At 34.8% G+C, this 144,179-nt stretch overlaps 2 protein-coding genes and 1 non-coding gene across 3 annotated transcripts; 2 read left to right on the top strand and 1 right to left on the bottom strand.

The window, feature by feature from the left end:
- Window positions 1-29,691: 29,691 nt before the first annotated feature.
- Window positions 29,692-29,796, bottom strand: LOC113194564 (U6 spliceosomal RNA). Its single transcript, XR_003302311.1, has one exon. It is a non-coding gene; the product is annotated as a U6 spliceosomal RNA (small nuclear RNA).
- A 3,732-nt stretch (window positions 29,797-33,528) lies between these two features.
- Atp5mc3 (ATP synthase membrane subunit c locus 3) lies at window positions 33,529-36,732 on the top strand. Its single transcript, XM_026405634.2, has 5 exons — window positions 33,529-33,637; window positions 33,826-33,937; window positions 35,089-35,166; window positions 35,781-35,974; window positions 36,471-36,732. Exons 2-5 carry the CDS (start codon window positions 33,899-33,901, stop codon window positions 36,583-36,585), a joined length of 426 nt encoding a protein of 141 aa, XP_026261419.2. The 5' UTR covers window positions 33,529-33,637; window positions 33,826-33,898; the 3' UTR covers window positions 36,586-36,732.
- A 9,936-nt stretch (window positions 36,733-46,668) lies between these two features.
- On the top strand, window positions 46,669-143,519 carry Atf2 (activating transcription factor 2). Its single transcript, XM_077802862.1, is given in 14 exon segments — window positions 46,669-46,822; window positions 59,295-59,390; window positions 86,919-86,988; window positions 98,703-98,799; window positions 101,828-101,946; window positions 102,081-102,209; window positions 107,524-107,702; window positions 108,320-108,434; window positions 110,632-110,721; window positions 122,970-123,119; window positions 126,501-126,707; window positions 136,131-136,236; window positions 140,998-141,203; window positions 141,205-143,519. Coding segments are annotated over 13 exon segments (1,512 nt in total). The 5' UTR covers window positions 46,669-46,822; window positions 59,295-59,370; the 3' UTR covers window positions 141,229-143,519.
- Window positions 143,520-144,179: the final 660 nt, after the last annotated feature.

The following is a 144,179-nucleotide window of genomic DNA, read 5'->3' as shown; positions in this document are numbered from 1 at the left end:
CAATTAGGAAATGCTGCTCATGACCACAACCTATATCCTTTCTTTTCTGACTATTCCTGTTTTGTTCCATATGCTTTCTAATTGTTCCATTCCATTTAGCAAGTACATACCAAGTGTTTGCTCTGTGCCAAACTCCAGGATGAGCACTGGAGATAGATCAAATGCAGTGAGATATAATCTTTGTGCTGAGGGGAAACGCAATCTACAAGAGACTAAAGCAAAAAGAAAACATGTGCAACTGTTTAAACAAGTCCCAAAGCAAAAGGCAACACAGATAAATGTCCCAGAAGGACAGAAGCCTCACAGATTGAGGGATGTGTAAACTGAGTTTTGAAGACTAAATGAGACTGAGCCAGGCAGACAAAAGTTGGGAAGAATACTCCAGGCAGAGAATGCATAAGTACTCAGAGGTGGGAAATCAGAGTGATTTCAGCATGGATAAAATGAGAAGCACCCATAGAAAAATGGACTTTTTTTAGTAGCTTTATTGGAATATAATTCACCTATCATAAAATTCACCCATTTAAAGTATACATATCAGTGGTTTTCAATATATTCACAGAGATGTACAATCATCATCACTGTCTAATTTTAGAACATTTTCATTACCCCTCCCAATGAAATCCCATGCCCATTAGCAGTTATCCCCAATCCTCAACCGCAGCCCTAAGCAACCACTAACCTACTTTCTACCTCCAAAGATTTATCTCTTCTGGATGTTTTATATTGTAGGAACCCTAAGCTATATGATCTTTTGCAACTGCATTCTTTCATTCAGAATAATATTTTCAAGATTCATCCATGTTATAACATGAATCAGTACTTTGTTCCTTTTTATTGCCAGACAGTATTCCATTCTATCATTATACCACATCTTAATTATCTATTTTTCCACTGATGAACATTTGGGTTATCCCCACATTGTAGATACTATTAATAATAGCGCGTGTGGAAACACGTTTTTCATCTCTCATGGATATATACTTAGAATTTCTGGGTCATATGGTAACACTCTGTTCACTTTTTTTAAGGAACTGTCAAACTGTAAAATGGCTGCACCATTTTACATTTCCACCAGCAATGTATGAGAGTTCCAATTTCTCCAGGTCCCCACAAATGTTTGTTATTGTCTATATTTTTTATTATAACCATCATAATGGTAGAAATGGTGAAGTTGTATCCTAGGCTGTTGTAACATTACCATGATATTTATTCTCAGTGTTTCTGGGACCTGAAACTCTGAAATCAAGGTATCAGCCTGAAGGCTCTGAGTAAAAGCTGTTCCAAGGTTTCTCTTGGTTTCTTCTGTCATCAAAAATCCTAACCATCTTTGGTTTAAACAGGCATGTTTCCAGTCCCTACCTTTATCACCATTTAGTGTTCTCCTTTATGTCTCTGAGCTTATTCTCCAGTCATTTTGGGTTAGGGTCCACCCTAATCCAGTATCACCTCATCCTGACTTGATTATATCTGAAAAGACTCTGTTTTCGAATAAGGTCATAATCACAGGTACAGAAATAAAGCCTTCAAAATATTTATTTAGGAGACAATTCAACTCAAGGCAAGAAGTATTATCTCACTGTGGCTTTAATTCACATTTCCCTATTAGCTAATGCACATCTTTTCAAATAATTATTGGCTATTTGTATATCTTCTTTGGATAAATGTCTATTTAAATGCTTTGCCTTTTGGTGGTGGGGGGCTGTAGGTACCAGGGATTGAACTCAGGGGCACTCAACCACTGAGCCACATCCCCAGACCTATTTTTTTTTATTTTTATTTAGAGACAGGGTCTCACTGAGTTGCTTAGTGCCTCACGTTTGCTGAGGCTTGCTTTGAACTTGAGATCCTCCTGCTTCAGCCTCCAAAGCTGCTGGGATTATAGGCGTGTACCACCGCACCTAACTACTTTGTCCATTTTTAATTGAGCTATTTATCTTTTTATTCATGAATTGCAAGAATTCTTTATATAGTCTGGTCCTTTATCAGATACATGATTTGCAAATATGTTCTGTTCTGTGAGTTTATTTTTCACTTTCTGTTAGAGCACCTTGAAACACACATAAAAATTTCATCCTTTATTTTATTTTTGAAATGTACAGTAGTACATAGTTGTTATCTATAATCACCCTACTGTGCAATAGCACACTGGTACTTCTTGCTTTTATTATATTGTAACTTAGTTCTCGTCAATCAAGCATTTCCCATTGCTTCCTTTCCCATTATTTTCTAAGCCTCTGGCAACCACCATCCTATTCTCAACTTGTATAAGATCAATTGTTTTAGATTCTAAATACAAGTGAGAATATGCAATACTTGTCTTTCTGTGTCTGCCTCATTTCACTTCACAAAATTGTCTCTACTTCTTTCCATGTTGTTGCAAATGACAGGATTTTATTATTTTTGTGGCTGAATAGTATTCCATTGTGAATATGTACCACATTTTATCTAGTGATCCATCAGTGTACACTTAGATTGCTCCCATTCCTTGGCTATTGTGAATAGTGGTATTACCTGTGCTTTTGGTGTCATACCTAAGAAACCATTGATTAATCCAAGATCACAAAGATTTATTTCTATGTTTCCTTCTAATAATTGTCTTATCTCTTAAATGTGGGTCTTTGCTCTATTTTTTTTTTTTTGGTTAAATTTTATGTTTGGTGCGAGGTAGAATCCAAATTCATTCTTTATGCATGTAAACATCCAATTTTCCCAGCACCATTTGTTGAAAATACTATTCCTTCACCTCTGAATTGTCTTGCACACTTACAAAAAATGAATTGACTAAAAATGTAAATATTTTTTAGTTGTAGGTGGACACAATATCTTTATTTTATTTTTATGTGGTGCTGAGGATCGAATTCAGTACCTCACTCACACTAGGTGAATACCCTATCTCTAAGCCACAATCCCAGCCCCTAAATATCTGTATTTTTGTAGTATACCATCTTGATTACTATAACTTTCAAATCAAGAAATGTGAAAGCTCCAATTTTTCAAATTATTTTGGCTATTCTGAGTACCTTGAATTTTCATGAATTTTAGAATTCCCTGAAAAAAAATTCCTATTTTTCTAGAAATTGTACTGAATCTAAAGATCAATTTGAGGAACACTGTCATCTTAACAATACTGTCTTCCCATCTAGGTGCACGAATGACTGTTTATTTAAAACTTTAAAAAAAATTTCAACAATGTTTTTCAATACACAAATCTGACATCTCTTTTGTTAAATTTATTTTGAGTATTTTTCATATTATTATAAATGAACTATTTCCTTAATATCAGATTGTTCGTTGCTAGTGTATAGAAGTAAAATGATTTATGTATATCAATCTTGTATCCTGCAACTTCCTGAATTTGCTTATTAGTTCTGATAGCTTTTTAGTGGATCTCTTAGGATTTTCTGCATATAAGATCATGTCAACTGCAAATTGAGATTCATTTACTTCTTATTTTTCAATCCAAAAGCATTTTATTTGTTTGTCTTGCCTAATTGCCCTAGCTAGAACCTCCATTACAAATATAAATGCAAGTTGTTAAACATAGACATCTTTGTCTTCTTCCTAATCATAGAGGGAAAGCTCTTGATCTTTTACCACTAAGTATGGCATGAATTGTGGAGTTTTCATAGATGCCCTTTGAGGTTAAAGTTGTTGAGTCTTTTTGTCATGAAAGTTTGTTGGATTTTGCCAAATTTTTTTTTCTGCCTCTTAAGATGATCATGTGATCTTTGTCCTTTATTCTATTTCTATGGCATATCATATTCATTCATTTTAATATGTTGAACCAACCTTGCCATACTGGAATGAATTGCATTTGATCATAGAGTATAATTATTTTTACATGCTGCTGCACTGAGTTTGCTAGTGTTTTGTTGGGGATTTTTGTCTATATCTATACAGGATATTGGCCGGTAGTTATCTTCTGATGTTCTTGTCTGGCTTTGGTATGTGGATAACACAAGGCTCTTAGAATGAGTTGGGAAACATGCCCTCCTCTTCTGTATATCTAATACTTTATCCTAGGCTATTCTTTGGAGGAGTTTTTTTGATCACTTGCTATAGGTCTATTTAGATTTTCTATTTCTTCTTGAGTTTATGTTGATTTTATATCTTTCTAGAACTTAGTTCATTTCTTCATTTATAATATAGTTTATTAGCATGTGATTATTTATAGTAAATCCGTTTAATTTTTTAAAATCAATAGTGATGTTTCCTCTTTTGCCTCTGATTTTAGTAAGCTAAAGCATGCCCCTCCCACTCTCCACCTGCCCCCCCCCCCCATTCTTGGTTATTTTAACTAAAGATGTGTCAATTTTGTAGATCTTTCAAAGAAACAACTTTCTGGTTTATTGATTTATTTTTCTATTGTTTTTCCATTCTCTGCAGCATTTTTTCCACTCTAAACTATGTCTTCTACTTGCTTTAGGTTTAACTTGTCTTCTTTTTCAGTGTCATAAAGTGAAAAGTTAGATTATTGATGTGAAATCTTTTTCTTTTTAAAAAATATGCATTTACAGCTATACATTTCCGACTAAGCACTGTGTTAGCTATATCCCATGCATTTGGGTTTTTATGGTTTCATTTTCATTTGTCTCAAAGTATTTCAAATTTCCCTTGTAATTTCTTCTTTGACATCAGCTGTTCAGGAGTGTGTGATTTGATTTCCATGTATTCATGAATTTCCCAAGTTTCCTTCTGTTATTGATTTTTCATTTAATTCCATTGGGGTCTGACAACCTATTTTATATGGTTTCAAACCTTTAAAATTTATTGAGGACTTTCAGTATCAAAGGTCATAAAGAACTTTTGAAAGGTTTTAAGAAGGGAATGACATACAAATTATAGAAACATCATTCTGAGAGAAGTGCAAAGGGTGGATCCGAAAGTATGACATGGAAGAAGGGAAGCCAGTTAAGGGCCTACTGAAAAATATTCAAACAAGAGATGACAGGTTTTTTAACTAAGGTCATGACATTGGATGAACAATCCAAAAATATATTCAGGAAGGAGTATCACAAATATAAGAATTTATCAGTTATAATAAGGAAGTCTTGAAGAACTCAGAATTGAGGATGACTCGTGGAGATAAGATAAAAAGGATAAACACTTCTGTGTATGGGGTGGGTGATGATGGTAGGCCAGGTTTCAATTGAGTATATGGATTGCAAGCTCAGGAAAGTTGTCTTTGTTAGTAAATTAGCATACATGCCAGAGGAGCTAGTGATATGAATGGGACTCTTCAATGAGAAGTAGAGTGAAAAGAGAATAGGGCTGAGGAGGAAAAAAATGGGAGATAAGGACATTTAAGGACCGGGCAAAAGACAAGGAACCGGAAGGGCACTGAGAAAGGGAAATCATTATAGGAGAAACCTACAGACCTGGTATACAAAAAGCTCATTTCAAGAAGGAAGGAGAGGTCAACGTGTGAATGCCAAAAGGAAGTCAAATTACCCAACTATTTTGAAGATAACACACACGTGACTTTCTTCAAACATTTTTTAATAGCTTTCTGGCAAAGATTTTATTTTGATCAATATTATTCCAGCTGAACACCTCTTTTATTTTTCTTTCCTAATCTGTAATTGACACCTGCCACTTCCACCAATCAGGTTTCTTCTCCACCTGCTTTTGAAAAAATAAGTTCTGGCAAAACTGTTAAGCAAGGTGACCCAATCCCTACCTGCCAACAAGAGAAGGACAGGGCCTAGAACCCAAATGAGACAACTAGCACCTTACCTCCTGGGATTTGAATCCTGAGCAATGGAACTCAAAGCAGTGAGAGCTGACCACAGCTTCTGCCACATACCAGAGAGCACACCGTTTTCTCTTACTTAGAATCCAGAGCCGCCCCAGCTTTTTTCTAGCAGAGCCAGGGCCAAGACCAGAACGTTGGCAAGTAAGACACTCACCTGAAGTACAAAGCTTGAGAGGGCTCCAAAACTCTCAGTAATCAAGTTAATACTATTTTTTAAAAAATCAAATTTAATGTAAAAATCCATGATGAAAAAAATATCAAAACTTTAAGGCTGGGTACAGTGACACATACCTATAATCTCAGTGACTCAGGAGGCTGAAGCAAAAGGATCACAAGTTTCACCAGCCTTAACAACTTAATGAGACCCTGTCTCAAAAAAAAAAAAATTTTTTTAAGGGACTGGAGATGTAGCTCAGTGATAAATTGCCCTTGGGTTCAATTCTATATACCAAAAAGTATGTGCGTGCCTGTGCGTGCTTGCATGTGCATATCAAAAGTTTAAGGACAAGGTCAATGTTACTGATTTTTCCTTTTGCCTCAAACTCCAATATAGCTTGAAACTGCACTATAAAGTCCTGGTTGTTCACATTTTCTTTTGTTTCCATGAACCAGTTTCTGTTCTTCCAGTAAATTCCTCCTTTCTATAAGTGTTTGCTTACAACTCAAACAACTGATGTGGTGCCCTACATTACAAGTAAAGGTGATTGTCTGGTAGATCACTGGCTGCCATGAATTCCAATTTACAATTCTAATTGATTGGACTTCTGCTTGCTGTTCTAATGCAAACCTAAAAATTATTTTATCTGAAGACCATTTGAAACCAGAGATAAAAAGCCACCAATTATGGGGGCTGGAATTGTGGCTCAGTGGTAGACTGCCATCAAGCACGTGCGAGGCCCTGGGTTCGATCCTCAGCACCACATAAAAATAAAATAAAGATACAGTGTCTAACTACAACTAAAATAAAATATTTTTTAAAAGCCACCAATTGGGGATAAATCTTGTGCCAATTGAAAGATTCAGACAAAAATGAGTACACTGTGACTTCATTAATATAAAATTCCAGAAAATACAAAGAGGTGTAGTTCGGTGGTAGAATGTTTGCCAAGCATCACGAGGCCCTGGGTTCAAACCCTAGTACCACATTAACGTGTGTGCCCAAGTGCTCATGCACACACGCGCGCGCACACACACACACAGAGAAAACTTCCAGGGATGATGGATATGTTCACTATCCTGTGTATAGTGATGGATTCAGCTGTATATTTCTGTCAAAACCCATCAAATAACACACTAGATATGTGTGACTTATCATGTCAATTATACCCCAATAAGTTTGTTTTTAGAAAAGCCATCATTAGTTTTTAGACCTTGCAACTGTCCTATCAGATAACTTCTGACTTTTGAAATTTTAAGTTGTGTATTTCACTCTTGGGTCCTGTTTTCTCAAAGAAATAATGTGGTTGATGCACATTAGCTGGGCCTATTTCTCCAAATACTATTCACAAATCTGACCTTGAAAATTAAAAAAGAAAGAAAGAAAAATGTTCATGATAAATAATTTTACTCATAAAAATGTTAAACTATAAAAAGTTTTTAAATGTAACTTCAAAAATTGCCCTTGAAAAAATTCTTACATGTAGAAATCAGGAAGATGTCATCAGAGACATCTCTGAAAATTCTGATGGTGGCTTCTAGATAGTTTCAAGGGCTACAGAGACTAATAAGAATCTTAGCTGATACTCTATCATTTCTCTTTTTTTGTGGGGGGATAACAGAGATTGAACTCAGGGGCACTCATCCACCAAACCACATCCCACCCCTATTTTGTATTTTATTTAGAGACAGGGTCTCACTGAGTTGCTTAGTGCCTCACTTTTGCTGAGATTGGCTTTGAACTCGTGATCCTCCTGCCTCAGCTTCCAGAGCCACTAGGATTACAGGCATGTGCCACTGTGCCCAGCTTCTCTATCATTTCTTAATCCACTTTTAAGTATAACTTTTCTCATCCAATCAAGTAGCAATGATTGATAAAAATTATTTTCAATTACCTGGAACTGGGGGTATATAGAGTTTCAGATTTCTAACTGTCCTTTCAATCCCACTTAACCCAATATAAAATCCAACCATGGTTAAGGAAGAGGTCTGGATCTTCTGGTTTCTCCTTGCCTATCCATTCTCTCAGCTCCAGCTTACTATGTACAGTCCCAGCATAATCAGTATGCTTTCATAAAGGAAAAGAGGGTTTTTTGTAAGTCTGATAAAGCAATAGGTTTCTTTGTAATAAATCAATGGATTTCTTTTGGAGGGGGGCATGCTTTACTTTTATTTTATGTCCACAAAACACCTGCACATGGATGTTTATAGCACCTTTATTTATTATTGACAAAGTTTAAGAATAACTAATATGATCTTCAGTACATGGAAGATATATAAAGTGTGATGCATCCAGGTATATCCAAACAACCAAACAATGGAATATTATTCAGCACTAAAAAGAAATAAGATATCAAACTATGAAGAGATATGGAAGAAACTAAAATACATATTACTAAGTGAAAGCCATCACATTGTATTATTCCAACTGTATGGCATTGTGGTAAAGGCAAAACTATAAAGACAATACAGGAGAAACAGGGAAAGGAAATATATGAACAAAGCACAGATTTTTAGGATAGTGAAATTACTCTGCATGATACTATAATGATGAATATATTATTATGCATTTGTCCAAGCTCATAGAATGGATAATATGAAAAGTATACCATTATGTAAACTTTGAACTTTGGGTGACATTAATGTATCAGTATAGGTTCATGGATTGTAACAAATGTGCCACTCTGGTGAGGTTTGATGATGACAGAGAAGGTTATAAATGTGTAGGGACAAAGGAAATGTCTGTGCCTTCCACTGGTTTTCAACCTAAAACTTCTCTAAAATATATCTGCATACATGTATGTATATATGTGTCAATGTTATATATATGTGTGTATATTTATATATGTATGTATGTGTGTGTGTATAAATATAACTTTTTTTTTGTACCAGGGATTGAACCAAAGGGCACTTAACCACTAGCCACATACCCAGCCCATTTTTTATTTTTTAATTTTGTGACAGGGTCTTGCTATGTTGCTCAGGGCTTCACTAAATTTAAACCAATTTTTTAAAAAAAAAATCAAACAAATACTTCAGAATACTAGTATTAAAATGGGGGATACAGGGGGAAATTAGCTCAGAAACAGAACAAAAGCCTAAGTAAAAATAAAAAAGCAGGGCTGGGGATGTGGCTCAAGCGGTAGCGCGCTCGCCTGGCATGCGTGCGGCCCGGGTTCGATCCTCAGCACCACATACCAACAAAGATGTTGTGTCCGCCGAGAACTAAAAAATAAATATTAAAAATTCTCTCTCTCTCTCTCTCTCTCCCTCTCTCTCTCTCTCTCTCTCTCTCTCTCCCCTCTCTCACTCTCTCTTTAAAAAAAAAAAAAAAAAAAGCAAAAAACACTAACAACATCTTCAAAGGAACAAATACAGCTGACCCAAATCTTGCCGCTTGAAAGCACTGCAAGTGTATAGTCCTTTAGAATGGCTTCCAGTTCACTGAAGGGAGAGTGCCTCTCTACATGCCAAATTACAATGCAAAGGCAGACTGTAATTGTAAGGGAGAAATATAATCAACCATTTGTTGATTATTTATTTTTTAATCATGTCCTCAAGCATCTACAGATGTAAGGAAGCATGTGGCCTCAGACTGAAGCTGTTTGCAAACAGCAGGATTGCCTGGCCCAAGAAATGGCGCTTGCTGTGTGATGAAAGCCACCCTTCTAAAACCGTGTTTGGTTAGCACCTATGCCTTGCTGAAATTGGCAGAGCACATCCTCTGTGGGCATACTGCCAGCCTAACAGATGGGCTTGAATGTAACCCTGCCAGAGAATCAGTGTGTGCAATGAGTTCACAACTGTGGTTAGATTCTTTTCCAAGGATGTTGCATCCACTTGGGCTGCCTGGCAAAAATTTATGACTTTCATGTCTTCAAGTGGCATTAATAACTACATAAATAATTATCCATATCAGTGCTTCTCAAAGTGTTGTTCCCTGGACCAGCAGCTCCAGCGTCATCTTGGAAACTGCTAGAAATGCAAATTCTGAGGCCCCACTGCTAACCTATTTAATCAAAAACTCTGGAGGTGGGGCTTAGCAACATGTGGCTTAACAAGGCTGACAGGTGACTCTAATGTAACTAAAGTTTGAAAACCTACTCTAAACCACTGGTTCCCAGACAGTAGAATTTCACTAGAAATATTTTAAAATACTGATGCCTATGTCTCAATTCCAGAGATTCTGATTTTGTTGATATAGGATGCGTCATTTAAAAATCTTTCCAGGTAAATCTAATGTGTGGCAAAGTTTGAGAAGCACTCTTCTCACTAATGAGAATGCTTGGCACAGGCTTCCAGGGAAACTGTTTAAATCTTCATAAACGTAAGCAAGTTTAAGTAAAAGCACTTAGGTAGCATGTAGAGACCTTTTCTTAAATAATTCTTTGATTGATGGGTTATTTTAAGCCCTTAGATAAGATGAAATTCATATCATTTTTTTTTGGCTTTCATCAAAGCCCTATGTGCCTTATGAGTCACTTCCTTCAAGATCACCCTTTCTCATAGCATCCTATTTGTTTGCTTCTGATTTTGGTATATTTGTTTTTGTTTGGTTTTGGTGGTACTGAGGATTGAACCCAGGGCCTTGCATATGCTAAGCAAGCACTCTACCACTGAGCTATATCCCCAGCCCTTTGTATTTCTATTTTGAGACAAGGTCTCACTAAGTTGCCCAGACTGGCCTTGAACTCAAAATCCTCCTGCCTCAGTCTCCTGAATAGCTGAAATAACAGGCATGTGTCTCCACACCTCATGAAGCTCATCTTTAATCTCATTAAACTGGTATCCCATTCCTCTGTCTCCCAGATATTGACCTATGCCTTCTTCCCAGCCTGGAGACATCTGATATCAGAAACTTAAATTTTAAGCAATCTAAATTGAGATAATAAAAAGGGAAAAAAAGTCTCATTTAAGCCATGAAGTTACCCAAAATATTTTGTATTCATAAAAAAAACAAAATATTTTGGTTTTTTTTTGAATATCAACTAATTTGCTGGTCTGTCCCATCCTATTTCATGTCACAGAACATGTAGAAATAATATCTGTACAACCCAGTGACATGAACAGGAGAGGTTGTGGACCACCTGGCCACTTTGAGGGCAAAAGATCAAGAACTCATACACCAATGTTGAGAAGATCTGAATTGCTAAAAACTCAAGAAACACAGATGAATTTTTAACATGATTTTATGGAACATGAGACAATAAATATTTGTTTCCTTCAAGTTTTTCATCAGCAAATCTATTATAATGACAATTATGGCCCTTCATAATACTATTGACACTACTGAGGTTCAACTTTTTAACACTGATTAGAAATAAAGTGAAATGAGAAGTGAAATGACTGGACTCACCTTCTGGCAATGGAAGTCACTCAGACTATGTCACTTACCAGCCATGTGGCCTTTGGCAAGTAACTTGGTCATGTTTAACCTCAATTTCCCTGCCTACACAATGGAAAAATAATAGTATATATCTTGTAGGATAAATATGAAAATAAAATGAATGAATGTATAAAAGCACAATGTGAACCATAAACGGTCGATAAAATTCTTGTTAACAGCAATTACATTTAACCATGGCATTGAGTGGACCCATTATTAGCTCGTAGCCTCTCCCTTAACCTTCTGACTGATCTACTGAAGAACCGGACATTCAACCATTCTGACAGAGCAGGGCACAGTAAAGTTCAGGGAACTTTCAAGGCATCATTGGCTTCACCAATGAGGCTTTAGGCTGGGTTTAGCACAATGTCTCCAGGCCCTAAGGACCCAGTGGTGTTTAGTGAGGGCAGTACCATAGGATATAAGGTATTGGAAATATTCAGGGCCATTATGTATATTTTACCACAATTTTTTAAAAGTCTCTGGAAACAGAGAGCAGTGATATTATTCCCTCAAATTATTCTTTTAGTTAGTTATTTGGGTTGGAAAGAAACAGATATTCACTCATTTCCACAAATATAGCTGTGTAGTACAAGACTTACAATGGAAATGGTGGAGTAGCAGGAGTCAGGGGGCCTGGGATTGTGGATCAGTGGCTGAGCGCTTGCCTTGCACCTGTGAGGCACTGGGTTTGATCCTCAGCACCACATAAAATAAATAAGTAAAATAAATGTATTGTGTACATCTACAACTAAAAATATGTATTTTAAAATATATATATATAAAAAAAAAACAGGGATTGCAGGGCAATCAATGAGCAGGGTCCAAAGTTGGAAGAGAAACTGGGACCGCACTCATTTACCTTCAGGAGCCAAAGCTGACTCTTCTCTTAAGTGCTCCACCAGAAACAGCTCAGTCTCCTCTATCTCTGCTTCTCTTCACATCTTCTTGGTACACCTCCCTCTAAGGACTGGAGTCCTCTTCTTTATCTTTTTTCCTTCTCATAGCTTCTGCTTAGTTGTTATCTTGCCTTCGTCAGAGCTTGGCTTCCTCATTACATAGGTTTGCTCTTAGCCACATTCCCAGACATTTTTAAAAAATATATTTTATTTAGAGACAAGTTTTCCTGAGCTGCTCAGGGCTTCCCTAAATTGCTTAGGCTGGCTTTGAACTTGCAATCCTCCTGCCTCAGCCTCCCAAACCACAGGCCTGTACCACCACGCTTGTCTCTTTATATATTCTTTCATATCAGTGTCTACTATTCACTTCCTCATATTCTGTTTCCCAAAACAGATTCTCGTGAGTGAGACGATACTTATCCAACTTGTCCCTCTTTGAGTAGAGCCTTTTGAGTCAGAACAAACCAAAAATTGTTCCCTAAACTATATTTTGGTGCTCTCAACTCCAATCAACCATATTAAATGCAGATTTATATGGAAAAAACATGTAGCCTCTCCCTTGCCTCTTTAGCAGAGGTCCTGTGATAGCCACATCCAATACAATACCATTTTCCATAGCTTCTGTTCTTATGCTCCAGAATAATAACCCTTTTTCTAGGCAGAATCACAGCAACTATGTCTGGACCAGTGTTAATTTTGACATGAGTATATTTCAGAAGAATCTCTACTATCAAATGGAGCTGAAGACAAATAATAACTAACCTAGGGGTTTCCCTTGCTCTAGGGACCACCAACATATGCCCACACCACAGAGCATGCTTCAGGTGAGAATACAACGCAAGAACAATTTAAAATATTTGATTTTATGGTGCATTTCTTACCTGCACTGGTAAATTATGATGTTTCTAATTTTGGCATAGCATAATCCAAAATAATCTTGTGAATAAACATATCATTTTTAATCAGCATTTTAAAAAATTTCTCAGTCATTAAATCCTAACAAACAATATATCTAGTACATTTGGCCTGTAGCAAATGTACTAATTATTAATGTTTTAAACAGCACATAATAGTTTTTTGTGAGGGCAACAAACTAAGATATTCCCCAGATTTGAAGATAGAAGGGAGGGATTCCTTGAGACATCAGATCTGGCTGTCTTGAGTCCTACAGAGCAGACTGAACCTGTCAGCTGGCTCAACTCCAGCTCTGTGGGACTTGAAGCTTCTAGGCAGGAGAACAAGCAAAAAAGCTGCATTGTGGGTGCCCCCAAGTGGGTACACTTTGATGTGCATGCTGAGGATTTTCTGGCCAGTGCTTTAGCATTAGTCTGTAAAATGTCTGTAAGTCCTTTTAAAGATGAGAAAAGGCTAATAAGTGTAAATTCTTTCATATATCTTTGTATATCTAGATTATATATAATATATATATATATATATATATTAACTAAAGCAATATAATTTCAGCTTATCTTCAGTCATTCATTTTCTAGTAAATACCTTATAAAAATTTTCAAGTTATGCTATCGTATAAAAGTGTAGACTATGAAAAGTATGGTCTTTAGTGTCATGCATAGCTTGACTTTCAAAGCTTGACTTTCATAGCTTTGACTTTCAAACTGTCTCAGCCTTGTTACTTGTGTGACTTTGGGCAATCCTCTGAACCTCCCTAAAATAGTTATCTCATTTTAAAAATGAATTTAGGGATGTCTGAAAAAGAATTTACCTCATGGGTTATGTGCTAGATAAGCAACGACTGTAATGTAATAAGGACAGTGTCCAACACATTATAAGTACTCAATAATTACCATTTATCATATTTTTGTAAATAATATCATTTTATATATCACATTTCAAAATAAAATATATTCATTAAGATATATAGATATATTAAAGTTCCAGAAGCTCCCCTATATCTTTTCAATAAATTCTTCTCCTATTTAAATTAGCCAGAGGCAATTTCTATTGTTTATAACTGAGCAAGGTGCCATGTATATGATTGTAGCAGTGAGTGAAGAAAAAAGATGCTGACCTCTATTCTTTAAAAATGTCAATGCCATGAGATATAAAGAAAGGTTAAGGAAATGTTCTAGATTATAATTGACTAAAGAGACACAACTAAACCTAACATGTGATTTTGGATTGGATCCTCTATTAGCAGGGAAATTGTATATAAAAGAATTTAACTAGAATACTTGATAAAATTGCAATAAGGATTATAGATGAGATAAATTTTATATCAGTGTCAAATTTCCTGAATTTGATAAGTGTATCATAGTTTTATAACAAAATCTTCTTGTTCTTAGGAAATATGCACAGAAATATTAAGGAGTATGATGCATGCAATCTTTCAAGTGGTTAGAAATAATTTTTAAAATATGTATAATAAGATGATAGATGGACCCATAGATTACTATGTATATAAAAAATACTGGTGTGTGTGTGTGTGTGTGTGTGTGTGTGAGAGAGAGAGAGAGAGAGAGAGAGAGAGAGAGAGAGAGAGATATTAGAGAAGGAGAATATTATAAAGTGCAGTAAACAATAAAAATTGGTGAGGGAAAAGGACAGGCAGGAGTTCCCTGTACTTTTCTTATAACCTTCTATTGTTTAAAACTTAAAGATTTAAAAATTTAAAATCTAAATTTAAAAAAATTTACACAAAATTTCAAAAACATAGTAAAGTAGTCCCTGAAGAAAACATTAGCTAACTATCCAGAACTATAAGACAAAGCACAAAATTATTACAACTTCTTTGGCAAATAAAGTATACTATATTTTAATGTAATGTCTGTCCTCTAAAGAACATTGGCTTATATTAATATTCTTTTTGAAAATTGAGAATTAAAGCATAAATATTTTTCCATAGTGAGAAACACTCAGTTCATAAGAGATCTGATTTGTAAGATCTGACCTTGGAGAATACCTAGTCTAGATTTCTGTTAAAGACAGAAAAATCATCCAAATTCCATTAAGAATATATTGCCCACTATTACTCTATGGATAAGTCATTTCTGACTCATTTCCTAAGGATTTAAAATTATATATGACTCATTCTGAAAACTGGTAAATAAGAGAAAGAACCAACAGTTTTTCACACCTTTTCTGTTCTAACTTAAGTACAAGGTAATAAAATTGCTAACCAGCTGGGCTCAGTGGCACATACCTATAATAACAGCAGCTCAGGAGACTGAGGCAAGAGAATTGAAAGTTCAAAGCCAGCCTGAGCAAAAGCAAGGCACTAAACAACTCAGTGAGACCCTGTCTCTAAATAAAATACAAACCAGGGCTGGGGATGTGACTCAGTGGTCAAGTACCCCCAAATTCAATCCCTGGTAACCACCCCCTCCAAAAAAATGCTAATCAGGGAAAATTTTTCTTTGTGCAATAATTCCAGCTAAAAAGGAAGAAATAATAAGATACTGACACTTTCCAATTCTAATGAAATAATTAAGATAGGCAAAAACCATCAATGGCCACTCAAATCACTAAGTGAAAAACTGATAGGGAACTTTACAATTAATAAATTTGATTGAACTTCCTGATCAATTTTAACATCCAAAGAAAAAGAATCAAATATTATATATCCTAATTGATGCATAGAGGAAATATCCACCACCACCTAAAAGACTATTTTGACAAAGTAAAAACTGAAAGCTGATCACACCTATAGATATCACTACTAATGTACAGGAAGTATAGAGTTCAATGAACATGTTCAGTGACATCATGAGGATAAAAATGGTAAGATCCAGTTTATGGGAAATTACATGATGAAAATCCAGTTTCCTCAACTGATAAATTTAAAAGAGGAGGGAAGGAGAATCTACAGACTAAAAGAGACCTAAAGACATATAACTGGGGCAGAGAGTTTACATAGAATGCTTGAAGCTCTAGGTTTGATCCCTGGCACTGTCAAAAAGAAAAAGACATATAAGTAATTACAACATGTATACTTGTTCAAATCCTTAATTTCAAAAACTTAAAAATATTAAGATACAATCAGGGGTATCTGGATATTTTATCATTATCAAGAAATAGTTAAAGCAAACATTTAGGTGTGATAATGGTTATATGGTTATGTATTTCAGAGAAGAATCCTTATGGAGATTATAGTTAAACATTTACAATTTAAATATTATTATTTCTGGAATTTGCTTCAAAATAACAAGGGATAGTGGGGAAAGGGAGTAGAAGAGAGGGAGAATAGAACACACAAGATTGACCATGCACTGATAACCACTGAATCTCGGGATAGGCAAACATTTCTTACTTTACTTTTGATTGTTTTTAAAGTTTCATTATAAAACTGAAAACATTATTATTAAAATATTTATTTAACTAGGTATTTCCTGAAATTGAAATATTACTAATATGTATTGTTGGAAACTCAAGGTAAAGCATTTATTATGGTAAACATAAAATTTACTATTTTAACCATTTTTAAGTGTAAATTTCAGTGGCATTAAATACATTCATGTGTCATACAACCATGACCACTGTACATTTCCAGAACATTTTCATCATCCCAGACAGAAACTTTACCCATTAAACAGTAACTCTCCATCTCCTCCAATTCTCCAGACCCTGGTAATCTCTATTTTATTTTCTGTCTCTCTGAATTACATCATACAAGCAGAATCATATGCTATTTAACCTTTTGTGTCTGGCTTATTTCACTTACCATAATGTTTTCAAGGTTATTTATATTGTAGCATGTATGAGAATTTCATTCCTTTTTAAGACTGAATAATATTCTACTGTATGTATATACCACATTTTTTTTATTTCCTCAATTTTTTATTTTATTTTTTTTTTTAGTCCAGACAACATTTATAGTTTTGTAGGCTATTGCCTGATCTTCTAGGCATTTTTTAAAATTACTTAACACTAGGCATTTATAATCTGCCAAGATCTTTTCTTGTGTAACCTCATTAAAGGAATATTTTTTTTCTTTTTTTTTATTGGTAATTCATAACATTACATAGTTCTTAATACATCATATTACACGGTTTGATTCAAGTGGGTTATGAACTCCCGCTTTTACCCTGTATACAGATTGCTGTATCACATCAGTTACCCTTCCATTGATTGACATATTGCCTTTCTAGTGTCTGATGTATTCTGCTGTCTGTCCTATTCTCTACTATCCCCCCTCCCCTCCCCTCCCCTCCCCTTTTCTCTCTCTACCCCTTCTACTGTAAATCATTTCTTCCATTTGTATTATCTTGTCTTACCCCTCCTTTCCTCTTATATGTCATTTTGTATAACCCTGAGGATCGCCTTCCATTTCCATGCAATTTCCCTTCTCACTCCCTTTCCCTCCCACCTCTCATCCCTGTTTAATGTAAATCTTCTTCTCAATCTCTTCGTCCCTACCCTGTCCTTGTTTACTCCCCTTATATCAAAGGAGTCATTTGGTATTTGTTTTTTAAAGATTGACTAGCTTCACTTAGCATAATCTGCTCTAATGCCATCCATTTCCCTCCAAATTCTATGATTTTGTCATTTTTTAATGCAGAGTAATACTCCATAGTGTATAAATGCCACATTTTTTTATCCATTCATCTATTGAAGGGCATCTAGGCTGGTTCCACAGTCTTGCTATCGTGAATTGAGCTGCTATGAACATCGATGTAGCAGTGTCCCTGTAGCATGCTCTTGTTAGGGCTTTAGGGAATAGACCGAGAAGGGGAATAGCTGGGTCAAATGGTGGTTCCATTCCCAGCTTTCCGAGAAATCTCCATACTGCTTTCCAAATTGGCTGCACCAATTTGCAGTCCCACCAACAATGAACAAGAGTGCCCTTTTCCCCGCATCCTCTCCAGCACTTATTGTTGTTTGACTTCCTAATGGCTGCCAATCTTACTGGAGTGAGATGGTATCTTAGGGTAGTTTTGATTTGCATTTCTCTGACTGCTAGCGATGGTGAGCATTTTTTCATGTACTTATTGATTGATTGTATGTCCTCCTCTGAGAAGTGTCTGTTCAGGTCCTTGGCCCATTTATTGATTGGGTTATTTGTTATCTTATTGTCTAATTTTTTGAGTTCTTTGTATATTCTGATTATTAGGGCTCTATCTGAAGTGTGTGGAGTAAAGATTTGTTCCCAGGATGTAGGCTCCCTGTTTATCTCTCTTATTGTTTCTTTTGCTGAGAAAAAACTTTTTAGTTTGAGTAAGTCCCATTTGTTGATTCTAGTTGTTAACTCTAGCGCTATGGGTGTCCTATTGAGGAATTTGGAGCCCGATCCCACAGCGTGTAGATCATAACCAACTTTTTCTTCTATCAGATGCCGTGTCTCTGATTTAATATCAAGCTCCTTGATCCATTTTGAGTTAACTTTTGTGCATGGCGAGAGATAGGGATTCAGATTCATTTTGATGCAAATGGATTTCCAGTTTTCCCAGCACCATTTGTTGAAGATGCTATCCTTCCTCCATTGCATGCTTTTAGCCCCTTTATCAAATATAAGATAGTTGTAGTTTTGTGGATTGGTTACTGTGTCCTCTATTCTGTACCATTGGTCCACCCGCCTGTTTTGGTACCAGTACCATGCTGTTTTTGTTACTATTGCTCTGTAGTATAGTTTGAAGTCTGGTATCGCTATACCGCCTGATTCACACTTCCTGCTTAGCATTGTTTTTGCTATTCTGGGTCTTTTATTATTCCATATGAATTTCATGATTCTTTTATCTATTTCTACAAGATATGCTGTTGGGATTTTGATTGGCATTGCATTGAACTTATAGAGAACTTTTGATAATATCGCCATTTTGATGATATTAGTTCTGCCTATCCATGAGCAGGGTATATTTTTCCATCTTCTAAGGTCTTCTTCTATGTCTTTCTTTATGGTTCTGTAATTTTCATTGTATAAATCTTTCACCTCTTTTGTTAGGTTGATTCCCAAGTATTTTATTTTTTGGGGGGATATTGTGAATGGAGTAGTTGTCCTCATTTCCGTTTCAGAGGATTTGTCGCTGATATACAGGAATGCCTTTGATTTATGTGTGTTGATCTTATATCCTGCCACTTTGCTGAATTCATTTATTAGCTCTAATAGCTTCTTTGTAGACCCTTTTGGGTCTGCTAGGTATAGAATCATATCATCTGCAAATAGTGATAATTTAAGTTCTTCTTTTCCTATTTTTATGCCTTTAATTTCTTTTGTCTGTCTAATTGCTCTGGCCAGTGTTTCGAGGACTATGTTGAACAGAAGTGGTGAGAGAGGGCATCCCTGTCTTGTACCAGATCTTAGAGGGAATGCCTTCAATTTTTCTCCATTCAGAATGATGCTGGCCTGTGGCTTATCATAGATTGCTTTTACAATCTTGAGGTATGATCCAGTTATCCCTAATTTTTCTAGAGTTTTGAACATAAAGGGATGCTGTACTTTGTCGAATGCTTTCTCTGCATCTATTGAGATGATCATATGGTTCTTATTTTTAAGTCTATTGATGTGGTGAATAACATTTATTGATTTCCGTATATTGAACCAGCCTTGCATCCCAGGGATGAATCCTACTTGATCATGGTGTATAATTTTTTTGATATGTATTTGAATCCGATTCGCCAGAATTTTATTGAGGATTTTTGCATAAAGGTTCATTAGAGATATTGGTCTGTAGTTTTCTTTCTTTGAAGTGTCTTTGTCTGGTTTCGGAATCAGGGTGATGTAGGCCTCGTAGAATGAATTTGGAAGTTCTCCCTCTTTTTCTATTTCCTGAAATAGCTTGAAAAGTATTGGTGTTAGTTCCTCTTTATAGGTTTTGTAAAACTCTGCTGTATACCCATCCGGTCCTGGGCTTTTCTTAGTTGGTAATCTTTTGATGGTTTCTTCTATTTCCTCTATTGTTATTGGTCTGTTTAGGTTGTCTATATCCTCCTGACTCAATCTGGGCAGATCATAAGACTTAAGGAATTTATCTATGCCTTCACTATCTTCTATTTTATTGGAGTATAAGGATTCAAAATAATTTCTGATTATCTTCTGTATTTCTGAAGAATCTGTTGTGATATTGCCTTTTTCATCCCTTATGCTAGTAATTTGGGTTCTCTCTCTTCTCTTCGTTAGCATGGCTAAGGGTCTGTCAATTTTATTTATTTTTTCAAAGAACCAACTTTTAGTTTTGTCAATTTTTTCAATTGTTTCTTTTGTTTCAATTTCATTAATTTCAGCTCTGATTTTAATTATTTCTTGCCTTCTACTTCTTTTGCTGTTGTTTTGCTCTTCTTTTTCTAGGATTTTGAGATGAAGTATGAGATCATTTATTTGTTGGTTTTTTCTTTTTTTGAGGAATGAACTCCAAGCAATGAATTTTCCTCTTAGAACTGCTTTCAAGGGGCTGGAGATGTGGCTCAGCGGTAGCGCGCTCGCCTGGCATGTGTGCGGCCCGGGTTCGATCCTCAGCACCACATACCAACAAAGATGTTGTGTCTGCCGAGAACTAAAAAGTAAATATTAAAAATTCTCTCTCTCTCTCTCTCTCTCTCTCCTCTCTCACTCTCTCTTTAAAAAAAAAAAAAAAAAAAAAGAACTGCTTTCAATGTGTCCCATAGATTCCAATATGTTGTGTCTGTGTTTTCATTTAACTCTAGGAAGTTTTTAATTTCCTCCTTGATATCTTCTAAAACCCATTGATCATTCAGCAACCTATTGTTCATTCTCCAAGTGATGCTTGATTTTTCCTTCCTACTTTTATCATTGATTTTCAGTTTCATTCCATTGTGATCAGATAAGATGCATGTTATTATCTCTACCCCTTTATATTGTCTAAGAGTTGCCCTGTGACATAATATATGGTCTATTTTTGAGAAGGTTCCATGTGCTGCTGAGAAAAAAGTGTAACTACTTGATGTTGGGTGGTATAGTCTATATATGTCAATTAAGTCTAGGTTGTTAATTGTGTTATTGAGTTCTATAGTTTCCTTATTTAACTTTTGTTTGGAAGATCTGTCCAGTGGTGAGAGAGGTGTGTTGACGTCTCCCATGATTATTGTATGGTGGTCTATTAGACTCTTGAACTTGAGAAGAGTTTGCTTGATGAACACAGCTGCACCATTATTTGGGGCATATATATTTATGATTGTTATGTCTTGTTGGTGTATGGTTCCCTTGAGCAGTATGACGTGTCCTTCTTTATCCCTTTTGATTAACTTTGGCTTGAAATCTATTTTATTAGATATGAGTATGGCCACTCCTGCTTGTTTCCGCAGTCCATATGAGTGGTATGATTTTTCCCAACCTTTCACCTTCAGTCTATGAATATCTTTTCCTATCAGATGCGTCTCCTGTAGACAGCATATTGTTGGGTCTTGTTTTGTGATCCATTCTGCTAGCCTGTGTCTCTTGAGTGGTGAGTTTAAGCCATTAACATTTAGGGTTATTATTGAGATATGGTTTGTTCTTCTAGCCATATTTATTTATTGATGTTACTAAACCTGATTTGTTATCCTCTTTGACTACTTTCCCCCCTTTACTGTCCTACCTCCCATTGTTGGTTTTCATTGTTACTTTCCATTTCCTCTTCCTGTAATGTTTTGCCAAGGATTTTTTGAAGAGATGGTTCTAGCTGCGAATTCTTTTAACTTTTGTTTATCATGGAAGGTTTTAATTTCATCTTCTATCCTGAAGCTTAACTTCGCCGGATACACGATTCTTGGTTGGAACCCATTTTCTTTCAGTGTTTGAAATATGTTTTTCCAGGATCTTCTAGCTTTCAGAGTCTGTGTTGAGAGATCAGCTGTTATCCTGATTGGTTTACCCCTAAATGTAATCTGCTTTCTTTCTCTTGCAGCTTTTAAAATTCTCTCCTTATTCTGTATGTTGGACATCTTCATTATAATGTGTCTAGGTGTGGATCTCTTATGATTTTGCACATTCGGCGTCCTGTAGGCTTCTAGGATTTGAGATTCTGTCTCATTCTTCAAGTCTGGGAAGTTTTCTCGTATTATTTCACTGAATAGACTGTTTATTCCTTTGGTATGGAGCTCTGTGCCTTCCTGTATCCCAATGACTCTTAAATTTGGTCTTTTGATATTGTCCCATAATTCTTGGATGTTCTGCTCATGGTTTCTTAGCAGACTTGCTGAGCTGTCTATGTTCTTTTCCAGTTGAAATACTTTGTCTTCATTGTCTGATGTTCTCTCTTCTAAGTGATCTACTCTGCTAGTAGTATTCTCAATTGAGTTTTTAAGTTGGTTTATTGTTTCCTGCATTTCTAGGATTTCTATTTGTTTGTTTTTTATTACCTCTATCTCCCTGTGAAATTGATCTTTTACTTCCTGGATTTGTTTGTCAATGTGATCTTTCATTGTCTGATTTTGCTGTCTCATGTCTTCCTTGAGACTCCAGATAATCTGAAGCATGTATGTCCTGAACTCTTTATCTGCCATCCATCTGTTGCAGCTATTACCTCTTCTAATGTTGAGTTGACCTGCATTGCTTGTGGTCCTTTCTTTCCTTGTCTTTTCATACTGCTCGCGTTTCTTTCTGCTTGGTGCAACTGTTGTGTTTTTGAAATTTACCCCCTATTTATTTATATTGCTCTTGTATAGTTGGGGAGTCTCCCTTGCAGGGCAGGTAGTGGCTCTGCTCCTCCTCTAATTAGGGTGATCTGTCTACCACGCTGATCGGTCGCAGGTCTGCCGCCCCTGCGGGCATGGGTGGCAGCTTTGCTCTGCCCCCACTCCAATTGTGGTAACGTAACTACCACACCCTGGGGTCGTTGGTCCTGATCTGGATGTGGGTGGCAGCTCTGCTGGGTCCCCACTCCAATTGGTGTGACGCGTCTACCACGCTGGCAGGCCTCTAGGCCGGTGGGTCGCAGTTCTGCACAGCCCCCACTCCCAATGGGGGTACCTGACTACCTCTCCAACGGGTCGCTGAGCCCCCTCCGGACCCGGTCGGCGACCCTGCTCCACCCCCACTCCAACCAGTGTGACGCGACTCCCTCGGTGTTACGTGTCCACCACGCTGGCAAGCTACCTGGCCTGTCTTTCCAGTGGGCCGCAGGTATCGTTGCTCCCCCGCTCCGGCACCTTGCCGCTCCCCAGTGCGCGCCACAGACTCCAGCCGCGGGGCGATTGCCTATCAGGCTATGCGACCCTCCGTGCGGAGAAATGGAGCTCCCGCAGTCGAACTTCGCACGATGGAAATCTGTCCACTAGATTCTGGAGCACCTCAATTTCACTGGAAATTCCCTACAAGATAGCCTTCAGGCGATTCACATCATCTTTCTCCCGCTCAGTGACGCGGCGCACTGGGGTGATGCACTCCCTTCGCTGCCATCTTCCCTCCTCAGGACTTGACTTCTGCACCCGCCGCGGGGCCACCTGTGTAGCTGGGTAGCTGCGGCCGCGTGGTTAGGAACCGGGCGGGAGAGGCGGCTGCTCCCAGAGCGAGCGCTAGGCCTCCCAGGGGAGCCCGGATGGCGGAGGCCGACTGCCGGTTCGGGCGGGACGGCCCAAGCCGTTCCGGGTGTCCGCCGCTTGCAAAAGCGGCTGCTGGCTCCTGGACTTGATTTCTGCACCCGCCGCGGGGCCACCTGTGGAGCCGGGTAGCTGCGGCCACGTGGTTAGGAACCAGGCGGGAGAGGCAGCTGTTCCCAGAGCGAGCGCTATGCCTCCCGGGGGAGCCCGGATGGCAGAGGCCAACTGCAGGTTTGGGCGGGGCGGCCCAAGCCGCTCCGGGTGTCCGCCGCTTGCAAAAGCGGTTGCTGGCTCCGGGACTTGACTTCTGCACCCGCCGCGGGGCCACCTGTGGAGCCGGGTAGCTGTGGCCGTGTGGTTTGGAACCGGGCAGGTGAGGTGGCTGCTCGCAAAGCGAGAGCTAGGCCTCCCGGGGAAGCCCCTTGCCGGAGTGGCTGATGGCTGTGGGACTAGACCTCTGTGCCCGAGTGGCCGTCCAAGATCCACTTCTCTGGGACAAACTGTCACTTCCAATAAACCTACCAGATCACGGCTGCTCTCCTCTTAAGGGAATTATGCTAGAAGTTCCTCCGTAGGTAGGCTGCAGCTGTTCAGATGGGTCTTTCTTATCCCGTTAAAGTGGAGACGTTGGAATCGCTGCTTCCTCGCCGGCCGCCATGTTGGATCCTCCTATATACCACATTTTTAAATCTATTCATTTGTTGATAGACATTTAGGTTGTTTCTATTTTTTTGGCTATTGTAAATGAACATTGGCATGCAAGTATCCATGGAGTCCCTATTTCAATTCTTTTAAGTGGAATTGCTGAATCAGAGGAAATCTATGTCTAATCTTTTAAGGCGCCACTATACCATTTTCTTTTCTTTCTTTTTTTTTTTTTTAGTGTGGAGCCATTACCAGAGACTGAACTCAGGGGCACTCAACCACTGAGCCATATTCCCAGCTCTATTTTGTATTTTATTTAGAGACAGAGTCTCACTGAGTTGCTCAATGCCTCCCTTTTTCTGAGGTTGGCTTTGAACTCAGGATCCTCCTGTCTCAGCCTTCAGAGCCGCTGGGATTGCCAGCATGCACCACTGCACCTGGCATGATTTTCTTTTCTTTTTTTTTTAGTTGTAGATGGAAGCAATAACTTTGTTTTTTTTTTAATTTTTATTTATTTTTATGCGATGCCAAGGATCGAACCCAGTGCTCACACATGCCAGGCAAGTGCTCCACCACTGAGCCACAAACCCAACTAAAAATATTTTTAGTTATAGATGGACACAATACCTTTATTTTATTTATTTATTTTTATGTGATCAAACCCAGTGCCTTACCCATTCGAAGTAAGCACTCTACCACTAAGCCACAACCCCAGCCCACACTATACTACTCTCAAAACTGGCTGCACCATTTTACATTTCCACCATAAATGAACAAGAGTTCCAATTTCTCCAGTATTCATCAATATATATATATATATATATCATCCCAATGGATGTGAAGTAATATTTCGTTGTTTTTTATTTGCATTTCTCTAATGATAAATAATGATTGGCATCCTGTGTTTATTGGCCACTTATATATCTCTTTTAGAGAAACATCTATATAAGACCATGTTCATTTTTAAATTGAGTTGTTTTGTTATAGTTATCATTGTCATTAAATTGTAGGAACTCTTTACGTACCTAGATATTAATCCTTTATCCTCCATGCTGTGGGTTGTCTTTTCATTCTCTGGATAGTATCCTTTGATGAACAAAAGTTTTAATTTTGCTAAAGTTCAATTTATCTTCTTTTTGTTGTTGTTGTTGTCAGTACTTTTAGTGTCATATCCAATAAGTCATCAACAAATTCAATGTTACAAAGATTTATTTCTATGTTTTCTTCTAAGAGTCTTATAGTTTTAGATCCCACACTTAGATCTTTATTCATTTGGAATTAACTTTTCCTTATTCTTATAATTTTGCATGTCCAATTTTGCACGTCTAATTTTAGACATCCAATTTTCCTAGCACCATTTGTTAAAAAGAAGGTATAAGCTTTTATTTAAGAAAATTAAAACTTTATTCATGGCCAGGTGCTGGGGCACACACTTGTAATTCTAGCGGTTAGGGAGGTGGAAGCAGGAGGATCACAAGTTCAAAGCCAGCCTCAGCAATTTAGCAAGGTGCTAAGCAATTCAATGAGACCCTATCTCTAATAAAATAGGGCTGTGATTGTGGCTCAATGGTTGAGTGCCCCTGAGTTCAGTTCCTTGTACCCCTCCCCCCCCCAAAAAAACTCTATTCATATGTTTCCATGTGAAAAATACAGAAAGGAACATACTAAATGAATGAAAATAATCATTACTTCTAGAAAAAATAATAATAATGGGTAGTACACAAGAGCTGTGGTTTTTGTTTTTGTTTTTGGACATGTTTTGTTTTGGCTGGAGATTGAACACAGGACCTGTACAGGCTAAATACATATTATATCACTGATTTATATACTCCCAGCCAGAGCTCTGTTTTTTGCTCTATGTAATTTCATATTTTTAAAAAATTGTTTGCAAGCATGTACTCATGCATTACTTATGCAATGTTAAAAAGTCTCTTTTGCTTGGCTTTAAAATAAAGTTGGTCATATGTCAAAGTATGGGCCAACTAAACTAAGAGTCAATATTTTGGCAGGCTAAAGATCCAAATTAAATAAAAACTCTGAGGCAGGAGAGCTGTGGTGTGGGAAAGAATTAGCAGATCTCGAGGGTAATGCTATTTATACAGATAATCTTCCAGTATCAGTAGCAAACAGAAACGGTAAAGAAAACTTGGTCTTAATTCTTAACCTTCCCCCTTCTGCTACCCCCTCCGACCCCATTTATTCTCTTTTTACTCATTAGCTGTATTTGGGTAGCATATGTTTTACTGATATATGTAAAAGGAAACTGAAGACTCAGAGGTCCCTGTGAACTTTACTAGAGTAAAATAGCCAAAGTTACATAAAGTTTCTTTATGCTATGGTTGAATGGGTGGTTGGACAGTGGGAAGTGGACCATTTCAGAGTGGCCAGATCTGAGAGTTCCAATAACAAAAAAGCCATTGGAGTAGGGGGAGGGGCAGGATAGAAAAAGGAAAGCTCTTAAGTTACATCAATAAGTACACATTGTTTTTCCTCTTTTTCATCAAAGGATTACCTTAGGAAAGCAGTCTTGTATTTGAATAAAATAAATGAATTAAATGCTTGTTGAATACATAAATGTCATATTAATCTAAAGGAGAATAGGTCAAGACAAGTAAATTAAATAAGAGTAGAAAGCTAGGTGTGGTGGCACATGCCTGTAATCCCAGTGGCTCAGGAGGCTGAGGCAGGAGGATTGCCAGTTCAAAGCCAGTCTCAGCAACTTAATGAAGCCGTGAGCAACTCAGCAAAACCCTGTCTCTAAATAAAATAAATTTTTTACAAAGGATTGGGGATGTACCTCGTAGTTAAGTGCTCCTGGGTTCAATCCTTGATATGGATGGATGGATAGATAGATAGATAGATAGATAGATAGATAGATAGATAGATAGATAGATAGATAGATATAGATAGATAGATAGATAGAACCAATACCAGTAAAGTATTGTCCTAAATAGAATGGTTTCAGTAGGAGAAGAAAGAGATGTGTCTAGGCTTTCTACCCAGGGCCACCTGGACAAGACCCCTTTATGGTCAAGAAGTGTAAATCCAGAAACCATGAATTTTACCCTCCAGTAAGCTATGAGTAGAACTGACCCATCATTAAAGTGAAACCACTTCATATTTCCAGGCCCTCTTTCTATTACATTTCTGTTCAATATTATATCATTGATGACTCTCCTCTAGATGCCCCCCTTCTGCAGGGTTGTCTAACCTAACAGAACTTGGAACCATAGGAGCCCAACATGGAAATATTTTTCTAACTCTTCTTCTAAGTCAGTGTCATTCAGAAAGTGTTCTGTTACTTTAGTTCAAGAGCATTTTAGCCACAAGCTTCCCAAGTCTAGCTGCCTACGGATATCCTGACAACTTTTGACCAGTTTCTTGGGTACCTTATCTTGTACCTAGCCTCCCAAATTTTGAGTGCCCAGAATAGGACTAGTCCCATGATCCAGCCAACTTGCTGATATACCTTACCACACTCCTGGAGATCATGCCATCATTTGTCAGGGCATGATATTGCTGATTGAATCCTGACCTTGTGCTAAACTAAGATCCATGATGAATGAGCCATCCCACATGACATGAGACACACCAACTGCCTGAATTTCAAAATCAAGATCACATCCCATTTCCTTGATTTGTACTGCCAGATTAATGATCCATGCCAGGAATCAGACAAGAGTTTGATGACTAATATATTAGATTCCTGCTGTGGCTGTAAAAATAATAAATAAATAAATTCTGCAAATTTGGTGGTTTAAAACAACACAGATTTATTATTATCTTGTAGTTCTTGAGTCAGAAGTCTGCAATGGGTCTCAGAAGACTAAAATCAAAGGTGTTGGAAACACTGTGCTCTTTCTATTTCATTGACTTTCCAGATTCTGGAGGCTGCCTGCAATCCTTGGAGGTAGGCTGCTTTTTTATTTTCAGAGCCAGTAACAGTTTCCAGTGTCTTTCTCAGGACGCACCACTCTACTGTGCTTCTATTGTCACACGCCTATAATCACAGGAGCTTGGGAGGCTAAAGCAGGAGGATTTCAGGTTTGAAGCCAGCCTCAGTAACTTAGTAATCCTATTTCTAAATAAAAATAGAAAAAGGGGTTGGGTGGGTGAGTGTCCTGGATTCAATCCCAGGTATCAAAAAAAAAAAAAAAGGTTTTGAATCTTAATTCAAAGAGTACATGATAGTGTTTCTGCCTAAAGTATATGCAAGTCTATCACCAAGACCTGAAATTCAACATTTATTCATGTTTCCCTTTGGCTTAATTAGAGTAAGTACAACAGAGGGGAGAATATACATGCATCAATTTTATTATCAATTATTAAAACATTTCTAACATTCCTTTTTTATTTTACAGAAATTCATGCTTACAATAACATCAAATAATATAGAGATGTGTAAAGAAAAAGTTAATAGTTTCTTCCTTTTACAATAACATTTCTCAAAAATTCATTGAATGCCTATTAACAGGCCAAGCATTTTCTAGACTGGTGGATACAAAAATGAACAAAACAAAATCCCTGTCCTCGTGGACTAACAGTCTAATGCAAGAAATAAACAAATAACAAATTATGCCAGGTAGCACTAAGAGTTATGAAGAAAATTCAACATAGGTGATCCACGAAGGCTTCTCCTAAAACGTGATATTTGAGGAAAGAACTAAATTAACTGAAGGTGTGCAGCAAGCGAATATCTAAGCTGAAGGAACAAAAAGTACCGCTTTCTGAGGTGATGTGCAGTTGGCTTGTTTGAGAAACAGCAAGGAGGCCAGTGTGCAGGAAGCAGAGCAAATAAGGAATGTCCTTTTATACCTTCAGTAAAATTCTTTGTGTTTTTCCAGTTTAGTTACACTACCAACTACATATAGTTGAATTAATTTGCTCCATTATTGTTATTTTATATGGATTTCAAAAGTATTACTTTTGTAAATAAATTGTTTGCATGTTTCCAAATTCAAATCTACAAAGTATATTCAAAGAAGTCTAGCTTCTCTTTTTATTTCCTCTGACCTATTCTTCCCCTCATAGACAGATAGCTACTTATAAACCTCCTTTTTTTTAAGTATAGGAAATAGTTTTGAAATTTTCTCTACTTCTTAGATACAATATATCTCCTCTTCTACTTCTGAGATAAATGGTAGCATAGTATACAAATATGAATATTTTTTCTTTCGTACTGGGGATTGAACCCAGGGGCTCTCCACCAATGAGCCACATCCCCAGCAATATGTGTATGTGTGTGTGTGTGTGTGTGTGTGTGTGTGTATACATGCATATAATATGTGTGTGTATACATATATATATATGTATACACACACACACACATATATATATTTTAGAGACAGGGTCTTGCTAAATTGCTCATGCCTCAGACTCCCAAGACACTGGGAATACAGGGCGTGTGCCACCACACGCAGGCAAACAAGGAATATTTGATGAATCTGTGACATCCTTGCACAGGGACTATGCTAGTCTTCTCTATAACACCACAATTTTGTTATATGTGTTGGTGACACAAGCACTAAGGCTAAAATTTTACATTAAAATTTTATATTGTCCAGGCAAGGTGGCACATGCCTGTAATCCCAGCTTTTCAGGAGGCTGAGGCAGAAGGAGCCCAAGTTCAATGCCAGTTTCAGCACTTAGGGAAATCCTACTTCAAGAAAATAATTTTGGGGCTGGGGATATGGCTCAAGCGGTAGCGCGCTCTACTGGCATGCGTGCGGCCCGGTTTCGATCCTCAACACCACATACGAAGATGTTATGTCCACCGAAAACTAAAATAAATAAATAAATATTTTTTAAAAATTTTTTTAAAAAGAAAGAAAATAAAATTTAAAAAGGACTGGGGATGTAGCTCAGTGGTAAAGTATCCCTGCATTCAATCCTGAGTACCTAAATAAATAAATAAATAAACAAACAAAAATAAAATTTTACATAGGTAAAAATTCAGAAGCTGGACATGGCCTTTAATAGATGCTACCATGGAGAGTCTTACATAGTAAAGAGACAACATGAAGATCCCAAGTACCTTTAGAGAAAGTAAGTTACCTGGGGTGGATCAAAGACATTGTTGAAAAACATGAAAGGAAAATTGTAGCCAAACACGCAGGTCTAGGGCCTAGATTTGGTTCAATTTATGTTTCATTCCTGCCAATATTCTACTGTATCATGGAATTATCCACAAAAGACTTTAATATTGTTTTTAATAAATTCTTCAGGCACATGAGAGTATAAACACAGAATCCTTCATCGACACAAGAAAAGTTCAAGCAGGCTGGTAAAGCACATGCTTAGCCTGTACAAGACCTTAAGTTGGATCTCCAGCATCACACATGATTTTTTTTTTCTTTTTAATGTTCAGGGGTTTTGTATAAACTCATACCACAAAATTTTAAGTATTTATTGGGTTCTCTATGTTTAAATTTTGAAATACCCATTTTTAAAAAAAAGAAAATTCTAGAGGTAATCCTAATTTGCACCAAGAGACTGAATCTTAGTTCAAAGAGAACAAAATTATTGCAAATAACTTTGAACATATTATTTATTATTGAACAAATATTTGAGTGAATACTATGTTTAACACTTTTTATTATGTGCCATGGAAGACACAAATATGAATCAGACATAATCCCTGCCTTTGAGAATTTTATCATTAACTTAGGTTACAAATCTACTCTTTTTGCCCTGCTTTGTTATTTTGGAGATGGATCCTTGAGGCATTTTCTGCTTTGACAACTGGCAAAATGTTATTTTTAAAAATTAAATACCCGGAGACCAGAGCAGAAGGAAAGAGCTCTCCTTGCTTCTGGTATTCTGTTTGGTGTGTGCAGCTAGTGCATCAGTTTGTAAGGGATGCCTAGCGGTATTCACCTCAGCAGTCTTCATGAACCAGTCTGGTCCACATTTCCAGCAAGTTTCTTTATCACGGGTGGACCACACACATTCCTTTGGCAGCCAAGCCCTCTTCTCTAAATATCTGTTTCTTGCTTGCTGTTCACTCTCTGACAGACATAGGTAGTAGGTGTACCTATACTATTACCACTGTATCCCATAGAGCCACTCTATGCCTTTTAGTAGTTAAACACCCCTCACTGGTTAGCAACTTTTACACTGAATTTTTCCTCTTCAAATTACAAGTATGGTTTCTGTCTTGATGGTTCTAGCAGATACATCATTGAATAAGAAAGAAATGACAGATGCAAATTAATGTGAATTATATGGGAAGAAGCCACTTAAGCTGTAATCACAGTACAAAGACCAATGAGCTTCAGAGATGTAAATTTATAGAATTATATATTGGTAGGGTTATATTCAGGTATATATAACAAAAACCGACCTCAGTGGCTTAACTGAATAAAGATTTATTTTTTCATGTAATGTAAATTCATAAATACTTAGTTAAGAGCTGTTGTAGCTATTTTTAAAAAATTAAGAACTGAGGTTCCTTTAGTTCTGAGGTTCCCCATCTTTAATGTATGACTTTTGTTGTCATTGTTGCAAGATTGCTGCTTCACTTCCCAGCATTGCATCCATATTCCAAGCAGGAAAAAGAAAAGGTAATGAAACAAAGAAATGATCCATTTGAATCTATGTCTTAGGGGTGCTGTCAAAAAACCTCAGTTCTCCTATCACTCCCTCCCTCAGCATTCCTAACTGTAAGGGAATCAGAGAAGTTATTTTTTAACCAGGAATAGGGATCTATCTGTCATTTATCTATTATTTTGTAACAAACTACCCTAAAATTTAATAACTTCAAACAATGACCCTTTTATTGCTCTTGACTCTGTGTCAGGAATTTGGGTAAAGTTCATTGGGGATGGCTCAGTTCTTTTCCTGGGAAGGCTTGACTAGAGCTATGGAATCATAAAACTATGTGAGCTGAGCTTCAGAACTTAAGTCTCTCCCTGCCATAGGTATCTAGTCCATAGGTAATTTGTAAGCAGCCCTGTTAGGGATCCAAGCTTCTCTCCTGCTCCGCTTCAAAAAAATTCCTGCTATTATTTTTGTGCTAAAGAGACAGGAATGGTACTTAATCCAACTTAGCACACAAATATATCTAGAATAATTTATCCTATAGAGGATCTATTGTTGACGTATAGGGCCTTGCTGCTTTTTCTACTGTAGATAACATAGGACAACACAATACTTCAGGTTAGAATTATGTGAGAAACTATACTAATAATCATTTGTTGAACTGCACATGTGAATTATCTCTATTTTATGGGCAAAGACTGAAAATAAATATTAGCATTCATGTTATTTTCAATAATTTGCATCTGATGTTGGATCAGTAAAGACTTACTTATTTTTCATGTTTCAGTTCTAAGGGTTTCTCCCCAGTATTGCTGGTAGATGATATTGCATCTTTGTGCTAACTATATTGCTATAGGTTGATTTTCTTGATTCATGTTTTTTTCATGCTAGGGCTCTAGGCAAAGTTCAGTGTACTTTAGTTTAGCTGTACATCCTGAGGTTTTTTTTGTTGTTTTTCTTGTTGTTTTCTTTTGCAGTGCTGGGGGTAAAACTCAGGCCCTCACTCGTGGTAGGAAAGTATTTTACCACTGAATTACATTCTCAGCGCCTGAATGTGTAAACTTTCTTGTGGACTTGTATCACTTCCAGGTGTCATTTATTAAAACTATGAAATTAAGTTTACATAATTCAAGGATCTAATAACAACACGAGAAATTCAGTAAAAGTCGTTTTTCTGAGATATCTGCTTCCATCTGAAGAAAATTTTTTATCCAAAGTTACCAGAAGTAGATGGTAAAATAAGTGGCTTTAGTCTAAACTCTACATGCAATAACAATATAATCCCTGAATTCGTCCCTCTTTCAGCTAGAAAATTAACCATACTTATGGAACCCTTTTCCAGGTTCCTTGAAAGAAATAGCTTCACTAATTTCTTGTCAAGTAGTAAATGAACACCCCCCGCCCACCCCCATTCCCCTTCCCCTTTTCACAGAGAAGAATGATCGGGAAGGAGACCTTCTACTAAAAAGAAGTAGCAATTGGTAAAAGACCAAATCTCACAAAGTGTGAATGTGGAAAAAAAAAAAAAAGAAGCCCCACTATCATCCCGCCAGATCAAAAGTGAAACACCTGTTGGGTCCGCAATTTCAGCGCTAGTCTTGAATATCATTATCTCCCCAGCCCTTCACCGGAAGGCTAGGGTTGTCCTTCCCAGCTGGCTACAAATAAAGTTGTTACAAAGTGACCTTGAGCGTCTTCCCCTGTGCACCCGACACTCCGCCTTCTCCATCCGGGTGCTGTGGCGTGGATAAGAGCCGCCCCGCGCCTGCGCGCCCAGCCCCACTCCTTCGACCTCTGCCGCCGCTGCCGCCGCCACCTCCTGGGAAGGTAAGTGGAGGGCGCGGAAGCCGGGCCTGGCCAGGGTGGAGCAGCGCCCAGACGGGACCCATTCATTCTGCTGTTGCCTAGCTGGGCACGAGGCCCAAGCTGACGGCGTGCATGGGGGCCCTCGGGGCCTGGGTGGGAAGGACAGGCCCCTGGAGAGCACATGACCTTAAGCCTGTTTGCCTCCGCAGAGAGGAAGCGGGAGAGGAGCCCACGTCGCCTGTCACCTAGATTCTCCAACCCCGCCGCCCCAAGGAGTCTAAGATGTTCGCCTGCGCCAAGCTCGCCTGCACCCCCGCTCTGGTGTGTAGCCCAGGCTGGGCCGGGGGACCGAGGGCCAGGACTGCAGGCCTGGAGAGTCCGCGGTTATTGAATGGGGCAACCTGCGGGCGGGGCACACCGCCCTCCCAAGAACAGCAGTCCCCGCACCCCTTAACTTGATTCCCTTTTCTTGCCTTCCTCCTAAATCCTGGGACATTTCAGACCTCAGCCCTCCTCCATTAGGGCGGGGAAGAGCAGCCCAGGCCTAGCGGTCAGGCCTCACTTTGTGTAGGTCAAATCCTCCTTGCTCTTCCACCTGGAATGCCCCTCCCCCACCACTTCAGTCCGGCTGTGGTGGACGCTATGGTTGGAAAACTGGGGGCAAAGGAGGGGGACGCTGAGGCCTAGTTCCCCGCAGCAGCGCTCTCCAGTGCTTGTCTGTAGGTCATACTTGCTGCTGCAGAGGGAGGGACTTTGCCTTACCGTGCGTGGGTGGAGAAAGGCGGTGGGGGAAACCATAGTCTTTCTGTCGCTGGGATATTATTTCTATAACCATTTCGGAGGCATTAGGTGAAGTCTAAATCTGGAGGATTTGTCTTAGAGAATCAAGTCTTGGTTTTGAAAGGGTTTTCTGTGACCTTAGTGTAGTGGACACTCAAGGGCAGAGAAGCCGGACTAGAGTATGCCCTTATGATGAGAGATTCACTGATTATTAAACTGATGTAAAATTGCTTAAATTCTTGTGTAATTTTATAATTAGTTGGCATCCTGGAAATAGTGGGAGTTCATAGTAACTGTTGTGCTATTTTAAATGATAACTTTATATTAGTGACTCTTTTAATATACCTGTTAATCCATGTAAACTTCACAAAGAGTGTGAGGTGTTCCCTGAATTGAGGCACTGTAATAATTGAAATATTTGGCGCAGTACTCATTCTTTTAAACTAATTGTTCTTAGAATTTTTTTTTTCAGAGAATTATAAACTATGGATCAAGTCTGCAATTTTATTAGCATGAAACTTTATTAAAATTGCTTCATGTATTGAAAATGATCAAGCAGTCAAGATAAGAGTTAATACAGATAGATATGTATCTAATCCATTTTTAATACATGCTTTCTTAGAACTCATGGTACAGAAAGGTTATTGAAGTATTGTCTGCATTTCTAATACTTGGAATCTTTTCATTAATAGATCCGAGTTGGATCCAGAGTTGCTTACAGACCAATTTCTGTATCAGTGTTATCTCGACCAGAGACTAGACCTGGAAAGGTAAGAGTAGTAGTAATAGAAATTAGATAACACTACCAAATAAATCTTAACAGTTTTGCTGGGGGTCTCATTACTATTGGTTTGAGGGCAGTCTTTTTCTACTCTTTTATCCAAAAATATATGTAAACCTCTAGTTTTGAGTTACCAATATATAAGATTATAATAGTCACAGTTACTGAGAAACCTATTGTATTAAAAAGCATATTTAGCCCAGCTTGGTGGCACACACCTGAAATTCCAGTGACTTGGAAGGCTAAGGCAGGAGGATCACAAGTTTGAGGCCAACTTCAGCAATTTAGGAAGACCCTGTCTCAAAATATAAAAAGGATTAGGGGTTTAACTCAGTGGTAGGGTTCACCTGAGTACACTCCATTACCTCCTACACAAAGCATATTTATATCTGTTTCTTAATTTTTAACAACTTTATATTGTATAGATGTTATTTTCAGTATTCTACAAGTTTAGAATTATTCTAAGCTCTTATATTTCTGTTGTGCCATACCACTGTTCATACTCAGCTGCAATACAGTGAAATAGTTATCATTTTGACAGTACAATAATTAAAATAATTGTGACTACTGATTTGACCTTTGCTTTTACTTCCTGTTCTCTAGGGCTCTACAGTTTTTAATGGGGCCCAGAATGGTGAACGTCAGCTAATCCGAAGGGAGTTTCAGACCAGTGTAATCAGCAGAGACATTGATACTGCTGCCAAATTTATTGGTGCAGGTGCTGCAACAGTAGGAGTGGCTGGTTCTGGTGCTGGTATTGGAACAGTCTTTGGCAGCCTTATCATTGGTTATGCCAGGTATCATTTCTATACTTTAATAAGTTAAAAGAAGTAGTTGGAAACTTAGAAAGCTAGGGGGATAATAGTAACTCTTTATATTAAGTGCCCACTGTGTATCTAATGTTTTATTTTGTAGCTTTATATCCATTATCCCACTTAACCAGAAGGATAAGAAAAATGTCAGGACTCAAATTAATGTAAACTGACCTACAGAAGGACTAGGGGTGTGGTTCAGTGGTAGAGCACTTGCCTTGCTTGCAAATGCCATGGGTTTAATCCTTAGCATTGAAAAAAACAAATAATTTGATATACAGATAGTTACCTACCTTTATGCCTTATGATTAGGGTTGGGGCAAAAAGTAGAAAGAAGCAAAAGAGACCTAGGCAAATACCCTTTAGGTGGACTTTCCAGTTTATAAGATCACCACACTAGTAATTTGATTCTTTAACATTTACCAAGTATGTTAAAGTTAATATTTCAAAGTAACAGTCACATGTGTTGTATCTCTTTTAGAAATCCTTCGCTGAAGCAGCAGCTGTTCTCCTATGCTATCCTGGGATTTGCCTTGTCTGAAGCTATGGGTCTCTTTTGTTTGATGGTCGCTTTCTTGATCTTGTTTGCCATGTAACAGAAATTACTGCTTGAAATGTTGGCATTCATAGTAATTATGGATGTAATTCTGTGTATCTTACTGTGACTCCGAAAAACTGTAGTGTTGGTGTCATGGAAGTGTACGTTATTTCCAAAGTCATTTCATTAAAGATGAAAACTTTAATTTTTGCTGTGATTTGTACTTACCTAAATTTAGATCATCACAAAGAAGATGCATTCAGGCAGATGCCATCCAATTTGGAGGAAGCTATAGTAGTAGTCTCAGTGGTTTAAAAAAAGAGCCTAATGTAATTTTTATGGAAATTCTTTTATATAGTGTTCTGCACATTGTAATTCATGGGCCTTTTGTTTATTCATATAAGGAGAAGTATTTTAGTCCTTTGAGTTTCTATGAAGTGTACTAATTAAAGCAGGATAGTTAATTCCTTGATGGTTTTCTTTTTAAAGGTTAACATGAATTGGAATACTTGGAAACAGAATCACTTTTCAAGTTGACTTGGGTGGTATTACACAGCTGGATCTAAAAATAAATCAACTTTTTAGGACTTGAAAACAAACTGGAAAGGAATGAGATTTTTATTTTTTAGTAAATCTCACATTAAGTAATTGTCTGTAATGAACCACCATCTGTTATCTAAGAAAGGGAGTCAATCAACTGGCAGCTAGTTTCTTATTAAAAATAAATTATCAAAAAGTGAACTGAATTGGTTATATCTTTAAAAGCCAAAAGCTGCTAAAGCAATGTTTATCGCTACTGTTAGCATGTTAGTAGTGGGAGTCCTGGAAGTGACACTTGGTTCACCATTACCTTGCTTCTAACATTGCATGTCACTCCTTAATCAGACTTTTAAGGAAGAAAGTGGTGCTATTATAAGAAAGAGTCTTTTCCTTAGCAAATAAAATGTACCATCATTATTTATGATTGTCAGGGTTTGTTTGAAGGAAAGCTGCATTATACCCATTTACTTCTCTTTTCCTAATTTGATATCAACTGAGAAAAAATAGATATATAAGAATTTCTGAAGCATGGTGGAAAGACTACCTAAGAAATCACCTAGGGAGATTTTTTTTTAGTTGTAGATGGACACAATATCTTTATTTTTATGTGGTGCTGAGGATCGAACCCCAGGGCCTCACGTTTATGAGGCAAGCACTCTCTACCACTGAGCTACAACCCCAACCCCTAGGGTTCTTGTTTTAAAAGACATCCTAGGTAATTTTTGTGCATACTTTTTGAGAATCACTACCCTTCCATATATTGCTACTTTACATAAAGTGAAGTGAGGGCTAGACATGAATGACATGCACCTCTAATCCCAGTAATTTAGAAGGGATCTCAAGTTCGACATCAGCCACTGCAATTTTGTGAAACCCTATCAAAATTTTATTTTCATCTTATTTTATGTGGTGCTGAGGATCAAACCCAGTGCCTCATGCATGGCAGGCAAGCGCTCTACCTCTGAGCCACAGCCCCAGCCCCCCCTATCAAAATTTTAAAAAATGGAGAGGGGAGGTTGGTGGGGACATGTCAGTGCTAGAGCAACTCCTGGGTTGAATCCCCCAAAACTGCCAAATAAAAAAGGTGAAGACTGCTAGAGCTACTACAACTACACATTTAGTTGAGTAATCATGTAGTCTATATCAAATGCAAGATTCTTGAAGCCTAGACTATTTTCTTGAACAGCATTACCCAGTATTTGAACTCAACAATGTAAGTAGAATTTTTAATAATTCCATGCCTGGATGTGTAACCAAAAGAATTGAATATAGGTATTCAAACAAAAATTTCTCCACATTGGGCGTGGTGGCACGTGACTATAATCCCAGCAGTTTGGGAGGCTGTGGCCAGAGGATCAGGAATTTTAAGCCAGCCTCAGCAATTTAGCAAGGCCCTAAGCAGCTCAGCAAGACCCTGTATCTAAAAAAATATTTTTAAAAGGGCTGGGGATATGGCTCAGTGGTTGAGTGCCCCTGGGTTCAATTGATACCAATAAAAAAAAAATTCTACAAAATGTTCATAGTACTATTCATAATAGCCCAAAAGTGGAAACAACCAAATGTCCATCACCTGATGAATAGGCATGCAGAATGTGGTATTTCCATATAGTAAGAGTATTATACAACCATAAAAAAAAAATAAGTACTAATAGAGGCTAAACCTAAATGCAAGAAGCCATGGATGTATGACTTCATTTTTATAAAAATACCCAGAAGAGACAAATCCATAGAGACAAAGCCTGTTGTTACTAGGGACTAGGGAGAAGGGAAAATGGGCATAACCACTCAAAGGACATGGGATTTCATTTTGGAGTGTGACAAAAATGTTAGGGCTAAACTGATGATTGCACAACAGTCACTTAGAAGGTTGCTGAATGTACAATTAAATAAAAGCTAATATGACAAACTTTACGTGTATTTTACTACAATTAAAAACCTATGTAACAAAGTACATAGTAAAATCCACACATGTTAAAAAAAATAGGGAAATACTTCCATTATCTAGTCCTTTGTTCCATGTTCATTTTAAATTAATCAGTCTTGGTTAATGACCTACTCTTGGTATTGGTTTGGTTATTCAGAAACCTTGAAACTGATTCTAGAACAGGTTTCTTGGAAGAGATCCCACAGCTGAGGGAATCCCCAGTATATAAGTAAATAAATACCCAAGCTGTGGCTAAATGGTCCCCAGGTTACTGGGCGGGGGCTGGGGATGAGGAGTAGAAAATAGTGTAACTTAGAAGTATAACTATAGGCTATTTATTTTACCTAGATGGAGAAACCAAATACTGCATTGAAGTTCCAATTATCCTGGCATATATCCTTTAACTTACATTTTATTTTTTCTTGTAACAGATTTCTGACATTGGAAGTATGTAACTGGAATATATCAACTGTGTCAGCAGAAACATTTATTCACTATTTTCATAGCAAATACTACCTTCCTTAGTTTTTTTGAGCTTTGCTAATAAATACTAATGGTAAATGGTAAATGAAATGTTACTAACTTGTTTCTGAACAGAGGCTGACAGAGATGTTACTTTCAACACCGAACAAACATGAAATAGTTTTCCTTTGTAGTTGGCTTATTTAAAAACTCCAATGGGCAAGAGTACTCTAGGGTGATAGGCTACCAATTCAACCATATTTACCCAGATTGTTGTTCCTTGAGGCATTTCAAATTTTCAGGCATACGTTTTATTTGGTAATGTTTGTCCCTATCCTTTATGCAGAAATTTGATATTTTTATGTTTTTGGAATTCATTCAAAATATAGATTTCAGCATGAAATCTGTCTTTGAACTAAAGAGAAAATCTTATTTAGCTAGGAACACTATACATGCATGCAAATTCAATAATATTTCAATAAAATGATCACATGAAAAAGTGCTATTTGTCTATAATTTAAGATTAACTTTGAGGAACTATGTAATGAGGATAAGCCAGGAGAAGAGAGTATCTTGGCTAATGAATAGCATAAATAAAGGTAGGTCATGAAGACTAAATGACAGTATACAGAAAGCTTCTAGTACAGGGAATAGCACTCATCTAGTATAGGGAATGCACAAGTTCTCATCTCCTGACTCCTCCTGGAGATCTAACCATTGAATTCTATTGACACTACTTTTGCAGTCCTCTTTACAATACTCAATGCCAACATCCTAGATAGGCCCTCTTATCTTTCACATTGGTATGTGAGGGGGGGGCAAAAAAACAGCATTGTTTGGCATAGGACGGAAGTAATGTGAGATTAAAACTAAAAGGTAGATTGGGGCCAAATTTTGTATAGATTGTATTCATGTGACCACAGGCAGCCATTGAAAGTTTAGAGCTGTGTTTCAGAAAGGTTAATTAGACCAATCTGGGAGTCAGCAATGACTAATGATTACTATAGTAGCTTTGCTGAGAGGTAAAACGGGCCTAGGCCAATGCTTTGATTTGTAGTGTAAGTTAAAGGTAACAAGGACAAAACTGATTTGGGGAAATGATGAATTTTGTATTTTTATATAATTTTAAACAAGAGGTAAAATTATACAAGTGGAATCTGCATTTTAACAAGGATCTCAGGAGATTTGTATACATACTAAACTTTGAGAAGCACTGTACTGGAATACTGCAATTCCCAGCATGCCATGACTCAGACTCCTTAACTTTTAAAACTGTTAACTCATTCATTTGGGAGCTTTTTTCCTCCTGTATTGGAATGTTTGGCTAACTTGATGATTCTCAAAGTGTGGTCTAATGACTTCTGAGGGGTCTCAAGACTCTTTCCTACCTACATAGCTGTGAGTCTAGATTTTTGTTATGTACTTCAAAACATCATACCACAACAGACAGATCAAATGCAGAAACAAATACAAGAATGCAGCAGTTTCTATTAAGCATGACATAGCAACTTACAAAAATGAAAAAAGATGCCATTCTATTTTTGTTCTGCAACGTGTAGTTTTTTAAAAATACTATTTATATGTTATTTTAGGGCCCAGCATCCCCAAACCAAAATTTTGAGAACAACTGGTCTAATCTTTCAGTGAGAAAGACAGGTTCTAATACATGTCATTGCACTTAAAACTCTGTAGAGGTCAATTTTATAAACTGAGGGTAAACCTGTCTCTCAGTAGCTCACATTCTTTCAACTATAAACAATTGACCCAATTTCCTGGCAAGAATTTGTTTTTATCCTGATTTGACATAAATAATGTATCTATTCTGAGATGTTTAGTAACTTAAGATACTTTTTTCTCAAAGGAGCTTAAATAGTGAAGAGGAATTGACAGACCCAAAATCAAGAGGGACTCATAAACCCAAGGGCTTTGAGTTGTTCCTCTTATTAGTATGAGCTAGCATCCTACAACTGATCTTGACAGAGACTCCTGGGAGGACCCATAGTTATTGGCAGTGGCTACTTTTCAACAACAGTTAGCACTTCCCAGCTATGAAGATTCCAGGATCTCTTCGAGTTGAGCCCCAAGGTTTGCTTCCTCAAACATCTACATAGGTTGGCTGGTGTATCTCAACTGTTGGACACTATCTAAAGAAGAGCTTACAGAATTTTTCCACCTCTCTAGAGTTGCTTAAAATGTCTGCTACTCTGAAGTTGTATAAAAAGAGCAAATTTACATTGCACATTATCACACCCTGCTCTATTTCCACCATAGTTCTTCACATTATTTAAATTCTTATTGTTGATATACTCCCCAAGAGTCTATTTAAGGAACTTTTGTCTTATTTAGTTGTAGCCTCAGAGCCAGGAGCAGTGCCTGGAATGCTCATGCTCAATAAACAATGATGCTTTATGAGTAAAGAGACATTCAGTTGACAGTTCATCTCAGAGGTTGTGTCCAACACAGGATAACTGAAAAGAGTAGTGTGTGAGTCCAAGGAGGGTCTGATCCATATAACTAGAGAGACTCCTTGGTTTCTACAATAATAATTCATGATTTTGCTATAATGGGCCTTACGGTGATAGACTTCTTATGAAGAGCCATGAAGGTAGACAGTGGAATGCCAGAACACACTATACTAGGAATGGTTCCATCTGCTTTTATTTTTTTTAAATTTTTTTTGTGGACACAATACCTTTATTTATTTATTTTTATGTGGTGCTGAGGATCGAACCCAGTGCCTCACACATGCGAGGCAAGTGCTCTAACACTGAGCTACAGCCCCTCCATCTGCTTTTATTGACAACTTCAGAATGTGTGGGGAGCAGAATATAATGACAACCTCTCTTTCTGGTGAGTTATATGAGAGGTGAAAGGGGACACTGTTATCATGGATGAAAACAAGACCTTTAAATTCCATTCTGGTCTTATAAGCTAACTGTTAAGATTTGAAGATAAACACAGTTCTTTTTTTCTCCACAATGCCACACACCATTCATTATAAACTATTTTGAGAAACAATGATTTGGGTTGGAGAGTGGATATCCCTGTGCTTGAAATGTTCTGAATAAAAAACCATACATAGTAAGGCCAGGTGCTGAGAATTAACTGAAACAGGCCACTTCAGCAATTTCAGCAATGGGCAAGAAAAGAAAATCTGTTATGATGTAGAAGCCACCAAAAAATCAACTGAAATGTTTTGGACCATTATAGTTCATATCTCATCTCTCCATTATCAAGTGAGGAGTCATGCCTCACTTGCTCCAACTCTTCATATCACGTCACATACACTTGTCTTGATCCCACTGGTAAAATCCCAGCCAATCCACTGCATGGGATTACATCTTGAGGATACCATAAAAATGTGGAAATTCTTTCTCTGAACCTGAGACTAGTTGTACAAGGCAGACACAAAAGGCGCTGGAGTATTTTTGTTTTGTTTAGCTGCAGATAAACAGAGACCTTGTTTTATAAATTAATTATTTCCCCTCCTATATGTACATCGGCAGGCTTTTAGTAAAATTTAATGAGCAATAATAGATTAATGGATTGACAGCCCTGTCATACTTCCAATTAAGGTTGAAATACCACGTTCGTTCCATGGTATTTGGAAGGTTCTGAGAGCATTTAGAAGCAACCATGAGTTCTTACGGTATTTAGTAATGAACATTTTCATGATTGAAATGAGTTTTCTTCAAACAGCCTTCTTTGTATCTAAGGGATGCTAGTTTTATCCATAAATCATGAATTTTACTTTTGTTACAAAACTTTATTTTTGTTGTTTATATATACATTTTGCGATTATTAATAGATGTAAGCTCTGATATCTGGAACATCCATGAGAAAAACAATGTCCTGAGGCACTTACAAAAGAGGCTATCAATATACACTCACATAATCATATTTCAGACATATCAGTACATTTATATCAGGACACCAAATAAGAAAAATAGAAAGCATGAACATAGAGGACATGACAAAAAATGAAATACATATGTATACACTGAGCATCATTTCATGCTGGATTCTTAAAGGAAATTCAACAGATCTTCACTAATTCTCCTAAAAATAAACTGGGTGGATGCATTTATGGAACCATTAGACAAGCAAAGGAGCCCAGAAGTTTTCTGAATTTGTAAACAGAAGATTTCAGAGAACTTTAGGACTATTGGGGATATTGAAGATGAGGAACTAAAAAAGAAAAATGGAAAGGAAGAATTTTATGAGGATTTGGATTACTGAGCTGCATAGGTTAATGGGATCAGAACTTAGTACATTCATCTAGCTTTTCTCTTTGTAGAAAAACTATAGTAATTTAGCTAGAAGTATATAGCTAAAGTGAGTCACTTTGCTTACTGCCAGGTTGCTAATTCATACAAATAACATTCTTGCATAGTTTCCATGTTTTTCCCTCAACACCTTTATTTCTTCTCACTTTAAGCATTATTTCTCTTTAAAAAAATATCTAAAACTGAATTTTCAAAATAGATCAGAGTACTATTCATATTACTAAATGGTTCTTCTCCTATCTAATAAAACTCCTAAAAGAATTTTTTGGGGGGTGTACCAGATTGAACTCAGGAGCACAAAAAAACTGAACCACATTCCCAGCCCTATTGTGTATTTTATTTAGAGACAGGGTCTCACCTCAGTGATGTGAGTGGCTCACTTTTGCTGAGGCTGGCCTTAAATTTGTGATCCTCTTGCTTCAGCCTCCTGAGCTACTGGGATTACAGGCATGCTAGCACAAAAGAATTTTTAAAAACATGTTTCTTGAGGGCTTGGGATATATCGTAGAAGCAGTGTGTTTGCCTTGGATGCATAGGTCCTGGGTTCAATCCCCTGACTGCAAAAATAATAACTTTAAAAGTTATGTGCACGGTAGTGCACACCTGTAATCTCAGCAACTTGGGTGACTGAGGCAGGAGGATCGCAAGTTCAAGGACAGCCTCAGCAACTCAGTGAGACCCTGTCTCAAAATAAATATAAAAAAAAGGGCTGGAGATGTGGCTCAGTGATTGAGCACCTCTGGGTTCAATGCCCAGTACCCAAAACAAACACAATAACATCTAGTGCATTGTGTGGATAATTAACTATTTGACTGCAGATTGAAGGAGGAATAAGGACAAAAAATTAAATATAAGAGGTATTGCCAACTGAAAATAAAAATAAATCAAACTGGAGAAATTAATTCAAAATTTTTAATATATACAAATGGAAAAACACTTTTATTTAAAAACTACTCTAATTGACTCAAAGTTTTTTTGAAATGCCTTAAGTTTATAGTTCTTTTTCCTCAGATATTTTGTCAGATGGAGAGAAGCACCATTTGAGTGAATGTTTTCTATACCTAACTATTTGTGATCTGTCAGTCACATATTTTTGTTTATCATTTTCACCATAAGTAATCTGAGCAGACGATGTTTTGCTGATACAATTAGTGTTATACTACACTAACACTACTGCAATGTTACTGATATTATAGGATGGTGCTTTAATTTTAAGAACTAAACAGTGTTAATAATTTGGCTTCTTTCATATTTCTCGAGTAATTAAAATTGGTTTTAAAAGAAGATTGAATTGGCTCACATACATGTATACAAGCCAGAAACCTATTAAAAGGTCCAATGCCATTAGAATTTCACTTTCATGCCAGATATCATTATTGAACTGCAGGTTCATTAACTCTTAAATACTCTTCCTCAAACTCTTCTAACAATTTGTTTCACTTTGATGTGGAAAGATTGAGAGTGCATTTTGTGACTAGATAATAATAATTCTGTTATAAGCTAGAAATCAACCTTTAACAAATGGAAAAAAACAAGGCATTGAAAAAAGCTTTTTTTTTTATAATTATTGCAAATTTTCAGTGTTCCCAATCACATTTGTCAACTTGTGCCTATTTGTTGAACAACCAATATCCCTACAATTAACTCTGAGATCTTTAATTTGTATAGAGAATCATAAAACAATATTAAAAAGAAATATTTTTCAACAGCATACTTTTTCTGTGCTTTTAGGAGTGTATCTGTGTCAAATCGAGTTGTAAAGATGCTCTCTTTTGTCCTATAACATTAATCAAAGGATCTTTCTGGTCCATTTTTTAAAAAATTATTTTCAAACTTACCAGACATTTCTTAGGCATTGCAACAATCTAGTACGCAGGAGAATAATACGTTGGAAGAGTGCCATTTTTGTGCAATATTCTAATGTGGTATTCTTTGGTCCTCTTTAAATCATCAATGAGATTACTTAAATTATAAAAGATTGACATGATCATTACTGAAATGGATATATTTTATCTATAACCAAGTAAAAGATGATTGACAAAATAGGACACACCATTATATAAAGTATTTTCTCAGAAATAGGTTGTTGCATTGTTTGAAATTATGGTACCAACCCTAATCATAGGCTAATATCATACACCGCACTTGGTGCTGGGAAAAACTCCTAAGAATCAGGACCAGTTTTAGCTTAGTAAAATTTGAGCAAAACCAATTTAGAACAACAGTTTTTTTCTTTTCTACTTAGAACTGATCTTTTTTTCTTCTTTTTTAGACGTGTCGGTTTCGGTTTTTCTTTTGTTGGGGTGTGGGGATTACTGGCAAAACCGGCCCTCCCAAACCAGTTTAACAGAAGCTTCCCATCTCAAGATTCCGGGGTGCCTGGGGTGGGTTTAGGGGCGCGCCTCCTTACATTTTACCCATATCCCTAGAAAAGGCTGGGAAGTGACAAGAAACGTTAATATCCAAGTCTCAGGGATGGGCTTGGAGGACACTTCGTGCCTTCACTGCAGTCACTTGCAGCCTTTCCAGAGTTCACCTTTCTTTACCTTACCGCGAACTTCTTCTGGTGCCCTCCACAGCCACCTCCTCCCGCGCCCCGGCACCTCGCAGCCTCTGGCTGGCTGCCAATCACAGTGTTCCGCAGGCCCCTGGCTTCAGACTACGCTCCTTCGGCCCTCTGTTCCCTCCCCCTCCAGAGCAGCTTCCCGCCCTTCAGGCTGCTTGTCCATTCAGCAGCGTCCAAGTATTCTTTGGTTCCCGCCCTCTCCCTACCCGCCTTCCGGAGGACCCGCCCCCTTCCCTAAGCCTGACGGAATCACCTGACCCGGAGGCACTCCCTTTGAGGAAAGGCAAGAAGGGGCGTGTGCGTGGAGGGGAGGGGCGCGAGAAGAAAGGGGGGGATGCCGGGAGTAGGGCGGAGAGACGGGTTGTCAGTCCGTTCTCGCGAGAGAGGACGGAAGCCTGTGGGAGCCCGTGGCCTTTAAAGTGTGGTTCAGCCCTTTCCTCCAGGGGTAGTTTGTAAACACGGCTGCGCTCTGGGCTCCCGGGTGACGGAAAGGATCATGAATAAGTGACCTGGAAAGGTGAGTAGTAATGGGGAGAGGGCCGCAGGACTGGAGACTATAGGGATACCGAGAAAGAAGGCGCTAACATGGCGACGTCGCTCACCGTAGTCCCCACCCCCCGCTTCTCATCCCCTCGGGCGCCGCTGCCGCGATCCCACCCCTTAGGGCAGTGGTGAAAGTGCTGCTATCTCAGCGGCGCGCGATGTCTGCTGTAGGAGCCTGAGCGGCGGGACCTGACCGCTAGGTAACTGGCTCTCGATGTTCCGGCCCCTCCCTCTCGCGCGCTTTCCTAACGAAGAGGAAAAAGGAATAACGGCTCCTCTTAAGACCCCTCCCTTCGATTTACCGTCTCCTCCTGTGGTCACTTTAGAGGTCCCTGGGTGCACAACGAATCCGTCCAGTACACAAGGAGATCTCCCTCCTCAATCCTTGGATTGGGCAGGCAAAGGGCCCACTGTGTTCTCCCCACCCAGGACTCAAGCGGTTGAAGGACCCTGTGGTGATGGCTTGGGAAGATTGGGAGGCGCTGGTGGAAAAAGGTCTGGGTCCCAGATTTCGGGGTAAACTGGTGTAACGGATGATATGGAGAACCTAGAAGCTGAAGCCCTCGGCCTTTTCTGTCCTTTCTGCCACCCTCACTCTCCCGCCATCCCCCACTTTTTCCAGGTGGGGCGGGGCAGAAGTGTGGGTGCAGATTTACTCTAGTATTTTCTCCTATTTTTTACCTGCAAGAGTGAACTGCAGAGCTTCTGTAGGGAAATTATCTGTGCTTTTTATCAATGCCTTAGGGACCAGGACCCAGGGATTGTGTGTACGTGTGTGTGTGTGTGTGTGTGTGTATGTATGTATGTTTTCCATGCTTGCTCGTTGAACCGAAGCTAGGAAGAGGAGGAGGAGCTGAGTATTATTTTTGTGCCTCTAGGTAGTATAAAATTGTCTTTCTTTACTGGCGAGTCTTGAAACTGATGAGGTCAATAGCAAAACTATCATGAATATATTGAAATAAAAGGAAATACTCCTGATGAACCTTAGGCCTTATTGACTAATCCCTAATTATAATGTGAAAGCTAATAATTTCTTAGGGATTATACATTATGGAGACAGTCATAATACATGCGTGTTATGTATATACTTGAAATCAGAACACACACTGACTTCTTCTAAGCACACTTTTTGTTGTATTTGAAGACTTTAACCACCAGCGTTGCCATTGCCAGTAATGATCATTTTTAAACAAGTATGTTTTTTTAAAAAATGGTCACCATTCACGTCAAGAATTAAGACAGTTCATGATCTTTAAGGCTATTGATAATCGTGTAATAGTTTTTGTAAAATAACTCCTAAGACTCTTCCGGATTTACAAGTGATGTGTTATGCTGTCTTCCTGAGACATGTTTCTTCTTGCTTTGAGGATGTTACTGCTGTTGAGTTTTTAAAAATTATTTTAAATATAATATTGTGGTAGTTTAGAACTTAGGTGTTTTGTATTTTAATTATCAGTTAAGGATCTTCAGGAACTTTTGTGTATGTTTAAGGTACATAATATCTTCTGTAGATCTGATTGCATTTCCTGTCATTCTTTTTTAAATACCTTATGAAAAAAGTTTATTTTGTATTAAGGGCATTATATTATTCTCTTATTAAATATGTAACCCAGAAATTCCTGTAACTTTTTTTGTTTGGAGTATTTTCTATTTTAGTAATTTAGTATTTTTAAACTAAATTAATGGTAGAAAAGGTTATGTCACTCTTTAACAAATAATCAGAAGGGTGCTTTTATTAGTATTCAGAATTTGGAAACTATGTAAGTATTGTTTAAAAAATACATTCTATCCATCAAATATCTTCTACTTATAACTAGCATTTACTCTCAAGAAATCATCTACATTTTTTACCTGAATTTTTGTATTTTAAAAAACAATAGTTTCAATGATTTATGTTGTTTGCTACTAAATTGAATTGGTAGATCATGTAAACAATTCCACCATATATGCTATTTCCACTCATTTTTTTCTTCAAGCTCTTCCTCCTATGAAATATGTCTATAAGCTGGTATTTCTTTCTCTTTGTTTTTCTTATTAAAATATCCCTTGAAAACAAAGTAGTAAAGTCTTCCTTACTTAAATGCAATTTTGGGGGGCTGGATATGACATTTTGGCAATGGTAGTAAAGTGATTTAGAAACTTAAGAATTTTTGTTCAACAAAAAGGGGTGTAAACAAAATTTCCTTTAAGGAGAACAACACTTAATTGAAAGCCTGTTGTAAGCATTCAAATAATATTTATACAATCATTACAATAGTGTCAGGAATTTAATGAGAACTCAGTATATAGTGTGATAATTATTATTGTTGAATAAAGTGTGAGAATTGTAATTGGCAAAATACCAAATGAACTTTAGTTATTTGGTGTTGCATAATTATCTTCATCTCTTAACATTGACCTTAAATTTATAAAAATTTTTGAAATTTTTTTATTATGTGGAACCTAATCTTTTGTATTCCAACTTTATACCTTTGTTCTTCCAATTTTAGCTTTGTTTTTTTCTTAATTTTACTCCTTACACTAATGTTTCCTTTTGTTTATTGAACATTTATTGGAATACTGTTATTAGAGATCAACTCCAGTTTTACCATATTAACAAATAATTGTTTTCATTATTACTGTTTTCTTCTAATTTGTATATACATACTATATGTTTTTTGCAGAATTTATAATATCATAAATATTGTTTATTTTACTTTTCTAACCTTTGTAATATTTGATGGTTATGTGACAGCCAAATTACTGTTAAAATTTCCTCAATTCTAAGGACCCCAAAGGGAAATAATTGTACTTTGTTCCTCTCAATAACATTAAATTGAACAGCTCTGTTCATATAGCTTTCTCTTCCTTTGAACTGTTTCCATAGGATACTAATCTCAAATGGGATTACTGCTGAAAGGATATAAATGTTTCTACAGTTGCTAAATTTTTGCTTCTCCCCAAGTAGAGTTGTCCAAGTTTATACTGTCATGAGACTATGAATGCAGTAGCTTTGCCATAATTTTGCTGACTTTGGAATTGTGCTTATTAAATAAAATTTGATTGCTTAATTGGGAATTATTAATGGCACTAAGTTATATTATTTAGTAGTTTTGAAATTATTTAGTCAACTATATGTTTTTGTAGTTTGGTAAATATTTTTCATTTTTTTTCTGCTTTTTGAACTATAGATTTCAGACAAGATCGGGCATATTCATGGTATTAAGATTATAGACTTTTAACTATAGGTTCCATAGGGTTTCTGTCTTAACGAATTTGTCATTTTGAATCTTAATAATTCATGATTAATAATTATTGATAATTATTGAGATTCAAAATGACAAATTCATTTTCCTATAGATAATCCTTCAAATAAAGTCTGTGTGTGTTGTAGCCAAATTGATTAAGGTTTTGTTTCTTTGATATCTTCTTCTGGCACATAGTAAGTATGTAGTCAGGATTTGGGGATGATTTTTTTTTTTTTTTTAGGAGCCAGATTGTCATGAGTCTACTACTTAGGAGCTGTATTATGTTGTGGGACAAATTATGTCTTTTTTTTTGTGCCTCATTTTCCTTTAAGGAGAATAACACTTAACTGTAAACCTTGTAAGTATTCAGATAATGTTTATAGAATGCTTAAAACTGTGTCAGGAACTTAATGAGAACTCAACATATAATATAATAATTATTGATGAAGTTTATTCAGAAATACTAATGTAGTACAGCCACTTGAAGGATGTTTATGATGTTGCTTGAAAATAATACACCATCCATCCATTTGGTAGTTTTGACAACAAAGTTGGGTTTTCCCCAGGAACTTATTTGTACTGGAATTTACTAATTTAGAATTTTCATAAATCCATTTAAGAGAGTATCATATATTTTTTGTTCCATGTGTGACCCTTTTCCCAAATCAGACTTTTTCTATATCAAATTTTTAGTATTTTAGCATGCACATGTTTGAGGTGATACAATTATACTGTAATTTCCATAAAATCCATTTTTTTTCTTCTAAGTCAATTTCACCATAAACAATCTAGTGAGACCTTTTATTTCTTCCTCATAGGAGATTATGATGAATTAAAATAACAGTCCTGATGGTTGTTCTTTTAAAGTCCTTAGTAATTATTCTAGTAATATAACTACATTATCAATTCTCATCCACAAAGTGTAGTTTATCTTGTTTGTGCTCTCTTTGTAAATGAGAAATTTTAATTGATGTATTATTAGTAGTGGTGGTGACTATAAATTGTTGTAGTTCTTAGTGAATTATGAATTTCTATTTTCTTTTTACTTTTTTAAAATTTTTTATTAATTTTTGAGGGGTACCAGGGATTGAACTCCGGCACTTGACCACTGAGCCACATCTGTAGCCCTATTTTGCATTTTGTTTAGAGACAGGGTCTCATTGAGTTGCTTAGCGCCTTGCTTTGGCTGGCTTTGAGCTTGCAATCCTCCTGCCTCAGCCTCCCGAGCCACTGGGATTACAGGTGTATGCCACTGCACCCAGCTTCTTTTTACTTTTACCAAAAAAGCTAAGTTTTTAGTGAGGGAGGGCAAAACGCAACAAAGATATATTTTATTCATCTACCTTTAGGTAAAAGTATGCTGTGGACATTATGAGACTGATTCCATTACCAAATCTAAAGTGATATAGTAAGATTTGCACTCATAATTTATATTCATAACTCTTAATCTGTAAGTTCTTAGTATTTATATGCTTTTAATGTTATTCTGTTGTAATTTTAAACTGTAAAGCAAGAACTTGCTTACCTTCCATAAAACAGGGATTAGAGATCTGAAAATAATCAACTCACTTTAAAAATGAAGTTAAAAATTGGACTACTGTTATTTTTATTAAAGAAAGTTTTTGAGATATTGGGATATTCACATATTCAAATATAGTCTCAGGAAATCTGACATGATTTTTGTGTGTCCCATCAGCTTTGAAAATTTCATCAAAACTTTAGTATACTCTTAAGGATTGTGATATATGTGAAAGACATCTGTCATGTCTTCCGTGAGTGAAGAAAAAGTGGAAACTGCTTTCCTCATTAAAATGAGCTTTAACTTTTTCTAACATTTGTATTATTTCTCTCTATTAATGAAATAAACATCAATTTTATGAATAAATCAATGTGTTAAAGATTAGTTTAATTTTCACAGGATTTTGATATTATAGTTTTAAAAATATTCTTCATTTTTTAATTGGTACATTATGGCTATAATATGTAGTTACTAGTTTCTGGCCTTAAAAATGAAAAGAGAGTAAGATTAGGTATTAATTAGGCATTAGGAGAATGTACATTTGAAGTTAAAGTAAGCTTGGTGTAGTGGTTTGTTCCTGTGATCCCATTTACCTGCAGAGGCAGGGAGGATTGAAAAGCTCAAGGCCAGCCTCCAAATTTAGGGAAACCAGCCAGGTATGGTAGCACATGCCTAAAATCCCAGTGACCCATGAGACTGAGACAGGAGGATTGCAAATTCAAGACTTGCCTCAGCAACGTGGCAAGATCCAGTCTCAAAATAAAAAGACTGGGGATGGGATTCAGTGGTTAAGTGCCTCTGGATTCAATCTCTGGTACCAAAAACAGAGAGCAGGAAGGAGGGAGCAGGGGGTACAGTTCAATTTTAGAGGACCCAATAATGAAAGAAAGAAGAAAGGAAACTAAAAGAAAAATATTGCAGAAAAACTTAATATAAACCAATAATTGCATATATTGTTTTCCTTAATTCTTTTTTTTTTTTTTTAGAAGATTGTTTTATTTAACACAAGAGGTGTTGTTTAGAAAGATTCATGTTATTTTTTTTTTTTTAAGGGAGAGTGAGAGAGGAGAGAGAGAGAATTTTTAATATTTATTTTTTAGTTCTCAGCGGACACAACATCTTTGTTGGTATGTGGTGCTGAGGATCGAACCCGGGCCGCACGCATGCCAGGCGAGCGCGCTACCGCTTGAGCCACATCCCCAGCCCTTCCTTAATTCTTTTTGACAACCTTGAAATGCATGTTGTTTCTTACTGGAGAGGATCACAGTGTAATTATGCTATTTAGATTGCCCTAGTGTAGGAAGTCCAAGATAATTGAAAGGAAGAGTGAAATGTTTCTAGGTCATGACTATTGGTTTTCAAACTCCTGGGTTTAGATTTGCTATTATGACCACATTGCTGTTCCCAAGGTGAGCTCTGGGATTATTTCTTGCATTTTTTGGCATTCAACCAAGATAAAAGAAGTTGTAGTGTAGCTCATTTATATAGTGCTTGCCCAGCATGTGTGAGGCCCAAGGTTCAATCCCAGCACCACAATAAATAAATACATACATGCATACATACATACATATATACATACAAGCACAGAGGAAAACTTTTGCCTCTATGGTGCTGCTGTCCTTGAAGTTGTGGAGTACAAGTCCATCTTCCTACATTAATTTTCTATTCCTGCCTCACAAATTACCACACACTGAGCATCTTAAAATAATACAAACATATTATAGCTACTGGAGGTCAGAAGCCTTGGTAAGGTCAATTGAGTCATCTGCTTGAGTTCTTTTTATTTTTTTCTGATATCTAAAAAAAATTGTGCATAATAATGGGGTACCATGTGTTATTTTGATGTATGCATACATTGTGTAGCATTCAAGTCAGGTTGAGCATTTCTGTCTCCTTGGTCATCTATCTTTTCTTCCTGGTGAAAACATTCAAAATCCTTTCTTGAGATACATAATTATTACCTGTAGTCGTTCTACTGTGCAGTACCACACAAAGAGTTTCCTATCACTGACTGTAACTAGTACCCATTGATCAACTTTTCACCATCCTTCTCTTCACCCTGCACTACATGCTTTGGTAACCAACATTTTGTTCCCAACTTCTATGAGATTGGTTTGGAGATTTTTTGGGTTTTGTTTGTTTGTTTGTTTACACAAAAAGCATGATCACATGGTACTTGTAATTTTTTTTTTTTTTAGTTTGTCTTATTTTACTCTCCCAATGATCTCTAATTCCATCCATGTTGTCATGAATGACAGAATTTCATTCTGTGCTTAGGGTCTTACAAAACCAAAATCAATGTGTTGCCAGTGCTATGTTCCTTTTTGGAGTCTGTAGGGAATAATTCGCTTCCAAGTTCATTCAGGTTGTTGATTAAATTCCAATGCTTGCAGTGCAATTCCAATGCATCCCCCTTCCCTTGCTTGTTATCAGCCAAGGGCTGCTCTTTGCTTCTAGAAGCTGAAATACTGTTCATGTGCCCTCCTCAAATAGTGGCAGATCAAGTCCTCTCATGCATCTCACTTGTCTGATTTCTTTTTCTGCTTGTATGTCCGACTCCAGATCAACAAAGTTCTGTGCTCTAGACCAGGCCCACCTAGATAACTGAGGATATTCTATTTTAGAATCTGTAATCTTGTACATCTACAAAGTTCTTTTTGCCATGTAATATAATCTGTTCAGAGGTTCCTGGAATTAGAGCATGGACATCATGGGGGCTATTCTACCTACTATACACATATTCTGCAAAGAAATTCCATAAACTATACCTGTACATTTCTAAATTGCTTCCTAAAATTTTTCATCTGAGTTTGGATAGTTGAAAAGTATTCTGGTTTTGCACAGTGGTCCACACTTGCATTCCTGGATACTTGAGAAACAGAGGTAAGAAGATTACAAGTTCAAGGCTAGCCTGGGCAATTTGTTGAGGATCTGTCCCCCAAAATAACAAAAGGATTGGGGATATAGCTCAGAGGTAGCAAATGTGGGGCCCTAGATTCAATCCCAGTACTGCAAAAAGAAAACTCTAATGCATTTTATTATTTTTTTCCTCCACATTTTTATTGGTGCGTTATAGTTGTACATAAATATGAGATTTGTTGTTATATGCATACAAAACAACATAATTTGGCCAATATCCCTAGCTTTTCTAGATATAGACACCACTCCTATAATATTAATTGCCATAATGATTTGATACTACAATTGTTTTTTTAAATGTGAATTAATTAACAGTTGGAAATTTTCATTGTTCCTTTTTTCTTATTAAAATGTTATTTTTTCCATTCCTTCAATATAATTTTATTTGAATCCAGTGTACTTTAATGTTTTAAATAAAAACATCTTATTGATCACTTTTATCATACTTTATAACAAATACATATTCAAATTTTCAAAATTTCTCATTGATTTCTTTTTTCCATATTTTTATTAGTGAATTATAATTATATATAATAGCAAATCATTTTTACATATTTTTATGCACTTAGGCACATGGTGTAACTATATAATTTAATTGTTCTCAAGATATCCCTTTTCCCTCCCCCTGGTCCTTTTCCTCTACTCTACTGGTCTTCTTTTAATTTTCATGAGACACCACCACCACCACCACCTCTTTCTTTTCTTTTTCCTCTCTAGCTTCCACATGAGAAAATTTATGACCCTTGACTTTCTGAATGGTTTATTTTGTTTAACATAATGCTCTGAGGTTCCATCCATTTTCCTGCAGATAATATAATTTCATTTTTCTTTACGGCTAAATAAAATACCATTTTGTATGTATACCACATTTTCTTTAAGGAGTTGCAAAGTTTCTGGTATAATTTTTAGGTCTTTGATCCGTTTTGAGGTGACTTTGATGCAGATGAGAGAGAAGGATCTAGATTCATTCTTCTACATATTGATAACCATTTTTCTCAGTACCGTTTGTTAAAAAGGCACTTTTCTCCAACAAGTTTTTGGCACTTTTGTCAAGGATCAGATGACTGTCTCTGTGGGTTTGTCTGTGTCTTCTGTACCATTGGTCTATGTGTCTGTTTTTATGCCAGTACCATACTGTTTTTGTTACTATAGCTCTGTAGAATAATTTGAAGTCAGGTGTTGTAATGCCTCCAGCATTGCTTTTTTGTCCTAAAATTGCTTTGGCTATGTATTCTGAGTCTTTTGGTCTTCCAGGTGAATTTTAGGACTTGCTTTTTTCTAGTTCTAGGAAGAATATCTTTGGTAATTTGAAGGATAGTGCATTGAATCTGTGTATTGCTTTTTGTAATGTAGCCATTTTAACTACATTATTTTTGCCGACGTATGAATATGAGAGGGCTTACCATATTCTAGTGTCTTCTTCAGTTTCTTTCTTCAGCATTCTTTAGTTTTTCATTGTAGAGGTCTTTCGCCTATTTCTAGGTTTTTTTCCTCTCTTTTTTTTTAACCCCTGAGGCTATTGTGAATGGGATTGTTTTTCTGCTTTTTTCTCAGCAGGTTCATTATTGGTGTGTAGGAAAACTTGATATTTGTATATTGATTTGTATCCTATAATTTCTTCTTTTCTTCATTCTTATGGAACTTCCTCTCAAGGCTACAGTTTTGGATAATATTTCAAGAATGAAAGAAACAGTCATTAAAGATTATTGTTAGTGTCATCACAGTATACAGTATATCTGAAATTCAGAACATTTCTAAACACTGGACAGGCACCATTTTTAACATAGTGCTTTGCATTTATCTGAAATGGGAAAAAGCATGAGCCTGAGGCTTAATGGTGCCTTTATCAGTAGAGGCTTTAAGACATTCTTATTTTAAATTATCCATTTGTTTTGTTTAATGAAAGTTTTTACAACCCAGGGCAATACATTCCAATAAGATTTGAGGTGGGGGAGCTGAGGCTGTGGTTCAAAGGTATAGTGCTCGCCTAGCAAGTGGGAGGCGCTGGGTTTGATCCTCAGTGCCACATAAAAAAATAAATAAATAAAATAAAGATAATGTGTCCAAATACAACTAAAAAAAAAAAAAGATTTGAGGTGGATGAGAAGTATTGGTTTTTTTTTGTTTGTTTGTTTGTTTTACAGTACTGGATATGAAACCATGGGCATTGCACATGATAGGCAAGTGCTCTAACATAGAACTACCGTCCTAGCCCTGCTTTTGGCTTTTTTGAAATGTGTGAGAATGAAGATTCAGGGAAAATAGGCACATCAGTTTTAGGGAAGCAAAGAGAAGTTGAAGATGTGCATGCCCAGGTACCCTTGGAAAACAATCATGATCCTTTAATAATACATAACTTAGTTTGAACACTGCCTCTTTAAGACTTTTTCACTACTGTCTAGATCCTCCTCTCCCAAAGGACAGATGCCACCCTCCTCTACCACACAGGATTGTACTTGGGTATGTTAGACTCTTCTGATTTCTTGTATAGGATTGATTTCTTTAAACACTAATACATATCTTTTAGGCCTGTTTGCAGGCACAATACTTGTCTCTTACCATGACAATTAGCAGTATATGTACCTTTTGGTAGAGATTCTACCCTCAGGTTAGTTATATCTAATTATAAGAAATGCCTGTACCTTAGGTAGGATATTTTGTGGAAAAGGAGAGATTCCTACATCTGTGCCTTTCAAGGTAAGAAAGAAAAAAGACAGTAGTTTTAATCTTCAAATTATCATTTCTGTATGATTATACAAATAGGAAAACTTGGAGCCTAATTTACCAAATAAACATTTCTCTGAAAGAAAACAATTGGAAAAAAATTTATCTCCCCCTGAAATAGGTAAACATTTATGTTATCCCACAGAGCCATTTGTCCTTTGAATTGCTGTTCCATTTATAGTCCCATTTTACATTTGTATAACTAAATATCCTATTTGTATAACTAAATATCCTATTTAAAGCAGAATTGCCACCTTTGAGTTGAGTCTTCCCAGTTTTCCATCCAAGTTTTAAGCATAATAGAATGTTTTAGACAATCTGATAAGCTAAAGTGTAGTAGTCCTTCTTCTTTTTCTTTATTCTCATAGCTTTGTCTTTGTTGTTCTAATTACTTATAGCCCTTCTTCACAACAGTCTGCAATAGAAAAATCTCCCAAATTCTTTCTTGGCCTGATAGTGGGAACATAGTCCTGTGATAATGGTAGAAGAAAATACTTCTCCTTTGACCATCATACTTCCAACTTTATTACCTTTTCTTAATGCAGTTAGTAGCTGAGCTTTCTGCAGAGTGTTTCTCCAGTCTCACCTTGGGCACTCCATTATTTACATAATGGTTCTGTCTAATAATTTTTGTGTTTTGTGAATTTAGTCTCCCAAACAATGATTCCAGTTGTTTATTTGCACTAGGGGCTTTGTCATCCTGGTCTTCAGATTTTTTCCCTTCTTCCTTTGTCACATGCAAATTGACCTTTTATTGGTAGAATGTTGGTCTTTGTCACTGGCAAGACCTACTTTCAAAAGCTCCCTTTAGTAGACTGCCAACTCATTTCTATGAGGTATCTAACCATCTTACATTGTAGTATGAAATGGGTGTGAGGGCATAAATAACTAATTGTCTATCGGTATTCATTCCCTTCTTTCTGGTTAGTGGTAGATATTGCAATTTCTAATTAATAAGTTTGTAGTGAAATAAATATGTCGGAGCCTCTCTGCCAGCTTTGGCTGTGTGACCAAGTTCTGGTCCATGGAATATGAACAGAAGTTTCCTATGAGAGTTCTGAAAATTTTCCTTAAAGGGAAGCTGCTGCTCAACTTTTCTTCTCTTGCTTTCTAATCAGTAGAGGTTATGGTTAGAGCTTGAGCAATCATTTTTAAAACAATGAACGGGAAGCCATGCATTGAGGAAGGCAGAGAAACAAAATAGAACAATGCTGGGTTCCTTATGATAGTGATTCTGGACTGCCTACATTTCCATTGAATGTATTTCTGAATAATTTAAGCCATTGTTTGAGTTTTCTGTCATTAACAGCAGAATCTAATCCTAACAGAGATATTAAAAAGTCATGCTGGCTGGGTGCGGTGGTGCATGCCTATAATTCTAGTAGTGGCTCAGGAAGCTGAGGCAGGAGAATCATGAGTTCAAAGCCAACTTCAGCAATTTAGCAAGGCCCTAAGCCACTTAGTGAGACCTTATCTCTAAATTAAAAAAGAAAAGAAAAAAGGGCTAGAGATGTGGCTCAGTAGTTGAGCACCCTTGGGTTTAATTCCCTGTAACAAAACAAAACAAAGTCAAGCTATTTTTCAAATAAGAAGCACACAAACTGGATCCCTTGGATGTTATGGTGTAGCGCTGACGCACACAAAAACTATTAATCTCCACTATGAAGAATTTTGATGCTTAGATTTCATGTCATGTCACCTGTTATCCATGATTCCCTCCCTACCTCAGGTTTATTATGGTAAAAATCATTTTCTCTTTTCATCATGGGTCCATTGTCCTCCTTTTATCCTTGGAACTGTTATACCTCTAGTGGGTGATAATGTACCAAAAATTATTGGAGACTACAGGATAAATGTCTTCCTGAATCACTGAGGATTTTGGAGGGAGCTTTAATTTTCTATTAAAACATACAGATGGAAAGCAAAATTCAGATGCGTGTTTTTGATATGAAAGAAACATTTGAAATGTGTATCATTATGGAGTTAAAGTATATGAGACTATTCTTCAGATCACACAGGGTAATAAGTTCACACTTCTCTGCCTCTTCTTTTCTTAGGGATACTAGATGGAAACTTAAGTTGTGCTTATTGGTAAGAGCTGAGGGATTCCTGACTACAGAGTGAATAAAACTCATGGCCTACCAGCTAGAAAGGTAAGAAATCTTAATTAAGCTTTTATTGCAAAAGCATTCTTTTTATTTTTGACTGTCTCCAAATATTATTGAATTTAACTGATGTTTCTATACAGTATTACTTAGAACGCTACCATATTGATAATGTTTAGTTTAAAAAAAAAGATTCTGAGTGTTAGCAAAGTTGGAAATGTCCTTTTGGAGATAGAACATGTATCAGCATATTAAAGTGCATCTAAGATTGATTTTAAAGTGTTAGATTTTGTTTAATTCAGAGGCTCCTAAATTTATTTGACTGGAGACAAGTAGACCCAACATAAATATCCCAATTCTCCTAGGATTTTATGACTAGTAACAGTAGTAAATCTATGAAGTACTTTCTATGTTTCAGAAATATTTGTGGCAAAAGTTTACATACTCTATATACAAGCAAATTAAACATTAGATTTATTTGCTTTTGTATTGATTTGTTTCAGCCAAGTAAATCACGATTATTATTTCATACTGATCAGAAATATTAATTTGACATTATAAGGTCCTTGAATTATACCATTTTTGAGCATCTATGTGCTAGCCATATGGTATTGATTGATATTAGAGATATGAGATACAGTGGGTTTTGATCTCAAGCCATTTATAGTTTCTAAATATAGCTTTTTTAAATGGAAAGCAATCCCAACAACTCAACTCTGGAGGCCAGGATAGAAGGTTTATAAGTTCAAGACCAGACTCATCAACTTAGGGAGACCCTATCTCAAAATTAAAAAAATAAATAAATAAAAAGGGCTGGGGTTGTAGCTAAGTGGTAAAGTGCCCCTGAGTATAATCCCTAGTACTCCCCCTCCTCATTAAAATTAAAATAAAATGGAAGGAAAAATATCAGTTTAATAAAGTGATCTGGCATGCAGAATCTTTCAAAACATGGCAGTCTAATGATAGACTTTGCAAGTATATCAAGATGTATGAGCAAATTGGCCTGTGCTTTTGTACCTAAACCCAGAGGTCCAAATCAAAAGAAAAAAAATGCATAAATGGAGTTACTCTAATTTTGTCAAAAATTTGGAAAATAATTGAAATGTGGGGCTGAGGCTGTAGCTCAGTGGTTAAGTGCTTGCCTCGCATGTGTGAGGCACTGGGTTCAATCCTTAGCACCACATAAAAATAAAGATACTGTGTGTTCATTTACACTAAATAAATATTTAAAAAATAATTGAAATGTATATGTATTTAAAAGGTGAAAAAAATTAAAGCAAATACAAGGAAGAAAGGGTAGTAACACTTGATAATTTTTTCTTATATACTAATCCTTAAATAGTAAAAGGATTAAATAGTTTTAAGCTACTTAACTAACTTGAATGTTCAAGTTGATGATCAGGTTAGAAGTATTCTTCATAACCTGTAAGTTCCATGAAGGCAAGGGACCGTGTCTGAATCATCGTACCCTGGAGTATGATCGGCTGAAAGGCTGCCATCAGTTCATGAGGCTTTGTCCTAAGAGCATTTTTCTTCATAACTGGTCTTTCCTTTCCTCTCATTTTGACTAGCACTACTTGAGTTAATACCATCATTCCTTCTTCAATCTCACAGTATCTTCTAGTTTTCTTGGGTAGTGTAGCTCTCTCTTATCCATCCTCCACATTTCTATTAGTGATCTTACCAAATTAAAATTTTTCAATTTCTTAACAACATGGCTAGGGAAACTTTCTTAATTTGAAGAGGACCAAAAGAAAATATTTTAGGCTTTGTAGGAACCACATGTGATCTCTGTTGCATGTTCTTCTTTGTCTACTCTCTATACCATTATTTAAAAATGTGAGAAACTTTTTTATTTCAAGAATTTGGCCTAGCCGGGCGTAGTGGTGCATGCCTGTAATCCCAGCAGCTTGGGAGGCCAAGGCAAGAGGATTGCAAGTTCAAAGCCAGCCTCAGCAATGATGAGGCACTAAGCAACTCAGTGAGACCCTGTCTCTAAATAAAATACAAAAGAGGGCTGGGGATGTGGCTTGGTGGTTGAGTGCCCCTGAGTTCAATCCCCAGTACCCTGGCAAAAAAAAAGCCAAAAAAAAAAAAAAAATCCTCATTCTAAGAGTCCTAGAAACTTCCAGGAAATCCACAAATCCAATCGTAGAAATTACTTTCCTTTCTCTTGACTTTATTCTTCTGTATCTTCTCCATTCTTTTTATTACATGTGTCACTGTAAATATGACCAAAAATGTCCACTAGTCTCAAGTATGATTCTGAATGTTTTGTGCCCACTTCTGTTTGACTATTCCTTTTTACCAGTTTCCTAAAGAAGTAGTCTGATTGACTTAACTTGGTCAGGTGTCTCCCCTGATTTATCTGAGACAGCTATGTCAGGATCATGGATATTAGGATTGCCTTTTATTGCACTGTTGGCAGATCAGGCACTCTAGTGGGATCATGCAGGTGTTTAGGAGAGATGACCAAGTCCAGCATACTCATGTTCCCATAGCATCTGTGTTTATATAAAAGAAAGATTATACATGTACATAAATAAATTATTATTTTCACTTGTTAATCCTTTTTAATCTAATTTTAAGTGCAGAATCCATACCTCTTGTATTTAACATGGTTGCAAAATAGGCAGTCAAATGTTTTCCAAATAAATTTCATAAAAGTTAATGATTTTTATTAGAAATGTTTGAGAATGCTATATATTATATGTAACACTATTATCCATATTTTAGAAATTTGCCTTTAAATTTGAGTGCATTCTAAGAGTTTACAAAATTTTATAGTTCTGTAACCAACTAAGTAGATTGTCAGTTAAATTCACATTTTAAAGTATAGAAATTTCTAGAGTCACCAGAAATTGATCCACCACTACTGTTTTTAGAAATTCATTCACCAGCACTATTTTTTTATGAAATGAATTATTTTCCTTCTTAATTTGTTTTTGATCAAGATGTAGGAAAATAAATATTTTCATTGCTAATAATCTGAATGGTAGACTTTAAAATGGCATAGGAATATTGATACTACAGCCTGAAGGATTTTTTTATTTGTGCAATAGATTTGGCCCACATTTCATATTTTTAAAAAGGGAACTAATAAGATAAATAATTATCTAGTATCCTCTATAAGTTCATTCAGATTGGTAAATTCTTTTACTATAGTATAATTTCATTTTCTATTTAACCTTGCAATATAGAATATGCTTTTCAATTCCTTGATGTATTTTATAACTTGAAATTATAAGCCAGAAAGGAGAGAATTGTTAGAGAATCAGTACAATTTATTATTATTATTTATTATTATTTTTAGTATTATTATTTATTATTAGTATTTTTCTCATGACTACTGCTAAAAACGTTAGTTATATAATAATGCTTATGTGGTGAATTATTTTAGCACATATTATAAATGTATTACTTAAGCTTATCTTGTTAGTTTTTTTCCTATTTTTAAAAAATGTTTATTTATTTATTTTTTGTTGTAGTTTCATATAATAACTTTATTTATATGTGGTGCTGAGGATTGAACCCAGGACCTCACACGTGCTAGGCAAGCGCTCTACCACTCAGCCCCAGGCCCTTCCTTATTTTTTTTTAATTCAAGACTAAATTGCCAGTGTGATGCCTTATTATTACCTATTATTACCAAATTTTATATTTCTCTACAAGACATTCTCCTGCAAAACCATAGTATAACTATGAGAATCAGGAAATCAACACAGGTCTATTTCTACCCTCTGTATTAGACCTGAATATTGCAGATCACATTGAAATTTTTGCCAGTCTTCCCAGTAATCTTTTATAGCAAAAAGATTCCATCTAATATCTCATGTTGCAGTTATTTGTTGTATCTTATTGAAATTTTTGATCACAAACAGTTCCTCAGTCTTCCCTTGACATCAATAACTTGAACATTTTCAAAGATTATTTTATAGAATTTACCTCAGTTTGGGGTTCTCTGATATTTCTTCATGATTTGATCCTCAGAATTATTGTAGTAGAAGTGATGACATGTCTTTCTCATTGCATTCCAAAAAGGGCACACAACTTTGCTTTTTATTTCTAACATTGTCAACTTGGATCACTTGATTAAGGTGATGTTTACTAGAATTTTGTACTGTAAATTACTCTTTGTCCTTAGTTATTACATTTTATTTTATAGAAAGGTACTTTGAGATGAAATAAATATTTTATTCCTGTTCAAACTTTTAATTTATTCTTGTATATCAGTATGGATTTGTGAACTCTATTTATTTAGGGTTTACTTTACTATCATTATTTGTTTTGATCCTTCACTGTCATTATTTGCTTTGATTCTCAAATTGTCCCACGTTTGGTCACTTTCAGGGCTAAATCTGCAAGATTTTTGTTTCGTTTTTATTTTCTACCTAAGATATTTAAGGTCTGCCCTGTACTTTTCCCTACCCATCCCTGAAATCAACCAGTATTTCAAGGAGCCGAGGTCCCATTTGGTGGAAAATGGTATTTACACAATAAAATATGGAATGCTATATGTGCTTTTTTTTCCTTTTAAATATATATATATATATATATATATATATTTTTTTTTTTTTTTTTTTTTTTTTTTTTAGTTGCAGATGGACACAGTACTTTTATTTTTAATGTGATGCCAGGGATCAAACCCAACGCCTCATGCATGCTAGGCAAGCATTCTACCACTGAGCTACAGTCCTGGCCCCAATATATGTGCGTGTTCCTGGCCCTCTCAGTGGACATAACTAGATAAATTTTATGAACATATATGCATACATGTATAGACATTAACATCTTTATTTCTGTATCTTTATATTTATTTTGAAAGTCATGAGTTCATGTCATTATCTTCAGAACCCATTTAATACAAAGGTTCACCCTGTATTTATAGTTCATTTGATCTATAGTCACCTATAATGTGAATTTACTTTCACTTATCATATCCTTGATGTATTTACTAAATTTGATCAATTCCTGGGTATGTATGTAATTAATTGCCTTTCACCACTAGACTTTTCCCCATCAAGCAGATATTCTACTAGTTGGCCCTGACATCCTATACTAGAATAGTGCCATCCTTGTCTCTTATCTCATGTGGATGCCTCTTTAGCTCACTTGGGCATTAACATCTCATATCAGGCTACATAGATGCTATGGGAACATGAGTGTGCTGGACTTGGTCATCTTTCCTCATTTATTTTATGAACTTCATTTGGAAAACATTTGGTTGCCTATCATATCCATGTTAAAAATAAGAGATGGATTCTGTCCTTAAAACTAGACTAAAAAGGAAGATAAACAAGTGAACATAATAATAACAATGATATTAATTCAATTATACAGATATACATATATAATCATTATAAAAGATAAAACACAGATGCTGTGGGAACATGAGTGTGCTGGCATTAGTCATCTCCCCTCAGCACACACTCACTCACCTCTTAGAGAGCCCACCACCAGTGCAATAGAGAACAATCCTATATCCATGACCCTGACATAGCTGTTTTGGGTAAATTAGGGGAGATACCTGACCAAGTTAACCCAATTGGACCACCTCTTCAATACAAAATGTACTGATTCTCTAACAAGTCTATTCTTGTTTCTGTGTATAATTTTCATGTTATTAGATATATCAAGAAATTGAGCTGGGCGTGGTGGCACACACCTGTAATCCCAGTGGCTTGGGAGGCTGAGGCAGGAGGATCACAAATTCAAAGACAGCCTCAGCAATTTATCAAGGCCTTAAGAAAGTCAGTGAGACCCTGTCTCTAAATAAAATATAAAAAAGGGCTGGGGATGTGGCTCAGTGGTTAAGCACCCCTGGGTTCAATCTCTGGTACCAAAACAATGAAAAGAAATTGAAAAACTACATTCTGTATTATGAAATTAAAAACAAACAGAATCATACATCTTGTGGCAAATAAAACAGAAAATAGGAGGGACAAATGCATGCTTATATGTAGAATTGTCAGGCTACACTTCCTTCCACACAGAGACCTTTCCTTATTCAACTCAGACTGCAGTATCCCATGTAGGGCTGACCTTCTTTCTAGCCTAACCCTCATTTCCTTTCTCCTCACTAGAGACATCTTTCTCACCCTACCCCACCCAGGTTCTGCACTATGCTGAAACCTAATAGCCTGTCTGAGCTTTGTCATGCAGATACTCTTACACTTAATTTCTTCAATTTTCATCTAGTTCTACTTTTTTCTTCTTTCTTTCTTTTTTTTTTTTTTTTTTGGTCCTCTTACTGGCATTTCATTTTTATATGATTCCATTTGGTAATGGATCTGATTACTCTGGAAGTTCCAAAGAATCTTTCTGTAATACCAATTTTCATATGATTTATATAAAATTTCTCTGTAGTTGGTAGGTGTAAAATAAAGATATCATAGCTTGGTAGGGACAGTATAAGTTGCTTGTTTTGTTTTGGGTACCAGGGATTGAACTCAGGAGCACTCAACTACTGAGCCACATCCCCAGCCCTATTTTGGATTTTATTTAGAGACGATCTCACTGAGTTGTTTAGTGCCTTGCCATTGCTGAGACTGGCTTTGAACTTGCAATCCTCCTGCCTCAGCCTCCTGAGCCAATGGGGAATATCTTGTGCTACTGTGCTGGGCCTTGCCCTGGTTTTTGACCTTGAGTAAGTAATTTCACACTTTTCAACTTCAGTCTTCTCATTTGTAGGGTGAATACTTAGGTCTACACTGGGAACACAGTGAGGTACGTGGTCAGAAGTCCCATGTCATAATAAAAACCCCGTGGGCTGTGAGTACAGCTCAGTGGTAGAGTACTTATTCAGGAGAGAGAATTTTGAGCTAACATTTTATTTTTTAAAAATAGGCAAAAGAAGGCAATTCACAGAGATGTATAAATGACTGTTATGTATATGAAGAAAGTTCATCATATTAGGATGTCAAGATACACAGCTTTTAAATTATTTCATTAATTGGACATTTAAAAAAATAGTACCACTGTTGGTGTAGGTGTTGAGAGACATAAGTTATTTTTATATAGGGAAAGTAGAAATAAATAATGCTTCTTGGAGGACAGTTTAACACAATATAATTTCAAAGCCTTCAAAATATGCCTTCATTTTGACATTGCAGTTTCACTACTAGAAATTCATCCTTTGGAAATTATTATAGATATTGCACAAAGTTGTTTCCCAAAAGTATTCATTGATAATGGTGTAATATCATATAGCTGTATTTAAATATAGCTATTTAAAATGACATCTATGGCTGGGATTATGGCTCAGTGACAGGGTGCTTGCCTAGCATGTATGAGGCACTGGGTTTAATTCTCAGCACCGTATATCAATAAATAAGATAAAGGTCCATTGCAACTAAAAACTATTTTTAAAAAATGATATCTAATCTTTTTTTAAATATATTTTTTAGTTGTTGATGGACACAATATCTTTATTTTTATTTATTTATTTTTATGTGGTGCTGAGGATCGAACCCAGGGCCTCGTGCATGCAAAGCAAGTGCTCTACCACTGAGCTACAACCTCAGCCCAGACATCTAATCTTTAATGACATTATTATTTAATGATGTGGCAGAATGTAGATAATTACAATTTTTTTTTTTTTTTTTTTTGGTACCTGGGATTGAACCCTGGGTACTTAACCATTGAACCACATCCCCAGCCCTTTTTGGTATTTTATTTAGAGACAGGGTCTCCTCAAGTTGCTAAGTGCTTTACTAAGTTGCTGAGGCTGGCTTTGAACTTGTGGTCCTCCTGCCTCAACTTCCCATATAGGTGTGTGCCACAGCACCCTGCTAGATAATTGTATTTTAAAGTCAGTTTTCATGCTGTTTTTACATTTCTTAAAGTTATATAAATGTGTATATGCTCAGTGGTAGAGCATTTGCCTAGCACATGTGAGGCATTGGGTTCAATCCTCAGCACCACATAAAAATAAATAAATAAAAATAAAGGTATTAAAAAATACACACACACACATACACACTGACAAAACTGGAATGTGTACTTCGGAATATTAATAGTAGTTAACTGAGTGGTAGTATTCCAGGTGATTCTTTTTTCACTTCTGTGTTTTTATGGGAGCAAATTTAAAGTTCCTTACAGTGTCTTAGTTGACTAAAAGTAATTTAGTTAATATTTTCAGGAGGGAATTTTTTTGGAACTCCAATTAAAACTTTAATTTTAAGGGTTGTTTTAGAATTAAATAAATTTGGTCATTTGTGCAGGATACCAAATAATAGAAATTGCTGGCTGTGTTGTCATAAATAAAATTTAAAGTATAATTTTAACAAGTTTGGGTTCTAATAAAACTTTGTGGCAATAAAATATAGAAAATATGAAGAATGGATACATATTTATAGGTAGAATTAACATAGAAAACCAGAAAGTGAAAACTTGACTTTTATACTGGTCTGTTTCTGCAGCAGAGCACCAAACATATATCTTCAGTTCATAGGAAGTTTATTATGCCTGTATCAAAATGACTAAGGTCTATTATCTTATAATATATAGATTTTCTTTCATTTACATATTTTAGAAATTTACTATTCCTGTTTTTCTGCACCACCTCTTTGTCTAATCTTAGGAGCAATTGTTATTGCTCTTGAACTTAGAGCAGTTTTGGTCATGTTTTTCATTTGAAGTTTGAGATACTAGTTCATATGGACGAATACTCATTTTTTCTGAACTAGCATATATAGCATACATATTAAGACTTTTTTTGTGGATTCATACCAGAAAATATTTTTAAAGTACTATACTGCTATTACAAGAAACCTGAAGTAGGTGTAATTTTAAAGTGTTGAAAGTAAAGCTTCATTGGATTTAATTTGGAGAAAGGTTTTGAGGCACTTTATTTATCTACTGCATAGGGGAGACGAGAGCAAGTTGCCATTTCAAACCTTCAAGTTGATTCTTAGTGAGTTTTTTTGGTACCCGGAAGTGAACCCAGGGGTGCTTAACCACTGAGCCACATCCCCAGCCCTTTTTTTATATTTTATTTAGAGGCAGTGTCTCGCTGAGTTGCTTAAGTTGCTGAGGCTGGCTTTGAACTTGAGATCCTCCTGCTTCAGCCTCCTGAGCTGCTGGGATTATAGGCATGAGCCACTGCACCTGGTGTTTTCTTAGTTTTTTTAGGGTATGAAATGAAGAACCTAGCTCATGATGAGATAAGAGGAAGGAAAAAAGTAGAGTGAATTTCACTTATATAAGAGATACTATTTGTGATTGGTCATTAGCCATTGGTATTAAGTTCATGTAACTATGATAGGTTATTTCATGAATCTTAAAAAAAAAAAGTCAATGGCTTTTGGGATATTATTGACTTAGTAATAAACCGCACATATTTTAAGTATGCAATTCGATAAGTTTTGACTTATATGTATACATCCATCAAACCATCACCACCATCAAGATGATTTATTCATCACAAGCTCCCTTGTGACCTCTTTGTAATCTTCCACTCCTGTTCCTAGGCTACCACTAGTCTGCTTTCTGTCCCTATAGTTTGCCTTTTCTAGAATTTGTATAAATGGAATCATACTCTGTGATATTTTTTAAATTGTCCTCTTTGACATAGCATAATGATTTTTAGATTAATCTGTGTTATAGTATGTATCAGTAGTTTTCAGGACAGATTCTGTGTACATTTAAGAATACTTTCATCATTTCAGGCCAAGTTCTTATTTAAATCAAGCATAGCAAGATAATCTGATTTGGGACTTTTAATTTTCAACATTTTACTCTAGCTAATACTTTTTAATCCACAAGGCATTTTAAACATTCCAGGACTAAGACATTTTACTGTAGTGTGTGATTGCTTCATAGTTACCCATGAAGTTAAAGATAATTTCTTTCTTAAATAGACTTAATTCTGATTTCTTGTGGTTTATTATTTATTCTCAAAGGAGGAGGGTATGTTATTTAATTTCTCTTTCTGAATAGTTATTTCTGGGCAATTAGAGCCTGTGTTAAATAGTGGTAATGATGAATCAGAAAACTGAGGTAATATATCACTGTTATCATCTAAGCCATTTTTATTGCATATCATTTGTATTTTTAAAAAGTAACAGCAGCTGCTACTTGAATGCTCACTATGAGAAAGTTATTGAGCTTACTTTTTAATACAATATTTTCATTTTACTATCAAAATAACTGGTGTAAATATTATTCCCATTTACCAAATGTCACAGTGATAGAGTGAAAGTGTAGGCTATGACAACAGTGCACTGTCAGATGTGAACTCTGCTTTTAAAAATATTACCATGCAGGGTGCAGAGGCATGTGCTTGTAATCCTAGCAACTCAGGAGGCTGAGGCCAGAGGATCACAAGTTCAATGCCAGCCTCGACATAGTAAGACCCTATCTCAAAAAGAAAAGAGAAAAGAAAAAAGAAAGAAAAGTTTGGAGATGTAAGATATAGCTCAGTGGTAGAGTGCCCCTGCATTCAATCCCCATTACCACAGAAATAAAAATGTCACCATGTTTCTTCCAGTGCTGCTGCTATACAGATGGCATTTTACTTCATTTTTAGAATCTGCAGAACTAAAGTTTTCTTTTCTAACTCACCACGCCTCAACCCTTATAAACATTAAAAGAATCTTGGAATAGTCTGTAACAGATGCTTCTTGTAGCTCATCTCTAATCTCTACTGCAAGTACTAAGCACTTATGTCTTAACTAGTAGTAAATCATTGGATTTGAAGCATTTATAATTTTCTGAGAAATGGAAAAGTGATGTTTAAATTCTTCATAATATTTGAATTTCAGGTTAGCCAAATTTAGTTTTTTCTTTCATAAAAATCATCTGATTGTCCTTTCCCAGTTAAAAAGATGAAAGTGTTTAATATTATCCATTCCTTTAAAATTTTAGAGCATTTGAGATGAAGTATAGAGTTTTCACTTGTGCAAGAAGTAAATGTATATCTACTCATTTTACAAGTTGTATGTGTTTTGGGGGGTGATTAATAATTGAACATTTACTCTGTGCTTGCTATAAATAAGATGCTATGCAGACATAAGGATACATAGAGTAGCCTTGCAATATTAACAACAAAAATCAAAATAGAATTACCACTACCATTTTTCTCAGGAGTTCATAAGTGCCAAGCATTGTGTGAGGCACTTCACCTGTACTATTTTTAATACTTAACAATTTTGTGAAGTAGATAGTATTACCCCTACTTTATAGGTGGGAAAAATGCATCTCAAAGGAGTTTAGAACTTTGACCAAGATTGCCTGTCTTAGGAGTGGCACAACTAGTCTTTGAGCCAATATTTTTCTCCTTGTGGTGCTAGGGATGAACCCAGGAACCCATGTGTGTTAGGCAAGCACTCTACCGCTAAGCCATATCCCAGCACCCCGTTCCCCCTTTTAATTTTATTTTGAGACAAGGCCTAAATTGTCCAGGCTGACCCTGAACTTGGGATTCTCCTGCCTCACCCTCTCCAGTGGATGGGATTACAGGTGTGTGCCAAGTGCCTGGGTTTGAGCCAGTTTTGATTGCTTTTGCTACAGTATATTATGATTCTTCAAGGCATAGTTGGGGTGGAGTGAAAGAAGCATACAGATTATATAATCTGTTATTTTCCAAAATCTAATATGGATGCTGTAAGCAGAGGATAAACAATACAAAGAGCTTAGTTGAAGAAAATTTCAGTTTGGATTATAGGGAAGGAATTGCAATGAAAGTATCATTTGAACTGGGCCTGATTGTCTAATAGCAAAGAAATCAGGCATTCATCTGGGAGGATATGTTTTAGGTATAGTGAAAATAATATGTAAATTGAGGATATGCAAATTGAGGGTCATCTTCAACGGATGGCAGGCAGTCTGATACTGTTAAATGGGCCATGGTGTATTAGAAATATCTCTGGCAGGAGGTGAGATTAGAAATAAAAGACAGTTCAGGTTGTATCTCTAAGAATGTAGATAAAACCCTAAAGGGTTGAAGCTCTTAGTTTTGTTAGGTGCATTCAGAGGTAGTTTTTGATTCTTAATTTAGGTTGTCTGAGTCGGATGCAAGTATAAACTCCATTACTATTCTTGAAGCTTCATGAAGGCAGGAATTATATTTTAATTCATCACTTCATTCCTAGCATCCAGGAGAGTGCCAAGCACAAAGTATACTCATTTTTTGATAGAAGAAAAGGGGGAATTTGATAGCTCTAGATCATGAGATCGAGAAAAATAAAGAAGTATGGGAAGAGTTAGAGGTGATAAAAAACAAAGAAATGGGAATTTTAAAAATTTTGCCTAGAACCCGCTTTGGTACCCCAAAGACAGTGATTTTTCATGACAGTGATTTTTCTGGAATAGAAATATAGGTTTTTAGACACTTGCCAGAGAATGTAATGTGAACAATTAACAATCTTCCTTTCTTTTTTTTTCTTTTTGGTACTGAGGATTGAACACAGGGGTGCTTTATATTCCTAGCCCTTTTTAATGTTTTATTTTGAGAAAGGGTCCCATTAAATTGCTTTGTGCCTCACTAAGTTGCTGAGATTGGTCTTGAATTTGCCATCCTCCTGCCCCAGCCTCCTGAGCCACTGGATTACAGGCATGTGCTCCTGGCACAATTTACATTTTTTTAAAAAAAAATCAGAAATCATGTACTTCTCCAACATTGTATTGTGTAACAAAGTCTCACTTGCAAACCTTCTGTCTTGAGCATATTTCCATTCTTGCTGAAAAAAGGAGATAAGCCTGGATTTACCAGCTTGAGATTCATTTAGATGAACAAAAAGATACCATTTGTATCTCCAAACTTGAACTGTTTGTTTACAGCCATTTCACCTAGGTATTAGAAAATGGTAGTAAAGGAATGTGAATTTGTATCGACTCTAGAAAATAGGCTTGTATAGGTAAAAAGGAAAGTTATGATAAAGGGTAGAAAAGATTATATAGAGAGGTATCAAGGGTTAACTCCCTTAGAAACTTTTCTAGAACTATCAGATTGATCCTTGGTCTGCCTTTACATTATCATAGTTGTTTGTTTGTTTTTGTTGGTTTTTGTTTTTTGTTTTTCAGTTGGGTCTCTCTGTGTTGCCTAGGCTGGCCTTATTCCTGGGCTCAAGCGATCCTCCTACCTCAGCCTCCTGAGCGCTGGGACTACAGGCATGTGCCACCGTGCCCATCTTATACTCTCATAGTATTTTAACTTTCCTATATTCTTTTTTTTTATGGCTTTATTTTATTCATTTATGTGTTGCTGCCTCACACATGCTAGGCAGGTGCTCTACCACTGAGCCACAACCCAGCCCTAACTTTCCTATATTCTTATGAATTAATTGAAATCATACCTATGTATTTCTCTTTCTTCTGCTAGTTTTTCAAGTGCAGGGAAACAACTCTTTGTTGTTTTTCATGATTGCATTTAGTTATGTTTAGATGTTTCTTGAACTTAACTGAGACATCGTGTTAGATAGCCCAAAGATAAGTTCCTTGCCCTTCCTGAGCTCACATTTGCTGGTAATGACAGAAGCATGACTACTCTATGTTTCCTTTGGATTGTTCTAGTATTCTTTTTCCTTTCCTCACCATTGGATATGAATGGGAAAATGCAACCCTACCAGATTAAGTTTTGCCTGCAGCCAGGGAAGAAGATCCTTTGTCTTAATTCATATCAGGGTGACCTTTACTTCAGGACTCAGAACTGCGTCTCTAGTTACACATTTCTGCTCAGGGATTATCCAGTTTTTTGAGCAAGATTTATAAGCAAAATTATGAAAAATATAATTTTCCTTTATATATCATGGTTTTGTTTGGATAATAATATAGTACACTATGTTTACCACTAGATGGAGTTTCAGTGAATATAAGTTAAAGTTTTGGCAGAGTTTGAAAATGACCTTATTTGTTTCAATATGCTGTGTTTAAGTTGATATCACATAAGCAAGTTACAAAATTATGGAAAGGGGAGCTGCTTATGTGGATCATTTACACTGTGGGACAAATACATTTTGACAAAATAGACTAATATTGTTACCACCATTAAGTATATCTTAAGTTAGAAGCTTCTTGAGTAGAAATTTTGAAATGCCAGATCTTTTTTTTTTTTTGTCAGACTTATAAAGTAAGAACTTTTACTATTTTGATGACTGTCCTTCAACCATAGCCCTAAGGGCTGAATTAAATATTTCTTGCTCATTAAACCCCTATGGTAGAGTTGACTATGTTAATACCTACAGTTAAGGCATTTACATGGTTGTTCATATTTCAGGAGCAGTGCTCTGTCATTTATAACGTTTGTTAATAGTGATTGGAGTTTTGAATATTCCTAGTGTTACAGAGTATAATTTGAGTGCTTTCACTTTCTGTGTTTCGAGAAGTGTTTCAAAACTATTTTTAATAGTGTGAAATCACTTTTTTTTCAGTATCCTTGCCATGAAAAAGAGAACGTGATAAGTTGTTCAACTTATGAAATTCAAGTTACATGTGAATTCTGCCAGGTATGTGCACAAATTTGGTGTTTTTAGTCATTTTTTTAATACCTTAGTTTGTAAATTTTTCATACATTGTTTCTATTAGATAAATATTTCATTTTGGCAGACGTGGTGCACACCTGTAATCCCAGCAACTTGGGAGGCTGAGATGTAGAATTACTAATTAGAGACTAGAGAATCACAGCCTCTAGGACAGAGTCCCCTATGTTTCTCCTTGGATAGCAAAGCAATGAAACTTCTTTTTCCTTTTTCTCAAAATCATATCCTCATTATTAGATAGGCATCAGGGACAAAGACTGAGCTTTCTATAACAAATTTGGCACCCCAGATGGGGCCTGAGAGCAGCCCCCACTCCAGCTTTCTTGGGTAGGCCTGGCTCTCTAAGAAACCCACATCCATGCTGAGGATGCAGGGTGGCTGGGAACTTGTTGTGAGAGCCAAATGCAGAAGATTTAGGAGACTGGTGAGTTTGCCTTAGCTTAAACTAGAGTAGCTATTCCTATGAGTAAAGGGATTCTCCCAGCAGCTGCTGAAGCTCCTTTTGCTTTCGGGAACTCCTGCTTTGTTTCCTTGAAGGGTGTAGGTTGCTCCATTGTGGTCCACTTTGAGAAAAAGGAAACTGAACTCAGTAAAGTCATGACACCTTTAGCCATCTGGTAAGTTCCTCTGTGTGCACACTGAGACCCTTGATTCCACACATCTGGTTCCTCTTCATGGGAACATCTGGTCACTCTTTGTGGAGACATCTGTGGCACCACTGGTAGAGGAATCATGGATTACGTGGGTTTTAAGAACCTAGGGATATTTACTCCCTTCTGTTATATTCTAGGTTCTCATCTGTTTGTTGTCCTTGGGTTTGGGAATTCCCTCTGGTTGTCTGTTTTTGTTTTGTTTGTATCATGTGGCCAATACTGCATTGACTTGTATTTAGTCTGTTGAGAAAGATCTTGGCCAGTCAATTTAAAGGTTCCTGTCTGTGGGCCATGGTTTTGGGGCTCTTCTCTGGTTGTCTCTCTCTGTTTCTTTTTAGTACAATCTTGCAATTGTTGTTGGTCTGTCAGAGGTAAAGTAAGTTAAAGAAAGGGCCACCTAGATGTAAGCCTATCTAAGATAATGTTTTACTGTAATGATCTGGCTTTTGAATAAATAACTTTCTGAATTATTATACAGTTTTGCAATTGGAGTTGGTCTGTCAAAGGTAAAGTAAGTAGAAACAATTTGTACATGTTTTAAAGGTTTCTATCTGTTAGCCCTGGTTTCATTGATCCTCTCTTTGTCTGTCTGTATTTTTGTGTCTGTTACTGGTCCTTTAAGACATGAGCCATGTTGTGTTGATCTTACCTGTAGTCTCTTAAGCAAGAAATCTTAACTGAATGGGCTACCTATAGGCATAAGCCTATCTAAGAGAAAAACTGTTTGCTGTAACACAGCCTGGCCTCTGGATGGTTTTTCTGGATTATTATATATAATCTTTTTTTTTTTTTTTTTTTTTTTTTAGAGAGAGAGAGAGAGAATTTTAATATTTATTTATTTAGTTATTGGCGGACACAACATCTTTGTATGTGGTGCTGAGGATCGAACCCGGACCACACGCATGCCAGGCGAGCACGCTACCGCTTGAGCCACATCCCCAGCCCAATATTATATATAATCTTCAAGTTGGTCTGTCAGCCGCAAAGTGTATGAAACAGATTTTGTATGTATATTTGCATGATAAGGGGTCTGGAGCTAATTTGAAGGTGCCAAAAGGCAGTGCCCCTGGTGTGCAAGGATAGCAGGACATCAGGAGAAAGGGTTTAAAAGATTTAAATCTTTTAAACCCAGTGCTGGCACTCCCAGCACAGCTTCTCAGCCTGGCCCCAGGCAGCCACAGATTATCTCACTGTGGGTCAAGGACACTAGCCCTAAACTTGGGGGTGGAGGGGAATCCCAGAAAAACTGCCTGGGCTCTGGAAAAATGCCCAAAGAGAACCTGGCCTCTACCCTACCTTCCAGCCCCTTTTGCCCCATGGTGGGGTGGAAGCTGCTGGCCATAAAGAATGTGGCAGTGGGTTTTAGCACTGTTAGTTTATAATCTGGGGACAGGAATAGTCACCCCTTTTAAGATCTGACAGGACAACCCATTTGGCCAAGGGATATCCATCACTGGGGCAAAGCAGTTCTTGCTATAACAGAATCCCATCAAACCCAGTGCCTGGGAAGACTGGCAGAATAAATAACTGCACCCAGAAAAGAAAAAGACAGAAACTAAGGCCAGCCTGTGTTTTGTAGGCAGCCTCTGCAAAGGCATCTTCAAGAAAACCTAAAGAAAAGGATGGAAAGAGCCTCCTCCATTGTATATAAATATGCCTAGTATAAGAAAAAGACCCAAAGGATCCTCTAGGTATAATTGACAGTGGGGAACTCACTTAAAGTTGATGGCATTGTGATAATGATAAGAGAGACAGGTCAGGCTCAAAAATACCCTGTGCTCCAACCCCTTGAATGCAACCTGGGGAAAAAAAGATTAAGGCACGGTTTTTGTATATGCTGGATTGTCTAAACCCCTCCTAATGAAATTTGTGGTGTAAATTAAAATCAGATAACATTCATAAGGATTGTTTCAGAATATGAATTTAAAGGGTCCAAAACTAGAAAAGATAAGAAAGTTATAGGAAATAAATATTATGGAAGTATATTTTAGTACAAAAAATTAGAAGGTAAAAGAAAATTAGAAGGTAAATACTTCTGGATGAGAAAATATTTGTCTGGTAAAGTAATAGTCTTGTGCTTAAGTCCAAGATGGAAAAGAGGACAAAACTAAGGCTGTAAGCAAGTTGTGAATGTTTAAGTAAGTTGTAGAAGTTTTGTAGAAAGTAAGTCTCAAAAAGTTTGTGTTTGTTATTAAATTGGCTATAATTAGCACAAAGTTATTTGAACTTTAATGTACTGATATTAAGCAAAATCTGAAACATCGGTCTTATCTCTCAAGATAATTTCCTCTATCCATTAGGTTTTGTTACTTAGGGAAACTAAGTCTTGCAGGAATTAGGTTTTGTACCTGTTTTTTTTTTTTTTAATTGTTGATAGTCTTCTATTTTATTTATGTGGTGCTGAGAATAGAACCCAGTGCCTCATACATGCCAGCCAAGTGGGTTGCTGCTGACCCAGCCCCAGCCCTTGTACCTGTTTTAAAGTCTTTTAAATGATTAACTTTGTAACTGGTTAGGTGAAGAACTATTTATAACAATATAATTTACAGTCTAAATATATGTGACTAGATATAAGCATCCATCTGAGAACTATATCTATCGAGCCATGTCAAAGTTTACGAAATGAAAGTTTATCTAGGTTTACTGGCAAAGTAACCAATAAGTGCTCTCTATACATTTTATCTGACAGAGAAGGGCCACACTGTCATTTGAAGATGTGTCTTATATCTGTTTGCTTTGACTTAAGTCTATTTCTAATTATTAACACTATTTCCTAAATGTATAAAAGATATAAGGCTATCCTTTGATTTTTTTTACTAGTACTGCTAACCCATGCAGATCTGTGATTATTGTTACTGTTCACTATAGATTCTAAATTGTATTTTAAAAGTTAAACTTAATTAAATGTAAAGCTTAGGGAGAACACTTAGTACTAAGTTGGTGTTCTGTGTACTAAAATTATCTATAACAAAAAGTCTCAGATTTGTACATAAGTAACAAATTTGGTTGGTATTTATGTCATTTGATGTTTCATAGCTGGATAAAATAACCTGTTGTCAATAAGTTATATATATACTATGTTACTCTTCACACTGAAATAAGAATGTAAATATATTTTTGGAAAGTAATAAGGAGAGCCTGATCTGTTTAAAGGTGACATTGTAAAATAGAAGCATTTGCTACTTTTTTCACAAAATTTAAGTTACAAGTTCTCTTAGCCTTTGTTTGATTCATGTTTCAGATGTAATGTTGTATTGTGTTATTTGTCAAGATCCTGCCTTCCCTGAGATAAGGCTCTGCCTCCCACCTCACTCCATGTTAGAATGGCTCCAAAATGGGCTTGACTTGAGCTCACTTAAAGTTGTGTTCAAAAGATGGATTTTTGTTGTAAAGATTGGTATGTCCTCAAATAGGCGATGTAATACATAACTAAGTAAAGACTTAAGATTATAAAAATATTTTTCTTGGTTCATAGCTGTTACACAAACTGAACATGTTTTTGCTCTGTTAATTTCATTTTGTATTTTCCTTCCAAACTTTAGAACTATTGTTAGTGTTTTGCAGGGGTACTGCTTCTAATAAAACAACTTAAGTTTGAGATAATAAACCATTATCTGTAGGACAGATAGTATAAAATGCTGACTTCCAGTACTAACATTAATACCAATTAAATGAAAGGGGCAACTGTAAAATTATAGATATTGAAGTTGTAACTTGTTACTCCTACTTTAAGACTAGTGAAACAGACCTGTTGGATGTTTAAAACCAAAAACTTGGAGATCAAAGTCAAGGAAGTAAAAGGGCCAAGGAAAAATCAGCCAACATTTTTGCCCTTGCTCTCTAAGGTCAGGCAGGACCCATAGAACAGCAGGACCCTACTCTGGGCCCTGCACCTTTAGTGAGTCACCTGATCTTCTGATCAGGGAGATGGAGAGTACCCTATAGAACAGGAAGCCAACCAATGTGCATACATTCTCCAAGAGGAGGGTTGTTGGAGAGGAATATGTCCCTTATTGCTTCCAAGGGAAGCCACGTATGGTCAGCAAGACTCTAACCCATCCTGGCAGATGGCAATACTGGTAGAGGAAATCTAAAGGAGCCAAGCAAGAGGTTTTGCACACATCCCTAATGAGTGATCTGTGAAAGAATCTCAGCGACTCTTTTTTTTTTTTTTTAAATTTGTCCTTTTAAATTATACATGACAGTACAATGTATTTTGACATATCATACATTCAAGGAGTATAACGTCCCTTTTTTTTGTGGTTGTACATGATATGGAATTACATTGGTCACATATTCATATAAGAGTATAGGAGGGCTGGGGTCGTGGCTCAGCCATAGAGCACTCGCCTGGCATGTGTGAGGTCCTGGGTTCAATCCTCAGTACCACATATAAGTAAATAAAAGAAAGGTATTGTGTCCAGCTACAACTAAAAAAAAAAAAAATTAAAAAAAAATATAGGAAAGTTATGTCTAATTCATTCTACTGTCTTTCCTATCCCCATTTTCCCTCCCTTCCCTTTATTTCCCTTTGCCTAAACCATTGAACTTCTATTCTTTCCCCCACCCATTTATTGTGAGTTAGCATCCACATATCAGAGAGAACATTTGGCCTTTGGTTTTGGGGATTGGATTATTTCACTTAGCATGATAGTCTTCAGTTTCATCCATTTATACACAAATGCCATAATTTCATTTTTTTTATAACTGAGTAATATTTCATGTGTATATATACCACATTTTCTTTGTCCATTTGTTGAAGGGCACCTAGGTTGGTTCCATAGCTAAGCAATTGTGAATTCAGCTGCTATAAACATTGATATGGGGGGCTGGGGATATGGCTCAAGCGGTAGCGCGCTCGCCTGGCATGCGCGTGCAGCCTGGGTTCAATCCTCAGCACCACATACCAACAAAGATGTTGTGTCCGCCGAGAACTAAAAAAATAAATGTTAAAAAAATTCTCTCTCTCTCCTCTCTCACTCTCTCTTTAAAAAAAAAAAAAAAAAAAAAAACATTGATATGGCCAAGTCACTATAGTATGCTGATTTTAAGTCCTTTGGGTATAAACTGAGGAGTGGAATTACTAGGTCAAATTGTGGTTCCATTCATTCCAAGTTTTCTGAGGAATCTCCATATTGCTTTCCAGAGTGGTTGCACCAATTTGCAGTCCCACCAGCAATGTATGAGTATACCTTTTTCCACCACATCCTCGCCAACATTTATTGTTATTTGTATTCTTAATCATTGCCATTCTGACTGGAGTGGGATGAAATCTCAGTGTGGTTTTAATTTGCATTTCTTTAATTGTTAGAGATGTTGAATATTTTTTCATATATTTGTTGGCTAGTTCTTCTTCTGTGAAGTGTCTGTTCACAGAAGAAAATTATTGATTGGCTTATTTGTTTTTGTTTGTTTTGGTGTTAAGCTTTTTTGAATTCTTTATGTATTCTTGAGATTAATGCTCTGAGGTGCAGGTGGCAAAGATTTTCTCCCATTCTTTAGGGTCTCTCTTCATGTTATTGTTTCCTTTTTAGCTGAAAGTTAAGAGTTGATAGGAACAAGGTTAGTTCTGACCAGCTTAGTCTTAAACACCTGGCAGGAAAGTATAGCAAGCACAGTGCTACATGGACATTTAAAAGGAAAAACAATGTTCTTGTTGTTGTTTAACATAACTTAAGGCTAACTTGTGTCAGACCTATGAAAAGTAACTAAACCTGGAGGCCATAAAGGAAGAGTTTGGGGGCCGAGGATGTGGCTCAAGTGATAACGTGCTCACCTCACCTGGCATAAAGGAAGAGTTCTTGTGTAAGAGTGCCTAATAATAATGATCACACAAGACTCTAGAGTCACAGTTTTTCCTGAGTTAATTTGAGCCTGATTTTGTTGCTGAAAGCTCCATCCTTGTCCCCAATGCCAATCCAATAATGAGGATACAGTCTTGAGAAAAAGGGGTTGGGGGAGGCTTATTGCTTTGCTAGCAAAGGAGAAACACAGGGGACTCCTGTCCCAAAGGCTGTGATTCTGCCCATCATGGAGAACAGGGTTTTTTGAAAGAGGTGGTTCAGAGAAAATATGATTAGGGAGGAGGGATCAGGAAGGAGAAAATCAGGGAAGAGAAGGTTAGGGAAAATAAAATAAATAAGGAGAAAGTGAAAAGATCAGGGAGGAGGTTGGGGAGAAGAAGATTGGGGGGAAAATATTAAGTTTTAAAGTGACAAGGGATATAGTCAAAGCATCAAGTGAATCCCTTTTGCAATCTCATAGACCTACAAATCTTTCTTATCTCCCACATTGATAAACTCTTTTTTAAACTGATATGATTATGAGCTATTGTCTTCATGGTTTTTAGAGATTAGTTTAAATACGAATTGCTTTTTCTGCTAATTGTTTACAAAAAAGGTAATGCTTTGATGTCTTGTTTTTTGTTGTCTTAGCATGCTCCTTGCCTTTTGTATGCCTTGTCCAGATACCTGTCACCTGCCACTGTGGACCTGTGGACTACTCTGATGCTGAGTACCCCTAACTGTCCATGCCCTACCTGATAGAGAACAAGAACCTTGGGTTACTTTCCCCAGTTTTGCCCTCTTTCAGCAAGAAGCAACTTGGAGTGGTCTTCACCCTTTTTTTCTATAGCAATAAAATTTAGAAATTAACAGTGGAGAAATGTATTAGTGGTCCACTTTTTACTTTGAATATAACCCTAGCTGCTCTACCACTGGCAACTTATTTTGAAAATGGATGTGTTTCTTTCTCTGTCTCTCTCCCTGCTCCTCTCTAAACTCAGGGAAAACAGGACTACCTTTCTTCCCCATTTCAGGAAGATTTATCTGTCCTTGAGTACACCATAGGAACAAAGTAGTCCAGACAATGGGGATGGTACCAGAGATCGAATATCTCAGAAATGACTGTCTCCCACATTAACAAGTAAATCACAACTCCAACTCTGAGCATATGGAATGTAGCCTTTGAATTACCTCTTTAAAAAAACAAAAAAACAAACCCTGTTCCCCATGATGGACAGAATCACAGCCTCTAGGACAGGAGTCCCCAGTGTTTCTTTTTCACTAGCAAAGCAATAAAACTTTTTTTTTTTTTTTTTTTTTAATGAGAAGAAGGAAAAAGATTAGAGACCAACCTCAGCAACTTGGGCTCTAAGCACTTTAGCCAAGTCTCAGTCTCAAAATTAAAAATGAAATGGGCTGGGCATGTAGCTCAGTGTGAAGCACTCCTGCGTTAAACCCCTAGAACCAAAAAAAGAAAAGAAAAGAAATACAGGTGCTATGCTGCAAGTTGATTGAAGGAATAATTGAACACTTTAAGTCGAAATTTTAAAGTCAGAAAGTAATCTTTGACTCAAAAATATCTCTCTTTGTAGTTGTTCTTGAATCAGGATCCAAGAATGTATTTTTTATTACCTCTTATAATATATTACTTCTTGTCATAATATTTGTTTAATTTGACATACTCTGTTTTTTACCCCATGACATACATTTGTTGAAGAGACCAGGTAATTTGTCCTCTAAATTTTCCCATGTATTGACTTTGGCTGATAGCTTCCTGGTTTTTCCTGTATTTCCTTGTAGTTGGAGCTATGGAGGCTTGATTAGTTTCAGGTTTGATACCACCTTCAACCCCTTCAAGGATACTTTATCATTGCTTCCTGTTAGGTCATATTAGGAGGTACTTAATGTGTATTTGATCCAATTTTAGTGTTGTTGATTTACGATTTGTTCATGTCATATGCCTAATCCAACCATTATAAAGTTTCACTTACCTTAATAGTTTTAAAAATCACACATTGATGATAGTTACTCTGATTCATTTCACTGGGGTTAAAGTGATTTTCTAATTATTTCATTCTTTCTGCACTTACTAAAATAAATATTTTTGTGAGGAAATTTATTTTCGTCAACTATTTGGTTATCTGAAATATAAATTTAAGCAAAAATAGCAGAATAAATGCTGATTTTTTTCCCCCTTTTCTTACCTGTTTCAGACATTGGGTTGCATGATTTGCTTGTCTTTATTGGTATTTTGCTGTATACCAAACTTTCTTTGACTATGCTCTTCTCTCTTTGCTTTGAGTTCTGTAAGGTTCATTCATTTTTAGAAAAACATTCTATTGATTTTTTTCATATTCTCTGTAGTATGTGTTCTTCTCAACTCTCAAAGCTTCTCTAAGGTTTCCCGGAGCATACTGTATCCAAATGAATTTACCTACTTAATTTTTGTCTTATTTCTTAGTGTTTGGTTAGATAAACTAGTGTGTGTGTGTGTGTGTGTGTGTGTGTGTGTGTGTGTCTTTGATTGCATTTTGCTGAAGTACAATGAAAATAGAATAAAATATATCACGTAGAGTAGAATCCATTAATCAAGTCTTTTCCTTTTTGATTCTGTTAAGGAAACTTTGTGTATTATAAAATCGTGAAGATTGTTTCCTGGTTTTCTTTCCAGAATCTTTTGCTCTACTTATCACATTTGGATCATTGATCTGCTAGTGACTTTTTTGGTTTGATGTGAAATAGGAGTTAAGGGTCATAGTTTTCCTTATGGGTACTTAGTTGACATAGCATTAAAGGCTCTGAACAGTACTCTAAAGATGAACCTCACATACTTCAGCATTTCCCAAATTTATGTGGAATATAGATCTTTTTTCTATAATGCTTTGGGGAACATTGATCTAAAGGATTGATTAGCTGGTGTTGTAAAGGGAATATTACACAATTATTAATTGAGTCAAATACTGTTATTATTAAAATTTCTAGAACAAATTAAAAACCTGTAAAAATCAGGTGACCTTAATATATGAGTCCATTTCTGGACTCCATTCTTTTTTATTGCTTTGTGTTTATCATTGGATTGATATCACAGTATCTCATTGTAGTTTTATAGTGGATCTTAATATAATGTCTGATATTGTAAGTACTTTAGCTTGATTACGGTTCTTCAGGATTGTCTTGCTTATCTTGCAGTCTTTTGTGTTTCCTTATACATTTTAGGATCAGTTTACACACACTCAATAAGCTTGAGATTTTGATTGAGATACTTGATTTCTAATAGATTAACTAGAGTAGAATTGTCATTAACTAACTAACATCGAATCTTCCATCTGTAAATATATTCTCCATTTATTTAGGCCTTTAATTTCTTGTGAAAATATTTGTTTAGTTTGGGGTTTTTTGATTGTTTTAGATGTATAGGTCATTTTTTCATTAGATTTATTTTTAAGAATTTGTTAGGAATTTGCCGTTATACAACTGTCAGAAGAAGGCAGTATATTAGATGAACAGTATTACCCTGTTGAAGTTGTTTTGATTGAATTTTTTACTATTTGAAGTTGTAATTATTGATACAGTACTCGGTTTGGTCCTTCAAGATTTTGTGCAGCTGTAAACTTTTTATTACTAAAGGGAACGTATTTTTAGTACTGGGAGAAAATAATAAGAGTTGCTATACCATCCCTACTTCATGAGGATTTATATATCCCTACTTTGAGGATTTATAAATCATAATTATTAAATTATGTTGTGTGTTTTAGGGTTGGTTTTACAGGAATTGAGGTTAATAAGCCTTTGGGTAAGGTTTGTATTTATCTGGGTATGAGTTGGGCTGTGTTTATTATTTGTTGTGGCTCTAGGCGTCCAAATCTAAAATATTTTCTGGTATCCTTGCTTTTATTTCCCCTGTTGTCCTTTGGTTTCCTTAGAGACTCCTGCTAAAATAAGGTCTGAGCTTTCTTTCAGCTGTGTCCCACTGTTGTTGTTTTTTGTTTGTTGTGAGGGTTTTTTTCTTTGTTTGTTTTTGTTTTTGGTACCAGGGATTGAACTCAGGGCACTCAACCACTGAGCCATATCTTCATCCCTATTTTGTATTTTATTTAGAGACAGGGTCTCCCTGAGTTGCTTGGCACCTTGCTAAATTGCTGAGGCTGGCTTTGAACTTGCAGTCCTCCTGCCTCAGCCTACCAAGCCTCTGGGATTACTGGCATGCCTGGCAGCTGTGTTACACTGTTGTGCAAGAGCTTGTTTGATGGTGGTAGTAAAATATGAGAAGAGTGAAAGCATTCTAAAATCCTTCCATTGATTTGCTCAGTTGATCTTATCAACAGTCTTTAGTGAACCTGCACCCATAGGCTGTGACTCTCCGTAGGTGATTTAAAAGTGCTGGGGGCTAGAGTTGAGTATTTCCTGTCCTCAGATCAGTTAAGGTTCCTCTGAGAATGGTGCTTTGTTTAAAAGAACCAAGTGCGCTAGGCTTATTTCAAAATAGTTGCTTTCCCCTACTCTTGCTACTTTTTTTTTCCCCCTCTAAATCTTTACCCTGATATTGTAATGGGGCTCCAGTAGGTACAATTCAGGAAATTGTGCCACTACCACCACTCAAGACTGGGCTTTAGGAGTTTTACTTCTCAAGCTAGTCTAAGCCCAGTTTTTGGCAATTGGTCCATTATAACCTATGTATTCTTACCAGTACTGGCTCTTGCAGCAGGCTCCTATTCCTGGTAATCAGTGATATTATTCTCTGTCTCCACTTTTCAGGGCAGCACTTTACTCTCAATTTTCTGATGGATATAAAAGTTGATGATTTTCTGTTTGTTCAACTTTTTTTGTTTTTCAGTTAATTTACATAGCATTTCATTATTATGAGGGCAGAAGTGATGATTTCCAAGCTCTGTATATGTTGAACTAGAAACCAGAAATCTTTTTTTTTTTTTTTTTTTTTTTAAATATTTTTATTTTTTAGTTCTCGGCGGACACAACATCTTTGTTGGTATGTGGTGCTGAGGACCGAACCCTGGCCGCACGCATGCCAGGCGAGCGCCCTACCGCTGAGCCACATCTCCAGCCCCCAACCAGAAATCTTAATCAGTGTTTCACTAAGTGACATCTTTGCACAAGTGCAGTATCAAATTGTCCATAGGCTATTTAAAAATTATAGTGGATAAAGCAATCAGTAGTTCATTCATACATTTCACAAATTTTATATGAAATATTAATTATGACCACCTGGAAACCCTTTAAATTTGCAGTGATGGGTTGTGTGCATGCTTAAAACATTAAATAGTAACTACTGAGAACCATCATGAATGTCCTAAAATTAGGACTATTAAACCTTTGACAAAAATTTTGATACATTAGGAAGAAAGAGCTTGAAATTGTGGCAGGGGCTTGGAACTGTGAATCAAGATTAGATTTTGATTCTAGATCTACCACTAACAAAGAATTGGAAAATTCGGATTTAGAAAGAGATCAGAGTTAGAAATAAAGATTTTTGTTATATTAATACAGACAGCCTTCTACACTCTCTGATTCAGCCAACCAGGAACCAAAGTATTTGAAAAAAAAAAATTGTGTCTGTACATGTACAGAACTTTTCTTGTCATCATTCCCTAAATATTATTTACATAGTACTTACATTGTATTAGGTATTATGAGTAATCTCAGAAGGATTTAAAGTATACAGGAGGATGTGCTTAGGTTACATACAAATATGCCATTTTATATGAGGGTCTTAGGCACCTGTGTATTTTGTTTTCTGCAAGATGTCTTGAAACCAGTTCCTGTGGACTTACCATCTTATTTTCTTTACTGGGAGGAGAGATCTCTTGAGCTTAGGATATCTTTACCCACTCTGAGAGTATTCCCTAGCACTTTGCAAACAGGAAAAGTAAATAATTTTAAGAATGGATTTAACAGCTGGACATGGTGGTACACACCTTAGTTGCAGCAATTCAGGAGGCCTAGGCAGGAAGATCATAAGTTCAAAGCCAGCCTTAGCAAATTGGCAGGACCTGTCTCAAATTTTTAAAAAAGGGTTAGGGATGTAGTTCAGTGGTTAAGCACCCCTGGGTTCAATCCCCCAAATGAGGTGTAGGATTTAAGGATTTTTTTTAGACAAACTGATGTTTTGGTGAGATATTTATATAGACCCATTTTGCCAATAAATAAATATTCATCGAGAATTTAGGATGAAAGACATTTCTTTTTCCTTATTTATGGTGCTCATAGAAACTAGGCAAACATTCTACCACTGAACTGTATCCCTAACCCTGAAGATAGAAATTCTTCCACTGTTCCACTACTATGCAGTGTGATCCTCAAAAGACTTCATAGTAGTTGCTCATTTTAATTTTTTTTTTTGAATGAATGAACTTTGTTCATTTCACCATAAGTACTTTTACACTCTTGAGCAGGAAAGATTCTGATAGCCATTGTTCCTCACCTTTTTTTCTATAGTATAACATCTTCACGTTACAATGTTTTTCTCTATATTCATAAGAAATGGAAAATAGAGTTAAAATGTCGGTAAAAGTGTTTTATTTCACAAATAGAAAAAAGTTAAGTTTAGTAGAAGTCAAATTTTGAGATTTATATTTTAAACTATTCCTTATTTAAAAATATGTACATATTATAGATGTGTGACCATCTTATGTTCTATTATTATAGGCAATACAAGGACCTGTGGAATATGAGTGATGACAAACCCTTTCTATGCACTGCCCCTGGATGTGGCCAGGTAATAGATATTAGTTACTTTAAATAATTTTGTAGAACATTGATGGTAGAATACATTGTTATTTAAAAAGCCCTGTCTTACAGTGTTTTTTGTAAGAGTTAGGGTAAAAACAGCCCAGAACACTTTGGGAAAGAATTTCTTCTTTTCATTTTTTTCTTCAATAACATATCTGAGTTTTAGAAAATACAGTCTAACGGGGGGTGTGGGGTTGGGGGAGTATTTTGTAATAGAAATGTAAAAATCTAGGATTTTTAAAGTTATAAATCTGACCAACATTCATCAAAAATCATTAGTATACTATCTAATTAGAAATCAAACACGTGTCTTATATAAAAATTGTTTTATGTGTTGAACTCTTATGAAATTAACTGATATTTACCTCTGATATTATCATTAATGTATCCGTGTTCTTAAATTAATATCTTTAATATAGAACATGTGTGGAAGCAGTTTTAGAAAATAATAAATATTTCAGATTTTTAGTAGGCTATTAAATCATTAATTTATTATAATTATCCTATTCTTCAAATAAATATAAACACTAGGAAAGAATAAATTTGATGTATACTGAAATTATAGCATACTTAAATATGGATTTTAAGTCATAAGCATTAAAGTACTTTATTAGTTCTCATTTTCTGTAATCACTATTTTAATTGAGATAGAAGTCATGTATGATAAATTGCATAAAACTCATATTGTGGTAAATTTTAACATGTGTGGACTCAAGAAAACATCACTACAAACAAGATAGCAAACATACCCTTACTCCAAAAATTTCCTCATGCCCATTTATAATTTCTCTCACCCGTCAACCCCTGATGTACCTGCTGTCACTGTAGATGTATTCATTTTCTAAGTTTTATATAAATGGAATCATAGAGTTTGTGTATTTGTCTAGCTTCTTTTATGCCACATAACTTAAGATTTCTAGTCAATTTTAACTAGTCTGAATTAGTCCTTTTTTTTTTTTTTTTTGCTATAGCTATATAAGTTTTAAGTAACTTAAAAAAAAAAAAAAAAGTTTATTTAGCTCATGGTTCTAGAGGCCAAAACCAGTGAGAACCTTCCTGATGGGGTAATCTATAAAATCTCTAGACAGTTTTGGGCATCGCAGCAGGACTAAACAAGCTTCCTCTTGCTCTTATGAAGTCATTAATTATATAATGAGGGGCCCAGCTTTATAACCCTGTTAATCCTAATTATTTCCCAAAGGCCCCACTTCCAAATACTATTAACATGACTTTAGGTTTTAAAGTTTCTAACATGTGGATTCCTAAGGACATACCCAAACTATAGCCTCTATGTTATATGATCAATAATTAATTCCTTTGCACTGAGAAATAATATTTCATCTTTCCACAATTCATTCATTTACTTGTTTATGATAGATATTTGACTTATTTCCAGTGTTTAGTTATCACAGAAAGTTTGTGTGAATATTAGTATACAAGTCTTTATCTGAAAATGTGCTTTTGTTTCTCTTAGGTGATACCCAGAAGTATGATGATGGGATTATGTGATGGGTTTATGTTTGACTTTTTAGAAAGTTACCAAACTGCTTCCCAAAATGGATATCACTTTACATTTACATTGACAGTTTATAAGAGATTTAATTATACCCTGTGCTTGTCAACATTTGATGTTGTCAGGTCTTTAAAATTTTAGTCATCTTCATGTGTGTATACTGGTGTCTCATTGTAGTTTTAATTTGCATTTCTTTAATGAAAAAATGAGCACTTTTTCAAAATGTATTTATCAGCCATTTGTATACCTTATTTTTTGTGAGGTATCATTTCAGATCATTTTTTGTTTCTAAAACAGGTTGTCTTTTAATTACTGAGTTGTGGCATTTCTTTATATATTCTAGATACCTGTGATTTGTCAAATATTCTCTTCAAGCCTGTTTTTTGCATCTTAGGTTTCATAATAATTTTTGATGAACAGGTGTTTCTAATTTTAATGAAGTCTGATATATAATTTTTACTTTACATAAGTTTTGTGTACTCTGTAACTTGCCTAAGAAACTTCTGCCTACCCTTAGGTCACAAAGATATTTGTCCTTGCTTTCCTCTAAAAGCTTTTTTTTTAAGCTTAGGCTTCTGATTTCATCTTGAACTAATTTTCATATACAGTGTGAGGTATAGATTGAAGTTAATCTATTTTTCCGGATATAGTTTCTCAGACAGTCATCACTTGTTGAAAAGATGTTTCTTTCTCCATTAAATTGCTTTGATTCCTGTATAGAAAACCAAATGATTATATAAGATGAGGCTATTTCTAGGCTTTTATATTTTTGTTTCGTTCATCAGCCTCAGCTTTTATGCCAGTTCCACATTTTCTAGCTTTGCAGTTTGTGTTCCAGTCAGATAGGGTAAGTTCTTCAATTTAGTTCTCCCTTTTAAAGATTGTTTTGGTTAGTCATTTAATTTTTAGTAATTCTGGTGAAGATGTTAGTGGTGTCTTCTGATTTCAATTACCTGGTATCGATATTGAGCAGGATAAAGACAGGAGTTAACACTGTTGATGCTGTTTTAAATAGATTGGTCAGGAAATGTGTTTGAACAAAGAAATGAAGAAAATGTGCATATATTTCTTTTGCATTGGAGCACATAATGGTCAATGGGAGGCAGGGTTAATCAGAATGGTAGGAAAAAGAAGAAATATCCTGTAGAATTTTGCATACTATTTGGGGTTCATGCACAGAAAGGTAAGAAACTATTCCTGAGATAAGAGTGAAAGTTAGGGAGATTAGAGGCTAACAGCAATTCAGATGAGAGATGGACTAGGTGGCTTTGACTAAGTAGTAATGGTGGACATAGAAATAGACTAACTTGACATCTGTTTTGGAGTTATATTTGATATGCATTTTCCTATAAAGTTAAGAGAGCTTTAAAAAGTTTAACAAAATACCTGACATAATCAACTTATAAGAAGAAAATATTCATTTTGGCTCACAGTTTTGGAGGTTGCTGTCCATGATTGGTTAGTCCTGTTACTTTGGGCCTGTGACAAGGCAGAACATACATCATGGCAGGAGCAAGAAACAGAACCAACCACTTATCACAAGCAGAGTGCCAAGAAGAAGAGGAAGGGGCCAGAGTCCCAAAGTCTCTTTCAGGGGCACTCCGCCAGTGACCTAAGAACCTCCCATAAGGCCCCAACTCTCAGTAGTTCTACCTTTCCCAATAATGCCCACTTGGGAACCAGGTCATTAGCAATTTTACAGCTAATGAAATATGTTTCCAGGATAATCTTTGGACATTAGCTAGTTTGGTCATGTTCTAGCAGTTGTTCTTGAAAATACAGACTCAGACAAGCCTTACCTAATTCTTTGTCCTTATTCTTTTCTGCTTAAAATAGTTGGAATGTTTCTGTTATCTTGTGATTGACTGTTTTAGTCAGCTTTTTTTGCGGCTGTGACTAAAAACCCTGTCAAGAACAATTTTAGAGGAGGAAAAGTTTATTTGGGGGCTTACAGTTTCAAAGTTCTCAATCCATAGACAGCTGGCTCCATTTCTCAGGGCTCAAGGTGAGGCTGAACATCTTGGTGGAAGAGTGTGGTGGAGGGAAGCAGCTTACATGATGATCAGAAAGCAGAGACTCTTTGACAAATACTACAAAATATATACCCCAAAGGCCTGTCCCCAATGACCCACCTCCTTCAGCTTCACCCGTCTTCATTTACCTGAGTTAATCCCATGAGGGCATTAATTCACTGATTGAATTAAGGCTCTCATGACTTGGTCATTTCTTTAAGCCTTCTTGCATTGTCTTGCACATGAGTTTTTGGGGAACACCTCACATCTAAACATAACAGACTTCTTACTAATATACATGCCTTTGTTTATAAAAAGCATTGTGTTTAAATTTATTTAAACAGAAGAAAAAGAAACTGATGCCAGATGTTAGAATGTATGTGTATATATGCATCATAAGAGTTTTTATTTCCTAAAAGACCTCTAACATTAAATTTATGGCATATGAAAAACATTAACAAGTTGATATTTGACTCTCCACTTCCCTTTTCCATCTCCTGATATCTGATAATTATTGTACTATTCTTACATTGTCAAGGTTTATAAAACTTAAATTTTGTCTTATAACTCTCATATTTATTTATATCTTAAAATGGTATAGAGAATAAGGGTTGAAAACAAAGCATTTGGTCACTCGAGTGTTTAAAAGTCAAAATAGGAGGAGAATATAACTAAGCCACAATAGCCAGTGAGGAAAGTTGAGTCCTGGAAGTCAAGTAAGAAATGTTTTGAAGTTGTTGGTGATGGGGGGGGGGGTATAGCCATATAGCATCAGATGAGAATTTAGTATTTATTTGATTTAGAAATTCTTAGGGCTACACTTGTAGCTTAATGGTAGAACATTTGCCTAATGTGTGCAAAGTCCTAACTTTGATCCCCAGCATTGCAAAAAGGTAAAATAAAATAAAATTTTAAAAAGTGAAGATAATTAGAGACCTTGGTGAGAGTAGCTTCAGTGAAGCAGCAGGAACACCTGTGTTGATCAGAGTATTTAGAGAATGGGGGAAAAAAAGAGAATGGAGGGACTAGGGTTGTGGCTCAGCGGTAGAGCACTTACGTCTCACATGTGGGACCCTGGGTTTGATCCTCAGCACCACATAAAAATAAATAAACAAAATAAAGATATTGTGCCCATGTATAACTAAAAAGAGAGAGAGAGAGAGAGAGAATGGAGGCATTGTAAGAGCTCTTTCTTGGAGTGTAACCTAAAGGGGAAAGTATGATATATAGCTGGAGAAGGATGTAGAATTGAAGATGAATTTCATTTGTTTGTTTTGTATTTTAAAGTAGGAATGTGGGCTAGGCTTGTGGCTCAGTGGTAGAGCGCTTGCCTAGCATGTGCGAGGCCTTGGGTTCAATCCTCAGTACCACATAAAAATAAGTAAATAAAATAAAGGTATTGTGTCCAACTACAACTAAAAATAAAAAAGTAGGAATGTAACAGCATATTTGTTACTGCAGAGTTAGGGGACCACTGCAGGAATGGGGTCCTTAAGTAGGTAAGAGTAGATATGATCCAGTTATGAAGTGAAGGAACTATTGTTAGATAAACCATGAATAGTTTGCTCATAGAAACTGAGTGAAGAGAAATGTGGAAGATTTGAATATAGAAAAGAAATTATACCTGAACTTAAGACATACAAACATGTGTCCTTCAATATAGTCACCTTAAAAACTACACTTCTGTTTGTTTCATTGAACCAACAAAATAACCTTTCGAGACTTTGAGGCTTTGACACATTTTTGAAATAGCCTAAGAGATGGCAAATTTTTAGCCCTTTGTATTACTTAGGATACAAGTTAGCACACAGATGCAACCTAATAATGTATATATTTGTCTCTTATGTAATAGTCCAGAAATAGGAATTCTAGGGTCAGTAGGCTACCTCTGTCATCCTCAACATGTGACTTCCATTTGTATCTCCAAGAAGCTATTCCTGCTCATGCCATCAAGTCCACAATAATAGTAAGGAAAAAGGGAAGCAGAGCATACACTACATCTCCATCATTTTCAAGTCATTAGCTAGAAGTAATAAATTCATAATTTTCAATCATTCCTTTTAACCAGAATTTAATTAGTGGCCACTCAACTGCAAAGGAAGCTAGAAAATGTAGTCTTTGTTGTGGGTGACTAAATGCTCACCTGAAATGCTGAACATTTTATTTTTATTGAAGTAAAAGGAGGACTACTTGTTGGGAGACAGCTAGCAGTGTTGGGAGACAGCTAGCAGTCCTTGTCATAGTTTTCAGAAATGGTTTTAAATTTGGATACATAGCAAAAAATCAGTGGGAGCCTGAGTCTAGTTAGATAAGGTTAAAACAAAGTTACTGAAGTCTTGAGTTAGTTAATAGTAATGTACTAATGTTGGTTTCGTAGTTTTGAACAGTATACCTAGTAATGAGAAAACATTAGGGGAACCAAAATTGGTTAAGAAGCATTTAGAAATCTCTTGCTATCTTTTCTACTTTTCTGTGAATTTAACAGTTTTCCAAAATGAAATGTAACTGAGAACAAAGTAACAACAAAAACAGCTCTACCTGTGAAATACATATGTACATAAAATTTACCTATCCAGCCACAGAATAGGGCTTCCAAATATTTATCAGATATTTATCATATGTATTTTTTAATCTGTGCCCAACTTGTTTCAAAAAGTATTGGAAGACTTAAAGGTTTATATAATAGTCATCTTAGTAATAAAAACATTTATAATGATAGCATTTTTTTATTTAACTAGTCACTGATACTAAGAACTTGATGTGTTCTATGTCATTTAATCCTTGTAACAGCCCTGTGAAGTCAGTATTGTTAGCCTTGTTTTACAGACAAGGACTAAACTTGAGACAAATTGCTGAACTTTTGTGAGTCACAGAATTAGTAAATACTAGTGCTAGGTTTGAATCCAAGCATATTCTTGTGTAACATATATAATGAGTCATCCCTAAATAGCATGCTAAGATACCAAGAGATTCTTACTTGAATACTGTTCCTTGTATATGTGTATTTTTTTCTTGACATTAAAAAAATTATTTCCTTTTAATTATAAAAGTACCACAGAAAATGTCGACAAGTTTAAAACAACAAAATAATTCAAAGCAAAACCACAAGTATTGGAGCACGCCTGTAATCCCAGCTACTCAGGAGGCTAAGGCAGAAGGATAAAGGTTTGAGGCCAACATGGGCAACTCAGTGAGATACTGTCTTAAAAAAAATGAAACAAGGGCTAGGGATATAGCTCAGTGGTAGAGTGCTTGCCTAGCATGTAGAAGGCCCTGGGTTCAGTGCCCAGTACTGCAAAAAAAAAAAGAAAGAAAGAAAGAAAGAAAGAAAGAAAGAAAGAAAGAAAGAAAGAAAGAAAGAAAGAAAGAAAGAAAGAAAGAAAGAAAGAAAGAAAGAAAGAAAGAAAGAAAGAAAGAAAGAAAGAAAGAAAGAAAGAAAGAAAGAAAGAAAGAAAGAAAGAAAGAAAGAAAGAAAGAAAGAAAGAAAGAAAGAAAGAAAGAAAGAAAGAAAGAAAGAAAGAAAGAAAGAAAGAAAGAAAGAAAGAAAGAAAGAAAGAAAGAAAGAAAGAAAGAAAGAAAGAAAGAAAGAGAAAGAAGAAATTCAAAGAGAACTTTCATTAACATTTTGGAGCATTTCCTAAATTCTGCCTCTCATTCAAAACAAAATTAGTTCATGCTTGGTGGCTTACTCATATAATCCCAGTGGCTTAGATCTGGAGGCTGAGTCCAGGAGGATCACAAGTTCAAGTTTAGCATAAGCAATTGGCAAAGCCCTAAGCAACTTAATGAGATTCTGTCTCAAAATTAAAAATAAAAAGGGTTGGGGATGTAGTTCAGTGGTAGAGCACCCCTAGGGTCAATCTCCTGTGTGTGTGTGTGTGTGTGTGTGTGTGTGTGTGTGTGTAAAGAGAGAGAGAGAGAAGGTTGTGAATAAGAATTAATTTTACAGGCACCAATTTGGTGTTGGTAGTGAAAATCATTTTTCTTATCAGTAAGCAGTAATATTATTACCAATATTAATTTTAGCTTTAACACACTTAATGGACTTAGTTAAGTTGAAAATTTCAAATGACTTTTTACACTTTAAAATGTATTTTGTTACTAATATTACCTAAGAGAAAGACTTTAGAAATTGGTACAAAGAGTTCACCTGATGATTCTTGCTGTTAAATCTTTTTTTATTATGCTTAATTAACTGTTAGGTATTCCACAATGAGACTCCTGTTAATTTCAGTTGTATTAAAGCAATGTTCTAGGGCTGGGGATGTGGCTCAAGCGGTAGCGCGCTCGCCTGGCATGCGTGCGGCCCGGGTTCGATCCTCAGCACCACATACCAACAAAGATGTTGTGTCCGCCGAGAACTAAAAAATAAATATTAAAAATTCTCTCTCTCTCTCTCTCTCTCTCTCTCTCTCTCTCACTCTCTCTTAAAAAAAAAAAACAAAAAAAAGCAATGTTCTAAGGAATGCCGTAAGAGACCGAAAAAATTTAGTGAAAATTGATTTAATATTGGTACTCTTTTGTTTTATTTCTAATGTATTTGCCTTGGTGATATTCTCATTGAAAATAGTTTCTTTGGTAAAATGTACATTATAAGCAGTTTTACAAAGTATAGATAGATAGATAGGCTTTATATTTACTCTAAAGTCTCAGTTAAGGCAGGCTTCTTTTAATCAATAACTTCTTGCTTTTCAAGTTCTTCAACTAGTGAAAGAGGTAGTAAAATGAGCTATTGGCTTGATAACTAGAAAACTTATTTGTGTCTATTTAATATGTTAAATAGGAATAATAATCAGTATATTGTAGATGTGAGTGAATATATAAATATAGAATGACTGATTTTTTTATGAAGTTAATTCTGGTGAGTAGTAGAGCCTTGTAAAAACAGATTTCTCAGCAGAGTTTACATTAGTTGCTTACATTAATTTATTATGGGAAACAACTGATTCACCTTTCTCCCATCTGTCAGGTTATCCTTCCTTTTTAACTTTCTAAGAGAAATGGTTACCTATCAGGAATCTAACAACAACAGCAACAGAAAACACACACACACACACACACTTTTTTTTCACTGCTTTTCTCATTGTTTATTGAGTAATAGATTTCAAGCTTCTGTTGCTTAACAAAATACTTGTATTTTTGTGAATTTCTATAGCATTTTGCATTGGGGCTGTGCTTTGAATTGCCTAGAAGAAAAAAATTAACATGAATTCAGTGTTGGTATTGCTAGTAAGATCACTATAATTTTTCTAGAAAATTTATCTTCCCTTTAGTTTTGAAGCAGTTCACATAGATGGTGCAAATACACACACACACACACACACACACACACACACACATATTTTAGCATGTAATAGTTACTTTTAAGTATTTGTTGAAAAAAGAATACGTATGTGTACATGCACAACACACATTTTGACCAGATTGCTTCTTCATGCTGATTTTAATTTTCTTTTAAATGTTTTAAGATATAGCCAGGGTCAGAGTCACCTGTATCAAGGGCCAAATTGAGTATATTTTGTCCTTCACATCAGAAAGTGTGTGTATATAAATTAGTGTATGATCACTAATCCCTTTATAAACAACATTTAGGTAAATTCAATCTGTGGATCCCCTGAGAGTTTATAAATGCATCTTTCTTGGATTTCTTCTTTTAATGTTAGTTCATATGATCCTGAGTATTTGTTACAACCACTCCTTTTCACTTAGGATAAAGCTTAGTGCTCTCATATTTGTTTTGTAAAGAAGACAGTGTTATTTGCTTTATAGGTAGTTTCTGTGTCTCTTCTACCCTCCCTTTTCTTTCTCTTTGAAGTACTGGGGATTAAACTTAGGACCTTGAGCATGGTAGGCAAACGCTACCACTGAACTACAATCCCAGTTCCTGAGCTGTATACCTAGCCCCAGTTACTTTTTTTTTTTTAATAACTGTATTTTATTTGTTTCTTTTTGTATGTGGTACTGAGGATCGAACCCAGTGCCTCCTTATACATGCTAAAGCAAGTGCTCTACCACTGAGCCACAACCCCAGCCCCCCCCAGTTGATCTTTGATTTGAATATATGTGGTCAAAACTAAGCAGAGAATACAGATAGAATAAAATTCCTAGAAGAAAAATTTGTAAGTTATTCTTATTAATTTTACCAACTTTACAGTTTTAAAATCTGAAACCTATACTAAAATGAATTCATTCACAAATATTTAATGATTTCCTTTAGTGGAAAAACCACATTGTGACATTCTTTGGAACATAAAATCAATCTTGCTTTAATATACTTTTAGTGTAGAATATAAGACACATACATTTAAAATTGTTATACAAAATATAAAAAGCATTAAAATAATGTTAGTAAACTACAGATATGTTCATTCTCCAGGAGCTTTGTTATTTAGCAGTCTTGTCAAAAGTGCCACCAATACTTATTCCCCCAAAGTTGGGAGGGATTCTTATAATGATAAAGTAAAAGGAAGATAGTTCCTAAGTGGGGAAAAGTTAAGATTGTCTGAGTGCCCCTAGATGATGCTCAGTAAATGTCTGAATAGTTAATGAATAAATAAGGCAAGGGACAGAAGTATTGTTGCATCTGAACACTTTTATAGTATCATTAAAAATTTTTCTTAAAAACTTACTTTTAGAATAAACCATTTAGTTTGGCTAGAAAGTAGTTCACATAGATTCTGCAAAAATAAATTTTTTCATATATTATAGTTACTTTTATAAGTGTTTGTTAGAAAATGGACATCTATCCATCTGTCAGTCTTTTCTTAATAACTAAATTTTGACCAGATTGCCTTTGATGGAAATAAAGGAAGGTTCTGAGGACCATAAAATAATAGTTAATTTTCCCCTGGTGTGAAGTAATCTAAAGACTAAATGATAAAATATAGCTAAAGCATACTACTAGCATACTACTACATGTTATATTTGGAGGATGATAGTAGGAGCTTGGCCTACTTAAAAAGAACATGAAAATATATATGCTATTATGATAGGTGCTATAACCAATGTGTTACACAGAGCATAATGGACGTAGATAAAGGCTTTTTACATCTGTAGGCTGAGGGCTAGTGATGATATAGGTACTCCATGGCATGCTTGAAAAAAATTAGAATAAAATATATAGTGGGGGAAAATATTTAATTGTTTTATATTGTTTTAGGGTTAGCCTAAAGCTACTGTTACTAGTTACATGAAAGGATATAGTGAATTGAATAGGGGGAGATCCATTTTAGTAATTTGGGAAAACCAAGTTAGTTATATATAAAATTTTAACATCCCTATTTATAAAGTTATAGACTAAAGAGTGAGTTTAGATCCATTAACTTAACATTTTTAAATTAATGTTCCAAACCAGGAATTGGGCAAAAAAATAATTGCTCTGAAATAACAAGAGGTAGTTATAAATGTTTCTTGATAAGGAGCATCTTCATAAAGAGAATATTTAAACAATGTATTTATTATATGTACTCATAAGTGTCACATTTAATATGCAGGATTTATCCAGGTTGAGTGAAGGGGAAAAATGTGATAGATAGCCTTTAAATAATTTTGCTTCACTTTTAATATAAGCCCCATAGTTTAAAAAATCACTTTAGCTACTGTAAGCTAAACACTTTATTTAGATGAACTGATTTATCATTGTATTGGTTGCTGTTTCTTTACTAGATTATAACAAAGACATTGTTTTTTATGTGGTAACAGAAATCATGACTTATTTTTTATTTGTTCAGTAGTAATATTTTTAAATAAATTTTCTCATTTAAAAAGTGGTAAGTAAACTTAAGTCTAGATAAATATAGAATTTTCTTTAAAAGTCATTGTGCCATGGAGTATATATTTCTACACTGATATAACAAAAAAAAATAATGATCTGGTTTTAGTATCCAAATGAAATTTATGTAAAGTTTCTTTGCCTTAGATTTTATTTTTAAATGCTCTCAAATTATGTGATTTAGTAATATATTAGTATTGCTCTTCATTGGGTAATGACTTTCTCTGTGATTATTTGAAATATAGTATGCTTGTCTATACTAACAGTAGATCCTTTTATAGTTGACAAACTGCTATGTCACTGTTAATGGTGGTTTTACATGTTGTGGAAATGAATTTCCTTATCATTTTACTTATTTGATCAAATTGAAAATCTTAACTATATTTTAAAACTTTCTGCCACAGCGTTTTACCAACGAGGATCATTTGGCTGTCCATAAACATAAACATGAGATGACACTGAAATTTGGTCCAGCACGTAATGACAGTGTCATTGTGGCTGGTTAGTATATGCTTTTTTAATAGCTTATATACATATTTCACCTGGAATGTGCACAATTTTTGTGTATTCTCTGTAAATATTATAGTCTGGTGATACTCCAATTACTTCATTTACAGTAAATGTTGGCAACATGCATTTTACCCATTACATTTTCATGTGTTCTTCTGACCATTCATTTCACTTTTTTTTGTCTAGTTTTCAAATATAAATTTCAATGTTAATTTTATGGAAGTTAATTGAAATTCTGGGAATATTCATACAATCTACAAAGTTTATAGTTAACTGATAATTGAACTAATATGGTATTTAGTCAGTGTTTCTTTTAGCTGTCCTAATTCAGTTTAAAAGGCTATATGATGGAGAAAGAGCAATTAGGAGACTTGTTCATTAGGATTTTGTTAATTCTTTTTATTTGTATTAATAAAATATTCTTGATAAAGGAGCCTAAATTCAGTCAGTGCTGTTTTTGGTGTGTTGATCATACATTTTTACTTAAACAAACAGGTGATTATTTTTCATTACAAATAAGAAGAAAGACCTAATTCATGCATTGGTTTATTGTTATTGCATGTTGTATTAGCTGCCTTTTTGGTATTTAAGTATATACACACACATTCATGTATATGTACCCACATATATTATGTATAATTTGAGTACATTTGCATATTTTCTGATTATGTATTATGAGAATAAGTTTTAGCCTGGTGCGGTGGCACATGCCTGTAATCCCAGCGACTTGGGAGGCTAAGGCAGGAGGATTGCAAGTTTTAGGCCAGCCTCAGCAACTTAGGGCCACTGAGGGCCTAAACAACAAGTTTTAATATTAAACTTTACAAAAATGTTAGACCTTCTATATCATAATGACAGATTTGCATTATATTCAATTAACTCAAGATTCTTTTTTTTCTCTTGTGAAGCTTAGGCTATACTGTTTGCAATTTTGGAATTATACCTGAATACTATTAGTATTTTTAAAATTATTACTGAGTATTGAGATTAAATTGTCATATACAATGCTTTGGGTAGATAATAAGACAATATTGGATGGCTCGTCCTGTACTTTCAGTATCTAAATTTTTGTAATGAAGAAATTGGAGGTAACAAAAAGTTGGTAAGTTTTTTTAAGGAAACTTTCAACTTATCTTCAGTCCTATAAGTAAAAGAGAAGAGCCTTTCTTTGGAATATTATAGATATTAAGAGCTAGAATTAAAAAAATAAAAAGAAAAAAGCAAGAAAAATAACCTGGAAAGTTTACTCCCTACATAAAGGTTTTTGTTTTCCTGAGAGCATTTTCTTTCTGTGTAAGTTCTGAATTCATAAAATGTTTTGAAATTGGTTTCTAGAAATTATTTTCCTATCTGATCACATTTCATAGAGTGTAAAAATATAGCACAAACAACACTTGAACATTTTTTTACTGACATGTTGAGATGATTGTTTAACATTACTGTATAAATAAAATGCATGATGTGTGTGGTATATATTTGATCGGTAGCCATATACAAACGATCGTGCCTATCTTGACTTGTCTCAAGTCTGATGGTTCTAATAATCAATAAAAGTGACTTATACTTATGCATTTTTAAGACTTTTCCATCCCTTTAATATAAATTAAGAAACTTTTAATAAGCTTAGATAGACAAATCTTTTGGCTGTAAACAGAAGAGTCCAAGTTATATTTGACTTATTAATACAATCATGAGGGACTTAAGCTGATGCATGTATGCAAATCCCTTACTGTAATATGATTTCGGAAGTCTTTTGGATGTTGGAGTAGGACATAGGTTAAAGATTAATTACACGTAAAATTATGACATAGTAGAGTCCCTAAAGTAATTCTGATATTACTAATAGTGTCTGAGACAGGTTTAAATTATATCTAATGTGTGTGACAAGTAGGTCATTTTAGTGTTAAAATATATTTATATGTAATATTACTCTGGTGGGTATACCTGTGGTGATAAAGATAAAATAGTAATGCCCACTTTGGGAAAACAATAGTTAACAAGTACAAGAATTTTACTTTCACAAAAAATATTTTTGGCTTTTCTCTTAAACCAGGAGTTGACCTTGGTAGTCTAAACATTTATTTAGTTTAGACTAGATTCCTGGTATAACCTATAAAATCGATGCTCTAAAGTATATAAAATGTGAATGAAATTTAAATACACTACCAATTCTAATTACTATGAATAAAGAGCCTTGAAAATAATAAGATTAAATGGTTAAATTTTATAAATCTGCTATTTTTCATTAACCATGGGCCTTAACTGGTATTTATTCTATAAATAATACATAAACATGTTAATGTACCTAACATGAGTACGTACTGAAGTACAATGGAAATATTTCAATTTGTGAGAAAGTAATTGTTAGTTGTAAAAATTAAGCTAGAACTTTTTTTTGATACTTGACTCTAACATACTCCTCATACCAGTTTTATAAAATGCATTAAAATAGAAAATGAACTTCAGTTGACAATAGTGAAGAGGGCTGTCTTTTGTTTTTAGGGCTCTCATTTTAACTTTCTTTCTTTCTTGTAGTATTTTGGTCCACCTATTAAATATTAAAGATTATATTTTATCTTAATGTTTTTAAGACTAAATTATAAACAACTGGAGAAGGGTCAAGTTAAAGCAAAAATAGATGCTTTTACTCTACTTTTTCCCAAATTGCATGTATTTAAACAATTACAATTTTAATGTAAATTTTAAAAATTCTAATCACTAGGATAATAGTTTATCTCTAGAGTAGAGTATGTTTTTGCCACTCCACTCAGAGAGGAGTAGGACTATGGAATCAAAAGGATTTCTTTCATATTTTTATGGTTCATGAAGTTGGAGAAAATATTTTTAAGTTCAACAAAAACTTAACCAAATTTTATTTGTTTTAAAGGAAGAGATTTCAAAGAGAGCATTAACAACTGATTGAACCAGTCCTGCTAATTTGTTAATTTACTAGCTATATTTTAGAAAGTCTTAACATGATATTTAAATCTGCATGATTACTTCTTGACATTTATTTCAGATCAGACCCCAACACCAACAAGATTCTTGAAAAACTGTGAAGAAGTGGGTTTGTTTAATGAGTTGGCAAGTCCATTTGAGAATGAATTCAAGAAGGCTTCAGAAGATGACATTAAAAAAGTATGTTGTTAACTGTGAACTTAAAGAATACTTCTGATTGGAAAAGTAATGATCGTATAAATTTCCTGCTTCTTAATTTAGACATACTGATGTAGTTTTTGAACTTATAACATTTTCTTTGTTGTTTGTATTAGATGCCTCTAGATTTGTCCCCTCTTGCAACACCAATCATAAGAAGCAAAATTGAGGAACCATCTATTGTGGAAACAACTCACCAGGATAGTCCTTTACCTCATCCAGAGTCTACTACCAGTGATGAAAAGGTTAGGAATATATTTATGTAGTAGAAATACAAGTTAAGTGGAAAAAATTGGTGCTCCCAGTAAAGTTTAATTATTTAATCTCTACAAAATGTCAGTGTATTAAACTATATAAAATTCATTGTCACTTTATATTTGTGAATATTCAACATTTCAGGGGAAAAAGATTCTACCTTTACAGATAATTATCTTTATTACATTGAAAAATTATGGGATAGAACAGCAATCATTTTATAGAAATGCATAATTTTAAAATGTGTAAATTTATAAATTTAACTGCATTTTTCTGAGTTTTACCATTTTTTTTTAGCTAGTTTGATATAATAACAACTTAATTTAAAAGTTTTTACAACTAAAATTTATTTGTACAGTGGCTATTTAAGATTTTAAAAAGTAACTGGTTACTTCTCAGCAGTGGATCTTTGGTATTAGTAACTAAGATGGTGATGATACTATCTTGAATCCCCTGTTAACCTAAGGCCATCTGGGCCGTTATGTGTTGAGTGGCATTGATCACTTTTTTCATTTATAAGCACATGAAATGAACATATATTTATTGGGTAGCAAGAGGCAGTGGTCATTTTTAGATACGTTATTCTAAAGCCATAACATTGATGGAAATAGAAATAGGAAATATAGTCATATATCATTTAATGACAGAGATTCATTCTGAGAAATGCATCAATTGGCAATTTCATCATTGTGCAGGCATTAGAGTGTACTTACATAAAACTAGATAGTATAGCATATTAACACATTTGGGCTATATGGTACAACCTATTGCCTCTAAGCTATAAATCTTTACAGTATGTTACTATACTGAATACTGTGTAGGCAGTTGTAACCCAATGGTAAGTATATGTGTGTCTAAACATAGAAAAGGTACAGTTGAAAATAAACTACAAAAGATTAAAAAAAAAAAAAAAAAAAACAATGGGACAGTTGTTGCTGGGCATGGTGGCACATGCCTGTAATCCTAGTGGCTCGGGAGGCTGAGGCAGGAGGATTGCAAGTTCAAAGCTAGCCTCAGCAAAAGCGAGGTGCTCAGCAACTCAGTGAGACCCTGTCTCTAAATAAAAATACAAAATAGGGCCAAAGATGTGGTTCAGTTATTGAGTGTCCCTGAATTCAGTCCCCGGTACTAAAAAAAAAAAAAAAGAAGTTATACTCCATGTATGTATAATATGTCAAAATATACTATACTGTCATGTATATCTAAAAAAAATAAAACCTATTTAAAAAATAAAAAATAAATCTTTTAAAAAAGAGGGAACAATTGTGTAAAGCACTTATTGTGAATGGAGTTTATAGAACTGGAAATTGCTCTGTGTGAGTCAGTGAGTGGTGAGTGAATGAAGGCTTAGAATATTAGTATACACTACTGTAGACGTTATAAACACTGTATACTTAGGTTATATTAAATTTATTTTTGAAATTCTTCCTGTAACAGTACTTTAACTTACTGATTAACTTTTTTACTTTATAAACCTGTTATTTTTTCAACTTTTCAACTTTTTTGTAAGAACAGTTGAAAACACAAACCCACTGCATTAGCTGTACCAAAATATTCTTTTTTTTTTTTTTTTTGAGAGAATTTTTTTAATATTTTTTTAGTTCTCGGCGGACACAACATCTTTGTTGGTATGTGGTGCTGAGGATCGAACCCGGGCCGCACGCATGCCAGGCGAGCGCGCTACCACTTGAGCCACATCCCCAGCCCCCAAAATATTCTTTTTATATCCTTATTCTATAATATTTTTTCTATTAAAAATTATTTTTCTTGTTAACTTTTTTTTTTAAGATCTAATACACCAATACACACATTAGCTGAGGCGTATGTAGGATCAGAATCATCAATGTCACTGTCTTCCACTTCCACATTTTGTCCTTCTGTAAGGTCTTTGAGACAGTAACTCACACATGGAGCCATGTTACCTATGATTGCAATGCCTCCTTCTGGAATCATTTTTGAAGGATCTGCCTTAAGCTCTTTCTGAGGATATGTCACTCTTTTCAGAAATATGTCCAGGGTGGTTTGCTCGGGTAGTTTTCATTATACCATGAATATTCTTTCCAATTAAAGAAATTAATGAAAACCCTTTTGGTGTTGGTGTCCTCATTTTCAAAATTCTAAAGCAACTTGTTTAGATTTGCAAACACTTCTTTTAAACCCTCCCCTGTGAATTTTTTTGGGGGGTTCTTTTTCTTCTCTTGTAATTTCCTTTTATCTTTTTTTCAGCTATGTGTTTCCTGGGTAATACATTTTTTCAGTTCTATCTTATGCAGCCTATTGTTGACATAATGTCATTATGCAGCATATTACTTCAGAAAAAGTAACTTTTTATCCTAGAGTAAAAGTTTAGGGTTGCTTTTTTGTTTTATTTAAATTTTCTTTTTTTTGATGATAAAAGTACATTCTCATCATAAGAACTTAAAGAATAGCAAAGAAGGCAACTAAAATCACCTCTTAGCCCATAATTGGAATAATAATTACTAATATTTTGAGGTTTTTTTCCCTTTATTTATACATACATTTTATACATACAAATATGTAAGGGTATAGTTGCATAGAAGGGTAGCTTGCTTTTTTTTTTTTCCCCTCTTGCCCAGTACTGCGGATTGAACCCAGGGCACTGCCACTGAGCAGTGCCTTTTTAATTTTTTATTTTGAGACAGTCCTTGAACTAGTGGTCTCATTACCTCAGCCTCCCATGTAACTGGGATTACCAGCATGTGTTCCTGCACTTGGCCTTACATTGTACTTTATATACATAGTACTAATGAACATTTTCCTTTGTCATTAGGGATTTCTCAAAATCACAATTTTTAATGGTTGTACCTTATTTTATAATTATCTTGATTATTTAATTATCCTGTTCTTTTAGGATATAAGGTGGCTTCCACATTATCACATTATTAGACATGTTGTTAAATCCTTAAGATAAATCATTTTTCCTGCAGATCACTCCAGTCCCTTCACTATTACATGGCTGCTTTATCATCTTTTAAGGGTATTTGCTCTCCCCGAATTCCTTAATGTTAGCTCCTCTTGGGTAAGGGCATAGTTATGTCAAGGTATAAAAAATTATTTCTGATTTATCAACTGAGGTCTCTTGAGATTTTCATATTCATATTCATCTCCACTTGGCATTTCCTTTTTTATGTCTGATAGGCATCTTAATATATCTAAATCAGAGCCCTTAATTCTTTTTGCCAATTTTTCTCTGCAGTAAATTTTCTCCACTTATCTAGTTGCTCAAGCCAACAATTTAGGGACCATCCCTAATTCCTTCTTCTTTTTCACATTGAAACCAACAACCTATCTTATTAGACATATTTCCAGAATATATCCTGAGTCTTATCCTTTTCTTTCTGTGTTCATTGTCACCACTTTAAGCCAAGTCATTGTAGTATTTTTTATTATTAATATTTGCGTTCTTTTTTGTGTAGTGCTAGGAATCAAGCCCAGAACCTCTAGAATGCACTGTACCACTGAGCTACTTCTCCAAACCCCTTTATTTCTCTCACAGGAGATGGGGGTCTCACTGTGTTGCCCAGCTGGCCTCAAACACATGATCCTCCTGCCTCAATCTCCCAAACTGCTGAACTACAAATTCATGCTTCCACCACTACGCTTAGCTAACTTCTTACTGAACTTCCTGCTTCCATCTCTAATTTATTTTCCATAGTATTTTGGGATTTGTAAAACAATACATTGGGGCTGGTTCTGGGGTGTAGCTCAGTGGTGGAGCACTTGCCTAGCATGTGTGAGGCACTGGGTTCAATCCTCAGCATCACATATAAATAAATGAATAAAATAAAAGTTCATCAACATGAAAAAATATTTTAAAAAATACTTTGGCGCTGTAAATATAGCTCAGTGGTAGAGCATTTGCTTCAGCATGCTGGATGCCTTGGGTTCAATACCCAGCACCAATAAATAAATAAATAAATAAATGAATAAATAAATAAAGCAGCTCCACTGCTGAAAAATACTTCAATACTTTGCCATTGTATTTATGATAATTGACACTCCTTAGCATAAGCCTTCTCTGATCTGAACTTGTCTATTCATTCATCCTCAACCTCTTGCCTCTGTTGTGTTCATCAAGTACTGTAAGCTTTTCCTGCCTTGAGATATTACTTGTGATATTACTTCCTTCTTCCTAGCATGCTTTCCTCCTTACTCTTTCAGTATAGTTCAGATATCATTTGGCAAAACAGCTTACCTTCTCTTATTCTATCTAAAATATCCAGCTCTACTTTAACCCTTAGATCTTCCACTATTTATTATGTTGCATTTATGATTCTGTTACACTTCACACTTGTTACAATCTAAATTATTTTGTTTGTTTTAGTTTATTATCTCTCTTTCCAGTCTTTGAGAACATGTTACAGGTTCTCAAACTTCTTGAGTAAATGAAGCTCCTTCTTCTATGTACCTTAGTAAGAATTCCACAGTAAGTGGCAGTGTATAGACCAACTTAGAGAACATACTGTACCCAGTTTTTATACCAATTAGTTAAGAGTTGTAAGACCCTAATCTCTTTGTTTGCTAATCTGTGAAACTGGGGAAAAGAATACCTTTAAGGCTCTGGCTGAGTCATAAATTATTTTTTCCTTTTAATACAGAAAGGTCTTACTCCAGTAATTATTTATTTTACATTCAAGATAGCAATATTGGCCTTTTGATATTGAGAAATTATGGCTATTAGAGGGGTAGCTACCTATTAGCAAACATTTGTGTTGCTTTAAAATATTTTTGAGCATTTCTCTTACTGAATTTTGGTTAATGATGACATAATCTCTCTCTACTGGTTTCCTGTCCATACAGTATAATGAGGGAGTATGATTAGGCAATTCCTTCTGGATTCTGTGTTCTGTGATTCCTGAAAATGGATTGTATTTGCATGTTTTATTGAAATTCTCATTAAATCATAGCCAAATTGTTCAGCCTAATTTTTTATAGTTTGATAGAAACACAGTTATTCTGGGAGAAAAAAAAAACAAGTTGTTAAAAATTAAATTATTGAGCACTGCATAGTGCTTCACAGCTGCCTCTACATTTTGCTTGTTTTGTGATGCTGGAATTTGAACTGAGGACCTCACGCATGCTAGACAAACACTATACCACTGAACTACATCCCAATCCCCTAAAATGTACTTTCAATTAATTTTATTATAAATTAATTTGATTTTGGGTGTTCAAGTATTATCTTGTGGATGCTTTTAGAAATATGTTTCATTCTGTTTAATAGGGTACACAAATTGATTTGCATTATAATTGACACCCTTTCTTTATCTCATTATTAAATAGGAAGTACCATTGGCACAAACAGCACAACCCACATCAGCTATTGTTCGTCCAGCATCATTACAGGTTCCCAATGTGCTGCTCACAAGTTCTGACTCCAGTGTAATTATTCAGCAGGCAGTACCTTCACCAACCTCAAGTACTGTAATCACCCAGGCACCATCCTCCAACAGGCCAATTGTGTAAGTGATTTGGCCAGTCATTGACTGTATTGTTAGATTTTTCTTAAGACATTTAGTTACTCAAATTGTGACCTTAGTGTTTGTGTGTATGTGTGTGTGTGTGTGAGAGAGAGAGAGAGAGAGATCTGCATATTTTTATTTCAGAAAACTTGATTTTTTTTACTGTAAATACTATTTATAGATTAGAAAATAAATATCTAAATCTTAGTTAAAAACAAATCATCATAGGATGTGAATTTAAAATGATCTCTTATTTTCATGCTGTTTCAAAAAAAAAGAAAAACATAAAATTACTACATCATCAGATAACATTTCTTTCAGTTCTTGCAAGTAGCTTCCAAGAGCTTTTTGATGAGAATTTTTCCCATTTTATAGAATAGAGATTGTCCCAAATGAATCTATAATCTTTTCCATTTTTTAACACTGTTGAATAGATTGTACATTTAAGATACAATTAAAACTAATTAAATTTTGCAGTTTGCTTTACAGTGATTAGAAAATTTATTTTTAAATAATTTTTAAGATTTTTAAATTAATAGGAATAAGAGTACTGTTGTTTTTTAAAGGGATGATTGTCATGGCTCTTTTTAAATTTCCCTTGTTTTGTGTTTTCTTAGCCCTGTACCAGGCCCATTTCCTCTTCTGTTACATCTCCCTAATGGACAAACCATGCCTGTTGCTATTCCTGCATCAATTACAAGTTCTAATGTGCATGTTCCAGCTGCAGTCCCAGTAAGTTGTAAAGTTAGACTAAGTCTTGTAGCAAACTGGTTTTTGTAAAGCAGTTATAAAATATATTTGGAACTGCTTCATTAGCTGAAACTAAACTTAACAAAATACTTATTAGTGGTGGGTAATATTTACTTATTGATATTTGTAGTAATAAAATATACTATTGTAGGCAAATGTAATTGGATAGAAAACAGTTTTTCTTCCCATTCAAATCTTGATTTCCTGCTTTTTTTTTAATACTAAGAACTCCACCCCTTGTTCAGTTCATTTCAATTTGCCTAGATTAGTAGAATTCAGATATTTCTGATTTCTGAAGGGTTTTTTTGTGTGTTTGTTTTTGGTTTTTTTAAACTGCAGATTGAACACAGGGCCTCATGCATACCAGGCAAGCATTCTACCAATGAAGCTATATCCTCAGCCCCAGAGTTCTAATTTTAAAGATACTAATACTAGAATGCTATCAAATAATTCTATGGCATTTCTATTTATTTATAAAAGTTCTTTATAAAGACCTCATAAAGGTTCTGTGAGCCTTTATGGTCCAATTAGTTTTACAGAATTTCTTTGATAGCCCAAGCATGTTAAAATCTAAATGTGCTGAAGTAGTAGTCTCCCAGTTTGTAATGAAAAGATCCAAGAGATTTTTTTGAAGGGCATGTTCAATATATAAATTTTTGGAAGACATGGACAAAAGAGTCAAATAACTATTTATGATATTTAATAGTTTAGTGAGAATTTAAAAACACATTGTGAAATGCTGTAACTTAGAAATAATGCTTTTTTCCTACTCACTTTCTGGGGGTGGGCAGTGGGTGGGGTACCAGGGACTGAACCCAAAGGTACATAACCACTGAACCACATCCATAATTCTTCCTTTTTATTTTTTGAGACAGGGTCTCGCTGAGTTGCTTATGCCCTGGCTAAATTACTGGGGCTGGCTTTGAACTTGTAGTCCTTCTGTCTGAGCCTCCTGATCTGATGGGATTACAAACATGTGCCATTACACTGTGCCCTACTCTCATGTTTAATATACAGTTTAATTCATACTTTCCAAATGTGTCAGCATTTCACATTTTCATCCTGAGAACCACTGTTTTAAATATCTAATAAAGTTTTCCAAGCACATCATTTTCATTTTCACCTAAATTATTTATAATAGTTTTTGAATCTGTAGTTTCCTGGAAATCTTATCAAAGCCTTAGATACTCATTTATATAATAAAAAAGTTTAGTTTTTAAATGGTGACATTTAGTAATGTTAACACTATATTTCTTTTTAAAATTATTTTTAAAAGCCAACTTATAATAACAGATACTTTGAATAGTTATACCCCCAGAAATATTGAGAGATTAATATTATGTTTATACTTTTTAAAATGCTTAATACTTTAATTCTTCCAAGTGATCTAAGTATCCAAAATCAGTATTGATTGGGATAATTTTAAGATAATAAGACTTCTTCAAAACAAAACTTTTGTTCAAAATGTATTATTGGAAAGACTTTTTGTAAAATACTCAAATATAAGTTCTTCCTTTTTGCTGAGGATATTTTTGAGATGGAAAACATTTTTGCCTTGTATTTGAGATTATATGGTTATCCTATTAATTGTATCTGTGATGACAGCAACTTAAAAATGAAAGAAGAGGTATACTTTATTTATATAGTACTAGTTAAAAACCAATGTGGTAAAATCTGTTCCAGATTATTTGAGAAGTTGTTAGAAGTAATCATCTTCTTTGTCATTATCCAATATATTGATACATCAAAGAAATCATATTTTAGAAAATTTTCATATACAAATATATATTTTAGAAAAGCAGAGTTCATTGCTGAAATTATTTTTTATGCCTATTGTCACTAGTTTTGACATTCTTTCAAATGCAAAATGAAAGTGACAGATTTGTGAGAAATTTTGCATTAATCACTTCCAATACTATGAGTTTTTATAAGAAACATTAAAGAAGTCATGAAAATTGAAGATTAGGGAAGCACATGTCTCAGAGAAACTGACAACTTTTGAGGGATATATCTGGATGTAAAGCAGGATTTGGTGTAGAGATATAATCAGCTAGAGATAAGTTTTATAATTTTGTGATTTTAATGTTTCAAATTGTAATAGCCATTATACAAATAAAAATACAAATCTCATTTTGAAAATATTCTATAGAAAATATTTTTCAATATCTTTTTTGCATAGCTTGTTCGACCAGTCACCATGGTGCCTAGTGTTCCAGGAATTCCAGGCCCTTCCTCCCCTCAACCAGTACAACAGTCAGAAGCAAAAATGGTGAGCAAAAATTTGTTTATTTTGTACATTTTTTTAAGCTTTGAATTAGTTTTTTCCATTAAAACCTGCTTCAAAGGTACAGTTTAGGTCCCATTTTAAAAAGTCATGGACTATATTACATTGTAGAAGAACCATAAATTTTGGCAAAGGAAAGCTTCTATTCGCGTAGTAATTGGTTAGTGGTACTTTAAAATAAATGGGTGAGTTGGGAATAAAGTTCTGGTTCTTGTCATTTGTAATTTGTCTGGTTTTGACTCTTTTAAACAAACTCTCCTCCTGGTGGAGACTAGGAGTATTACAGCTGAGACTATGTGTAATCATCTGAAGGCAGGGCTGAATGAGTGGTTTTAAACAGTATAAAAAAGAATTCTGAAATAGTATACAAGCTAGGAAACATTGTACATGATAAATAAAAGTATATCTTTTTCTATTGTGTTTCAGACATAGGAAATTAGTATTGTTTTTACTGGGGAATAAGATTAATCAAATTATGTAATGTGCATGTGCAAGTAAGGCATAATGAATTCCACTATTATATCTAATTAGAAAGCACCAGAAAGAAAGAGAAATTAGTATTGCTTAAAGGGATAAGATCTATATTTTAATTTTAATCCTAACTTTCCTATTCACTACCCTAAATCAAGCCAGTTTAACTTTTCTGAGGTCCACTTTTCATTGTCTTTAAAATAGAATTAAGACTTGATTTCTGGCGTTATTCAACCCAAATTGCCATAAACTTTTTAACTTTCTTTTAAAAGACATGAGATTTTTTTTTATTTTATAATTAGTGTAATTCTTCATTCTACAGTCTGAGACAATGCAGGACTAATTCTTCTTAACATCAATTTATTAGTGTATTCTTAGAAAATCAATAAATAAATAGTTATTAGATCCTTTTATTTGCTTCAGTTCTAGGCACCATATTAATGATACAATTGTGTAGACATAAAAAACATTACATGTTGCAAGGCTTACAGGTTTTTACAGCTATTCTCCGTTAGTGCAAATAATCAATCATATTTGCACATGATAACCTTTGTTTAAAAGTTAACACATCATTTGAACGAACGACAATTGGTTGAAAAAATGTAAACATTGACTGGTTATTGTGAAAGAACATAAAAACGTAGGGGGTAAAATTATTCACATCATAGAATGTTGGGTCAGAGCCTTTGGAAATATTAAGATGAACTTGATACCAGAAGAAATTCACTGGGGATATTTTTTATACTTGCTGTTTAAAATACTATATTAATGAAAAATTCAATTTAAGATTCCATGCAGTGAGAACTCTTCCATGGAAGTCAAAAAGATCCTGTTGTTGTAGACTGCGCCAAAAAATAGGCTTACACATTCAGTGGACTTTTTTTCCTACAGATTTATTCAAAAGGAAAACATCCAATTTAAAGAAGTTCTTTTGGCTACAAGTGTAGGCAATAGTTCTAGCATCTATTAAACCTAAGACTAACTAAATAACTTTTTCTCTTAGGTAACTAGAAAACTAAATTAAAAGAGTAAAAGTGTTTTGAACATTTAGGTGTGAAAAAAATACCAAAGCGATAACTTCTATCATTTTATATATAAAAAAACAATCATCACTTAAAATCCCAAAACTAGGCTGGGAGCAGTGGTGCATGCCTAAATCCCAGCAGTTTGGGAGGTTAAGACAGGAGGATCACAAGGTCAAAGCCAGTCTCAGCAATTTAGAAAATCACTAAGCAACTCTGTGAGACTCTGTCTCTAAATAAAATATAAAAAAGGGCTGGGAATGTGGCTCAGTGGTTAAGTAACCCTGAGTTCAATCCCCTATCCCCCCCACACACAAAAAACCCACAAAATAATCCAATTTAATTTCTTATTAGAATTTTGGTAATGTAAAATAGCCATATTTTCATGATTGCCTATTTTAATTGGGATAATAAATTAGATTTCCCTATTTTGTATTAAATAAAAAATATGGAAATTATTCTACTTCCTTTTTAAATTTTTTCTTATGGAAAATTTCAAAATATAAAAAGAAAATAGGATAATATAACAAACTTCCATGTATTCATCACCCAATTTAGTAACGTGACACTATCATTCTTATATCTGTACTTCCCATTTAACTATTTTTATTTCTGTCTCAATTCAAAATTTACATACACTGATTGAGTCAATTATACTTTTATGGTTTTAATAATTAAAGGCGTTCACAGAACCCACACCACATTATGATATAAAACATTGACATCTACCTAGAAAGTTTTTTGTTTCCCATCCCTATTAGTTCTCCTTCCAGCTGTTCTGCTGCTATAGTGACTGTAGTCCTAAAATTTCATATAAATGAAATTAATGTGTACTCTCTTATATCCAGCTCAGTGATTGTCTCTGAGATTTGTTCATGTTGTTGAGTATATCACAGTTTGCTTCTTTTTATTGCAGAATAGTATTCCATTGTGTGAATAAAACCACAATTTCTTTGTCCATTCTCCTATTAATGGCCACTTGGTTTCCAAGTGGTTAGCTGTTTTGAGTAAAGCTACTATGCGCATTCCTTTTGGTTTTACTTTAATTTAGTTTCATTTTGTTTGGATCAAACCCAGGGCTTCAGCATGCTAGTCAAGCCCTCTATCTACCCTGACCTACACCCCAAGCTCCCACTACTATGCACATTCTCCTACAATTCTTTGTGAACATAATTTTTATATTCTTGGAAAATACCTAATGAATAGAAATGCTGAGTCAGGGTAAATATATATTTAATTGTAAAAAAAAATTGTTTCTTTTACCAAGAGTTTATATTGCCTCCAGAAGTATATGGGAATTTCCTTTGTCTCCACAGTCTTGCTGACCTTTAGATTTCTCTTTTTAATTATAGACATTCTAGGAGTGTATAGCAGTTTCTGGTGGTTTGCATTTCCTTTTTGACCAAACTTTGTGAAGTCTTTTGCCCATTTTTTAATGGCTTTTCTTTTACTGTAGGAATTCTTTATATATATATTGGATTCAAGATTTTTGTTAGTTCTGTATGTGGGTGTATAACATGTACATATGGGTGTGTGTGTGTGTGTGTATGTGTGTGTACACGTATGCATGCACACACACACATAGATATATATTTATATTAGGAGGGGGTTGCAATTAGAATTATATCAGTGAATTTTTGGTTTTTTGTTTTGTATTAAATAAAAAATATGGAAATTATTCTACTTCCTTTTTAAATTTTTTCTTATGGAAAATTTCAAAATATAAAAAGAATTGATGCCATTGATAGTGACTTTTGTGCCCCAAACTGATTATTCAGGGACTACTTTTTAAAAACATGTTCACATTTATCAAAGTTACAAGTTTGAAAACTTAAGTTTCTTAAGTTTTCAAAGCAATTTACAAATACAAGTGTGTAATAATTGCTTCTAAAGGGTTTTAAATATAATGCATCTGAAATATGTTAAGCCACATTTGTAAAAATTTCTCAGTTAACAAACTTTCCTAAGTGTTTGATAACTCTTAAACTTGTAGATTTGATGAGGCTTGGTTTTCTTAGATATACCTATAGCATTTAGAAGCTTAGTTAAGATTATCTTACTACTGAAAACTAAAATTTACAGGTCTAAATCAATCTCCAAATTAAACATTTTTAATTAAAATACAAAGATAATCTGTTACTCAGTGTAGCAAATTATTTTAGCACTTTTAGAACAGAATTTACCAAAAAAGTGCAAATTGATTTCCAAGTTTAAAGTTAAAATGTCAGTGTCATGAATTTATTAGTAAGCTTCAGGAGATAAAAACAATTCTGTCCACCCATCTGAAGACTGTTGAAGTTAGGTTCATATCAGTGCACAGAAGTTTCTTGATGACCAAATTATTGATCACAGGACTAGATGTTTTCCTGCAACAAAGATAGAACTCCACATTCATTTTCTCCAAGTGGATGGTTCTGTTATGCCAGATTCGTGGGACCCAAATAGATCTCCAGGAGCCGAATCCGATGCAAGCACACAAGAGTCTTTTTTGCAAGCTCGAGGCTCGACTCACAACCGTTCTCGAAGTAGCGGTCCCAGGGAGTGAGTCCCGGTCCTTTGTTCAGTGAGATTTTATAGGTTTGGGGGGGATACTCTATGCGTCACAACATCACACAGCAAATCATTCCATACTGGGGGAAAGTCAAACAACAACTCTTAACATTGATTAGCACATTCACTGGCGGGAACAAGTTGGGTAGGGGTGATTGGTCAGTACAAGAGGAGGATTCCTTTGAACTGATTGGTTTAGGCCAAGAGGGGTGTTCGTGCTAAACTACATGGTTTCCCAACATGTTATCAACCACCATAAACTACTTGGGGGTCATTTGGCATTTCAGATATTTTCCCTGTCTCATGCTGATTGGAGGTTGCTAGGGGGTTTGCTATGGTTCTCACCTAGCCTGAGTCAGGGACAGGTGGCGTCACAGACCTCTCCTGTTATTTACAGACAAACAACTCAGCAGGGTGGGTATGTACTTAGGAGTGCTCTGTGGGTTTTTCCAAGTACAAGGGTCTCGGCCCCTTCCTTAGGACAGGCCTTGAGGTAGAAGCTGCTGTTATTTATTTATTTTTTAAAAATGGAGTCACATTAGTTTTTCAGTTCTTAGCTCATTCATATGTTAAATAATTCTGACTGCAGCCACCAGTAAAACCTATTTCTTTTACTATTTCAGTTGAATTTTGCTTTGTTGGTGTAGTGGTGGTAGTTTTCAACTCTTTGAAAACATGTAAACATCTTTTTTAAATTTTTCTTTTGTGGTACTAGGGATCAAATTCATGTGCATTCTACCACTAAACTACATCTGCAACTCTTAATTTTCTATTTTGAGACAGGATCTCACTAAGTTGATGAAACTGGCCTTGAACTGGCAATCCTACTACTTCAGCCTTCTGGTAGCTAGGATTACAAGTGGTACACTACCACACCTGGCTAAAAAAATCATTCTTTGGGGGTTCTACATCTCTCTCAAGAACTGTTTGATCTTTGGTCACAATATGTTAATGGCATGCTACATAGTTTAGTGTAGTAGTGATTCTGCTCATATGACCTATGGTTAAGAAAATAAGAGAAATGGCAAAATTGAAACAGTTAAGAATAAGAATGCAGCACACCACTGTTGAAGAGAAACTTAACTTTGTATCCTAAGAAAGCCAAGGATGCTTTTGTAATAACCTGATTTTCAGATGCCCAATGCTTAAGGAAAATTTATGTATGTGTCAGGTTTTGTCAACTACAAATAGGAAAATAAGGTCTTTCTTTTCTGTTGAAGTCTTCAAAGTAAACTTCAAAAGAAAAAAAATTTAACAACTTATTAGTCTTTGGAAAAGTAATGTGGTAAAAATGTGGGCTAAGCGGTCCACAAATACAAGATTATCTAGTACTTTTTAACACTATAGAAAATTTCCCAGGAGCTGCTATTTTTACAAAATTATAGCAGATATCATCAAATTTAGATTTAGGAGGTCTTTGGTTTTGGTTTTTTCATTAAACACATAAACAGTAGATATTTGCTGTCTGTGTTACTCTTAAAATAAGGAAACTTTCTTATGTAATATTTGTAGTAAAATACTGACTCTAGAAATAAGATGTTGATAATCTGGGAGTTTTGTTTAGGAATATTTAGTGAAGTATTTAAGTAGTAGCCTTCAGAATCATTCCTCGAAGACTTGTGACAAACTGAGAAATATCTTTGTACACAGTGGGTAGCCAGTAGGGTTTCTGCAGGGGGTTTCTACCAAGAACAGACATAGGGCATCTTGGCAAATGTTCAGAAACCTACATTAACTTAGATGGGCCCTGCATGGAACCTCATGTTCAGCAGAATTCCTCTGACCTGCCTCTGCATGCCAAGCTAATCAGCAAACACCTAATGAGCCCACACCAAAGAAACAGACCCTCTCCAAACCTACTTCATTTTCATATGTTCTCTAGGGGTGGGGAGACAAGACTTCACGAGGACTGATGATGCTGCAAAGACCACAATAATGATAATTAACTTGCTGAATTTAGAAGATTATGCTGTTAATTAGTTGAAAAATAAAGATAAGTAATAGAGCAGCAGATGGTAGGATAACACCCAGGAGAAGGAGGGTTATTACTCTGATGAGTTTTTGTGGCACATATGAAATATGTATCTGACTTTTTCATAAATTGTTTCTAGAGAACGTTATCTTTTTTTCTCTGAACTATGATAGTTTTTTTTTTTTCCTATCAGATTCTGACAGATTTGATACAGTTGATTTCAAGAGTGCAACATAAGCAGAGAACATAGAACTTGAATAACAAATTATTTTTATCATATCACCTATAAAAATGAGTGTATCAGATTGTTCATCACAATGAATGAAGGTATAAATATGCAGATGCACCATTCACCCTTTAATTAATTGGCACAGTCTATATCTCAAAGAAAAAAGCTCTTATTATAGGTGTTGAACTTGACATTGCTAAAAAGTAACTCAACTTCAAAACACTAATCTACTTCTTAGAAACATAATAATAAAAGACAGTTTTTTTTCGAACAGTATATGCCTTTCCCTTAAAATTATGCCTAGGATTTATTGTACATATTAGAGATTATAGATCACTTAAATCTTATTTAATTTCTTTGAGTGCTCATTCTTTATTTTCTGAACACTCAATCTTTATTTGCCTTTTTTTTTTTTTTTGGTACCAGGGCTTGAACTCAGGGGCACTCGGCCACCACATCCCCAGTCCTATTTTGTATTTTATTTAGAGATAGGGTCTAACTGAGTTGCTTAGCACCTCATCGTTGCTGAGGCTGGCTTTGAACTCGGGATCCTCCTATCTCGGCCTCCTGAGCTGCTGGGATTACAGGCATATTCCACCATGCCTAGCTTTTATTTGCTTATTAAATTTCTCTGGTGAGAGAAACTTTGATCTTAGTAATGGACTGAGCATATATCAATATAATTGATAACAAATATACTTAGATTACTTTTTTTTTCATTTGTAAAATTATTTAGTACACTGCCAACATTTTAAAAATGGGACACATCACATCCTTTACTGAAAGATTTGGATGCCCTGGCCCAGCATTCCAATGTGGCCATATGGGACCTGTGCTCTTCCATGGTTCACAGAGCATCTGTGTGTGAGACCAGGAGCAGTTGTCACTGGGTTAGATGGGAGGATATTATCTCCAACCTCCATAAGCCCTCAAACTTCCAAATTCTGCAGAGATAATAATGGTTTCTCTGTCATTCCAACTGGGGTTACAAGGTCTGGAAGAACGAATGACATTCCACCTTTATTGGAGGACAGCCTGCACTGTGAGTTTTAAATAATGATGCCTTGCCCTGCCCCAGGGCCAGCGGGCTCAAACATCTCCAGCTGTAGGGCATATTCAGTGACCTGTTTGGCCAGTTCTGGGGAGGGGATGGTGGTGTCTTCTGGCTTCTGCTGGCTGGCAAAACTGTAGTAGTTGTTGGGGCCCAATACCAACCCTCACTTTTAGCTTAGTCCATCATCTTCTTGGGTGTCTTGAAGAAGAGGTTCTGGGTGGCCTCAGTGATAAGGATTTTCTCAGCCTTCTCAATACGTCTTGCCATCTTGTCACTGATAGTGTCCAGCAGAATGTTGTTGAAAAAGTGTAGCTTTCAGCAGGGATGTTGCCTTTGACCAGGAATATCTTGTTATAGCTGCCCTCTATCAGATACAGCTCAAGGGACATAGGGTGCTTGATGTAGACATTGGTCTAAATACCCTTGGCAGGTAGGTGCTAGAATACTTAATATTAGGGCAAAGCTCTATTTTGGCAAAGTGTTTGTTAATAATGTGTTAAGTGAACTGGGGGTGGGGGTGGTCAACAGATAGAATTTTAGATTTTACCTCTGCTACTAACTTTATGATTTTGAGCAGTTAACTTCAATTTTTGAGAAGTTTCTTAATATGGAAGATGATGATTATATTCTGAATTCCATTATCTCAGCTAGCTCCAAAATTCTATTGTAAAATAAATGTCCACTGTATTTGTATTTGCTTTCATTAATTCTTTTAAAACCAAGATATTTGACCTTCTTTAAAATACTCCTAACATATATAAAGGTAAATTATAGGTATCCTTATATGAATTATAAAAATTTATATGAATATTTAGTGCCTGCTTTCTTCACCTAACATTCTAAGTTTTTAGCACACATATATATACACACACATTATATGTGTATATATATATATATATAGACATATATATATAATGTGCACATTATATATATATATATAGATAGATAGATAGATAGTTTTAAAAAAATTAATCAGCAGTTGAGCAGTGTTAATTAACCCTTAAAATCTCTTTCTTATATTTTATACCCACTGGCACACTTTCCAAGTCAGACCCATTGTAATCAATGTAACAGCATGGAGCAAACATTAGTGCTTCCTCACTGGATGAGTGCTATATACCCTAGGGCAGTCAAGGGAGGATAATGAATGAATACTGATGCTGCTTTTAAGTGCTCTGTAAGGTTGTAACTTGCCCTACTAAAGATTATTCAAGAGAGTGATGTTTATGTACTTCAGACTCCCCTATGTGCAGTTACTGTATTTCATTAATTCTAAGAGTTAAGCTCTTCACTATAAAACTTTAAATGCTCTTCAATTCTATAATGTTTTCTACCTAAGGACTTAAAAATGTTTTACCAACACATAATTTACCAAGCCTCACAGCTCTATTTTGTAGTATATTTTTGCACATATTATATCCAGAAACAAAAACTCCAATTTAGCACTATAAATTGGGTACTATTTGTTATATTTTGATCTCTAACATTCTGTTTATTGAAGGTATAAATATGCAGACCAACCATCTCCTCAGACTCTCCTCCTTTGTTCTGTTTATGTAATCTATACTCTTTTCTAACTTTTATCTTTCTTTCACTTCTTTTCGATCAGTTTCCTAAATATTCCTGTCTTTTTCCAGCCAGCTACCAGTTAGGTCACTCATCTGTTTCCATTTTTTATGTATCTACTTCAACATTATTCTCAGTCATTAGTGTCCTTATTTCCTTTGTCCTAACGACAAATTGTTTCTGATTTCTTAAAAAAAAAAAAAAAAAAGAAGGCATTTGGGCTGGGATTGTGACTCAGCGGTAGAGCGCTCACCTAGCACAGGCACGACCCGGATTCGATTCTCAGCACCACATAAAAATAAAGGCATTGTGTTGTGTTCATCTATAAAAATATATTCATATTCTCATTCTCTCTCTCTCTGTCTCTCTCTCTCTCAAAAAAAAATGTTAGGATATAGAGGAAAGAAGGAATTAGGAATTTTGTCTGTATTCTTAAATATAATATATTGCAGTATATGGTATTGGTTTGTTTGTTTTGGTACTAGAGATTGAACCCAGGGTCTCATGCATGCTAGGCAAATGATCTGTCACAGAGCTACATTTCCAGCCTTTTAAAAATTTTTATTTTGAGACAAGATCTTGCTGAATTGCCCAGAATGGCCTCGAACCTAGAATCCTTCTACCTTAACCCTCTGCATCACTGGGATTACAGCCACCACACCTGGCTCAATAACTATTCTTGAAGAAATAAAGAAGCTAACATTTTAGAAATCCTTTTATGAATCAGATAATTGTGGGTATTATATTTAATTTTTGTTTAACTCCTCCAATGGAGTTATTCCCAGTTTCACAGATAAGAAAATTGAGACTCAAAAGATTAATTTATTCAAAATTATGGATAGTTTGAATTAAAGTTCTATATGTACAGGATCTTCTCATCTGAAAAGACATTATAATACATTGTGTGTGCAATCAGTGAAGATAGTAGGACTTTACAGATATTGTGATTTTTATAGTTCGTAGAGAAAGTCTGTTAGAAAAGGAGAAAATAGGTCTGATCCTGGGTGACATGGCTTAGCAGTTGTATAAGGCTTGTCTTTCTCAATCCTTTATGGTTGTCTTTTGAAAGCCATGCTGTCTCAGATTATCTTTCTTGTTCTTTCCCTGTGTTTTCTGACAGTACCAAGTATAATATATGTAACATAGTGCCATAGAAAAATTGCACACTTTGAAGCTGAAGAGATTTTGTATTCAAAACCAGGATTTGAACTAGTTTAATAGCTTGAGAGAATGATCACCAGATTCCTAATCTATAAAACAGGGATACTATTCATTTAAAAACGTATTTAAAAACTATTGATAACTCAGATGAATCTCAAGTGCATTATGCCAAAGGAAAAAAGTCAGATTCAAAAGACTAGACACTGTCTGTTTCCATTTAAATGATATTCTGGATAAGATAAAATCTTGGGGGTCAAAAAACAGATTAGTGGTTTCCAGGGGCCAGAGATGCAAGGAAAACATGACAGGATAGGGCATCAGGGCATTTTGTGGATAGAATTATTCAGTATCCTAGTTGTGGAGAAAGTAACACCAAGTGTATGTGCTTGTTAACACTCAAAGAACTGTATATACTAAAATGAGTAAATTTACTCTCTGTAAAACTTATACCTCAATAAGACTTTTCTGTAAACTACTGACTTTTTTAAAAAATCAAATCCAGAATCTACAAGCATTCAATAGAGAGAAAATGTCCACTAATGCTTATCTAGGCATAAATTATTGCCTGTGGTGAAATTCTACTGATCTTTTCATATATGCTTCAGTTGTTGAGGGATTTGGATCACATATAATAAACAATAAAAAGATATGCATAGATGAAAAATTTTGTAGTTGATAAAATTTTCTAAAACAGTTGTAGAAACATTTGAGGGCCTTTTCAAAAGGTCTTTTTTTTTTAAAGAGAGAGAGAAAGTGAGAATGAATTTTTTAATATTTATATTTTAGTTTTCGGCGGACACAGCATCTTTGTTTGTATGTGGTGCTGAGGATCGAACCCGGACCGCACGCATGCCAGGCGAGCGTGCTACCGCTTGAGCCACATCCCCAGCCCTCAAAAGGTCTTTTTTTTTTTTTTTTAGAGAGAGAGAGAGAGAGAGAGAGAATTTTTTACTATTTATTTTTTTAGTTCTCGGCGAACACAACATCTTTGTTTGTATGTGGTGCTGAGGATCGAACCCGGGCCGCACGCATGCCAGGCGAGCGTGCTACCGCTTGAGCCACATCCCCAGCCCCAAAAGGTCTTTTCTTCACATGCATTCTTTACTATGTGCTGTGGAAAGGAAGAAAGGAAAAATTGTTAAAAATCTTTTTTTTTTTAATAGTTAACATCCAAGCCGGGCTCAGTGGCACACAGCTGTAATCCCAGCAGCTCGGGAGGCTGAGACAGGAGGATCGAAATTTCAAAGCCAGCCCGGCAATGTCGAGGCACTAAGCAACTCAGTGAAATTTATTTGGGGCTCAAGAACTACATCTCAGTTAAGAGCAGTGTTAGCAATAGTAGTCCCAGGTTTTTCCAGGTTCTTGATGTTCCTTTCATTGCTGAGATACTATGATTATCTTATACTAATTGTTACATACTTACAAATCATAAAACTACCTTAAAAACACATCTGCCCAGTTTCACAGAAGAAATCAAGATAATCTCTGCTCTTACTATCTAATTGGCATATGACATGTCATATTTCTGATGATAGATAAATTTCTTTCAAATTGTATCTTTAGGAGGAAGTGTAGCCATAAAATGTAGGGCTTTAATCTAATACCAGACCTATTACATTCTATAAGTCAGTTAGGTCCAGTTCATTTTACTGGCAAAAAATAAAATATAGTGGAAGAAAAGGATCTACAGGAAATAAAGCCAACTGTAAGTTCTAGAAGGAAGTTCAGTCTGGCAGGCAGCATAGTGGCCTAAAAAAAATGCAGCATCTCTTCATTGTCCAAATACCAAACCTATAAACAGAGATTATTAAAGTGGACCAAATCTGGGTAAGAATAGATTTAGGTTTTAGTATCTTAAGCAGAACCTGGGGGTGGGGAGGAGGTATAAGAATGAGGGAGAAAAGAATGGATAAAAGTGTATATTACAATTAACTTGTAATGTGTTTTTTAATTGATCGAAGCTAATTATTTTCAGCTAACTTTTATTTTTTTAACTTTTCAGAATTAGACAAAAAGAGAAGCTTTCCAAATGTACAATTGTTTGTCATATTGATATTTATAATACTCAATGAAATATAATAATTGAAACTAATTTCAAAGCCAAATATGTTCCTTAACAAATATTTTCAATTAGCTAATGGGTATGTTGTAAACTACATTTGGGGATAAAGCAGGAAACTTCTTTTTTAAATGGTGTTTACATTTCAGAGATTAAAAGCTGCTTTGACCCAACAACATCCTCCAGTTACCAATGGTGATACTGTCAAAGGTCATGGTAGTGGATTGGTTAGGACTCAGTCAGAAGAATCTCGCCCACAATCATTACAACAACCAGCTACATCCACAACAGAAACTCCGGTATGTGTGTTTTTTTAATCATTCACTACTCTTGTTACCAATAAAAAAAACAAATGTAGTATAACTTACGTTGACTCTTTTATAGATTTTGAAAAAAATAACTATTTTTTTGTCATGTTGTCATTCCAGAACTATATCAAAAATCTTAAGAAAATGTAGGTCATATGTATGTGTTAATACAAAATTAAATAGATAAAAATAATAGGTACATTGTTACTGTTCAAGACATTTTATAAATAACTCTGTAGGCATTTATGTATATTGACCTGACACGACACAGAAGACTATTGTTTTTGTTTTTTGGCATTAGGGACTGAATCAGAGGCATTCTACTTCTGAGACACATCCCTAACCCTTTTCACTTTTTATTTTAAGTTGCCCAGGTTGTCCTTGAACACGCAGTCCTCCTGCCTTGAACACGCAGTCCCTCCATATAGCTGAGATTTTAGGTGTGAACCACTGTGCCAGTTTTTAAATAAATAGTTTTTAACAGTGAAACCTAATACAACTTTGGGAAACTTATTTCATTCTTTCTTTCTTGATTGAGGAATTTTAGGGTTGTGATTTCCTCTTTGGAAAATTTGTCCTATAACTAGAAAAACCTTAGAACCTTATGTTGAGGGGAATGAAGAGTTTCTTTTAATTATTGTCACAAAACTATAGACAGACTTGTCTTAAAAACAAACAGTAATTATCAATATATTTTCCTTTCTGCGATATAAATAGGTTTGATATTAAACTGTACTCTTGAATATTATTACATAGTCTATGTTCTGTAAACATTATAGACATTAACAACTTATTTGATATTGTTGAGGAATGCCTTATTCTTTAGAAACGTTTCAGATAGCAAAACTAAGATCTCTAAAGAATATTTCTACTGGGCACAGTGGTATATGCCTGTAGTCCCAGCTACTTGGGAGGCTAAGTCAGGAGAATTGCAAGTTCAAGCCCAGCAATTTAGTGAGACCCTATCTCAAAATAAAAAATAACAAGGACTGTGTCTGTAACCCACTAATAATGCACCCCTGCACTCAATCCCCAGTACAACAAAAACAACATAAGAATCTTTCTGAATCTCTTTTCAAAATTGTCATTGATTTTCCTTTTCCCTAGAATATCATTGTCCCTAATTACACTGCCTAGCATATTATAGTATTGCAATGGTCTCTAGCCACTGAAGTGAATGGGCTGTTAACTAATGTTCCACATGTCCAAAGAAGCAGGCATTTTTTTTTCTTTAGCAATTCTTGTTTTCACATGTTGTATTTGCTCACTCATTATAAAGCACTAGTTCTTTTTATTTATTCATGTATGTATTCTTACTATACTTCTAGGTAATGGGAGGTCTTTTAAATATATAAATATTCATACCCATATATGTGTAAGTCATATGACACAAATCAAATGATTCTTGAATTAAAATTTGTAAAACATCACCAAAAGAATAAATATGGCAGCAGTTTATACTAAGAACCCCTTTTCACTTATCTCTAGTTTCTAACTATCTATCATGATTGATATTTCTATATGTCTACAATAAATTTCTAACCCCCTGCCTTTTGGCGGTATGAGGGCTCCAACCCAGGGTCTCACACATGCTAGGCAAGCACTTTAACACTGAGCTACATCCCCAGCCTTTACAATAAATTTTATATTCTCTACTTGAAGAATATTAGTATTGACCTTAAAAATTCCAATCAAAGAAATGGGTAAATACCAAGTTTTAGATTGTCAACTAAACATAGATATTTACTTAGCTATTTTATCTTTATTTTCATATACTATTAGTCTTTCCCTAGATTTATAACTTTATGTTTTATTGTATCAAATAGAAGCCCAGTGAGTACAGGACTTTATCTATTTGTTCACTGATATATCACTAGACTCTAGAATAGTTTCTATAAATATTTTCATGATTCTAATTGTAATAATTTCTGCTATTCTATTACTTTGATTAATCTTTGGTGTGATGAATTAAATCAATTAAAAACAAATCAAAGAAGTTCTTTCTATTCAGACAATTGAATAAAAAAATTGTTCTCAATAAAAAAAATGATAGAGGATGAAGAAAAATATTTCAAGGCTGCAGTTCTTGAAGCCAGCCATACAAATATTTTTCTAAAAGATTAAGTTGCAATATGTAGGTTAAAAAAAAGCAATTTAATTTAGTGCTTGATCTTTATTACAATAAAAAGACTTCAGAAGTGAAATAACCCTCTTATTTATTTATTTTGTGGTACTGAACTATATCCACAGTCCTAACCCTCTTAATTTTTTACTGCTAGTTATTTGAAAAAAGGAATCAAGTGATAACTTACTATTTTGGGGAGTTTGTAGAATGAGGAATAGCTTGGCAATTTACTTGCAGAACTTATCTTGAACACGTACATACGTAAGATTTTTGCTTATTACATAGACTTGATTTGATTTGATTTGTTCACACCCTTAAAATTTAATTAATTATAGGTAAAAGATTGTTTTTAGTCTTGTCTTTTGAATTATGTAACTATAACAATTAAGTGCTCTTTCTTCTACACAAATTTCTAGTGGTTCATTTCCAATCTCCCATATTCAACTGTTTTGTGGCATGGATTTGGGGGCTCATAAGAGGACTGGAGGTTTCTGTTGTTCTCTAGTCCTATATACTAGACAGTCTGACTAGTGATTGAAGATTTATATCCTTGGCTGATCAGAAATCAAGCTGATCCATTAGGAGGAGATGGGATCAATTAAAAAATGAAAATTAGGGTTCTTGTGGGATTCTGCCTGCTAGGAAAATGAGCACTAATAATTATAAGAACCTGACCCTTAGAAAAAGACTGACCTTGAATTTCAAAGCGAACTACCCCAAAGCATATACATATCTTAATTCCTTAATTTTAGAAAAACCAATAAAGAAAATTGACAGATTTAATATATAGTATATTTTATCTAAAAAATAGACAAAAAAGTGGTTTTCTGACTTGAATTTAATTAGAAAGTTAAGTTTTTGAACTTATTAAATAATCAGTAATTTTCAAAGGATTAAATATTACAAGAAAGTCAATTTAATATACATGTAGAAAATTCAAGATGTACATATGATCATTAGTATTATATTTTCGATTTTTTATTTCTAAGCAAATGAAAATATTATACTTTAAAGAAGATATTCACTATGACATTGCTTTAGTAAGAATTTCATTATAGTATGATTCATTTATTTCAAGGGGGCAATTAAAGCACAGGGTGATTTTTATGTTGCTCCAAAATACTAATGTATTGCTCAAGACTTAGAAAATAAAGTTAGTGGCTCTCCCCCTTTGACACCCTTTACTGCCTACATCCGTTCACTCACTAAACATAAATATAACAAACTTCCATCTCTGTGCACTGTAGGCTTCTCCAGCTCACACAACTCCACAGACTCAAAATACAAGTGGTCGTCGAAGAAGAGCTGCTAATGAAGATCCTGATGAAAAAAGGAGGAAATTTTTAGAGCGAAACAGAGCAGCAGCTTCAAGATGCCGACAAAAAAGGAAAGTCTGGGTTCAATCCTTAGAAAAAAAAGCAGAAGACTTAAGTTCATTAAATGGTCAACTGCAGGTATGGTGCATAAATATGTGTTTTGTTTTGCCATTTATCTTTAATAGTTGTGAACATAGCTTTTCCTTGTTTCTTTCTAGTTGGCCATCAGGATATTTTAGGGCATAATATTGGGTGTAGGTAGACTGTATAGTAATATAATCATAGTTTTATAAACGTGTTTGAATGCTGAGATGAAGTGATATAAAATTTTCAGCACTGACACATTATCTTTGGGCTGGGGATGTGGCTCAAGTGGTAACGCACTCGCCTGGCATTGGATTCAATCTTCAGCACCACATTTAAAAAATAAATAAATAAATAAAGATGTTGTGTCCACCAAAAACTGAAAAATAAATATTAAAAATTCTCTCTCTCTCTGTCTTTAAAAAAAATACACTATCTTAACTATCTAGCTTAAACTTTATGAAGTTGTAATAGAAAGATCAAAGAATTCCAAAATTTAGAAATATTACTTAAATTCACTTTCTTTATATTTTGATTATATCATAACTAAGTTGCTTCAGCAGTTTGCACTTTTAAATTTTTTAATTCTTTGAATTACAAGTTTTATTTTGTTTTGTTTTAACACTCATGAAAGGTTCCAGATTGACCTTAAATAGTTTCTTTAGGACCTCGTGAGGTCATAAAGATTTTAAGACTCCGTACTTAGTCATTCTTAACATTGTGAGTATTTTCTAATAAAATTTTTTTAGCCACCAATTAATGAACATCAACTAGAAGTTGATATTAATGAGTTATACTTATTATTAATATAGGCCAATATAAAGTGAATCTTTCTATATAATCATAATTAATGATAAGAGAGACCCCCTACTCCTTTTTCAAATCTATCTGACCTTACTATACCACATAGACTTCCAACAGGTGGAAGTATAACAAGTATAAAACTAGAGTTTATTAAGAAATATTATCATTACCATATGATAAATGAATTTTTATTTAAGAACTAGTTTCACTATTTGTTTACATATTTATTTATTTTATGGCAATGCTGAGGATCAAACTCAGCGTGTCATGCATGCTAGGCAAGCACAATGCCATTGATCTACATCTGTAGCCATACACAATTTTTCAGGAAAAAAAATTCTGAATTTTTTTTATCTTTTAAATAAAATGAAACAGATTATAAATATTAATTTATGTATATACTACAAAATAGCTATATACTTTACCAAACCTGTTAGAATAATAACTATTGTTTTTTAAAATTTCAAATACTTTTATTACATTAATAAAGTGACTTAAATATATCTTTTGTTTTTGATCATAACAAAACCTTCTGAATGACATGGCTATTTTATAGTTGGATAACATAAAACCCATCGATTCCAGCCTTCGTTGTCTGACCTGTAGAATAGAAATAATAGTACTTGTCCTGTTTCTCTGTCATTACATAAATCAAATTGAAATGAATGCAAGTGTTTTCCATTTTAAAAAAGTGATAACTTATCAGTATTTTCCTTTGTAATTTGGTCTATTATGTCTTGTTTTAAAAATTAAAAGTGTTTGAAAACTATTAAGTGGTATATAAATGTATGGTATCATTTACAAAGACTTTAATTAGGACCAGTTTTCTGCTTTGACCCAAGTTATAGAAGTATTAATAGCTTTGAATGAAATATTGCTTTCCCTAATTATGCTACAGCACTGGTCACCACTTACTAATAGCAACACTTAATTATTTCAGATTCAGTATTCAAAGTACATATAATCTTTTTTTCATTTATCTTGTTTTTTCTGCCATATGATAAAAATGTTTATTGTAACAAAAGGTGACTTTTTATATTTCCTAATTTGGGTAGAAATTTCTCACTTGGAGAAACAAAGGCAAAATTTATCATCTTAGTAGAAGTTAACTGACACCATTTTCAAAGCATCTGACTTTTACATGGATGTCAGATTCAGGAAATTACTAAATTAAGCTCTAAATTGAAAATTATTTCAGTTAATATCAAACTACAAATAGAAAAGTAAAATAATCTTTTTAATCATTAAAAATTAAATGATGTTAGCACTATGTTAGTTTTTGAAATGTATTCCAAAATATGAAGAGGTAAAATGATGTGTTATCAGGGATTTACTTTAAAATTTTTCTCAAAAAAAAAAGATTGAAAAATGAAGTTCAGCTATATGTATTAACCTGGAGAAATATCCATTATATATATTTATGGGCAAAAGGAATCTTGCTAGAAACAGCCTTCAGGGATAAATTAATTAAACTATGGTATATGCATACATACAATGGAATAGTATTCAGCCATAAAAGGAATGAAGTGTATGAAAGAACCTTGAAACATTTTGCTTAATGAAGCCAGAACAAAACATTGCACATTATATGCACTCATTCATATTCTGGAATACCCAGAATAGATAAATCTATCTAAAGAGAATGCATATTGGCGAGGTGAGTGGAAGAGAATTGGGAAAAACTGCTTAATGTGTAAAGGCTTTTACTTTAGAGTGATGGAAACATTTTATAATTGAGGGTGATGGTTGTACAACATTGTAAACGTACTAAATGCCACTTTAAAATGGTTACTTTTGTGTTACTTGAATTTCTCTTCAAATTACTCAAAGTCAGTTGCATATTAAAAGGTATAGCACAATCCTTTTTTAATTAATGAAGTGGTTTACATAGATAAATATATAGGTGTAGAAATGGTTTAGGAAATGACTCTGTAAATTCAGGTAAATTTTTAACAGTGATGTGTACCATGATGTAAATAATGGTGATGGAGGAGATTGAGAACCATGGATGATGGGAAGAAAGGCACTTCAGTTATAACTTTCTATTATTGTTTCAAGTCAATATATTATTTTTACTTTTTGTTGTTTTATAGTTATGTTTTCAAATAAAATTAAAAGTTTTTAAAACTCTTTTGACCAGAGTTTATTTGCAGAGCGTGAAGTGTTAATCCACTTATAATGGTTTCAGGGAACAAGAATTTCTTTTATTCTGCTAACAACCAACCCATTAACTGAAGGACAGAATGAATTATGTAGAAAATTTAGTGTCAAAGAAATAATTAAACTCTATGGAAATCATTCATCAATTCTACTTCCTTAATAATCCTTTATGTGGCATACAAGTTTAGCTGATCAGTATACTAGGTAATGACCCATGGTTATTTATACAATAAAAAGATTAACAGGTGTTAAGTTGTGATTGTTCATATTTTTACCAAATACATATTTGATTTTAAAGAAAATTATTATGAAGATCATTTCCTCATTCATTGAATCATGTTTTAGCTTTCTAAAATCGCTAAAAGAGCACTTTAATCAAATGCTATTTATAGACATTTATGGTAGTCTAGACCAAGAATTGAATACTGTTAGTTATCAGTAATTGTATTTTAAAATAATACCTGTTCTGTTACTTTTATCTTTTATTTGAAATGGTTTTAACCTGTGTTTAACTTTGTCTTTCAATTATATTAATTATGGAGGTTAGTTTTCAGTATACAATTTTAACATGTGTCCTTGTAAACAGAAAGGCAGACTCTTTTCTTTATTTTTTATTTATTTATTTACTTTAATATTTATTTTTTAGGTGTAGTTGGACACAATGCCTTTATTTTATTTATTTATTTTTATGTGGTGCTGAGGATTGAGCCCAGGTCCTCACACATGCTAGGTGAGCACTCTACCACTGAGCTACAACCCCAGCCCCTCTTCTCTTTATTAATAGTAGCTCTTTAGTAATTTTTCTGTGAGCAAACTTAATTTTTTCGTTTGGGATTTTTTTTTAAACTTAAATATTGCAAAATAATTGTGAGGTAGAAGCCCCCAAAATTAATAAAAGCATAATTTAATACAGGAGGATTTTTCACTCAATAGTTAATGGTGTGGAAAAGGTTTTGTTTATTAATTCAGTGACTTAACAGGGAATAGAATCAAGTCTTTTATTCCTAGTACCTAAACAATATATGATTTCTATATTTATTACTTGAAATAGGAAAGAAAAGCAGTTGGAAGATGCTATACAATGCCTGTTTTGTTTAATTACTGAAAAAGTTGTAATTCTGTGATGTGCTCTCTTCCCCACCCCACCCCCATGAAATTTTAACTATATTCATCTCTACCCTTGTATGTTTTATTATGGACTTGAAATCTAGTAATTTTTATTTTCCTTTTTTTTTTTTTTTGTACTGGAAATTTAACCCAGGGATACTTTACCACTGAGCTACATTCCCAGCCCATTTTATTTCTCATTTTGAGGCAGATGTCACTAAATTTCTGAGGCTGGCCTCAAACTTTTGATCCTCTTGTCTCTGCCTCCACAGCCCGTGGATTTACAGGCATGTGCCACTAGCTCTTACTTTTAATATTATTTAATAAAACTTTTTCTAAGCCTTTATTTTTTAAATAAATAGACTAATTACTGTTAGAAAGATCAAGTGAGACAAAGTGTAGAAGTATGTTGTAGCTGCATCATGTAAGTGCAAGTTATTATTCATTCTGTCATTATGTTTCTGTATGTACAAGGCATGTTATCAGATACAGATTATATAACAGTAAAAAATAATTGTCTATGCATTTACAGAAGTTGTGATCTGGCAGAGACAGACACAAAACAAGTAATTAAATGTGAAAATAGGACAGTGGGTCATTCCCACTCATTTTTTAAGTTATTTCCAAAATGTTTTTTAACTCTAATAAAAACCCTATTTGTTTTTCCTATTATTACAGATACAAATTAAAGAACTAATTTATTATCAGTTATAAGGTTTTATATCCAGTATAATCCTTGGGCCTGTGTGGTGAGAATCTTGGTACTTAATAACTGGCTATTGTGAAAACTGAATATAATAAAATAGTTTATAGCAATAAGAAGTCCCCAAAAGAAGGAACTATTCAATATTATTTCTCCAATTTGGGGGGTAGTGGCTAAACTAGAAAGTCAAATACCATAAATTTATGGAGTAACAGGCCATTAAAACATAACTAAATTTTTGATTGATTAATCAGTTGACTGACCTGTCATGATTCATCAGACTTATCTGCTTCAGATAAACAATATAGAAAAATATTATTTGTTCACTAGTATGTAGTTAAATTTAAGCAGCCACATTATTAGAGTGAAGCAGTTGTATAGAAGATGTTAAAATAATTGACTTTGGATTTTAGACCAGAATAGTATTTTTTTTTCAATATTTCCTTTTTCTTCCCAATCTGTTTTATTTTGACAAAATAATAGTTGCTCACATTTGAATGAGACTTTTTTGCATTTTCAAAATGCTTTTAATGCCCCTTGTTTCATCTTCAAAATGATCTAAGAATCTTCTACAAGTGCTAACTCACAGATAGTGGGCAATACAACCAGGAAGGCTTTGGAAGCTGAATCCAATTAAAGTGTATTCTAAAATAATCCATAGAGTAGAAGGTAGATATGTAAACATTTCTTTTTTCATTTACTATTAAATCTGTGTCTTAAAATCCTCTCAAATTTATTTTGGCTTAAGCAAACTGGTTGTATATGTATTCTCTTCCTTTTTTTTTTTTTTTCTTTAACTTCCTGCAGTTTCTGTATAGAAGCTTTCATGTTGTATTTGTTACATAACAGCCCCTCTCCCAACCTGTATTCTAATCTTTCTTTATAGAAAGTTTTCAAAATTGAAATTATAACTTGTACAACCACTTTATCCAAATAGTAATATAGTCAAACCTATGTTCTTAAGAATAAAATATTTCCTTTAAAACTTACGTATATGAGATTATAGTTCTTAAATGCTTGGATAAATTTGTTGAGTTTTACTATATCATGAATGACTTAGAAATTACTTGACTTTAGCCTATTCTGCCTAATTTATTATATAAACTTTACCTGCATAATCCTCATATTTTCAACTTATACTTGACTTGGTCTTGACCACTAGCATATGCTTACATTTAGGAGTCCAGCTCAACTAAATCTACTTCCATCAAAGCATGACCCATTCTCATGCTTAACCTACACTTCAATTGTGTTTGCTTTTCAATACATGTCTCAGTCCCACTGCCAGTAACTATGTCCTATTGCTGCTTTCAGACTAGTGCTTATACCAGATTTTAAAGAAATTAATTATTAGGGTACAATAATAACACAAATTATGTCTAATTTATAACCTCTCACCCAAAAGTCACTTTTTAAATTTTTTTAAGTTAATAAAGATAGACATAATACCTTAATTTAATTTATTTATTTTATGTGATACTGAGGATCGAACCCAGTGCTTCACACATGCTAGGCAAGCGCTCTACTACTGAGGGTCCCCAGCCTCCAAAAGTCACTTTTGAGCTTTAGGATCATCATTAGGAAAATTTACCATCATTGTAAAATATTTTAAATCAGGATAATGTAACAAATTGGGCTGTGTTTATATTTGAGTATACTTTGAAAATTGTTGAGGGTTTTCTTAACCTTTCTGTCATGTGAAAAGTACAGGAGAAACAATTTGTTGTTTGACGTTTGGGTGAATATAACTTAGAGCATACTTTTGTGTCTTTGGATATATGTATGCAAACTTTTTATTTTTAATTTCCCCTCCTGTTGGTCTTTCCTGTTATTTGCTCCAATGAAAATTCAGTGAGCACAAATACAAATTGCAAGAACCAAGTGCCTTACCACTTCCATCCTTAATATTTATTGCCCATTGTTGACATCTTCACATTTGTATATTTGTTGATGGACCAGATAATCTAATTAGATCAAGAGCCATACTATCACCAACTGTGTGAAATATAGAAATTGATGTCTCAAATATTTATCAGTTTCAACTCTGCATAATTAAAAAGAAAATTTGAATATTTATTTTATTTGAGTGCATAAGAATATTATTTTAATTTTTAATCACAGAATTATTTAAGTCAACTGTTTTATTGGTTAATCAATTCAGAACTACTTTCAGCCATTTTATTACATATAGCATTTTGTTTCACAGTATACTATATGATGAGTGTTTCTATGGAATATTTGAGAGACGGTTTGTGATCTTTAAAATTTTATAATCAAGGTAATGCTTGTCAATTTCATTTTGTAACTGTTGAAAATTAACAGCATATCAGTGTTGGTGACATTGTTGGTATGAATAATGAAATTAGGACTTCAGACCAATTTCTTATTATTTCAGCTATTTTATTTCTCCTTCTTTGGAATTTTTTATTAGCTGAAATTACTGTAGTCCTCACTATATACTGTAGTCCTCACTATATCTACTCAACCCATGTCAGACCATGCACTGTCCTCTTAGGTTACACAGAGAAATAATCTCTGCCTTCAAGAAATTCCCAATCTGGTAGAGGTGATAAACAAACATACCAAAAATTACAATCCAGAGTGATAAGAACTGTGTAAGATACCTATTAATGTAAATATGCACCTTTATATGGCCATGGGAAGACAGAAAAGGAAAATTTTAAAGATCAGTGAAGTAATTACCAAGGTAAAGAAGAAAGGAAAGACTTTCCAGAGAGAGACAATGCATTTTATTCACTTAAGTTTACTATTTTTATAAGGCATGACAATTAGATAGTGGTTATTTCATATGGCTCAGACTAATGAGGAGGCAGCAAGGATAGGGAGACTTAAGGACATTACTTGTATTTTGGTATGTTTAACGCTTATAGTATTTTAGAAGAGCAGTGAGAGTCAGAAATCAATATGGTCACAGCAGACTATCAAAGATTATATATTTTTAGCTAAAGATAAATATCCATTTCATATTACAAAACTTAATGAGAAGCTTGTAGAAAACAGTATTAGATCAAGCTGACAAGGCAGGGTAGGGTAGATATTGGATTATTTGTAACATGGTTTCTCATCAGTAGTGCTATTAAGAACGAGCTATAATTAATTGTATTGACACCAGTGGTTATAATATTCCATGGAAATGATTTTTCTAAATAACAGCTTATCTTTTCTAAAACAAAACTTTTAAATTTTACCTTTTGTACTTTGATCATTCTTCACCCATTCTTAAATTCAATTTATTAAATTTTAATATTTTAAAATTAAATTTAAAATTAAATTTTAATATTTAGAGTTATTATGACCCTCAGTTTTGTTTTGTGCTTTTAGATACAGTATTACAGTTCATTGTTGTTGGGATGTGAGGAATTATTTAATTAAACAGACTTGCCTCCAGATTGCTTAGCTTTTGTTATGTTGATTTTCATGTTTGTGCATTGGTCACTTATGGAGGCTTAATGACCCTAATCTACTGAAATATTTTACATTGAGCTTTCTAGTTAAGAAACAGAATATAAAAAGACCTACCTGCCTAAACTTTTATTTACTCCTGGTTTGTTATATATTTCTATTTACTTTGGAGTAAAATCCAAATTGGTAAAGTCAATGTTAATTTCAAATAAGTTAAAGATGTTTATAAATTAAGTTCTTTATTTTTTTCCCCCTGGGGATTAAAGCCAGGGGCAATCTACCACCAAGGCACATCCCCAGCCTTTTTTATTTTATATTTTGAGACAGGGTCTTGCTAAGTTGCAGAGGCTGCCCTCAAATTTAGGATCCTCCTGTATCAGTCTCCCACATTGCTGTGATTATAAGGCATGCACCACCACACCTGGAGGATTTTTTTTTAATGTTAGCAATTTGTTAAATTCATATTTTTTCTAATTCTTGAGTATTGGTAATGATCACTAATTTATACGTTTTTAGTACTTGATGGTAACTCAAAAGGTTGAGTTGAACTCGACTCAATTTGGAACTTTTGCATAAAACTTACAGATTAATGCGTTCCATGTAAAGACTGAAGTTCTTATTCTGTTGTAAGCTTTAGGACAAATCAACATTGATTTGTGAATTTTAAATTCAGTTTTACAAATTGCCTGGGTAAAAGACAGCTAAGCCATTTAAATATTACATGTACTTTCTTTCAGTGGTTCTGGTGCCCAACATAGAACCTTGCAATAAATTTCAGAAATTCATGATTCTTTAGTTATTGTATTTCCCATCTAGAATCTTATTAGTAACTAGAAACTAGTTTAATTGAATTTTCAGGATGAATTTTTTTATTTTTAAGTGAACACAGTCAGTGAAAATTCCTCCTACCTCTATTCAGACTTTCTGTTTATCAGATAATCAAAAGAACAAATAACATATGTAAATAAAAATATTTTCAATAGGTAACCTAAAATATATAATGAGTCCCAAGGCAAATGGTAATGTAAAAACTTTGAAATATGCTACCTAGTTGTGCTGTTGTCTTATTTAAGTTTTCATACAAGTTGCCGTTTTTGTATAAAAGCTAAAATAGCAAAAATGATGTATACCGATTAGACATATTTAAGCAGCATAGTTTTTTTATTCCTTAATGTTCTGCCAGTGATGTCCAGTTTTCAAATCTTAATCCACTCATTTTGAACAGTAAAAAATGTGTTTAGTCTACTGCTGGTAAGGTACATAAGTTGTTTCTTCTCCAGAGCGAAGTCACCCTGCTGAGAAATGAAGTGGCACAGCTGAAACAGCTTCTTCTGGCTCATAAAGATTGCCCTGTAACCGCCATGCAGAAGAAATCTGGCTATCATAGTGAGTAATGTTCCATTACCTACAGCCTTAGGCTACGTCAGTGAAATACTGCCAGAGTGAGCAGAGCTACCATTTAAAAAAGTAGAGAGTACAGTTCTTTTTTTTTTTTAATTTTTATTTATTTTTTTTTTAGTCATACATGACAGTAGAATGCATTTTGATATATAATACATACATGGAATGTACACATATCAATTATATTGTCTATTCTATTCTGCTGCCCTTCCTATCCTCCCTACACAGTTCTTAAATCTAAGATTAAATATCAATTTCTGCAAGTTTGTTATACAAGCGAGTTGGGGGGTATACTTTTTAGAATCTAGAGTGTTTTGGAGTTTTCTGTTTTTAGCTTTTTCCTAAGCATTACTGCAGATCAGCAATATGTGTTATCTAAAAATTTTAAACATATTGACAAGTACTGATGATATTTTTTTTTTATCTTCACAGGATTATACTTTTTATCAGCCATCTTCACTTAACATACAATATCCATTTATAGTATTAGATCCTATTATTCTTTCTTAGGTAATGTCAGCATTGTGCAAAGTTTTTGTTGTTGTGAATCTTTATATAGTTAGTTATGAAAAGGCTAGAACAGTATTTAAATCATCTGATTGTAAGTTCACTCCTAAATGTTTTCCAAAAAATGAGATTTTTCTGTTTTCAGCATTTTAGAGGTTAATTGTGCTTTTTCCTTTCTATAATGTCCTTGTTAGATAAGATGCACAATGTTGGAACCAGCTGTTACTCTTGAATAAATGGCCAATTTTTGTCCATTGCACAAATTTGAAACAAATAACAGAGTTGGGAATGCATTAGGCAACGTTCATAATATATAACCCACAGCTTTCATTTTTATGATTTAGTGATATTTCTGGATATTTGTAAATGTGAAGATTGTTTCAGCCATATGTATCCACTTCATTTTAATTTGCCAGTGTCAGTAATTCAAAAGAACAAAATGTTTTGTATTGGATGCAAACAGTTCCTCAGGTGCTCACGATAAAACTTAATGGCTACCATTTTTACTTGTAGTCATTGTAAGCAGTTTCATCAGAATGGGCAATATTTTTTAATTTAAGAAGATTCAGTAGATTTAGCAATTCTCCATTGCCATATATATTTAGGACACTAATTTTTGTCAGTTTCGAGAATATAAATCTGAGTTACTAGTCATTTTGACACAGGCCAGTGAAACACATTGTAAAGTAAATTGGAACCATATAGAAATATGTTTAGGATTTATATTAACAATGATTGCTATAGGGATGAGGCCATTATGTTCCCATCTGACTTAACATAATTTCCTGTGGAAGCTTCTGAGTTCAGCATTATGCATACATGATTTTCTTAAACAGGAAAGTTCCCTTGAATTTTGGTAGTTTAAATGGAATTATACTGGGGCTGGGGATGTGGCTCAAGCGGTAGCGTGCTCGCCTGGCATGTATGTGGCCCGGGTTCGATCCTCAGCACCACATACAAAGATGTTGTGTCCACCAAAAACTGAAAAATAAATATTAAAAAAATTCTCTCTCTAAATGGAATTATACAAATGATTCTATAAAATTAGAAATAAAGTAACTCTTTTCTCAAATTACATTTAATTCAAATTTATATACAGTTTTTAATCTTTAGTAATTTATTGGATGATTCTAATAGTTTTGACTCTTTTTTCTAAGTAATATAAGCTCAACAAATGTAAAGCAATTATTCATTTTAACAACTGATTTATAAAGATGTTTTCAGGTGTATAGATAGGGCTTATCTATGGCTAAATGACCAAAAATCAAGATTAATACATTTTTGTGAATATATTTTTTAGTAGGTTATGAGAATGCAAGAAATACAAAGATTTTTATTATTTGGAAATATCTCTACCTTTATTCCTGTCTAGTTGTTTAGGTAATCAAATTATTAGCATTTGAAAGAAATTTTTAAGTGATTTATATTTGCAGATTTCAAACCTTTGAAATAAATCTAATTTCTTCTGAGTTAATAGTGAAAGTAGTGATAGAGATTAAATGAATATATCTTGGAGAAGTTTACAGATTTCACACTAACATGTAGCACATAGCAATATTAATGGTGGTAATCTGTAAGTCTTTCAAAACACTTATGAAGGAGAATCAAGATTTAGTATAAATTAAGGAATATTGTAAAATCTTGCAGGTAAAGGTGACAATAGTTAGTCATAAGGTCTCAATTTTATTAACACTGTCTTGCCTAGTTTTAACACTGAAAGTCCTATGTTACATCCTAGGAAACCCTTTAGTCAGTCGACTGTTGGTCACCCCAAATGTTATATAATATAAAATCAGAATGAAAATAATAATAATACTTATTTACTTATGTAGTCATCCAAGTCAGAAAATTCACTAAGCAGTTGTAAATACAATTCTGGGTGGAGGTAAAATCTGCGATAGATATGGTAAGAATTAATGCATTACAAGAAGATCAGATCACCTAGTAGAGGTTATGGAAAAGATGGAAGGAGGTGAAGGATAGAGGAAAGCAATACATTATCAAAGGACATTTTATACACACACACACACACACACACACACATATACATATGAGCTCATCACCATAAGTCCCATTATTTTGTACAATTTATATGCACTAATAACTGGACATGGTGGCATGGGCCTGTAATCCCAGCCACTCTGGAACCCAAGGCAAGAGGATCTCAAGTTTGAGGCAACTGAGTGAGATCCAGTCTCAAAATAAAAAGTGCTGGGGATGTAGCTCTTTGGGAGAGCTACTGGATTAATTTCATTACTGAAAATATGTATAAACATAGGTAGAGAACTTTTCATAGAATTGAATTGTCTAACATCAGGTTCCATTTAGCTTACAAAGAGCTTAAAGTGACTCTTGAGTACAGCATGATTTCTTGTGCTTTTGATTGTACTGGTAATTGTCTCCGCTCACCTTCAAGAACTGGACATAAGAACAGATATATCACATTGCAAAGGTATTTTCTATGTAAAATTTATAATTACACAATTTATAAGTAACCACTGATTCTTGTCAGCTGCCTGAAGGTTTGCTTTACCTAGAGCAAACCTTTAGTGGAGGTCAGTACTCCTTCATTACAATTTATTATTTCTGAGTCTTTGCCTCCAGTATATGTTTAGATTTCTTTGTACCACTCATCACCTATCAATCCCTTTGTTTTTGAAAGCTGCTATATCCTGAGAACTTAACATTCAGAGAAAGGTCAGCCTTGTTCTGTTGAAGAATAGTGGTGAAATAAACAAAAAAGACTGCTTAGTATTCTCCTGTTAACCTGTCATTGCCAGTGTTTTCTTTGAACATGTAACTATTGTATTAGCTAAATAATAATTATTAATATTTTATAGTACTCATTGTGCTTGATTAGAAAAATATTCTTAATGCTTTATACAATTTTTTAAAAGATTACTAATTTTCATTTCTGTTACTGTATCTTGAGGTAAGTTTGGTCCATGGGTACAGTTTTGCATTTATAACATTATAGAGGAGAAGATAGGATTTTATCTCATTAATATATTTATGAAAACTTGCTGTTCAAAAATGTATGGATTTGAGGAAGATGTGTCAAAATTCTGTAAATTTCACTATATTTCAGAAAATCCTCAAAAGGACTTTGAGTTTAAGTTATGCTTATCAGTTATTCTCCCCTTCTATCGTTTATATTACAAATCATGGGGTAATCTTGCTTCCTAATGTCCAGAGTCTTTTTTTTTTTTTTTTTTTAACTCCTTAACTTTGACAATGGGCATCTGGCCATTCTCTACAAAGAAAAAACAAGGGACTGGTTAAAGAAATGTCAGAATAGAGGATTACCTGTGGCAAGGAGAGAAGCATCCAAGGAGCAACAGTGTCATTGGCAGTGTTCTCTGAAGTTGGGGACTTAGGGCACAGGTGTTCATGTTATCATTGTACCTTATAACTCACAGATATTATAAATAATTTGTGTGGCATACATCAGATTTTTCACTAAATGAAATTGGTGGATTCTTTCTGCTAAAATAAGGAAGATTTAAGAGATTTTTATTCAGGCATAAATATTGGTAGGTTTATTTTCATAAAAATTTGGAATGTCCTTTCCTGAATATCTTTTCAAGCGAATTAGAGTTTTATATGGATTTTTATTTGAATCCCAATTAATTCATGCAAATATAACAGCTGGTGGCATTTAGACTAAATAGTGTTTATACTCATGTGTATGCCTCATTAGAATCAGGTGTTATAAACATCGGTGGCTGCAAGATGGAAAGTCAGACAGACTATAGTTCTGGAAAATGCTGAGGGAATAATTTGAAAATATAATCAGTATATAAGATTCATTTTGTATATATATGTGGTTATAAATTCTTGTTTATCTTTTAAAAAGAATGACATGTTGTTGAACAGACTGGTTTTGTTAAATGTGCTTCTTGATAAGTATTTGTTTGTGTGTGTGAAAGGCTAGCTCCCAAACTCCTACCTAATTTTCTTTAACACTATTTAGCAAATATTTCTTCAGCTCTATTTTGTGAGGCACTGGGCACCCAGATGTTCCCATATGTATGGTTGTTTCTTCATTTGACCTGTTGCAGGTAAAATTGCCTACTTCATGACTTACAGCCATTTCTTTCAGTTACTTAATTTGCCATACTGACTTATCTAAATATTCAGTTTTGTAAAATACTTTTTATTCTGTATGTTGACTCAGTCTAATACTTTTACATATACTTTAAGAAGGGAATGATTAATTTTTCTTTGTTTTCTGTCCAGCTGCTGATAAAGATGATAGTTCAGAAGACCTTTCGGTGCCAAGTAGTCCACATACAGAAGCTATACAGCATAGTTCTGTCAGCACATCCAATGGAGTCAGTTCAACCTCAAAGGCAGAAGCTGTAGCCACTTCAGTCCTCACCCAGATGGCAGACCAGAGTATGGAGCCTGCGCTTTCCCAGATTGTCATGGCTCCTTCCTCCCAGTCACAGCCCTCAGGAAGTTGATTAAAAACCTGCAGTACAACAGTTTTAGATACTCATTAGTGACTTCAAAGGGAAATCAAGGAAAGACCAGTTTCCATTTATGCGAAATCTGTGGTTGTAAATTTTTTTTTTTTACTTGAAATTAAATTTGGCTCTAAAGTTGGTGTAGCAACAGTTGATGATAAGACTGAACGACAGTTTTAAGTCTCTGGAAAGACTGATTTTGCTTTTTTATAAATATTATTAGATTTATTAATTTTTCTGTGCTCAATGTGTAAATTGTATTATAATTCATTGTGGTTTATTTTACTTTTAATTTGGTGGTGTTTTAATAAATGGGGGTGTTACTGAATCTCTCTTCCCACTTCCATTTCTTTTGCCCACCCCTTATCCCTCAACTGTGATGGTAGTCTTGTTATCATTTATACCAAAGTTCTGCATAGTCCCTATTGACTTTGTAATGTGAACAAAGTCATAAAGCACTAGGCAAGAGAAGGGTAGAAATTTGCTTTTAATCTTTTTGCCTTTTATTTTGCACATTTTGCAAAAGGAATAATATTGGAGAACACTGGTTTGTTTGTTTTTTTAAGAGAGAAAACATGATAAAAGACATACAGTGCTTTTATGTGCACACTGTTAAATCAAGTTCATTAATAATGCATTTTCTTTTTTTAAGATTTTAAGTAGACAGAAATTTTGGAATCTTCAGCATTTAAAAAATGACTTTATTTTTAAGTCTGAAATTCAGTGTTTTTAAACTATGTTTTGAGGCTGAAAAGTATGAAATTATATAATATACGATACAGGGTTATCAGATATTTAGTAATTTTTTTAAATTAGCTCTTGTTTTGAGGGTTTTTTTTTTCAGGTTTCAGGTTACAGACAGAATTTATGCATAATCAAGTATGGTATGGTTGCCAGAAAAGCCTAAAATTACTACTTAGAAAATTTACGACTGTTTACCCCCATTGTCTTGTACTTGCGAGCTAACTTGTACTTATTCTTGTGAAAGCACTGTCATCTTTTAGTAGCAAATTTTGATAACGTTTCTCGTGGAAAAAAATCAGTATCTATCTTTAGAACAATGTAATTATAATGTGGGAAATGTAAGAGAGAGAGAGAGAGAGTGTGTGTGTGTGTGTGTGTGTGTGTGTGTGTGTGTGTGTGTGTGTGAGAGTGTCTCTCAATAGTTTATGCCAGCAATCTTTGCTTGAATGTTTAACGATGCCTTCAGTGTGATGCTGGCAAATAGATGATTGCAATTTAAAATGTCATTACTGTGCAGGCTTGGACAACTAACATTCCATGAAGTAGCTTGTTTCTGATGAGATGATTGTAGGTACACTTCTCATTATCCAATCATCTGTGGGATACTGAATTTTCTAATGTGCCATTATCTATTTTTATTCTTCAGTTATGTTCAAAATACAGTACAATATTTTAAATAGACTCAATTGTTAAACAATAAAAATTAAAAAGTAGCAAATGTGTGTAAAAAAACCTTTGTAAAATAGTTATGAGTCCTACCCAGTACCAACTTCTGGCATTCAAGCAGGATTCCATTATGTAAATATCTGTAATGCATTAATAATAAGTTGTGTAGTTTGTTCTGCATCCATACTACACTACTTGCTAAAGTCTCTGTGCCACATCTTCTGATGAGACTGACATTTTAAAAGCCTATATGGAATATCCTTGATAATTCAAGGGAGTATCCCACCTGCCTAAGTTTCAAACTGGGAAACATGCAAATTATACAAATGATATTTCAGGACTTCTAAGTATGAAGATAATAGGAATTTTATTGTTTGACTTATTTAAAATGAGAGCATTTTGGTTGACAATTCTACTTCAAAATTTTCTTATTTTTAACTGATGTCATAATTTTAAAGTAATCAATTTCTAATCATGATTTTGTCATAGTTTGCTAAGGAGTTGATCTCAAGGCACAAAATATGAATTATACAAGAAGGCTATTTTTTATCGTAGTTTGGATGGGTTAGGAAAAGCCTCAATTTTTCACTTTCTAAAGTCTTTCAGTGTGTTTTTCTTTCATCTTATTTATGCAAGTTAAAGTTTTTGGTAACAATTCTTGCAACTGTAAAATAAAACTACATAGATGTAAGAAGTCATGTAAACGGTTAATGAGCTTACCAAGGTTAGCAAAACTTTTCATTGTAAATGAGTCTGTACTCAGCAAATAAAAATCATTATTAGTTGTATGAACACAAATTCCATTTTGACTTCCAGGATGTCACACTACTTCTGTACCTAGCATTTTGAGTCCTTATATTTGCAATGTTACACAAACTGTACTATTTTCTTTTATGTGCAGTTTGCATGAGTAAACCGTCAAGAGAATAAATTCTATCTTTAAATTATGTTCATAATTTGCTTGTTTTTACCTGTCTTTCACAAAGTAATATCACCTAATAAGTGTTTTTTTCCTTCAGGACGTTTAACTACCTGAGAAGAACTGAGATTCTTTCCACTTTTCTGATAAGATTCATTCATACTTGAAGACCTTTTAACTTCAGAGTGCTCAGGCCTATTCCTTTTTATGCATTTACCTTAAGCTCTATTCATATACTATGATTCTTTAAATTATGTCCCCAGCCTGGAACACTCCCTGAACTTTAGCCACAGACCCACCTGCTCACCACCTAACAAAACCTCATAAATTGGGGTTAGGGGTATAGCTCAGTTGGTAGAGTGCTTGCCTAGCATGCACAAGGCCCTGAGTTCAAACCCAGCACCACCACCCCCCCCCAAAAAAAAAAAAAAAAACATCTTAAATAGACCATATCCAACACTGAAATAACCTTCCCTCACACTAACCTCAGATATACTCCTCTCACAATCTTTCATGATTCAGTTGATGGCAGTGCAGTTCTTCCAGTTGCTTAAGCCAAAACATTCTTGTCATCCTTGATGCTCCACTCTCCCAGCCCTTATTCAAGGTTTACCTTACCTTCC

The sequence above is a fragment of the Urocitellus parryii genome, chromosome 1, assembly GCF_045843805.1.
Source record: "Urocitellus parryii isolate mUroPar1 chromosome 1, mUroPar1.hap1, whole genome shotgun sequence".
Taxonomy (NCBI): Eukaryota; Metazoa; Chordata; class Mammalia; order Rodentia; family Sciuridae; genus Urocitellus; species Urocitellus parryii.
The sequence above is the reverse complement of the archived record's forward strand: the minus strand, read 5'-3'. Positions and strand labels throughout refer to the sequence as shown.

Excerpts from the sequence above, each read along its gene's own strand:
- Atp5mc3 (XM_026405634.2), top strand. The coding sequence starts at position 33,899 with ATGTTCGCCTGCGCCAAGCTCGCCTGCACCCCCGCTCTG. Across the intron at positions 33,938-35,088 it reads TCGCCTGCACCCCCGCTCTG|ATCCGAGTTGGATCCAGAGT; the intron begins GTGTGTAGCCCA and ends TTTCATTAATAG. Across the intron at positions 35,167-35,780 it reads CAGAGACTAGACCTGGAAAG|GGCTCTACAGTTTTTAATGG; the intron begins GTAAGAGTAGTA and ends CCTGTTCTCTAG.